This window comes from Carettochelys insculpta, chromosome 1 (assembly GCF_033958435.1).
Source record: "Carettochelys insculpta isolate YL-2023 chromosome 1, ASM3395843v1, whole genome shotgun sequence".
Taxonomy (NCBI): Eukaryota; Metazoa; Chordata; order Testudines; family Carettochelyidae; genus Carettochelys; species Carettochelys insculpta.
The window spans coordinates 98,758,629-98,902,807 of record NC_134137.1 but is presented as its reverse complement, the minus strand read 5'-3'; the positions used below and the strand labels follow the sequence as shown (position 1 = coordinate 98,902,807).

The following is a 144,179-nucleotide window of genomic DNA, read 5'->3' as shown; positions in this document are numbered from 1 at the left end:
AGGGAGCCTGCTGGGTCCTATTAAATTTCTGGGTCCCAGGGCGCTTATCTGTTTGGCACACCCTCATTGGAGGCCCTGTAAATAGGGTCCAGCAACAATCCATGACAATGCATTAATGCTTCTGCCACTGATGGGACAAAAGAGGCAGCAGCATAAAAGTATTCTGACCAAGTTTTAACATAACTCAGTTCAGATCAGTATCATCAATCACTTCTTAGCAGTTTACCATACCAATCCATACTGGCCCATTGTCATCCATTGCTAGGGATCTTTCCTGATCTCCTACGCACTCCATTTCTTCCATGTACCCAATGTGACAGAGAGATAGCCATGTTAGTCTGTATTCTATCAAGACAAAAAAAGCAGTCATGTAGTGCTTTAAAGACTAACTAAATAATTTATAAGGTGATGAGGTAATTTATAAGGTGGGACAGACCCACTTTTTCAGATGCACTATCATTTCAGGTGTTGGCACTGTCACTAACATACTATCCAGAAATGTAGACTCCCTCCTCAAACCCTACTCCTTCAACACTCCCAGCCATCTCCGAGATATCAGTGACTTCCTGAAGAAATTACAAAACATAGGAAAACTTCCTGACAGCACCATCCTTGCCACTATGGATGTAGAGGCTCTCTACACTAATATTCCACATAAAGATAGACTACAAGCAATCAGGGATACCATCCTTGGCACTACCACAGCTAGTTTGGTGTCTCACCTCTGTAACTTTGTTCTCACCCACAACTACTTCTGATTTGGGGACCAATTATACCTCCAGATTAGTGGCACTGCTATGGGCACCTACATGGCCCCACAATATGCTAATATGTTGATGGCTGACTTGGAACAATGATTCCTCAGCTCTTGTCCCATATTACCCATCCTTTACTTACAATATACCAATGACATCTTTATCATTTGGACCACGGTAAGGAGACTCTAGAAGAATTCCACAGAGACTTTAACAATTTGCACCCTACCATCAATTTATGCCTTGACCAATCCATGCAAGAGAACATAAGAACATAAGAATGGCCATATTGGGTCAGACCAAAGGTCCATCCAGCCCAGTATCCCGTCTGCCGACAGTGGCCAATGCCAGGTGCCCCAGAGAAGGAGAACAGAAGACAATGATCAAGTGATTTATCTCCTGCCATCCATCTCCTGCCCTTGTACTGAAGGCTAGGGCACCATACTTTACCCCTGGCTAATAGCCATTTATGGACCTCACCTGCAAAAATTTATCGAGCTCTTTTTTAAACCCTAATAGAGTCCTGGCCCTCACAGCTTCCTCCGGCAAGGAGTTCCACAGGTTGACTGTGCGCTGTGTGAAGAAAAATTTCCTTTTATTAGTTTTGAACCTACTACCCATCAATTTCATTTGGTGTCCCTTACTTCTTGTATTATGGGAAAAGGTAAATAATTTTTCTATATTCACTTTCTCCACACCATTCATGATTTTGTATACCTCTATCATATCGCCCCTCAATCGCCTCTTTTCCAGACTGAAAAGTCCCAGTCTCTCTAGCCTCTCCCCATATGGGACCCCTTCCAAACCCCTAATCATCTTAGTCGCCCTTTTCTGAACCTTTTCTAATGCCAATAGATCTTTTTTGAGGTGAGGAGACCACATCTGCACGCAGAACTCAAGATGTGAGCGTACCATAGTTTTATATAGGGGAAGTATGATATCTTTTGTCTTATTATCTATCCCTTTTTTAATAATTCCTAACATCCTATTTGCTTTACTAACTGCCGCTGCACACTGCGTGGATGTCTTCAGAGAACTATCCACTATAACTCCAAGATCCCTTTCCTGATCTGTCGTAGCTAAATTTGACCCCATCATGTTGTACGTGTCATTTGGGTTATTTTTTCCAATGTGCATTACCTTACACTTACCCACATTAAATTTCATTTGCCATTTTGCTGCCCAGTCACTCAGTTTGCTGAGATCTTTTTGTAGTTCTTCACAATCCCTTTTGGTTTTGACTGTCCTGAACAACTTGGTGTCATCTGCAAACTTTGCCACCTCACCGCTTACCTCATTTTCTAGATCATTGATGAACAAGTTGAACAGGATCGGTCCCAGGACTGACCCCTGGGGAACACCACTAGTTACCCCCCTTCATTGTGAAAATTTACCATTTATTCCAACCCTTTGTTTTCTGTCTTTTAACCAATTCCCGATCCATGAAAGGATCTTTCCTCCTATCCCATGACCGCCTAATTTACATAAAAGCCTTTGGTGTGGGACCGTGTCAAAGGCTTTCTGGACGTCTAGGTATACTATGTCCACTGGGTGCCCCTTGTCCGCATGTTTATTAACCCCTTCAAAGAATTCTAATAGATTAGTTAGACACGACTTCCCTCTGCAGAAACCATGCTGACTTTTGCCCAACAATTCGTCCTCTTCTACATGCCTTGCAATTTTATTCTTTACTATTGTTTCTACTAATTTGCCGGGTACTGATGTTAGACTTATCGGTCTATAATTGCCAGGGTCTCCTCTACAGCCTTTTTTAAATCTTGGCATTATATTGGCTGTCTTGCAGTCATTGGGTACCGAAGCGGATTTAAAAGATAGGTTACAAACCACTGTTAATAACTCCGCAATTTCATCTTTGAGTTCTTTCAGAACCCTTGAGTGAATACCGTCTGGTCCTGGAGAGTTGCTACTATTCAGCTTATCAATTAACTCCAAAACCTCCTCTAATGCCACTTCAATCTAGGAGAGTTTCCTCAGATTTGTCACCTAAAAAGGCTGGCTCAGATGTATTTCCTGAACACTACACAGTATAAAGCACTTATGGCCTGATCAATACTACTCTATACCAGAAGCTCACTGACCGCTACCCTTACCTATATGCTTCTAACTTCCATCCTGCACACATGACATGATCCATCATTTCCTGTCAAACCCTGAGATACAGTCACATCTGCTGTGATTCTACTGACAGAGACCAAAAACTACAATATCTCTACCAAACATTCCGAAACCTGAATTTCCAAAACATTCCGAAACCTGCATTACCCAAAAAAGCAAATCAGCACAGCCAGATGAATACCCAGAAACCAACTACTCCAAGATAGGCCCAAAAAAGCCAATAACAGAACACCAATCGTTATTACCTACAGCCCCCAACAGTCACACACTCCAGAAGACCCTAGGTGACAGGCCTCTTCTTTCCTATAGACACCCTCCAAACCTTATGTGGATTCTCACTAGCAAGCACAGGCTATATCACAATAATACTAATCCTGGAACTTTTCCTCACAACAAACCCCATTCACAGCTTTGTCCCCATATCTGTTCTAGAGATGCCATCACTGGACCTAACCACATTAATTTCAGAATCACAGGCACATTGTCCTGTTCCTCAACTAACATCATATATGCCATCATGTGCCAACAATGTCCACACACCATGTATGTAGGTCAGACTGAAAACACTCTTTGACATAGAATGAGTGGACATAGAACAGACATCAAAATCTCTAAATACACAAACCTGTCCACCAGCACTTTAATGGGGTAGGCCATTCTGTTAAAGACCTGAGAGTTTGTGTTTCACTGAAAAGGAACTTTAACAACCATCTACTGAGGGAATGCTCAGAACTAACACTCATATTTAAATTGGACACATTAACACACAGTTTGAACATGGACAGCAATTACCTGACCCTTTATAAGGACTCTTTTACATACTTTGATGTTTTATCTAACTCTTTAATTTCCCCCTCCCACATTGACCCCTAACCCCATCCCTCTGCTTTTCTGATTTGCCAACCTTGTAACAATTTTTCTGATGTGTCGCCGTGATAACAAATTTTGGACTTCTGTGCTTTATGTATTGAGTCTGTTCTGGTAAGGCTAATGTCTGAAGAAGTGGGTCTGTCCCACAAAAGCTCATTATCTAATAAATTATTTTGTTAGTCTTTAAACTGTTACATGACTGTTTTTTTTTTGTTTTGATGTACCCAATATAGTTGAGTAAATCCACAGTGTTCTGTTCCTTTGATACCAGCAGGTGATATAAATTACTCAATTTTCAGGCTCTTTCAAGTAAATCACAAGTAAATACACATTTATTTCAATCAGCATTTTCTCTTTTCAGATGGGAACATCTCATCTGAAAAGGTTTTATGATTTACCACCATTATGTTTCTGTTTACACAGTGCCTTGATTTATTTAGATTTATTAAACATGCTTCCAGACGTTTAACTTTGCCATTTGTTGTATAACAAATTAAAGATTTTCCCATATCAGCACACCCTATTCAACCATCGAGTGTGACAGTCAAAAGTGCTATATTTAGATACCTCTTCCAAATCTTTTTGGACCTCAGTCCTGGAAGAGGATGAGTTTTCCCTTCTAGGCTTCACAAATGGAAATTAGACCCTGCTTCCTACCACACACTTCACCTGGGGCTCACTGTGCATGCAGCAGACTAATCTGGAGGCCCTGTTGAATATAGTGCAGAGGGGACTGACCAGATGGCAGGACCATTTTTGACCCAAAGAAGCAAAGACGTGGAAAACTTTTGGCACTGCTCCCAGAAAATAATTATGCTGACTGGTACTCTTGGAGGAAATATGAAAGATGGTGTGATGATCTTGGAATCTGTCTTGCAAATTTATGAATTCTGACTGATAATATAAATTGTAACTATGAAGACTTGTGTGCTATGCACACTTTTGTGTACATGGGTCTACTATTGCTGACAAGGACCTGGGGCAGGTAAATGTTAGACAGAGACAATGAGGAATCTTAAAGTTAATTACTTTCAGCAGGCAAAAGTTATGCTAAAAAGCAGCTGTAGCCTTGAAAAACAATGTTTTCTTTCCCCTTCAGAAAGGAAGGCAAGGTCATGGGAACAGTGGTAACATATCAGGTTCAGAGCTAATGTAACTAGGTGGCCAAAATGAGTTTGAATAAAGGAACAGAGGTAACAGGGAGAAAAAGGTAGGTATAAGACTGGTCAAGGGCAAAGGAAGGAAGCTGACCTATAGGAAAGCAGGTGTTGCACTCTGTACATACTAGCAGGTGGAACATTCTTTTTCCCTGTTATATAATCACTAGCAGATTTACCTAGAGTTGCTTAGCTCCTGAATTTGGGTGAGGAGATGGAAAATATATTTGCTTTATTTAAATGATTGTATTTTTCAAAAATACAGCATTATGTGTTTGACCTTAATTATATGCAAAGTCTTGGAACAAATTTTGAAAGAGAAAGTAGTTAAGGACAGTGAGGGAAATAGTACTTAGGATTAGTCCAATGTACAACCTGGTTTTACAAAAGATAGATCATGCCAGACAAACCCGATCTCTCTTTTTGTGAAAATAACTTGTTATTTTTTAGACAAAGAAAACGTCTTTGATCTAATCTACCTGAATGTCGGAAAGGCATTTGATAGAGTTCCACATGAGAAATTACTAATTAAATTGGAGAACACGGGTGTTAGTATGAGAACTGAAAGATGAAGCAGGCACTAGTCTAACTGGAGATTACAATATATGGCAAACTCTCAGTCTGAAGGGAGGTTATTAGTACATATTTTCAGGGATCAATTTTGGGATGAGTCTTACTTAATGATTTTATTAATGACCTTTGCATAAAAATGCGTATTGATAGAATTTATGGGTGATGGAAAGTCGGGAGGTATACCCATTATGGACGAGGACAGGAATATCATACAAGTTGATCTGGATAACCTTCAGAACTGGAGTAATGGAAATGGAATGAAATTTAGTATTGCAAAGAGCAAACTTATGCTACATAGTGATTAATAACAACAGTATTTGTTATATATGGGGGATTTAAAAACTGGATTTGAGAGAGGAAGAGAAAGACCTGACTGTATTGGTGGATCACTGTATGACTATGAGCTGCAATCAAGTGCAGCTACGAAAAAAAGGCTGATGCAAACTTAGGCTGTTTCTACACGTCACTTTCTCCAAAAATGGCATGCTAATGAACGTCCCAAAATATGCTAATAAGGCATGGATGTAAATTCCCGGCACCTCTTTAGCATAGGGTCACATGATTTGGAGTCCAGAAGAAGCTCTTCCGGACTCCAAAACAGTGTGTAGAAGCGTGGCCCCTGGAGGATCGTCCAGAAGGAAGTCCTTCTTCCAGAGACCCCTTCTTCCTGAAAACTCTGAGTTTGGGGCAGTGCTTGGAAAATTTTCAGGAAGAAGGGGGCTCCAGAAGGAGGACTTCCTTCCAGAAGATCCCCCGGGGCTGCATTTCTACATGCTGTTTTGGAGTCAGGAAGAGCTTCTTCTGGCCTCCAAATCATGTGACCCTATGCTAATGAGGCGCTGGGAATTTACATCCATGCCTCATTACCATATTTTGGGCCATGTGTAGAAATAGCCTTAGGGGTGCATCAGGAAGAATAATTTCCAGTAGCCATAGGAAACTGTTAGTGCTACTGTTCAAGGAACTGGTGAGACCTTTTCTGGAATACTGTGTGTGCTTCTGGTGTCCCATGTTGAAGACGGATGAATTCAAATTGGAATAGATACAGAGAAGGGCTACTAGCATGATCTGAGGACTGGAATACCTACCTCATGAGAAGCGACTTGAAAAGCTCAGCTTGCTTAGGCTAAGCAAATTAAGTCTGAAGGTAGATATGTTGCTTTTCTATTAATGTGTAAGAGGGATAAATATGAGGGAAGTAGATGAGGAATTAAAGTTAAACCCCAATGTGCACACAGGAACAAATAGTGATAAAGTGGAGAACAACAAGTTTAGTCTTGAAATCAGACAGCCATTACTAACCATTGGAGGAAGGAAGTACTGAAACAGCCTCCCAAGACTCAGCTTAATGAGTTTTGGGAAGAGCTGGAATGACAAGACTTCCTAAAAATAAATAAATTGGAGATACACATCTCCTAGAACTGGAAGGGACCTCAGGAGGTCATCTAGTCCATACCCCTGCCCTTTGGTAGGAGCAAACACCATCCCTGATCCCTATTTGCCCTGATCCCTAAATGGCCTCCACAAGGATTGAGCTCACAACCCCAGGTTTGGGGTTTGGAAGACATTTTTTTCCCAGGATCAGACTGGCAGAAACTGTTTGTTTGTTTGCTCCCTTCCTCTGTAGCATGGGGGGTAGGGTTATTTGGAGGTTTAATTAGTGTATATGCTAAATTCCCTGTATCTTGATGTCTTTAAATCATTATTTCTAAATTAAACTAACTCAGTTGGAGGTTAGGGTCCATTACAGGGGTGGGTGATTGAGCTTCTGTGGTGTGCAATGTGCAGGAGGCCAGGCGAGATGACTGTGATGCTCCCTTTTGGCCTGTGAGTCTATAAGACTCCGACTTGAGCCCAAAGAATACCCTGGGGTGATGAAAAAAAATGGAAACAATGAGGGTTTAGTACGTTGCATGATCTCTATATTATCTTCTGCTTCATACAACGAAGTAAAAAGAAAAGCGTGTTTGAATTCTGTGAAAAGCGTCTCCTTCTCCAACTACTGTGTGCTTCCTTAAAATAGTTATGCTCTAAATCAGATATGTGACGTCTCGTGGGGCAGCGGGGGGAGGGGGGTTCAAGAGCATGTGTGTAGGTATGAGGAAGTCTGAAAGGTCAGCTGGAGTAGGCAGCTGGTCAGGGGGTTCCAGCTCTCAGGATGGAGTGTTTGTCTATAGGTCTATGCCCTGAGAGTATGGCTCAGAACTCTGAGCTTCGGACAGTGCTTAGATTTTATCCTCACACACAATTATTTCAGATCTGGTGATGACATATACCTTCAAATCAGTGGCACAGCTATGGGTACCCTCATGGCCTCTCAATATGCCAATATTTTCATGGCTGACCTGGAACAGCGCTTCCTTAGTTCTCGTCCACTAACACCCCGTCTCTACTTATGCTACATTGATGATATCTTCATCATCTGGACCCATGGGAAGGAGACTCTGGAGGAATTCCACCAGGACTTCAACAACTTTCACCCCAACATCAACCTCAGCCTGGAACAGTCCACACAGGAGATCCACTTCCTGGACACCATGGTGCTAATACACGATGGCCACATCAATACCACCCTGTACCATAAACCTACTGACCGCTACACCTACCTTCATGCCTCCAGCTTCCATCCCAGACACACCACACGATCCATTGTCTACAGCCAAGCACTAAGATATAACCGCATTTGCTCCAACCCCTCCGACAGAGACAAACACCTACAGGATCTCTAGCAAGCATTCTTGAAACTGCAATACCCAAAAGATCAACAGAGCCAGTCGTGTGCCATGAAGCCTCTTATTACAGGACGAGCCCAAGAGAGAAACCAACAGAACACCACTAGCCATCACCTCCAGTCCTCAGCTAAAACCTCTACAGCGCATCATCAGTGATTTACAACCCATCCTGGACAATGATCCCCCACTTTCACAGGCCTTGGGAGGCAGACCAGTCCTTGCCCACACACAACCTACCAACCTGAAGCAAATCCTAACCAGCAACTATACACCGGACCACAGTCACTCTAACTCAGGGACCCATCCATGCAACAAACCTCGTTGCCACCTCTGCCCACATACCTACACCAGCAACACCATTACAGGACTTAACAGATCAGCCACACCATCGTGGGTTCATTTAGCTGCACATCTATCAATATACTTTATGCCATCATGTGCCAGCAATGCCCCTCTGCTATATACATCGGACAAACTGGACAGTCTCTACGTAAAAGAATAAACGTGCACAAATCAGACATCAGAAATGGCAATATACAAAAACCCATAGGAGAGCACTTCAATCTCCCAGGCCACACAGTAGCAGACTTAAAAGTAGCTATCCTACAGCAAAGAAATTTCAGGACCAGACTCCAAAGAGAAATTTCTGAGCTACAATTCATCTGTAAATTCGACACCCTCAGCTCTGGCTTAAACAAAGACTGCGAATGTCTGGCTAAATACAGAAGCAGCTTCCCCTCCCTTGGTGTTCACACCTCCAGATCAACTGCTGGTAGTAAGCCTCACCCTTGCTGACTGAGCTAACCTTGTTTTCCCCACCCTTGCTCTGGCTTATTTATACCTGGCCCTGCAGATTTCCAAGACCAGCATCTGATGAAGTGAGTCTGTGCTCACGAAAGCTCATGCTCAAAACTTTTCTGTTAGTCTATGAGGTGCCACAGGACCCTTCGTTGCTGCTTAGATTTTGTTCAGGCTCTGGAGGCTTAAACCACTCAGAGATCCAAGGATAGAGAGTTTTAGATTCACCTTACAGCCGTCGTAGTGAGTAGTCACAAGGGAGTAGATAATAAATTCTGTGGCATATGGATGCAGAAAGTATGTGGGCATGTGACTCAGATGCAGGATTCTGAAAGAGATATAGGTCAGGTGAAGTGCAGACAACTTTGAATACTCAATTCCAATTCCACACTTTGGTAAAATTTGGTCCAGAGTCAGATCCCATCAATGCAAACAGCCCATATCTGACCACAGTTATAACTGCTGGTTCTTGGTATGGATAATGATAAGTCCAGTTTCCTAAGTCTCTGAATTCATCTTGCCCATTTGTACAAGACAAATTCAAATTACAAAGCTTTGGCATATAACTGAAGTCTTTCTTCTGATACTCAAAACTCCTGGCAATATTTTCACTGGGTGATGTAAAATGACTTTGAATATCTTTCTCAGAGCAGACTTATATAATGCAGTTTTGGGATTGAGGTATGATAGAGAATTTGAAATGACTGATATAAAGAGATCAGGAAAAATAAAATTGTACTGGTCCCAATGACGATTTCGCAGTTGTGAGGACTTAGGTGTTAAAATGTTGAAACTCTTGATGACTGTAGGAGTAGGATCAGTTGGCCTGATGGTATTTATCAGCAAAGAAAGAGATATGATTTAAGAAAGCTATAATCTGATTAGAGGAGAAAACGAATACAGAATACCCTTTTCTATTATGTGGAAAAGAGTCAGTTATTTCAGATATTCGTTATGGTTGTTTTGAAAGTACTTACTATATCCATCCAGTTCTTTATAATTTTATCTACAGGAATGAGGTGGTACTATTTCAATTGCATTCTAGGTCCAGATCAAACCTTGCCTGATTGTTGAGCTTCAGTTTTTCTCTTACCTGTTCAGAGCTTTAGAAAGATTTATTATAGCTGTGTCTACACTAGGCATTATTTCCGAAAGTCCAGGCCCTCTTTTGAAAGAGTGTTTGATGTGTCTACACACGTTGCACACTGTTTCAAAAACAAAATCAAAGGAACACATCCCAGCTTCCGAAATTGCTCTTCCAAATGTGAAATAGGAAAGCCACCCCTTTTGAAAGCTTATTTTGAAAGATGACGTGTGTAGACATTCCTCTACCCGCTCTTTCAAATGAGCAGGATCAGCCATGGTGCCAATCGGCTTGGACCCAGAGACGTGCTCTCCAGAGCCTGTAGGGCTCTATAAAGCCCTTAAAGCTGCAGGCACCCAGAAACCCCTTTGCAGGAAGCTGAGAGCATGCAAGCAGCAGCCATCGCACTTGGTGCCCCTGCACACCTCATCCACACCCCCAGCAACTACCAGCACAGCATGGCCAGCAGCCAGCATGTCCAAGGCTTCCAGTAGGCCAGCCAGCCGGGTAACAAGCGAGACTCCTCAAGAACGGAGCATGAGCTCCGGGACTTGTTGTGCCTATGGCAGGATGAGGAGGTCCTGCATGAGATGGGCATGAAACAGTGTAATGTGGGCACTTTCAGCTGGCTGGCCAAGGGCCTGACTACCCATGGTCACCCTGACTGCACTCCAGACCAGGTTTGCAGCAAGGTCAAGGAGTTGTGGCAGGGGTACGCCCAGGCTCAGGACTCGGCCTGCCGGTCAGGGGCCACCCCTGCTTCGTGCCCATTTTATCAGGAGCTCTGAAGACTCCTGGGCCCATGGGACACCACCTTCCCACCTTCCATCCTGGATACCTCACAGAGGAGTCCCAGCCTCATGAGCCTGACAAGCCATTACTGTCGGCCAGCCCAACACCAGCAGAGCCAGAACCAGAGCCGCAGCAGTGGCAGAGTGGTCCAGAGAAGAGGGGTACCTCATCATAGATCTCACCTCCCGCACCTCCAGCTATGCCTCAGCCAGCTGGGCATCCCCCAACCTCAGCGGTGAACCTTCCAGTACATACCCAACAGGGCACACACCCCAGACCACAGAGGTCTGCATGCTTGCCAGAGGTCCCCCAAACCCCCAGTGGACCCTGGCTGGCCACAGCCCAGCTGGGCTGTGCCCCTCGGGATGGCAGCATGGCTACCACAAGGGGGCCACCCCCAGGGAACAGTGGCCCCCACCACCACCATGGGCCTCCAGGGCCACCCTGCTGTGGGCCATGGGGCGGGGGTCAGAACTCACTTATGACCTATCCCTCTCTTCCCTCCTATTCTCGCAGCTGTACCATCAGGTGGCCGGGAAAGCCTTCACCCTTCATAGTGCTCAACACACCCCGAGTTGAGGGATGAGGACTGCATGGTCACACTGGCTGAACAAGGGCGGCCCAACTCCCAGATGCAATTTTCCATCAGTCACATACCTTGAAAATAATTAGTGTAGTGGTATAAAATCCTGTGGTTTTATTTAGCTTGTCTGAGTGCCTCCTTGTAAAAGGAAGTCATTCCTTTTTCAATTGCAACATTAGAAAATCTTTAGAGATGCATAGTAAGATCTACATTTCCAACAGTTTCTGGAGAATAGAACCCCTAGCCTTGTTTTTGTTGATGGAATATTTGTCCATAACTTTTTCTGCAAACCTCTGAAAATTAAGCCCTAGATGAACATTTCAGAAAAAAAATATTAGAAGAAAATTAGGAAATAAAGAGAAAATGACTAGGCACATTTCCAGAAAGAGAGAGCTACCATAGCAACCTTGATTGTAATATCAGTATTAGGCTTGGTGCTTTACTCTCAAGGTGATATCATCATATTTTTTTCACAGTGAAAGAGCTCAACAAGCAATGTTTGCTTGCAGGTATGTTGATGACAAAAGAAAATGATAAAATAATGAAGAAGAACAATTTAAATCAAAATTCAGCCTGAAGAGAAGCAGTTACCATTAGGCTTATCTTTTGAGGTTTGATGAGCAAATTTCAAAAGAATCAGAAGCTAAGTTCAGAATTATCTGATATTGAAGCTTTTTTTAAAAAAAATCAAACTTTAACGCAATTCTCATTAGCTCTGACTCCATATTTCAAGGTTGGGGGTGGTGATATTTTAAGGAAGAAGGCCAGTTTCTTTTTCTTGTACTCTTTTGCATAGCCTGTTGTCAAACCCCAGCTTCATGTCTTCACTCTGAATATGCAGGAAGTTATTCTTTAAGGGAACAAAATGAAGGCTTCCTGTAATGGGAGGGTGCTCACTTCCTGCAAGAAACCATGCCTGGTCAAATGCATGCACCTGCACTGCCTCAGTTTATCAACCTTTTTGGCTATCCAGCCCTCCCGCTGAGTCACAATCCTGTGTGAAATACAAACAAACCCCTTAACCCCTTCCAGGGAAAACATTTACCAGGGGCCCATCTCAGTGACCTCACTATGTTTTCTTAGTCTACTTTTCATTCTACGTGAGAGTGGTAACTCCAGGGTTCTCCCCCCAGAGACAGTGTGCTCACCCTTACCTCAAGGCTCTAGCTCCTTCTTCCTTCAATAAGGATCAGAGGAGGTTATGATGCATCTTCCTCTTGGTCACTTAGGACTAGCTTTCTTCCCCCACTCTAGCAGCTACTGGAATGGAGGGGAACCCAGGTCTACCCACTCCTCTGGGTCCTGATCCAGGCCCATAAAAACAGTGATTACCTGTGGAATCCATTTTAGTGTTACTTGAATTACCCGGGCCACTTCCACAGCCAGTCATCCCCTGACTTCTCTCCCTGAGATCTCCAGTGGCACTGAACTGATTCTGGTCCTGCAGCTCCTTTTGCAGTCTTTCCTAGCCCCTAATTGGCTGGTTTCTCAAACAGCCACTCTAGCCTGCTTGCAGGTCTTCTCTATGGCTTCTTTAGTAGGGTGGGATGTGCCAAAGCCACAGGTCTCCAATAGGAGGCTTCAGAGCTTGATCCACTATGAGTTTTCTGATGTTCCACTGACAGAATACAACCACTTACTTAAAACAATCCCCATAAGGCAGCAAAGGTAGTGATAAACATCAAGCAAGGGCAGAAAACTTACTGAGGGTAATTAGAGGACAATCATTGGACCAAAACTAAAACCAGAACCTGGTTAGGGACTGGGCTAATCCTCACAATAAAGGGAAACATGAACAACTCTCTGGGCTCACTCCTCTGAATGTGGGGTAGGGAAGGTGAGTACTACATATCTTTTGGAAATGTAAACTGACTTGTTTGTTGGAGTGATTGCCTGAACAAGAAATAGATCTGAGGGGACTTGTAGACACCAAGGTCGTTTCTACACAGGCCACTTCCTTCGGAAGTGGCATGCTAATACAAGGAGCAAAATATGCTAATGAGGCACAGATGCAAATTCCCCACACCTCAGTAGCATAACGTTATGTGGAGTCTTCCAGACTCCAAAACACAGTGTAGAAGCGTAGCCCTGGGAGGGGCAGGCTTCTGGAAGGAAGTCCTTCTTCTGGAGGCCCCTTCTTCCTGAAAATTTTTGGGAAGAAGGGGCCTCCGGAAGAAGCACGTCTTTCCGGAAGCCCCCACGGGGTCTGTGCTTCTACACGGCATTTTGGAGTCTGGAAAAACAGTCTTCCGGACTCCAAATCACGTGACATTATGCTAATGAAGCACGGTGAATTTGCATCCGCGCCTCATTAGCATCTTTAGCTTTGTGTATTAGCATGCTACTTCTGAAGGAAGTGGCCTGTGTAGAAAAGGCCTAAAGTTTTACATTGTTCTATTTTTGAATGCAGTTTTCTTGTACATGGTTCAACATTTATACATTCAACTTTCATGATAAAGAAATTGCACTAGATACTTGAATGAGGTGAATTCAAAAGTACTATATTTTGACTTTTCCCATAAAATTTTGTAGCAAAAATAAAGTGAGTGCTGTACACATCACATTCTGAATTTTAGCTGAAGCTGATATATTTTAACATGTATAAAACCTCCAAAATATTTAAATAAATTATATTCTATTATTGTTTAACAGTGCAATTAATCACACAATTAACCACATGATTATTGTGCAAATATTCATGTTTATTTTAAATTGCTTGACAGCCCTAACCCAAATAACTATCCAATCACTTTTTGAATTTGCTAAATTATTGCTCTCAGTGATTTTATTTGGCAAGAAGTTCCATAGTTTAATCATAATGTAATAATATTACGCTGAAATATTTTCCCATTTTAACAGTTTTTCCATTTATTACCTTTTAATTTAATTGAATATGTCCTCGTTCAGGCGCTTCTGATATACATTCTCTGTAAGCACCACTCTAAAGCATAGTGAAAAATATACGGAGAAGCCATAGTGACGTCACTGAGATGGGCCCCTGGTAAATGTTTTCCCTGGAAGTGGATCCCAACCTTTTCAATAACTTGGCACACTTCAGTGAGACAAAGAGTTCCACAGCACACCCATTTTTTTTCAGCTAAACTGATTGCTCATAAATATCCTATTTACCTGAATTTATTATGGTTACGGTCTTATCAAAGAGGTTTGCAACATGCAACAAACTAAACAAGGATCAAATGCATCAATTTTTTGAATCCACCACAGAATACTTAGTTCTAGACAGTGAGCACAGACACATTTTCAAAATCTGCTGAATGCCATGCTAGGGATATTAAGTAAATGAGTAGCCACTGAAAGTAGACGTTCCTCCCTACTAGCCTGTCGCAGCCAGGACACAGCATTTAAACCATTTCCCAACTCCAATAAGCTCTTTCCCTCTCACGTGCCACAGCAGAGAATGGGGGTAGACTCCACACCAGCTCATTCGGGATGGGAAGCAGCATTTCAGCTGCCCCCTGATATGAATGGAGTCCTGCAGTGTTGGCATTCCCCTCCATGGTGGCTCTGAAAAGAGCCACCAAGGGAGGACAAGGGGGAGTTGATGAAATTTCACAGCACACTTCGACAGTTCTCACAGCACACCAGTTGAAAACCACTGCTCTATACTATTCTTTTTTTAAAGATTCTTATTTGTCTCCTTTCTAAATTTAACATTCCCTGCCTTTTGATTTTTCTCAAGTGAGAGTTTTTCCATGCTCCTGATACTACTTTTTGTTCTTTTTGGAAACCTTCTTTTCTATATATTCTACAATATATTTTTTGGGATTGGATGACCAGTATTGCCCCACATTATTTGAGATGAAGTTGCCTTATTGATTTACACAATTATACGGTAACATTTCCATATTTTCTATGTAATTTTTTTGCACGTTGATAATTTTTTAAATGCAGTTGCACATTGAACAGAGATTTTGACTGAGATGTCCACACTGATACTTTTTAAAGCCCTATATGCTGTGTAAACACTTAATTTTCATTTTATTCCAATTAACATCAATTTTCATTTATCAAGACTGATTTTTTCTAGCTAATATGTCATCCCTTCTGTTTGGCCAGTTAAGTATCTCTTAAGTTTTGCACAGTGCTCTCTTAATTTCAATTATCTATATAACTTCATAGTACCTGTAAATCTTGCTACCTCATTATCAGTTCCCTTTTCCTGGTTATTAATAAATGTATTAACCAATACAGACTGTTAATCAGAAACTTGTTAGGTAAGCTGCTCTTCACGTTTTGAGGCAATGAAAATTGACCACTTATTTATACTGTTTGTTTCCTGATTTTTAATCCATTTTTTGTTCCATGACAGTACTTTGTCCCTGACCCTTTGATAAGTTTAGTCTCTTGTTCCTTTTTCAGAATATTATCTCAGGTAAATAATAGCAGCAAGAAAGCTCTACACTACCCCAGTTTTTCTAGATATTTTAATTTGAAGTTGGATGGAAATGTGCTAGTGTAAGTTCTTTTCTTGTCTAATGTTTCAATTTATTTATTAGTCTTCATAGTTATAGATACACATATATTATTTAGGTTTGCTATTCATGCTACTCAGTCACTAAATTAAGACTTTTCTTCCATACAACCCACTTGTTCTTCAATTTATACCAAGATCTACATGTAGGCAGTATTTTGTGAACCTCACCAAAACAATATGAAGAGATGAACAATTTTTTCTCCCTTTATTTTGGCTGTACATTTTTATATAACTAGCAGAACTATTAACATATATCTTTCTTGAAAAAAAGTTGTTAGACACAGTAGTACTACACAACCATACAACAAAAGAAAGTTCTACCACTTGTGTTGTCATGGCAGTACCCCGAAATTCTCCCTCAGTAAGATAATGTCAGAATAATGACATTTCTTTTTATATCTCCACTGGTGTCACCACAACCATAAATGTCATTCTACCTTTGTCTGTGTAGGAGATAGATAAAATTAATATAAGCCTGGTGGTCGAATAAATGATATCTCTGATTCTAAATTTTTTAAAAAATGCATAGTAGGTTGGCTTTTGATCAAGTAATATTGCAGTTGGAGAGGTCTAAATCTGCACTAGAGTTGGTGTCTTTTGATGAAGAGCAAAAAAAAAAAAATCACAGAAAGACAATTCTAGGCTGTAGAGTAACACTAATGCTCAAGCACAGAGATTCTCAAGCTGTGGCAGAGTACTTGCTAATGGTCTGTGGAGAGCTGGCTGGTTACATGACTCTGGTTTTCCCACCTGCAACTTTGAATAAGCAGAAGATCTTGGCAAGTGTATCAGCTCCCCATGGGTTTCAGTGCAGGTCTGTGGGGCTACAGCCAGACAGCAAAGTTACTTCGAGACAACAGCCATTATTTCAAAGTAATTTTGAGAGCATCTACATTATGCATACACTATTTTGAAATATATTTGAAATAGTGGGTGCATTATTTTGAATTTCGTAAACCTTATTGCAGGAGGAATAAAGCCTATTTTGAAATAGCTATTTTGAATCAGGCACTGTTAGGAAACAGAATAGCATTATTTTGAGATAAGCCATAATGGCATCCAATGGCACTATTTTGAAATAGGCATTATGTGTCTGGACATGATAGTTCAAAATAGCTGCGTGCTAGTTTGAAATGCATTCTTGTCTGTAGCAGTGTTATTTCAAAATAAGCTATTGCAGAACAGTTATTCTAGAATGTCTTATTTTGAAATAACACCAATGTGTAGAAGTAGCCTGGAAGTTGTTACACTTGAGTACTTTGGCCATGTCTGCACTAGCCCCAAACTTTGAAATAGCCATGTAAATCACCATTTTGATGTTTACTAATGAAGCGCTGAAATACATATTCAGCACCTCATTAGCATGCGGGTGACCGCGGCACTTTGAAATTGACGCAGCTCGCCACTGCGCGGCTCTTCCCAACGGGGCTCCTTTTCGAAAGGACCCCACCTACTTCGAAGTCCCCTTATTCCCATCTGCTCATAGGAATAAGGGGACTTCAAAGTAGGTGGGGTCCTTTCAAAAAGGAACCCCGTTGGGACGAGCCGCGCGGCGGCGAGCCACATCAATTTCGAAGTGCCGCGGCTGCCCACATGCTAATGAGGTGCTGAATATGTATTTCAGTGCTTCATTAGGAAACTTTGAAATGGCCATTTGCATGGCCATTTCGAAGTTTGGGGCTAGTGTAGCCATAGCCTCTGTCCTATAGCTGACAGACCAGCTGCAACTCGGGTCCTTGAATCCAAACTGGGTCAATAGTCCCACCATATGTGGTGATTGGCACAATTCCAACACCCCTGATTTGGTTGCAGTCCCTATTTAAGTGAAAGGAAGAAAAAGAATGTTTTCCATATAAGTGGGCTTTATCCTGAATGGACTGCTGGCCTGCCCACGTAACCTATTTCTGTTTTCTGTTGCAGATCTGCTGGTGTGTTCACTTGGACTGACACTTGTTAGATGACTCTTTATCCCGTCCCTCGTCTTTCAAATCTGATTTCCCAGGGCACCAACCTGTCCTGATTCCTTTCACCTGGGTCCCAACCGATGGGCCCGAACTTGATATTATCTGCCTAGTGTGGACTCCTTGTGCCCCAGCCCTAACAGTGTGACAAAAGGATGTGGAAAAGGTAGCCTAAGAGCATTCTTCATTAAGATGCAACACACGCTGTAGACATGGTCTAGAACCCTGGCATTAACAGTACAATATTTGTAATATTCTTATTTCTGCAAACTTAGCTAAACATCATCAGGCACGTTTCATAAAGGGCTGTGGAGACCTGGCTGGTTACATGGACATTTCTATGTGCCCTTTATAACTGAGAACTATGAAACATGTAATATCAAATTAATTCCCTTTTTGAGGGTGGTATCCTTTTATTTATTTCCAACTAACCCCATTTTAACTTTTTTAACATTTCCTTTGTTAAAAAGAAATGTACTTCCACTAAAATATTTACGTATTTACAGTCACAGAGAAAAAAACTATTACCTTAAGTTATAGTTATGGGCCATGACAACATTTTTAATTTTTATCCTTTAGAAGGAAAAACAAAACAAAACAAAGTACTTCCATAACAAACAGAGACAATGGTCAATTATTATTTAACATAACAATTATTTAACATACTGAGTAGTAGCTGGCTTCTCATTTCATCTTACTGCCTTACATGTTTTAATTTCTCAGTGGTCTCACTGTACTGGATAAAGTGTTCCCACAGTGTTAGCTTATCACTGCAAGCCACCCTTTGTTGCTAGGTCTACCTCAAAGAACACTTAAAATACATTTGGATGCTTTGATATTTCAATGATGATTCTGTAATATATACTATAGAATGGAAAAAAAAACACTGTATCAGAGTGAATTTTATGTTAACTTTATCTCACCTGATAAAATGTAACATGGGTCTTATAAACATGAAATGAGTAAAGAACAGATATTAGTGGATGAGGAATGAAGAAACTTAGCAAACACAAATAAACAAGAACTATTTTATGCCAGCAACACCACTTGAGGTAATATGCATTTTTCTTTCAGGAAAAATTAAGTTACTTATTTTACGGTGGTCACAGATAGATATAGCTCATTTGCTGCAGAATCCTTCAGAAATTAGCTGTGAAGTTATTATTTATTTTATAGCACATGTTTACAAACTGTCAGAGAATGTTAAAAAAATCATGAATTTATAGTGCAAGTGTATTCCATGATCCAGTTTCTATGAGAAATGGGTAATTAATTGCACAATTTAGCTTGAATCTTTGAGGGTCAACTTTCACAGACATTATGACCATAATTACTAACAATAGAAAATTGGGAATAAATTTACTTTATCAAAATTCTGGGGTGAATGACTCATTTATGGACTATTTTTCCAGAGATATGAATGCATGCAAGCCATGAATAGATTCTCTTTCACACGGCAGTGATTCCATATTCAAGTGCATCATTAAGGATCTTCTGGCAATGCAGGTGGCGACAAATGTCAATTTCTCTTGATATTTCTCCGAACCTGGCATCTCAACTTGCAACCTCCTGATGCAATATCCTGTTGGCTGTCCACGTGGGCAGGGTGTTGTGCCTGCTTACAGTGAATTGCAAGACTGGGATCTTGATTTGGATAAGCCATTAAACAGGAAGACCTGTGGATGATGAATCCTGGTATTTTCCAATATTCATTTTTAGGCATCTGATCCTTTTGCGTCTTTAGACTTTCTTCACTGAACTGCAGGATCACAGGGGGATGTTTATCTTCCCCATCTCAGACACAAAAAACAGAAATACACTCTTTTTTTTACAAAGAAATCAAGTCTGTGAGAAACACAAAGGGCACAGAACTTCTAAAAAAATGCCATGTTGAAAAAGGAAACTAACAGCAATCATGAAATACTTATTTCTGTTTTTTTTTCTTGTAATAAAAAAGGGTCAGTTTGGGGTAGGGGGAGCAGTAATCCTAAAGATCTGGGAATAGTCAGTGGGGGAGGGATAATCACTATTGCTGTGGCTTTCAAAAATAAAATTAGGGTTATTTTTCTCCAGTTCTCCTCCTTCCTTCTCCCTTCCAGATTACTGTGCTGCAGTTACTGTTTCTATGGCAACAAGCAGCACACACACACACACACACACACACACACCCTCTCTGTCTCCTGCTTGGAAACTCTCCCCTGCCCCAATGGGCATTCCGGTGTGTGAAAATAAACAAGCATAGATGTATGAACACATTCCCTGTGTGAAGCTGCCGGTGGCACTCAAGAGTTAATGCTGGCTTAAATCCACCTCCTCTTGCACAGGTGCTCTGCAGATGATAATGAAATAGGCCAGAGTATGGGAATCCAGTCAGGTTCTCCAGCAGAACAATAGGAATCTCCAGGAAAGTGTCTGCTTGGCAGTTCATGAAGAACCCAAATGATTAATTTTGACTATTTAGGGAAACCTGGTAAAGAAAAAATTTAGCCACAGGTGTCAGGGCTGATTTGCAAATCATTTTCTTCCTCAAAATAAACACTACAATTCTTCACAGAACTTATCTAAAAAAAAGAATTTGACCAGCATCCCTTCAAAACATCTGCCTCTCTTGTCTGCTGATCAGGCTCCAAGCAGGAAAGGAGCAGGACAAACTGTCCAAGCCAGAAGGAGGATATAAAGATCTGCTATTATGAAGACTTTATGAGTTTGCATTTTGTTATTGTGGGTGAATAAGGAGAGAGACTTATACATTTCCTGGGAGAGCTAGAAGGCCGACATGTACCAGAAGATTAAACAAATGAGTCCCCATGCAGGGAGTGAGCTGATCTGAGGGATTGAGCTTTGAGCTGAGATTCCTTAAAGGATCCTGAAGGAGAAAGAGAGGCAGCCTGTTGCGGAGTGACCTCAAGACAGAAGGGATTGCTTGGGAGGTGACTGCCCATTATAAACACTAATAAGAAAAACAAATGGAGGGGGAAACAGGGACTTGATGAAATACATAAAGCATTCCCAAAGCACAATTTACTCTGAGGGCTTGATCAGTTGCCATTGTGCGAAGAGCTTCACACTGGTATTTTTTTATTAAATAATTGCTAATTGTAAATATGCATGTGCCTGTTGACTGTAAGACACAAAATACTATGGTAAAGTACTTGATTCCCTCTTTAATTAGGTGTAGAACTTTTTCACCTTAACTGAATGGTACTTACGCTCCAAACTCTTCCAAGTTAAACATTGCCAGCAGATTTCAAATTAGGTAAGCATTGTAGGAGCTGTCTCCTCCCCCTGCCCACACACGTACACACACTCCCATTAATAAGGTTTAAATCAATTGGATTATTTGTCTCTGTTCCCAGTTGCTGCCTTCTGATACTATGTAACATTACCTCCAGCCAAAAAAAGCAGGTGAATCAACAGCTATTCTACCTGATGGATCAGCCAACAGGGCTGCTTTTAGACAGACAGCTGGCATGTGCCTCAAGAGGATGACTGCGCCACCTGCGCAAATTATTTAGCCTCCATTGGCCTTGAGCCAGGCTACTTCTCAATCTGCTTCTTGCAATTGATAAAGCATCATGTTATTTGTACTGTCCATTCTGAAGGATTTTACATTTTGAAAGCCATCCCCTGAGCTAAAGCAGGAAGCTAAAAGTTAATACACCATTAGCCTTGTCAGGACTTCCTGTGAGTAAATTTGCCTTGTTGCCTTTGGGCCAATTCTACCCTCTTGTGATGATGGCTAAATCTGCTTTGTGCCTCTGTGTCTGAAGTTCAGTCCCCTTCAGATGCAGGGGTATCTGGACAGACTTTCAACTAGAGAAGGCAATGCAATGTTTAACAGGCTGGAGTATCATGAGGGGGGGAACATGAAGATTGTTCAAACTCCAGCTTTTAAATGTTTCCTTCTTATCTCCTTGTGTGGATTATCTTCAAAGATAGACCACCCAGAAGAAAATGTTCTGAAGGAGCACAACATCTCCAAAGATGGAAATCTCCCCTTGGACAAAATTGCAAGTAGAATTCTTAAAATTATACTGAATATTTCTTCACCATACTAAACACACTTAAGACTATGTATCTGTACCACTGGTTAGACTTCATTCTTGAAGTAATTTTGTTATATTAAAAAAAAAATCTCATTAGAACTGTTACACCCCTTCATCTCTTCCAAAATAGTCACAAGTTGATGTTAAGAAATAGACATGAATGCTGATCATTTTTTCATTATAAAAGCTGTTATAATACTTTTAAATCAGTAATTTAGACATGATTTTACTGTACATTAATTAAAATGCTAATAATTACAATATGTTTTTTAATATTTTGGAATGTTAATAAATACTGGATGTAGGGAATGAATTAAATCATGGAAAGAATAGGATTTGCAGGTGCTGAATGCAATAATGGGCTGTAGGGATTTTGTATTGGAAGATATGAATATCTGGATCAATTAACAGTTGGAAAACTGTATTACATTGTCAAATGGTACAAGGGAGGGACATATATATAATTTGGACATCCTGACTGTATGACCAAATAGATTAAATTCTCTTCAGAACTAAAGATTGTGCTTCACTATGAAATATATATATATATATATATATATATATATATACACACACGCACGTATTGTAGGTTCTGAGTTTGCATGGACTGAAACCATTACACACCTGGTGCCCAACTGATTCGACAGAATTCTGAATGGGTCCATGGGCCCACTCACACAGATCCTTGAAACCTTAGGTATTTAGCTTTTCAAAGATACAGGATGTCTTAACTCTTGTGTGTGCACAGTATATTACAAGATAGGTATCCAATATCATATGGGGAGTTCAGAAACTACTATAATACAAAGTGATAATTATTGAAGTCATCTCTTACCATTGGAAAGGTAATTTTTTCGATTATTGGAAATAAGGTTGTAAATTTGGTAAATCAATCCCCTGTCAAGATCATCCAGACAACTTAAATACACAAATAATAATCTGTTTTGAACTCCTCCTGAATAAAAAGTGTTTAAGGCTCATACATGTGAAATGTAAATTTCTTCTCATGAGGATTCTCAGACCCCACTCCCCACCAAGAAAAACATCTGTGCTATTTCAACACCTGATATGCTGTCTTCTAGAGGAGGATTATAATGATGGACTACAAGGTATTGCATAGGGTTTCTTCAAACATATACGTGGGTATATAGAGAAAGAGAAATTTTAAACATTGTAGACATTAATCATAAAAATGAAATTTAAAAAAGTTAGTTTTGTAACATTAATAATGGAGAATCTCCTCCACAGAAGGCAATTGATAGAACTTCAGATAAAAGAAGATGTAATCCTCTTCTTGCCAAACAGAAATGAATGCTTCTTCTAGAGAACACAGCAACCTTTCAAAAGGATGCACTACAGTATGGAAGAATTTAACTGTGTGTGAGGAGGAAAATTACTGGGGAACTGGACCTGATGAAAGTAAATGAATTGTCTGACTCATTGCTGTATTATTCCTATTAGATAAGTCCATTTATTTACGATTACACTGGTAGAAAATTTGAGTAATAAAGGAGTGAATAAGGTAATTAAGTAGTAGCAGACACATGAGCCTTAAGCAGCTAAATCCACTTATGAAAGAAAAGTTTAAGGGGCAAAATCATCATAGCATATGTGTAACATTTTAAATCTCAGCCTGGGATTATTTTGTTGGAATCGGTCTTGCTTTCAGCAGTAGGTTGGACTTGATGACCTCCTGAGGTCTCTTCCAACCCTATGATTCTATAATTCCAACACAGGGGGTATTCTTATATTAAAGTTTTCTAACTTAGAAAACAAAGTTATAGCTAAATAAAAAGGGCTGGAAGTTAAAGAAAGAAAAAAAAACAAAAAACAGGATATAACACTTGCATTTTATAACTATTTGCAATTTACCAAATGATGTGGTAGCTTCAAACTCATGTGAAATCTTTAAACCCAGATTGGATGTCTTTCAGAAAGATGTGCTCTAGCAGAATCATGCTATTGGGTTTGTTTCAAGAAACCCCGTGAATCTTTTTCTGGCCAGAGTCATGCAGGAAGACAGACTCGCTCATATTTGTTTGTTCTTACTGTAAAATCCATGGATCTATGGCTTTTAATAATATAATATCAGCCAAATTAAAAATGTGTGTGTTTTTTTCTTGTTAAAAATTAACCATTTAGATCTTTTATCACAAGTATCCTTCTAACAGATAAATTCACCAGCAGTCCTCTCCACAATACCTATTATTATGTATAGAGGAGTTTTAGGACCAGATATGGGTACTGAAATGTCAATAAGTTACTCCATTTCTATACTGGTTCATCCAAAATTAGAATCTTGTTCATGCCTTTTTCTGTCACCAGGTCATCTTCATGGTATTTTTCCATAGGTTTTCTGCGTGCTTTTACTTTTTTTTAAAGCATATTTCCTTACTGTACTTTTGCTTCAAAAGTTCATTTTTACTATTTAATAAACTAGCTCAATTGACTGTCTGAATGCTCATTATTATTCCGGTAGCTGCTACATATTTACAAAACTGGTGGAGATTTGTAAAGTTTTATGAATCTTGACTAGAATTATCATGTGATGGCCAACAGCACAGGAATTGAACCAGAGGCCACCATAACTTAAAGGCAGGAGCTGCTACCTCTGGTGCTGAAGAATCCCACCTTTCTAAGTATCTGCTGTAGTGTCCTTTTATTTATCTGATGCAGCAGGGCATTTGTAACCAATTATTATTGGGTTACAAATGTATGAACATTCATTAATAACTTAATCTTTTAAGGGTGAAAAAGCTCTAATAAAGCAGCAGAAATCATGTGATGTGCCATAGGTATCTAAACAAACACCACAAATAACAAATCACAGACTTAAAAGTGTGGATCTGTTTGTGTAATGGATATATGGAGCTGTGCCATCCTAATGAGGGACATAAAAGTGGTTTTGCTTGAGCTGAAGAAGCTTCTTTGTACAGTCAGTCATATCGTTTGGTAGAAAATTCTCTTCCCTACATGCCAAGAATGTAATAGTAGAGAATGATGAGACTGAGGCACCATGTTCACTTCTCTCTCTGCTGTTTATTAGTGTAAGTCCCTCTGTCTATAGCAGCCTCTCTGACTCTTGCTGGGAGGATCCTTTGTGCTGAAGTCTGGCTTTAGAGACTATAACTCCCATGAGGGATGAAAACAATGAACTGTACTACTAAGTAAATACATTTTCTTCTTGTGTACCTATATGACTTCCGTTGGCACCAAGATCTGGCCCTCCCCCGCACACCTCTCTTCCCCAACCCCTACAAACACTTCTGTGATACAAAACATGTTTATCTTATTTTCTCATGAGGATTTTGGGGAATTATTGAAACATTTAAGCCAATGCATGAGACTGAACAAGTTAATGTTGTTGCTAGTTTGATGAAAGATATCTGCACTGAAGCAGGCAAAGAACACTGCATATTTATCTTCCCCATCTTTAGCCCTGTATTCCAGACCAAAAGCAAAGAATTCAAAGGCTTAGAACCAGTTTTTATGTCGCAGACAATAAAAAACATCTCCTGTTTCTAGGGCAACTCAGTCTTATTTGTAAGAAATTTTGCTCTTTTGTGATCTTAGTATGTGTAAACTATACTATTAAAGACTGAGACAAAGCTAGGTAGTAAAATAAAAAGTTGGGGCCAGAAACACTGAGCACAATGAAACCAGCTGAAGTCGATAGAAGATTCACACAGTTGGAAAATCAGACTCTGGGGTTCACATAAGTGATATTTAAATATTATTTCTACTTACTATGCACATTTTGTTATTAGCCAACCCCATTTTGTGATGACACACCATTCCCTCAGTGTGGATGTAGAAAAGAGACCCATTCACTGGAGGAATTGGGGCCAGCAGCTCAGAGAGGGAATCAAAGAGTTTTCATCAATTACCTCTGTCAGGACATCCTGGAGGAAGATCACAGTGTCATATGACTTTCTTATAACAGGAAGAAGCAAAGGAGAGCTGGCTAGACTCTCACGTTAGGCTTTTTTCTAGGCTAGCCATTTGGGGTCCAGGGAATAAAATGCTGAGTGAGAGGGATATTATGTGGATGACAAATGGGGGTCATTAAGAAGGTAGTGTCTTGCTAATTTTACCTATCTCTGCTACTTGTGTCCTATGGTCAGTATATTCAAATTTTCACAGTGGTATATTTTCAGCAAAAAGAGGCTTTTACCTGTATTTATTCTTCTCCCTTTCTGGGTGTTAAATTTGTGAATTGATCCCATCCTCTTTGCAGCTGTTTCTGCTAAATGGTAGCCAATTAGTAGTCTCCCATCACCTGGTTGGAATTTCTGAGTATAGACTAGCGTAGCTAAGACTGAAACATTGCTTACTGGCAATTTATCTGCCGGGTAAGACATGGCTAAGCCACCACGAGTTGTGCCGAGCTATAATAATCCTCTTCCTACATCACAGAGCTACAAAACTACAGTAGAATGTTTGTGTACACAGCAGCTGCAAGTTAAAGATGCATTAGAAATTTTAAACATATGCACTCTTCAGGAATCCCATCTACTTTTGTAAATGACAGCTCCATATTACTTGGCAAGTTTGTCATGACACTAGGCTCAATCCAAATGGAAAAACTCCAAATTATTCACATAATTTGAAAAAGATTTATTTACCCATGTAGGTAATAACTCTGTTTTTCCTCTTGTTGAGATTCCTCTAGTTAGTATGCAATTCTCTCAAAGTTCATGTTGCTGAATACTGAGGAGCCCATTCTGAACCCAATCCTTTTCTTCTTTAAGCAGGGGTGGGCATACATTTTTGCCTGAGGGATCCATCTGTGTATGAAAATTAGAGGTTGGGTAGAGGTAGGGGAGGAGGACTCAGGGGCTGTGGTGGGAGGAGTGCTTTATAAAGGATGTTATCAAGGTTATGGGGTGCTCTAAAAAGACTGCTACCAAATGTGGGAGGACTCCTGGGCCGCATCTGCACAGCACTGCCCTTCTGGAAGGGGCATGCTAATGAGCGAAGAGGAACATTCAAATGAGGCACAGATTTAAATGTCTTGCACCTCATTTGCATATTCCCAAGAGATCTCACTTCCCAAAGAGCCTTTTCCAGAAGCAAAAGCTGCCAGAAGCAAACCCCCCTTCCAGGAAACCCTTTATTCCTCAAATAAGGGTTCTTCTGGAAGGGGAATTCCTTTCTGAGAAACCCCATCTACACAGCTGCTTTTGCTTCTGGAGAAGACTCTTCCAGAAGTGAGCACTCATGGGAATATGCAAATGAGGCACAAGATATTTAAACCTGTGCCTCATTTGAATGTTTCCCTTTGTTCATTAGCATGCCCCTTCCGGAAGGGCAGTGGTCTCTAGACATGGCCATGGGGTGTAGCACAGTGGGAGAGCTCTACAAGGGCAGTACAAGGAACACTTAGGCTACCTCTACACTAGCAAGTTATTTCAACAAAGCCAGGGCTCTTCCAAAAATCCCACAGAGAATCTACACACAGAATGATTTCTTTCTGTATTATGTCAGAAGAAGGCAGCATTTTTTTCTAGCAGCCCTCTTCCTCTCCCAGATCAGGAAGAATGCCTTTTTTCCGAAAAATTCTTTCAGAAGAAAACGTGTAGACACCCCTGGGGACCTTTTTTCAAAAGAGCAGTTCTCATGGTGCTGGATTTTTCAGTCCTTGGCACATTCTTTCTTAAGAGCAGAAGGCTGTGTGGACACTCTCTCTTGAAAGAGGGGCCCAATTTTTTCTATCTACTCTTTTGTGTGGACATACTTTTTGAAAGAAGTTTTTCAGAAGAGATCTTCTGGAAGAATTTCTTTTGGAGGACTGCTGGAGTGTAAATGTAGCCGTAGAGTCCCTGCTGGCAGTGACAATAAAGCAGCCACACCAGGCACCCCCTTGGGAAGAGGCACTTTTAACTAGGATGCATGCAGACCCTGGGCAGTTTCAAGACTATGGAGGGTGGGGCCATAGGAGATTATTAGGCGATCAGGCACACTGCTGCATGGAGACCTGCCATATAAAGCCAGAGTTCTGATCCAAGATAAAACACAGTGAAGTTCAACTTGCATGTGATGGAAGTTGGTATCCATTAAGGAAATGTAAGTTAGGGCTTGGAGAACTCAAGGTGGATGGAGCAAGGCAAGCTAACCCTGCTCCTGTGTGGGCACTCAAGAGCTGGATAACAAGGTGTAACAGACCAGATGCGAACTGCAAGCCATAGTTTGCTCACCAGTGTCTTAAAGTCAATACAAAAATCTGCCACCAACTTAAAAGTATAGTTTGTTTCAGGCCATTAGAGCCACAAGTTAGGTGAGGTCATATTTTTCAGACCAACTTCAAAGCTTACACAGAGCTCTTCATCAGTCAGGTGGTCTCTCTAATCAGCAGATGTTAAGCCACTAGACACATTACCTCACCCAACATGTCTCCCTAACATAAATGGTCATGATCAGATTTATTTGCACAGTAACTTAACCCTATAGCACTGTGTACACATCAACCAAAGTAGGTCTTGTGGCTGGAGACTGTGGATAGGGCAAGTGTCAGCCAGATCTATTCCCCTATTTGTGGTGTGGAGAAATAGGAATATTTAAACCTTTGAAATCTACTCCAAATCCATGTGATTATTTTTACTTTGTTCCCACATAGTGCTTTTTAAAAGAGTGAGAGCAAGAGAGAGAGAATGCCTTCAATTCTACTTTGTCTTCAGCCTATGTTTAAAGTTGACCATACCACTTTGATATATAATATAAGGACAAAGAAAGCTTCTGTTATATACAGCTTTATTTTTTTTTCTGTTCATTGCGTATTAAGATACCATCTCATTGACCAAGAGGATGAAACAACATCATCTGGAAGGAGCATCGCAACTGTGGGATCATTTCCCTCTGCTGCAGTTGGATGTTCCCGTCCCTGCCACTTTCATCTTTCTAAATAACAAGCGTGCTGTGAGACTGGGAGTAGGACCATTCTGCTGTGTAGTGGAAAGTCTCACCTTTGTATTTCTGTCTTCTATAGCTCCTCCAGTTCAGCCATTCTGATCTCCAAAGCTTATACATGGTCTCTGAGGGACAGGAGCTCCTTGAACCTGATCGGAGGACAGAAGAGGGCTTATGGAAGAAAAGCCGCATTCTTTCAATTTGGTATTGAAAGAGTGCATTTTGTGTGTGGCCGCTGCACGTGTTCTTCCAAAAAAGGGCCAGATTTTCCAAAAGAAATTGCTGGTGTAGACATGGACCTTGAATATTAAATATTGCACCAGGAAGAATATCAAAATATTTTGTTACGTAACCAGGATTTCCTTAAAGCTTTATGTTCTGCATATTGGTAATGGTGAATTTGACTCTTTACGTTTAAATTGGTGAAGGGAGTGTTAATGGCTTTTGTTACTATAATTTCTGCAGTTGCTCTCCCTAACTCCCAGAACTGTTACTCTTGCTCTGAGAAATGTGTCCCAGATCATTTCACCCAATCACCAATTAAGTAGGATCCACACCTTCCTTTCTAGGCCTTCAGTGTTTTTTCATGGTCGCCCACTTCCAGTGAGAAGTGAGTTCAAATTAAAACAATACAACTCAGTCTGCCCAATTCCTTGAGTTCCATGTTCCTTTTCCCCCCTCCATCATCATTCATTTCTTCCTTCCATCTATATTTACAAAATACTTAGCATAGCTCAGAAACTGGCTCTGGATTTGGACACTTAAAAGTCTGGTTCTTGTTAACCTTTACTTTAAAATTACCTTGTTGTAAGTCCCTCTGTATAACAATTCTTCATCCTTACATTCATTGCTCATACTTTCACTGATCTTATTTGGCTAAGGAGGAATACAATGTTTTTCCATTCAAAATGTAATACTTTTGCTTCTGATGATTGTTAGCTTATACTAATGTAAAGTGAAACATTTCTTCTACTCTGCTCCCCAGGAGTTGAATGAGTCAATTTTGATAAGCAGTACTTAGCAAAACTAGAAGGCCACTGGGGAGGGGGTATGGGGGGACAGATGTGATCAAATTTTATCCTACCATCTGAACTTATCTCAATCTTCCTCTGTCATCTTATACTTTGTCACAGGACATAGAACCATAGAATTCTAGGGCTGGAAGGGACCTCAGGAGGTCTTCTAATCCAATCCCCTGCGCAAAGCAGGATCAGCCCCAACTAAATCATCCCAGCCAGGACTTAAAAACCTCTAGGGATGGAGATTCCACCACCTCTCTTGGTAACACATTCCAGAGCTTCACCACCCTCCTGGTGAAATATTTTTTGCCTAATATCTAACCTACTCCTCTCCCTCTGTAACTTCAGACCATTGCTCCTTGTTCTGCCATCTGTTACCATTGAGAACAGTCTCTCTCCATCCTCTCTAGAGCCCCTTCTCAGGAAGTTGAAAGCTGCTACCAAATTGCTCTTAGTCTTCTCTTCTGGAAACTAAGCAAGCCCATATCTACCAGCCTCTCCTCATAGGTCATGTGCTCCAGCCCCTTAATCTTTTTCATTTCCTTTCGCTGAACCCTCCCCGATGTGTCCACATTTTTTCTGTATTTGGGGGCCCAGAACTAGATGCAGTACTCTCAGTGTGGCCTCACTAGCACCAGTGGAGGAGAATAATGACTTCTCTAGACCTGCTGGAAATGCTTCTCCTAATGCACCCCAACATGCCACTAGCCTTCTTGGCCACACAAGGGCACACTGTTGACTCATATCCAGCCTTTCAACCACAGTAATCCACAGGTCCTTTTCTGCTGCACTGCTACTTAGCCAGTTGGTGCCCAGCCAGGACATATATGTTAATTATAACACCAATCAATTCATATATGTGCAAACAAAAACACAACATTAATACAAATCCCTGTAAAGATATAGGCTATGTCTACACTAGCACACTACATCAAAGTAGCCTATTTCAAAGTAAGAACATCGAAATAGGCTACTTCGATGCTTATCGTCTACACATCCTCCAGGGCTGGTGCTGTCGACATTCAACGTCGAAGTAGCAACGGGGAACGTCAAAAGGAGCTGCCCCGGAAGGAAATGCAGAGCATCCACACACACAAGCACCCTCTTTCAAAATAAGGGGCCAGGAAAGCCCACGGACCGGGTCACAGGCTGGACTAGCCCTTCCGGGGCAACAGCAAGCTGCTCCTTTAAAGGGTCCCTCCCAGACACACCCAGCCTGCACAGCACAAGGTCTGCAGAGTAGTAACCACTCTCTCACAGACCAAGTCACAGCAGATATGGACACCCAGCAGCAGCAGCAGCAGCAGCAGCAGCAGCAGGAAGAGGAGGCCCTCCAGGTAGTCATCCAGGGGGCAAGCACCCTGCTAGGTGCTGCTCGGGAGGCCGCCCAGTGGTTCCTGCCAGAGGAGCCCTCCCCGGAGGCAGACGGGGATTCCTCTGACCACCGGGCTCCCCTCTTCCTCCCTCACTGGCTGCTCCCCCACCTCTGGAGCTACCCTACCAGCTCCGAGTGGTGGGAGCAGCTTGTCATGCGGGAGTGGGATGACGATATGTGGCTCCGGAACTTTTGCATTCGCTGGCAGACCTTTCTCAAGCTCTGCCAGTGGCTCACCCCAGCACTGAGGCACCACAACACCTGGATGCTGAGCGCCCTCCCCGTTGAGAGGAAGGTCGCAATAGCTGTATGGAAGCTGGCCACTCCAGACAGCTATCGCTGTGTGGGACACCAGTTTGGAGTGGGAAAGGCCACGGTCAGGGTCGTCGTCATGGAGGTAAGGAGGCCCAGGCACACAGGGGGCCGGGTGTGGGGTTGGGGAGGGAGGGGCACCGGGGAGAGAGGGGCTCGGTGGGTGGAGTACCCAGAGAGGTACCCAGGAGGGTGGCCTGGGGGAAGGGCCCTGGGGCACCCTGCACAGCCTCATGGGCGCCTGTGTTCCCTCCCCACAGGTGGTCCATGCGCTTAACGCCATGTTGCTCCAGAGGGTCGTCTGACTCAGGGACCTGGATGCAGCTGTCACCGGATTCACCTCCATGGGGTTCCCAAACTGCTTCGGGGCCCTGGATGGGACCCACATTCCCATCCATGCCCCAGACCACAGCAGAGGAAGATACATAAACCACAGGGGCTACCACTCCATGGTCCTGCAGGCCATGATGGACAGTCGGGGCTGCTTCCAGGACGTGTATGTGGGCTGGCCCAGCTGTACTCATGATGCCCATGTTTTTAGGAACTTGGGCCTGTGCCGCCGGCTGGAGGCGGGGACCTACATCCCCCAGAGGGGGATCCCTCTGGGGGACACCACCGTGCCCCTCTGCCTCGTGGTGGATGCAGCCTACCCCCTCCAGCCCTGGCTCATGAGCCCATACACTGGCCACTTGAACACCAGCCAGGAGAGGTTCAATGCCCACCTGAACCACACCCGCCAGTTGGTGGAGAGGACATTTGGCCGTCTGAAGGGCCATTGGCGGTGCCTCCTTGCCCGACTGGAAGTCAGCCTCCAAAACATCCCCCAGGTTGTGGGCACATGCTGCACGCTCCACAACATCATTGAGAGCAAGGGGGAGGCTTTCGTCTATGGGTGGGCGGTCGACGCCAGCACGGGCTTCCCCCAGCCAGCCACCGCACCCAGCCGCCAGGCCCACCATGAGGGGGTATGGGTCCGCAAGGCCCTGTGGGCCCACTTCGATCAGGGAGACCCTTGAGCACCTCCCTGGCCTTCCCCAGAAGACCCCCCCCACACACAGCCCGCACACTGCCCCCAACACCCGCACGCCACCCCCACAACAAGCACACACCTCCAGCTTTTTGGAAAATAAAACCTTTTTTTTTTCTGAAACCTGAAAACTTGTTTTGTTCAAAACAGAAACTGCAATGAATATACAAAAAGGGGGACAACTATATACATGGGAGCCCAGCGGACGGCTCAGCCATTGGCCCATCAGTCCGGGGTGGGGGTAGAGGGGAGTGACCCCCGCCGGGTATGGCTTGAAACACCCCCCGCCAACGGTCCCCGGTGTGGCTGGCTAGGGGCTGAGAGGACTGGCAAGTAGGGCCGGGATGCCTCCATTGGCCAGTCTTCAGCCTCAGTTGGCTCTGTGGAGCTTGTAGGTGGCAAGGTGGGTGGGGAGGCAGGTGGGGCAGCAGGCAGCAAGTCGGGTGGGGCAGCAGGCGGGGCAGCAGGCGGTGAGGCGGGTGGGGCGGCAGGCGGAGCAGCAGGCGGCGAGGCAGGTGGGGTGGCAGGCAGTGTGGCGGGGGGGCCTCGGGTGGAGCAGCAGGGAGGGTGGCCCGCGGGGCAATGGGGGGAGGGAGCCAGGCAACAGCCTCCCCGGTTGACCCAGCTATGTCCCGAAATACCCCCAAATGTCCTCCCATGCCACCCACTTCCGGGTGGACTCCTCCCGCTCAAACTGGAGTCTCTCCTCCGCCACCTCTGTCTGCCGCTGGAGAGCTGCCAGGAGCTGTGGGTCCACAGGGGCCATCCCCAGAGTCTGGCAGTGGAGGGACCGTACCGCTGCCCATGGGGGTGTCTCCAGCCACTGGTGGCAGCTGACCTCTGGCAGGCTGGTGGGGACGACGGACGGTGCCTGGCTGCCCGGGTCATCGGATGCTGCAGCTGGAGAGAGCAAGGGGAAGGCTGTTAGTACAGTGCCCTGGCCCGTGGCCCATTCCCCGTGCCCCCCTTGGGTGCTGGTTCTCCATCCCTGTCGGTGGGTTTGATGTCCCTGTTGGCTGTCGCCATGGCATTGTCCCCCTGCCCTCGGGGTTAAGGCTGAGTGCTGTCCATGGGTGTGGGTGCTGACGGGCTCTGATGTCCATGCCTCTGTCCTGGGACCGTACTGTGGCTGGGTGCTTGTGGGGTGGGGATCCGCTGGGGGTGTGTGAGGCTCCCAGTCATGTCTGGTGCCCCCACCCTGTGGCCCATGGGTGTGTGCTTTGTGGGGTATGTACCTGACTGTCCATTGCCGCGGTTGGGGGAAGCCCAGTGGGCAGGCGTCCAGCTGGTGCTCTGGGAGGGGAGGTCAATGAGGAGTCCCCCCCTCCTCACTGCTGGACCCCTCCTCTGATGTCCCAAGGGGGGCTCCTTGGGTGGGCCCCGGGGTGCGGGGGCTGGCCTCTGGGGGGGACTCTGGCTCCAAGGCCTGCTGGGGCTTGTTGGCCGTGGTGTCAAGGGTGGCCTAGCGGGGAGGAGGTGTGCCAGGGGCCCAGGATGGCCCTGAGCTCCCTGTAATAGGGGCAAGCGGCGGGAGCAGCCCCAGACCGGCTGGCCAAGTCCCGGGCCCGGGAGTACCCCTGCCGCAACTCCTTCACCTTACTCCAGACATGATCCGGAGTGTGAGTAGGGTAACCTCAGGCGGCCAGGCTCTTGGCCAGTCAGGTGAATGCTTCTGCATTCCGTTGCTTGCTCCCCACCACGTGGAGCACCTCCTCTTCACCCCAGAGCCCCAGCAGGTCTCGGAGCTCGGCATCCAAGCAGGTGGGACCCCGCCTCTTTTTGGTCCCCTTCTTGGCTGCTGGGGGTGCCAGGGTCCCCTCAGAAGGGGAGCCCTGGGGGCGTTCTGGGGGCTGGCTGGATACCATGGCACTGGAGGCTTAGGTCGGGGTCCGGAGAGGGTGTACAGGGCTAGCACGTGCACGTGCTGCTGCCTGCACACTCTCAGCTTCCTGCCACAGGAAATCTGGGTCCATGGTGCTTTAAAGGCTGCTGCGCGCAGGGACCATAGAGCCCCACAGGGGCTGGACAGAGCGTCTCAACCCCTCAGCTGATGGCCACCACGGAGGACCCTGCTATTTCGAAGTAGCAGGAAGCGGATCATCTACACACGCCCTACTTCAACGTTCAATGTTGAAGTAGGGTGCTATTCCCATCTTCGGATGGGAATAGCGACTTCGATGTCTCGCCGCCTAATGTCGATTTCAACGTCGAAATAGCACATGGTGTGTGTAGACGCAACAGGTGCTATTTCAACATTGTGCTGGCTACTTCGAAGTAGCCGGCTAGTGTAGACGCACCCACAGTGAGAATAAAAACACGACTTTTTTTATGTGAAAGATAGTTCCATTCTTAAATGAACATTTCATTCAGACAAATAGCAAATAAAAAGTCATTGAGTCTCTTTTCCTAGTAAAATATGAAGCAATTCATCAAGTTCAAAGTTGGCAGACTTTTTTAGTTTGAAACATTTTAGGTGAAATATCATATTTTTATAAACATTCTTTCAACAAAAATCCTCTCAGCAAACTTTTTCATTGTCAGTTACCTCCTCTGCGGCCACATCCACATGTCCCATTAACACAGCACTTCTGCTAGCAGTGCTTGCTAATGACAATTCACAAAATTGCAAATGGAGAATCATTTGCAAACTCATGTGGCTCATTAGCATAGCTGCGTGAGATTTTGCTGTCAGTGGGCCTGGGGAGCAGGGATCTAACAATAGAGAGGCTCTGTGGATGTGAATTTTTTGGGGCATGAGGGACTGGTGACAGAGGGTGGGGCTCAACCCACAGATGTGTGTCCACACAGCCTCTATACTGCCTGCAGCCACTCTGTCAACAGCAAAATCTCATGCTACTATGCTAATTAGCTATGCAAGTTTGCTAATGGTCTTCAATTTGTAATTTCGTGAACTGTCATTAGCACAACACTACCAGCAGCATCACTGTGCTAACAGGCCATGTAGAAGTGGCCTCAGTGTTTAAGATATGTGTTTGTGTAATTTTTTTCTCAACCAATATCCATTTCTTTACTGAAAACAAAAAGGAAAGGAAATGGGGTGGGGGTGGGGTCAGATTTTCAGTTTTAGGCCTTGCACATTAAAAAACATAGAAAATATTTTTGAAGAAAAGTGCCATTTTTGAGCAATTCCAGGTCAAATTAAATCAAACTCAAAATTTTCACTAAATTTAAGCCCACATATAAGTCATTGAAAGTCAAGAGTTATCAAAAGCTGTATTATATCAGAATAAAAAAGGATTTGCTCATATGTGTGTAGAAATTATGAAATGATTTCCAGATCTGAAGAAGTGGGTCTATCCCATGAAAGCTCATCACCTAATAAAAATTGTTTTGCTAGTCTTTAAAGTGCTACATGACTGCTTTTTTGTTTTGTGAAGATTCAGATTAGCACAGCTATCTCTCTGTGACTGTAGAAATTATGGCATTCCATCACCAAATGGAAAAGGTGACAAGGACTGCCAAATTTAGAAAAGTGAAAGAATATTGTCTCTGACAATATTTTTGCATACTTCGGTTGATTTCCCCTTCTCTGGAGAACTGAGAAGTCATTTGCCAAGGATATCTGGAGGCAGAGCCTCAGCTAAGAAAAACTGATTAAGATCCATTGACATCAGTGGAACTAAACTGACTTGCCCTATGTAAAGCTCTGACTCCAGAGCCGTGTCTACACGTGCACGCTACTTCGAAGTAGTGGCACTCACTTCAAAATAGCGCCCGTCACGGCTACACGCGCCGGGCGCTATTTCGAAGTTAACTTCGACGTTAGGCGGCGAGACGTTGAAGTCGCTAACCCCATGAGGGGATAGGAATAGCGCCCTACTTCGACGTTCAACGTCGAAGTAGGGACCGTGTAGTCGTTGCGCGTCCCGCAACTTCGAAATAGCGGGGGTCCACCATGGCGGCCATCAGCTGAGGGGTTGAGAGATGCTCTCTCTCCAGCCCCTGCGGGGCTCTATGGTCACCGTGGGCAGCAGCCCTTAGCCCAGGGCTTCTGGCTGCTGCTGCGGCAGCTGGGGATCCATGCTGCAGGCACAGGGTCTGCAACCAGTTGTCGGCTCTGTGGATCTTGTGTTGTTTAGTGCAACTGTGTCTGGGAGGGGCCCTTTAAGGGAGCGGTTTGCTGTTGAGTCCGCCCTGTGACCCTGTCTGCAGCTGTGCCTGGCACCCTTATTTCGATGTGTGCTACTTTGGCGTGTAGACGTTCCCTCGCAGCGCCTATTTCGATGTGGTGCCGCGCAACGTCGAAGTTGAACATCGACGTTGCCAGCCCTGGAGGACGTGTAGACGTTATTCATCGAAAAGTCTATTTCGATGTTGGCTTCACGTGTAGACGTAGCCCAGATGAGCATATTCACAAGGGTTGGCTTATGTTTACCTCACAGTCTCTGTTTCTGTATTTTAAAACCATAATTTTTAAAGCCAGTGCTTCCCAGAGAGAACAAATAAGAACATGTTTGGTTAACAGCTGTGCACAGTTGTAAGGAAAACTGATGCAATTCACTTCCAACTAATTTTTAAAAAACAGAGAAAAATGTTTTTCATTCAAACTCACCCTCCAGAGTCTAAGGGGTTTCAAGGGGTTGTCATAGATATTTTTATTTAATTAGCTGAACACTGCCTTAGTCACCCTAACTATTTATGTTTTAACCTCTGTTTACACACTAGTTTGGGCAAAAGGTTGAGTAGAGCTAGACAAGCTATTCATACAAAACAACTGGTTCAATAAATTAACTATTTTTTCCTGTTCCCAAAACACTTTGATGTTTACCAGTTTATGATCTTAAATTATTTTGTAACAATTTCAAAAATCAAATAGACATAAGATCTGCTTTCGGCTTTTATTCACTTTTCATTGCATTGTGTCTCCATTCGTGTTGCACTGTTTCTGTTGTTGACTGGGTGTCATCATATTACTGGCTCCTTTAGTTTCTCAGGCTATGGCTACATGGCCAAGTTATCTCGAAATAAGAGCAGTGATTCTGAAATAACTTTATCAGTGTCTAAATGATGCACAAGCTATTTTTCAATAAATTAAAAAAAAATGCGTGCATTATTTTGATTCTGGTAAATGTCATTTAGGCTGTGTTTACAGTAGCACCCCCCTTTCAAAAAGGGGATGCTAAAGAGACACTTTAGAATATGCTAAGGAGGCCCTACAATGAATATGCAGTACCTCATTAGCATAATGGCAGCTGTGGTACTTCGAAAGTGCTGCTTTCAATTGCGTGCGGCTTGTATACACAGGGTCCTTTTCAAAATGACCCCATACACTTTGAAATCCCCTATCTGGTGTTAGGAATAAGGGGATTTTGAAGTGTGTGGTGTCATTTCGAAAAGGACCCTGTGTAGACAAGCCATGCGTGATCAAAAGCGGCATTTTCAAAGTGCCACGTCTTCCATTATGCTAATGAGGTGCTGTATATTCATTTCAGCGCCTCATTAGCATATCCTGAAGTGTCTCATTGGCATCCACCTTTCGAAAGCGGGGGGGTGCTACTGTAGACCCAGCCCTACTGAGGAATAATGCCTATTTCAAAATAGGCTATAATGGGTTCCAATGGCACTGTTCCAAATAGTGCTATGGACCTGGAAATGCTATTTTGAAATAGTACTTAGCTATTTCAAAATGCATTTTGTGTGGTTGTATGATTTCAAAATAAGATATTTTGAAATAGAATACCTTATTTTGAATATTTTATTTCAAAATAGGGCTGTCGTGTAGACAAAGCCTCAGAGAGATAATAACACAGATTTAGGAGTTAGGAAAAGCATCAAAATTTTTGCTTCTTAGGCCATTTCTTGTCTTTTTATTGAGGGTATCTAATCCCTTTATTTAGGTGACCACATTGCCCATGGCAAATTTGGGATGCTGGCCTCAGGGGATGGAGGTCTGCTGTCCCATGTCAGGGTCCCTCAGTGATGGGGCTGCTGCCCCACGGTGAGGCACCAGTGATGAGTTTGTGCTCACCAAGGATTTACCTGGTAAGACAAGCTGGTGGCCTGTCATATTTGCCTTTCTTACTCTGCATTGGGATGGCTTGTTCCCATGCCTTCAATAAGGCTTCTTTAATATACTGCCAGTTCTCCTGGACTCTTTTCCCTTTCATAGCTCCCTATAGGATACAGCAGATGTTAATGAGGTGCTGCCATGAATATGCAGTGTCTCATTGGCATAATGGCATCCGTGCACGATTTGAAAATCCGCTTTTAAAATGTATGGCACCCCGTAGATGGGAGCCTTTTGAATAGACTTCAAGATTTCAAAAGCCCCTCCTTCCAAATCCAAATGGGAAGAAGGGGCTTTCAAAATCAGGGGTCCTTTCAAAAGGCCCCCATCTACAATTGAGATTCTAATTGAATCTCCAAGCATCAGAGCATATCTTCCATGAGCTCCATCAAGGAGTACTTCATATAAACAATTCTCTTTTCAGATACCTGCTCTAGCATCATGAACATGGGACTTGGGGGCCTTATTTCCTTTATGAATCTGAGAGATGTATATTGGACATACTGTTCAATGCAAGTGATTTGACTACTTCATGATGAGAACCTAAAACTCTATTGGTGTCTGAAGTGCCTATAAGGTTTGCAACTACGTTCCACTATGCAGAATTTGCTTAACTATAATTGCAACTGCTGATATTCTAATAACATTCCATCAGAAAATTGATGTGTGGCTTATTCTATGTCTGTGATCTTCAGTAGTGGAGCGAAAGCATTTTAAATAGGACGTACGTTGTGACTGCTGCACCTCCTTTTCTGCTTGCTCTTTTAATCTGCGGTACCTGACCTTCTTTGTCAAGATAGTATCCAATATTTATTGATTTATTTTTACATTTACTCTGTGTCTTGTGGTCTAAGCACTTTTTCTTCTGTTATTTTAAACTCCAGGCTTTAGCAAAATACATTACATAAATCTTTACCACAGACCTCCAGAACTTCTTTCCAATTCCCTGCTTCCATTACTAACTCTGTCATATTCTGCCTCCCCACTCTCCCAGCTCATTCTTTCCCTCTAGAAAAAGCCTGGGGAATCAGATGAAACCAGGCTGTGCTGATCATGTTTATCCTCATAGTCCAGGAAGGTGCTAAGGTACTACAATGCTGTCTATATAATGACCTACATAATTAAACAGATGAATAGCGTCATTCAGTTATACAATGATGCTATTAACTCAAGAGGCTTGTCACAAGAGAGTATGCATGGCAGTTAATTCTCAGAAAATGGGAATTTTGTTAGTTTGTTTCACAGATGCCTGATGCTTCGCCCTCCTGAGGGGGGCACAACCTGAAGGGAAGAAAACCTGACTACCACACATGTCTTCTCTCTGCCATACCCCAAAACAGGCACCCCCCTGCCTTGTGCTCTTCCCAACCCATGTCACTTGCAAGGTTTGCAGCGGGATGGTTGTCCTCTTGCTGTACTGGCACCAGGGATGTTCAACCACTTTTCTTGGCAGTCAGGCCCATTCAGGGAGTGGGATGGAGCTGTTCACAGTTACTGCTCTGCGTGGCAGAGCCTTGCTGCCTGGAACAGAACCTGGTTGGCGAGGGGAGCAGTAGCAGTAGCAGCCCACTCCCTGCATGGGCTCAGCTTCCACGGAGGGACCTGAGCCAGGTGGATCAGAGAGGAGGACTTCAGATCACTTGGTCACTGTTCTCAGTAGCTGAGCTTGGGCAGAGGGCAGCCCTTTGCCACCACATCTAGACTTTCTCACAGACAGATGCTCCACTGCAGTAGGCAGTGTCCCAGTGGCCAGAAGAGATTCTGGCCTTGCCCCTTCTGTTCTGGTTATGATTCCTTTCCTTCCATTTCCCACCCAGTTCAGATACTACAGAGGCCCCCTGCCCTCTCACACCCCTGACACATCTCCTGTGCTTAGTCTGTACAGAGAATAGTGACCAAGGCAAAGCACAGATCCAGCCTCTGTGTGTGTGTGTGTGTGTGTGTGTGTGTGCATGTGTGTGTGTGTGAAGCGATATATTTTAACTCTGACATCGCTCTAGACTGCCACTGTGCTTTCAGTCAAGCCTCTGATTTGTATCACTCTCTATCAGAGTTCTAGCCAGTGAAGAGTTCCAGCTGCATGGAGGTGAGCCAAAGTTATTCACCTTCAGAATCATGAAATACAAACTGTTATTATAAGCAATAGCTAACAATGTCCCTTTTAAGATAATGGAGTCTATTGCTCATAAAGTCAATTTATGATGGGTTATCAAACACCTCACAATCAGCAGATTGACTTTCATTACTTTCATTCAGCTCTGAAAATACACTGTGCAATGAACTCCCGGAAAACAGTTTATGCTGTGCTAGAAAATGTATTTAGCTTTGAAACTGAATTTAAAAATTCTTTTGTTATCTTCTGGGCTTTGACGTTGCCACTTAGTGTAAAATTCTGCATCTTCGACTAGTTTAATATAGCTATTGATGGAAACAATTATAATTTTATGTGAGGCTGCTCCAGCTCGAGTTCCCCAGAATTCTGTTCAGAGGGTCAGTGCTGTTCAGAGTGGACATCACTGACCTACTGCTTCATTGACAACGGCAGGGACAGCCACGTATGCGGAAGACTGTAGGTTTCATAGAATAAGCTATCAGTTCCTTGAGATGTTAAATATGCATTATGTAAGTTCAGTGGATGCTGCAAATGTGGTCTCGCTCACTTCCAGCACCCGCTTTATCCTTCTAATTTTTTGCTGTACAGGGCACAAAGGGCAAAGCTAAAGGTGCCTGCAGAATGCTTCATTGCCAAAGCTATGTATCACTAATTAGCATGAACAAATATCTTCCCTCACATGCCCTGAGACTGTTTTAAAAAAAAATCAATTCACATAAAACATGAATGAGTGCACCATATTGTAAAATGAACACTGAATAACACTGCAAGTAAGTAACCATTGAATAGATAACCACTTTGTCTTAGTAACAGAGCTGATCAAAGTGCCAGTGACAATATCAATACAAAATTCCCCACCCCACCCTTCAGAAACTTCTGTTATCATTTTTTTCCTTGTGATACAAAACAACTATCCTTACTTGTTGGGAAAATTCAGAGTTTACTGGAACTTTTCTGGTTTTTATTTTTCTTCCCAAAATATCCCAGAAAAATTAAAGCAAAATGAAAATTTTACCATTTATTAGAACAGAGGACAGAATCATCCCCACACCAGTCACTTCATCCTCCTTGCTGCTGGTGTTTCACACACCTTTCATTTTGTTTTCTTCGGCTACGTCTACACGTGAAGCCAACATCGAAATAGGCTATTTCGATGAATAACGTCTACACGTCCTCCAGGGCTGGCAACGTCGATGTTCAACTTCGACGTTGCGCGGCACCACATCGAAATAGGCGCTGCGAGGGTACGTCTACACGCCAAAGTACCACACATCGAAATAAGGGTGCCAGGCACAGCTGCAGACAGGGTCACAGGGCGGACTCAACAGCAAGTCACTCCCTTAAAGGGCCCCTCCCAGACACACTTTCACTAAACAGCGCAAGATCCACAGAGCCGACAACTGGTTGCAGACCCTGTGCCTGCAGCATGGATCCCCAGCTGCCGCAGCAGCAGCCAGAAGCCCTGGGCTAAGGGCTGCTGCCCACGGTGACCATAGAGCCCCGCAGGGGCTGGAGAGAGAGCATCTCTCAACCCCTCAGCTGATGGCCGCCATGGAGGACCCGGCAATTTCGACGTTGCGGGACGCGGATCGTCTACACGGTCCCTACTTCGACATTGAACGTCGAAGTAGGGCGCTATTCCGATCCCCTCATGAGGTTAGCGACTTCGATGTCTTGCCGCCTAATGTCGAAGTTAACTTTGAAATAGCGCCCGACGCGTGTAGCCGCGACGGGCGCTATTTCGAAGTTAGTGCCGCTACTTCGAAGCAGCGTGCACGTATAGACACAGCTTTCCAGAGCTAGGCAGGACACATCCCTGAACTTCTTGAACCACAGGTCTTTTTGGAGGCAGTCTACATATGCACCAAGGAATCCACTCACTACAGTGTAGCAACTATTACAATATTCACAAACACACTTTTTTGCTATGTTTCCTATTCCTTTCGTACATTTCAGAAATATTTCGTCTTTCAGTATGAATTTTGTTTTGTCTTAAATCTTCTTTTTTTGAATTTTGACAAAATCCCCTCATCATAGTTGCTGGACTAGGTGTGCCTTAGACTGTTTATTTACAGTTTCAAGCAGCAATAAATCAAAGGGAACTACAGAATTTTCAGTGTGCAGTAGTAGGGATGACACAATAGGCACTGACTTTGTCTGTAACTACGACTCCCTCCAACTCCCCTCAGCTTGACCCCCTCCAACTCTGCTTCAAGTCTTGCCCCGTCTTTGTGCAAAATAACCTGGTGACTCCTAAGTGAACAGCCACACTCGGGCATGTTAGGGTGAATTGGTGAATTGCATGGGCACTTGAACAACACGGTGAGGTACGTGGGATGGAGGCAGGGTTCAGAGACCCTTTTAAAATGCTATAGGGAAATATGCCTAAGCACAAAAAGGCTAAAATACTAATCCCAGTGCAAGAAATGAAGAACCAAGTGAACTGGGCAAGTCTAAACCAGTTAGCACCAGAATTTATTGAATTGATTACAGCGTGCATTAACAGCAGTATGTGACTTCAACCACATCCTCCCACCCTAAATTGATAAACAGTAAAGACCCATGGCCTCTGACCCAGCAGCTCACAGGGGCCAGCTGCATACCTTAAAAGGAAAAAATAAGTATGAGACGTATTGTTGTGTAAAATGAGGAGGGGGCTGAGAGGGCCTGCAGGCAAAGAACATAAGAACATAAGAACATAAGAACGGCCATACTGGGTCAGACCAAAGGTCCATCAAGCCCAGCATCCCATCTGCCGACGGTGGCCAATGCCAGGTGCCCCAGAGAAGGAGAACAGAAGACAATGATCAAGTGATTTATCTCCTGCCATCAATCTCCTGCCCTTGTTATGAAGGCTAGGGCACCATACTTTATCCCTGGCTAATAGCCATTTATGGATCTAACCTGCAAAAATTTATCAAGCTCTTTTTTAAACCCTAATAGAGTCCTGGCCTTCACAGCCTCCTCAGGCAAGGAGTTCCACAGGTTGACTGTGCGCTGTGTGAAGAAAAATTTCCTTTTATTAGTTTTGAACCTACTACCCATCAATTTCATTTGGTGTCCCCTAGTTCTTGTATTATGGGAAAAGGTAAATAATTTTTCTATATTCACTTTCTCCACACCATTCATGATTTTATATACCTCTATCATATCGCCCCTCAATCGCCTTTTTTCCAAACTGAAAAGTCCCAGTCTCTCTAGCCTCTCCCCATATGGGACCCTTTCCAAGCCTCTAATCATCTTAGTCGCCCTTTTCTGAACTTTTTCTAATGCCAATATATCTTTTTTGAGGTGAGGAGACCACATCTGCACGCAGTACTCGAGATGTGGGCGTACCATAGTTTTATATGGGGAAGTATGATATCTTTTGTCTTATTATCGATCCCTTTTTTAATAATTCCTAACATCCTATTTGCCTTACTAACTGCCGCTGCACACTGCGTGGATGTCTTCAGAGAACTATCCACTATAACTCCAAGATCCCTTTCCTGATCTGTCGTAGCTAAATTTGACCCCATCATGTAGTACGTGTAATTTGGGTTATTTTTTCCAACATGCATTACCTTACACTTACCCACATTAAATTTCATTTGCCATTTTGCTGCCCAATCACTCAGTTTGCTGAGATCTTTTTGTAGTTCTTCACAATCCCTTTTGGTTTTGACTGTCCTGAACAACTTGGTGTCATCTGCAAACTTTGCCACCTCACTGCTTACCTCATTTTCTAGATCATTGATGAACAAGTTGAACAGGATCGGTCCCAGGACTGAGCCCTGGGGAACACCACTAGTTACCCACCTCCATTGTGAAAATTTACCATTTATTCCAACCCTTTGTCTTCTGTCTTTTAACCAATTCCCGATCCATGAAAGGACCTTTCCTCCTATCCCATGACCACCTAATTCACATAAAAGCCTTTGGTGTGGGACCGTGTCAAAGGCTTTCTGGAAATCTAGGTATATTATGTCCACTGGGTGCCCCTTGTCCGCATGTTTATTAACCCCTTCAAAGAATTCTAATAGATTAGACAGACACGACTTCCCTCTGCAGAAACCATGCTGACTTTTGCCCAACAATTCGTGCTCTTCTATGTGCCTTGCAATTTTACTCTTTACTAGTGTTTCTACTAATTTGCCTGGTACTGATGTTAAACTTATCGGTCTATAATTGCCAGGATCTCCTCTAGAGCCTTTTTTAAATATTGGTGTTATATTGGCCATCTTCCAGTCATTTGGTACCAAAGTGGATTTAAAGGATAGGTTACAAACCACTGTTAATAACTCCGCAATTTCACATTTGAGTTCTTTCAGAACCCTTGGGTGAATGCCGTCTGGTCCTGGAGACTTGTTACTATTCAGTTTATCAATTAATTCCAAAACCTCCTCTAATGTCACTTCAATCTGAGTGAGTTCCTCAGATTTGTCGCCTAAAAAGGCTGGCTCAGATTTAGGAACCTCTGTAACATCTTCAGCCGTGAAGACTGAAGCAAAGAAATCATTTAATCGCTCCGCAATGGCACTGTCTTCCTTGATCGCTCCTTTTATATCTTTATCATCCAAGGGCCCCACTGCTTTTTTAGCAGGCTTCCTGCTTCTAATATATTTAAAAAACATTTTACTATTGTTTTTTGAATTTTTGGCTAGCTGTTCCTCAAACTCTTTTTTGGCTTTTCTTACTACATTATGACACTTAATTTGGGAGTGTTTATGTTCCTTTCTATTTTCCTCACTAGGATTTGACTTCCACTTTTTAAAAGCTGCCCTTTTCTCTCTCACTGCCTTTTTAACATGGCTGTTTAGCCATGGTGGTTCTTTGTTAGGTCTCTTACTGTGTTTTTTTATTTGGGGTATACATTTAAGTTGGGCCTCTAGTATGGTGTTTTTAAACAGTTTCCATGCAGCTTCCAGGGATTTTAGTTTAATTACTCTACCTTTTAGTTTCTGTTTAACTAGCTTCCTCATTTTAGTGTAATTCCCCTTTTTGAAATTAAATGCCAGAGTGTTTGACCGCTGCGGTATTCTTCCCAACACAGGAATATTAGAAGTTATTATATTGTGGTCACTGTTTCCAAGCGGTCCAGTAACAGTTACCTCTTGGACCAGATCCTGCGTTCCAGTCAAGACTAGATCGAGAATCGACTCTCCCCTTGTGGGTTCCCGTACTAGCTGCTCCAAGAAGCAGTCATTTAAGGCATCAAGAAATTTAATCTCTGAATCCCGTCCTGAGGTGACATGCACCCAATCAATATGGGGATAATTGAAATCTCCTATTATTACTGTGTTTTTTATTTTGATAGCCTCTCTACTCTCCCTCAAAGAGAAGCAGAAGCAACCAGGATGTGATGTGTCAAGCCTCGGGTGGAGCCGGCAAATGGCAGGACTATAAAGGGGGGCGACAACATTAGGAGGAGGAGGAATTCCTGAACCCTGGAGAGACCGGACGCTATCTGCGACAAGGCCCGATCACCCTTTGCCGCTCCTCCCACCTGCTCATGAATTGGATAGAGTAGTGTGCGAATACCTGTTGGTACCGCGAAAATCTGTATTAGTAGTATAGCTCAAGTAACATGATGCAGCGGTGCATCTTATTCCTGTATCTTCTTAACCTTGTAAATGAACGCTTTTATTAAATCTGTTTGTATACTGTCCTGTGACGTTTGTCCACATGTTTGGTGTGTTTATGTTTTAGTTTCATGAGCCTGTAAGGATCACATCTAAGGCTGAGGCAAAGACACCCCAGAAGCCATGAAAGGGCTTTAACCCAATGACGTTCTGAAAGCCTCAGCTAGGAAGCATGGTCCACTGAACCTCTGTGTTCTACAGGACAGAGTGTTGTGTGTGTCTGTATGTCACGCCCTCCTATTAAACCTTGAGTGTTACCCCCAAAACTCGAAATTCACACGTCTTGAAAGGCCTGCTAGAAATTGGGATAGATAACAGCCAATGAATTCCACCAACCCATGGGCTGTTTTAGATAACTACTGAGACTTAGAAAAACCCCAGGGGGTGCTTCTTTTCCTCTTGGGTGTAATTCTATTCCTTGTGTTGGTCGTGTAGTGTAAGCCACGGCTATAACTAAACCAGTTTTGTAACAAAAAAGTCAGTCTTAGTGGTGCGGGTCATCACTGTGAAGCCCTCCTTTTTCCCAGTTCAACACTTCCATCTCTCACTTCCACACTTACTTAGGACCTAGAGCACAGCATATTTGCTCCTCGCTCTCCAACCTTTCTCTCAAGGCCCCAGCCTGCCACTCTCCAACCCCTCCAATGAGCATATAGCTTCCTCCCTCCTCCCTTCTCTCCCAGAGCCTCTGAATGCATTTCAAGGCAATCCCAAGCATGGGAGGGAGAGGAGGAATAGATTGGCATGTAATCTAGTGGGAGGGGGCACAGGAAGGAAGGGGGTAGAGGGAGGAGCTTGGCTTCCAGTGGAAGCTGAGCAGCAGTTAAATTTTTCCTGTTGGTGATCTGGCCCCAAAACAACTATGATCTACACTACAATTTTGTGCACAGCCAGCTAAAATGTTCTTGACTTCTCACAGGCTAAATCTTCCTGGCCACATTTACATGAGAATCCTCTGTTGACAGAAGTTACTGTCAGAAGGGATTTCCCAGCACAATTTCTGTCAACAGATTGCATCAACAGATAAAAGCAGATTGAAAGATCAATCCTTTCTGTTGACAGAGAGCAGCCAGACTGCCTGACCCTCTCTCAATGGACTGGTTGACTGGAAGCTGTGCGAACAGGGCTGCCTGGTGAACTGGAAGCCTAATCTGTTGACAACCCTAGAGCATCTACAAAGCTGTTTTGTCAACAGAACAGTGTAGAGAGAGGCGTTATACCTGAATGGGGAGAGGTATAATGCTGCCAGGAAATGTACTGGGTTTTGTCGACAAACTGTTAACAACGCATATTTGCCATGTAGAAGCTCTGTGATTTTTTCCAGCAAAAGCCTGGTTTTGCCTGGAAAAGCCACTTGTGTAGATGCTACCCACGTGGAGAAGACAAGCCAAGGTGCAAAACATACAAACCAATGGACAGCGTCCATTACACATAGTTCTCCTTATTTACTTCTTGACCTTTCTGTAAATTCATCTGGACAAATAAATCTCCACTCTGGCTGGGAAAATTGCGAGGCTCCTCATTAGCATGGAGCTGCTGGGATAGTGGCTCCCTGTAGACCCAGCCTGGGAGAACTTGTCCCATTTGTATGGCTACTGCATCATGGGGAGGTGGATTAACTACAAAAAGAGAAGTTGTCCCACTAGCTGTAGGATCACCTTCACCTGTGTGCTTACGCAGCATAGCTTTATTGATGCAACTGTAACAATACAGCGTTTTAAGTGCAGCTGTGCCTAGTACCTAGTTCATAAAAAAGGAATATAAGGACAACCCTATGAATTCATTCAGCTTGACTTTGATATCCTGAAAGATAATGGACCAAAATCCTCAATCAATCAACAACCTAGAAGATAATAAAGAGCTAAGTAAGATTTAACATGTATTTGTCAGAACCAAATCTCATCAAACAAACCTAACATCTTTCTTTGCAGGGTAACACTCTTACAGATATGGGGAGAAGAGGTAGTGGTGATATATTTCAACTTTACCATGGGTTTTAATATTTTCTCACATAGAAAAATTAGGGAAATGTAGCTTAGATGAATTTATTATAAGATGAGTTGCATCACTCGTTGAAAAACTGTATTTAGAGAGTTCACAATCTGTGAAATCAAGTGAATTCTGAGAAGGATATCTCCTGTTTCTGGTTCTTTTCAATGTCTTCATAAAGCTATTTGATGTCATAAAAGCCTCATCTATACTAGCAAGTCCTTTCACAAAATCAGGTCCTCTTCTGAAAGAACAAGCAGATCGTCCACACACAAATGTGCTCTTTCGAATTCATTTCAAAAGAACATGACACATCTTCCAGAAACCATCTTCTTCTCTCAAAGGAAAAAAAGCATGTGTAGACACTGGGGGGGGGTCCTTTGCTTGCAAGAGCGGTCTTCCTGGTGCAGTATTTTTTGATCCTTAGCCTGTTCTTTCAAAAGAACAGGGGTGAAGGGTGGTCGCTCTCTTTTGAAGGAGCAGATTGCTTTTTTGATGTGCATTTTTGTGTGTGGACATGCTCTTTTGAAAGAAGATCAGCCGGAAGAGATCTTCCAGAAGATCATCTTTCGAAAGATCATTCTAGTGTAGTGTAGTGTACAGCCTAAGTGTCCATTGTGCACGATTAATATAAGGATCTAGGTTGGGAGGGTTTTCAAGTACTTTGGAGAATAGGATTAGAAATCAAAATGGTCACGACATATTGTAGAAATGTTCTGAAGTAAATAGAGTTAAATTCAATAAGAAAAAATCAAAGTTCCACATTAGGAAAGGCTAAATTATTGAAAAAATTTAAAATGACTGCTTATGAAAGGATCAGAGGTTATACTGAATTATATAATAAATATGAGTCAACTATGCAATTGTCTTGGAAAATAAGCATAATTCTAGGATGTATTAGTAAGACTGTTGTAAGCAAGACCTTGGAAGTAATTCTTTCACTCTACTCAGACCTGGTCTACACTAGTGATCAAAGTTAATCCTAGATACGCAATACTAGTCATGCCATTAGTGTAGCTAGAATTGATGTATCAAGATCGACTTTCTTTCTTTCATTATGATGCCACAAACAGCTTCTTCAGGCCCTCTAACACCTCCCAAGGAAACCAAACTTCAGTGATAAATGAATATTAAAATCAGAAATCACATATATTAGGTCATCCCAGTTCCAGACAGTCACTCCAGGTGAAAATCTATTTCAGATCTTATCCCAAAATAATTCTGGTAGCCAATGATATAGTAAATAAAGGTTTATTAATATTAAATATGGAGAGTTTTATGAAACAGTTAAAGGGAAACATACATGTGACAACAAGAAGTCCTGTGGCATCTTATAGACAAACAGATATTTTAGAGCATAAGCTTTCATGGGCAAAGGCCCACTTCAGATGACTCATGCATCTGCCGCAGCAGGTCTTTACCCACGAAAGCTTATGCTCCAAAATATCTGTTAGTCTATATGGTGCCACAGGACTTCTTGTTGTTCTTGAAGATACAGACCAACACGACTACCTCTCTGATACTTGTCATACATGTGACAGTTGACTTCAGACTTTGTGGATCAAAATAACAAGTGGTGATTAATCTACTAGCTTGCAATAAGATTATAAAAGATCGGGAGTTTCAGTCTAGCGCTCAAATCTTTCCGTTGTTAGATATCATAGAATGGGGTGTGGAGCAGGAAACAGGCAAAAGGCTAGTATTGCAGACTCTGATTTATATCCCCCAACAAGTGCAGATACATAGACCCTGTGTCTACACTAGCCCCTTCCTTTCAAAGGGGGCATGTTAATGAGCGGGTTTGAAAGATGCTAATGAGGTGCTGTAATGAATATGCAGTGTCTCATTAGCATAATAGCTGCCACAGAGATTCAAAAGTGCGGCTTTTCAAATCGCGTGCTGCCCGTGGAGACAGGATCTTCCAAAAGGACCCCCCCCCAGGTTTTGAAAGTCCTTCTTCCTAACACCAGATAGGAAGAAGGGCTTTCAAAAACTGGTGGGTCCTTTCGGAAGGTTCCATCTCCATGGGCGGCATGCAATTCAAACCGCCGCACTTTTGAATCGTCGCGTCTGCCATTATGCTAATGAGGCAGTGCATATTCATTGCAGTGCCTCATTAGCATCTTTTGAACCCACTCATTAACATGCCCCTTTCGAAAGGAAGAAGCTCATGTAGACCCATCCAGAAAGTTACTAGGACAAACATGGGGTCTGGCCCCATATGTTTTAATTCCTTGCTGAGTCGTGAAGCATCAGTTGTCTATATGACCTCTGAGGTGACTTCGGAAGGGCCCATTGGAAGAGTTAATTCTCCTTTAATGGTCCATCAGTCATGGCTGGCTGGTCTTAACATAAATTTCTCCAATGGGTGTTACTCTGAAACATGACATGTTGGAAATACAAAATATTGAAAAGATTCATAACTTCATATGCAATGATAATGCAACCATATATACAGAATAACATAGTTTGACCAATCACAACTTTTCCAGTGATACTTTATATAATAAACTTTGTATAAGATTTATCACAATTATGCAACAACAGACATCAGTGGTTTCAAAGGTATTGATATATCAGTGGTGATACCAAAGGCTGTCTCTACACAGCAAAGTTATCTCAAAATAACAGTAGTTATTTTGAAACAATGTTGGCAGCAGCTAAACTATAAATACACTGTTTTTAAATAAAATCAAAATAGCTGGTGCGTTATTTTGATTCCAGTAAACCTCATTCTGTCTGTCTACACTGCCCCTCCCTTTCGGAAGGAGCATGCAAATGCAGCAGATGGAAAATGATAATTAGGTGCTGGTATGAATATTCAGTGCCTAATTTGCATAATAGTGGCCACTCGTGATGTCAAAAGTGTTGCTTTTTAAATGGAAATATAGATGTGGTTCCTTCAAAAGAAAAACTTGCTTTTGAAAGCACTCTTCTTCCTAATTTTTTTTTGGAGGGGAACAAGTGTGCTTTCGAAAGCAGAACTTCCTTTATAAGGAACCACATTTACATGGCTAGTTTGCATTTCGAATGCAGCATTTTCAACACAGCAAGTGTCCATCATTGTGCAAATGAGGCTCTGAAAATTCATAATAGCACCTCATTAGCATTTTTGATCCACAACATTTACATGCCCTTTCTGAAAGGTAGGGACAGTGTAGACGCAGCCTCCATGACGAATGATGCCTATTTCGGCATTGCCATGTCTACACTGCACAGTAACTTCAAAGTTGCCTATTTCCAGGTCCAACTTCAAAATAACTAACTCAGTCAGTAGAGCATCAGACTTTTAATCTGAGGGCTCAGGGTTCAGGTCCCTTGTCAGGCAAGGCCTCCCCTGCTGCTTGGGAAAGCTGGTGGGGGGCTTCTTGGAGCTAGCCCCTCTCCTGCTAGTGAACCTTTGAAATAGCACATTTGCACAGACCAAGCCTCCAGTCCTTATTTCAAAATAGCATCCCAGTACTTTGAAATGAAGCATCTACACACCAGTAGTCCATATTTCAAAATAAAAGGCCAGGAAATAATGTGAACAGGGGTCACATGGCCAAAAAACCCTGTCTGGGCTCACAGCCATCTGCTCCCTTAAAGGGCCCCTCCCAATACCCCCCTACCTTGCACATGCTCAGGGCTTGCAGGCTGCACACTGCATGGCAGACTGTGTCGTAGGGAGCAGTGCTAGCCAGGGACAAGATGTGTCATCAGCTGTTCCCCCTGGAGGCCCTCTTCTCTGCTGTGGCCAGCCTGCTGGCCATGGTGGTTGCTGCAGTCTTTTGGCAGCATGGCAGGGCTGGTTGCATGGACCCCATCCTGAAAGCTCTGGGCTGGGCACTGCTGCCTTGACCCTGGTCCCTCAGTGATCTGTCGCTGATGGGCCTTCCCTACCAGCAGAGAATGGTGGGATTGGGAATTGCTGGAGGACTGAGCTGACAAGCAGTGGCTGAGAAACTTCCACATGACCAGGCGGACATTCAAGGGGCTCTGCCACTGTCTACCCCCAGTCCTCCAGCAGAACAATACATGAATGCTGCCTGTGCTCCCTGTGCAGAAAAGGGTGGCGATAGCACTGTGAAAGTTGGCCACCCCAGACAGCCACTAGTCTGTCAGACAGCAGTTTGGGGTGTTCAAGGACACTGTCAGGGCATTCCTGCTTGAGGTAAGTCTGGCTCAGACCACAGGCCCACCCTGGGGAGGGGCCACTGGGCAAGGGAGAAGGGGGACAGGGGCCTTGCCAGGTAAGGAAGGGGGATGGGAGCCCTTCTGGGCAATGGAGAAGGGGAACACCCAGTCTGGCATTCGTGTGTCTGTCTTCCACCTCTTCAGGTTGTCCAAGCCATAAAAACAACTTGCTCCTTTGCCACGTCACCAATGTCAGGGACCTGGATGTTGCCCTTAATGGGTTTGTGGAACTGGGCTTCTCAAACTGATTTGGTGTGATGGATGGAACCCACATCACAATCTGGGCCCCAGACCATAGTAGGGGTACCTATGTGAACAGAAAGGGATACCACTTGATGGTCCTCCAGGCCCTAGTCAAAGCAAGAGGCCTCTTCATGGGCGTATCTGTGGGGTGGTTGGCCAAGGCCCATGATGACTTGGTGTTCCAAAATTCATGGCTGGGACACTGAATGGAGGAGGGCACTTAAGTTCCCCCATGAGAGCGCCTGCTGGGGGACATCATGATGCCCCCTCCCATATCATGGTTGATACCTCATACCCCCTGCACCCATGGCTCATGTTACCCTGCACAGGACACACCACCCCATCCCAAGAGGTTGTTCCACAGCTGCCTCAACTATGTCAGGGGTACTGTTTCGTGCATGTTTGGGAGGTTAAAGGGTAGGTTTCACTGTCTCCTCATGAGGCTGGATGTCAGCCTCCACAAAGTGCTGATGGTGGTTGCAGCCTGCTGTGTTCTCCACAATATTGTGGAGAGTAGACAGGAGCCCTTCATGCATGTCTGGGCTTCAGACCTAGGAGTCGGGTATGAGCAGCCACCTGCTCCCATGTGCTGCCAGGCCTAAAGGGATGGGGTGAGGGTCTGGGCAGACCTGTGTGAATCCTTACCCAGTGCCTGCACCGATCCTCCCAGCCACCCCCTCCCTACACCATACTCTCTGCTCCCACACCCCCCTCATGACTGCCCCACCACACACTTGGGACTCAGGGTTAGGATTAGAACATTAAGTTTTACTGGGGTTTGGGGAATAAATGTATTTTTTCACAACTGCACAATAATGAATAAACCTATTTACAAGGGGCAAGCTATGTATAGGAGGAATGTGGGGGGCCAAGGTAGGGGACTGAATTTGGAGGGGACCGGGATGGGGGAGGGCTCAATTGCCCACCAGTATGAAATGTTGGGATCCTTGAAGGCGGTGGGTACCTCTACCGCCCCAGGTCTGGAGCCCCCTGTGGGCCTGGGATGGGGCCAGTACCACGGGGTGGTAGGGGCAAGGTGGGAGTGCTGTGGGCTAGGCCTTCCCAGGGTGTGTGAGGGGGCCATAGGGGTAGCTGTTGGTGTGCCTGCACTGACCAAGAGCCAACCACCCAGTTCCATGTGGATGACAGGGGACAGGTCCACCAGGAGATGGGTGGCTGCAGGGCGGCACTGCTCTGGGGTGGGAGGTTGGGCAAGGGGGGTGGCCACGGCCTAGGTGAGGGTTTCCAGGCTGCCAGCCACCCACACCCACACCTTCCACTCCATCTCCAGTCCCAGAGCAGTTGCCTCCTCATCCCTCCATCATCGCCGTCATGTGGCCTGGTGGCTGAGGTGAGGTGGCAAGGTCCCAGCCCTCCACATCTGCAGGCTGGTCTGATGTGGGGCTGGAGCAATTCCTGGATGGTGTATCTGTGAAGACACTAGGGAACAGGGGGACAGCCCGTGAGTGCTGTGTTCCGACCCCAAGGACCAGAGCTCCCAATGTACTGGCTTCCACCCTTCTCCCCTGCTATCCAGTGGCCTCGGGGTCCCGGTGGGATCCTGGGTGCAGAGGGGTTCCCAAATGATGAGGGTCAGGCCAGGTTCAGTGCGGATCATGAGGCTGTTTTCATGAAGACAGGGCTGCCAGAAGGATTTCCTTCTGAGAGATTCCTGCTGACCATGCTTCTACATGGCAATTTTGGAGTCTGGAACAGCTTCTTCTGGACTCCGAACCATGTGACTATATGCTAATGAGGTGCCAGAAATTTACATCCATGCCTCACCAGCATCCTCAGGGCTGCTCATTGCCATGCCATTTCCAGAGAAAATGACATATGTAGAAATAGCCTATGCGTTGTGTTATTTCAAATTAAGTTATTTCAGAATATTTCATTTCAGAATAGTGCCGCTGCGTAGATTCCCTAGTGTACACACAGTGTAATTTTTCCTTCTCTAGACCCTAGTTCCCTCTCCTTCAATATAAAGAGGGTGAAAAAAACCTCCTTTAAAATTATGAGGAGAAAAGGACTTTGAAGGAGTGCAGACACTTCAAAGTACCTGCAGTTGATCCACGTCTACATGCAAGGCACACTTTGAAGTTTCACACTTTGAAGTTTCTGTGGGGGAGATTTAGCCTAATGAAGTGCTCCATATGCACCTCAGCACTTCATTAGTAATCTCCCAACACCCTAATTACCATGCTCCCTTCAAAGTTGGGAGCTAGTCTAGACACAGCCAATGAGTGACAAATGTGAATAAGTTTTAGTTTCTCTGCATATTCTGCAGATGGCTAGCTGTAAACACGTACAGACCTGGTCTCTGTCAGTTGTTACTCCCACACTGCTACAGTGCTGTCAAGTTTTTTTTTGATAAATACACAGCCCCTGTAGTTAAAAAGTATCTGAGAGATTAATTGCAAGGTAAACTGAAGCCTGTACTTTTTATAAGACTGAAATTTCCATGGAATCAAATTATTATATTGTGTGGTAGTGCACTGATGTATTAAGATCTATTTATATCCTGGTGGCCACTTCTTCCTATAAGGCTAATCACAGAAGTTCTAGAAAGGGAAATGCTTTGCATGTTATAAAAGAAGATATATTGAAAGCCAGGAATGGAGCATATTTTCCATATTTTCCATTATCATTCATTTCTTGAATCCTCCTACTGTCCCTAAAATGTGATATGTGTTGAATGAACTTATATACAGTTCTTAAACATAGTAGTAGTAGTAATAGTAGTAGTACATGTTGAACCTTTCTTGTCTGGCAGCCTCAGGAGCTGCCCAGTGCCAGACAAGAGCATTTGCTGGAGCATGGGAAGTCAATATTGTCAAGCAACATTACCAACACTTTCACTGGTTACTGGGATCTCAGAAGACATTGAGGGGTAAATTACAGCTAAATAATAGCACAGAAAACTGAGATCCAGGACTGGTGGCTGAAAACAGACTTTATGGCACCACAGGACACTTGGCCACACCAAAGATAAGTGGTCACCTGGCCAACTAAACTCATGCCGGATTACAGATGTTGACAGACGAGAGAGTTCCAGATTAGAGAGGCTCACCTTGTGGTAGTATTACATTGCCTGACTACTTATCCGTTTCATGCACTTACTTCATGCACTATAGTTTACACTATAAACTATTTTGAGCAGGGATTGTCTTTTACTCTAGTGAAATCTATACTTGAATATTAAAGTAACTAGGGCAGTCAAGGGGATGGAAAAAAGCCACACCCTAGAATGACTTAGCTATGTTCCCAATGTAAACAGAGCTGTGGCAATGGAAAAAAATTCTTCCATCTACATGCTTAACCTCACCTGACGAGGTGATGTTCCTGCATGGAAACACACCTTTATGTCAGTGTAGGCTGCCTCTATACCATTGAGCTAAGACAGCAGGGATATGCCTATATAACTTTTCTAATGAAGTTTCCATAGTATAAACACAACCCAGGGTTTTACAACACCTAGCATAAAGAAATCCAATCTAGTTGAGGTCCCTAGGCACTAGCACATTGTAAATGAAGACTCTGAGCTAGATTCTTTGGCATGTTTCAGATGCATTTATTTACCCTGGTGACACATAACAGTTGTGAGTATGGCAGTCTGGACTGGCTAAATCAGATTTACAAATAGTTTACATCATCAGATAGGCAGAAACTGGATTGAGCATTGAATGACTGTGACCCACAGTCAGTGCCCCAAAGAGTTGTCAATCTGGTGAACAGAAAGCATATAAATGGAGGAGGGGAGGGGATGAAAGAGCCAAAAAAGATGAAAATATAGATTCGGTGTGTTTGTGTGTGTGTGTGCGCGTGCGCACCCACTAATCCTTATACCTTGTGCAGTTGATTAGAAAAACTAGACAAAGATGCATGTAATGACCATATAAAGTCAGGGAAACTTATTTAGACTTAGTCCTATTTTTCTCAGTGCTGTCTTCTGAGAACAAAGCAAAAATAACAGTCCGGTTGATTGTGATGATAACAACAAGTTGGTTGCCCTAGCAATAATACCAGAATCCCTTGGAATTCCCCCATTACTTATATAACTTTCTCAGTTATTCCAGTGATGCAAGATGATAAAGTTAAATACTAAATGTTTAATGCATATTTATTATGCTGGCTGGAAACCATGAGATCATAAATGTACCGTTGCCATACAGAAGGCAGTCAATACCCCAGGACACAGATTATCAAGATTATTTTCAGGCAATTTGATATATGTTTATTCTAAATCCTAGAGGCTGATGTGCTTTAAATTACTGCTTCACTACTGCCAACCTAGTTAATTTATTAATAAATTGTTCCTGATGGGAAATAAGGACATTTCCTGCAATCATTTATACACAGAGACTCAACCAATGTTTTGGGTATTGTCCAATTTGCTCCCAATTTCACTTCAAAAGAGTTTTCTCTCTCTTGATAGTGTTGACTTTATTTTCTTTTCATTTTATTTCCTTATATGTACTTTGTCTGGACTACATTTCAAGGAGGACAAATTGTGCACAGCAGGATGTCTTGCCATGCATGCACTCTGTTTCAAAGTGATTTCTCATTGTCCAATCATAGTAATGGACAGAAAGTTCCAGCACACATTTGTCTTTAGTCAATTAGAGTTCTAATTTGCACATACAGTGTACAGAGACTACAGGATAGATTTACAGTCATGAGTCTGGAATTTCACAAGAAATGAAATCGGTAGTGAGCCACACCAGTTATCCTGAACTTATACTAATAAAATTGTGGTTTTGCACCATATACTTGGCATAAGCCACCCATTTTTAAAATCCTTCAAAAGGGATTTTTTCCCATTTCTGATCCTATGATATGTAGTCATACCTACTAAAATAAGATTACACTTGGAATAGGAGGGAGAGGGAAAAATCACACATTTTAGAAGAACCTAAAAATAAACTAAACTAAGTTTTCCAGACATAGTAATGCAACGTCTTTGGTCTATTATCTTGATGCTGACCAGGACCTCACAACCTGTCATATATCGCATTCCCAACATTGTGATGAAGTTCTTATGTATAGTTCTGATGGAATGATTTCAGATTTTATATCTCCTAAAGCTCCTACAATTTGAGGGTGAATTGTGTACAGGAGAGCCAAAGATTTTCATTGATGATAAATTCACATATCAAAATGGAAACTGTTTAAAGCTTCTCAAAGACTTGGCGTAGTCTGAGTCCTAGTAGAAACAATGTACAGAACAGAGTATGTGTGTGGCATTCCAAAGTTCACAAAGAAGTACAGTCTAGTTTCTGTTAGATCTGTCATTTTCTTACAATAGCAATGTTACCTGTATAGTTGGGTAACATGCATGCATGCTAAAAAATCACACTAAGCTCAGAAGAATAAGAGTACTTTGGGAGGAGGAGAGGTTTAAGCAGCAGGAAAGAGAAGCCTTGTCAAGCGTGGTGGAACAGCTTTTCGCAATGGCCATTGGGACTAGAGTGGCAAGCTGTCCTTGCCCTCCTTCCCTACATTCGGGGACCTCAATGCGAAGAGGCGGAGGGTGACCTGTCTTCAGGGGACTTGGGCAGCAGTCAGAGGAGCTCACACTGCTGTGTTTGGTGACCCTCTGCAGCCATAGCATGGAGCACAGGACCTCTGTTTGGTCATTCACTATTGTTATGAGCTTTGCTGCTTGCTGTTGCTGGAACTCAAGCATTTTCTGCTGCCAGTCAGCTGTACTATGATGCTGCTGAGCTGTACTTTGCCTCCGCTGACCTTGTCCCTTGTCATCTTACTGGTGTCTGACTCAGACCATTTTATGTGCTACAGGATCAAATCCTGCTTTGCACCTTTTCTGCTTCCTTGCCCTATCTCCCACGCTGGCGATGGCGGCTGTAAAGTGAAGATCAAAACAGCAGTACAAATCAAACAAAGTGTTTTCCCATAGAACAAATGGGTCTCTCTCCACAGAGTGCATTTCAGTCTCTTGGGCTGCTCAAGACTTATTAAGGAGGAGAGTCAAAGCATGTGTAACACTAAAGCTACGTCTACACGTGAATGCTACATCGAAATAGCTTATTTCGATGTAGCGACATCGAAATAGTCTATTTCGATGAATAACGTCTACACGTCCTCCAGGGCTGGCAACGTCGACGTTCAACTTTGACATTGGGCAGCACCACATCGAAATAGGCGCTGCGAGGGAACGTCTACACGCCAAAGTAGCACACATCGAAATAAGGGTGCCAGGAACAGCTGCAGACAGGGTCACAGGGCAGACTCAACAGCAAGCCGCTCCCTTAAAGGGCCCCTCCCAGACACAGTTGCACTAAACAACACAAGATCCACAGAGCTGACAACTGGTTGCAGACCCTGTGCATGCAGCATGGATCCCCAGCTGCTGCAGCAGCAGCCAGAAGCCCTGGGCTAAGGGCTGCTGCACACGGTGACCATAGAGCCCCGCCGGGGCTGGAGAGAGAGCGTCTCTCAACCCCTCAGCTGATGGCCACCATGGCGGACCCCGCTATTTCGATGTTACGGAACGCAGGTCGTCTACACATTCCCTACTTCGACGCTCAACTTCGAAGTAGGGCACTATTCCCATCCCCTCATGGGGTTAGCGACTTCGACGTCTCACTGCCTTACGTCGATTTCAACTTCGAAATAGCGCCCAACACGTGTAGCCGTGACGGGCGCTATTTCGAAGTTGGCGCTGCTACTTCGAAGTGGTGTGCACGTGTAGACGCGGCCTAACAGACCTGGGTTGTTGGACCCAGGAGTAGAACCTGCAAGTAGAGAGATGAAAGCCCTGCACTCTACCACAGGAGCTAGAGACCTGCTGTTTCTCAGCTGAGGCTGTAGAGTAGAGACTTCACTCACCCCAGATGAGGTGTCAGTGCCTCTGGGTACTACACACGCATTGCACAGTCCATCACTTGTCATCATTTATCCAGAACTCTTCTTTGTGGACATGGTAAGCTATTGTCCACTTTCTGGGGGAAGAGGGAGTGCTGCAAAGCAGGGGAAGACATCCAGTGTGCTGGGGCAGGGGAAAAACTTTTTTCGGTCATTTCTGGAGCAATCCTCCACAATGGTAAAGGCACGCAGAGCCCAACAGCCACATGGCGAGAGGTGATGATGGGGAAGGGTTCGATTAGAGCTGCACAGAAGGTTGAGTGGGGGTGGAGAATCCCTGTAAACTAAAAAGGAATGCTGGGGAGTTGGGGGGCGGGTTGTTCCATCTGCCGGGTTGGGGGTAAAAGTTTCTCAGCAGTCACTGGAGCAGTGCTCTTTAGGGAAAAAAGATCATTTAAAGAAGGGCAAACCCACCTGTGCTGCACATGCTGGTTTGTAGTAGCAGGGTCCACAGAGCCCAGCAGTCCCCTGCTCATTGCCCACTTCCTTCCTCTCCATTGGCCTCTTCCTTCTGGGCCTCCAGCTCCGCTTGGATCACCCCTGGCTCCAGACCAGGGCCTCCACAAGTGTTGTAATTAATACCGGGCTCTGTGGTGTGATCATTTCCAATAAACGTGTAGCTGTGCATGATAGTGGCACTTCTGTGAAGATGACCCTGACTGCTGGTTGGCTTCCCAGACTTTGTGATAAGCCTGCCAGAGTTCTTTCACCTTCACCCAACATTGCATAGAGTCCCAGGAATAACCTCTGGTGGTCATCTCGCCCAGCATGTGATCATAGAGGTTCACATTTATCTTGGCCACCTGAAGTTTCCATACCACTGATTCCTCTTCCCAAACTGCAAGAAGAGCCAGAATCTCCTGATAGGTCCATGCTGGAGCTCTCTTGTGAACCTGAGAACTACTAGGCAGATCACTAGGAGCTGGCTAACAATGTGATGGTTACTGACGCAGTGCAACATGATGGCAATGGGAAAAATATTTTTTTTCATTGTGGGAGCCTTTTATATTTGCACACCTGGATGCTGATGAATTCAAATTCGAATTTAATCAGAATTTGTGGGCTTCCTGTGAACTTCTTCCTATGCACCTGGATGGACAGCAGCAGAGAAGGAAGTGGCCATACTTAAAGGGTAGTAGTAGTAGTAGGCATCCTTCAGTCTGCATAGACTATGGATTGCGCCCTTTAAAGTTTCAATTGAGGACTTCATTTACAGCGTCTATTGTGACTATGAAGACCCACACGAGAGTGACAGTCCTTGCTGCATCTCTTGCAGATGTGGTGGGTGTCTGACAAGTCCTTATTGTGCTTTTTGTGTACTCGCTTCTCCTCTGCCAGCTGTCTGATTTTCATCTCGCCCTTCTGAAGGCCCTTGTGTAACCCCTGCCTCCATCTGCTGCGGTCATCTGCTAGTTCTTCCCAGTTGTCCACCTCGATGTCTACCTCTCTGAGGTCTCTCTTGCAGACATCTTTGTAGCGCAACTGGGGGCGTCCGGGATGTCTTTTGCCAGAGGCTAGCTCACCATACAGGATGTCTTTTGGAATCCTTCCATCGTTCATCTTGTGGACGTGGCCAAGCCAGCGGAGTCGACGCTGCCTGAGGAGGGTGTGCATGGTTGGGATTCCAGCTTGCTCGAGGACGGCGGTGTTGGTCACTCTGTCCTTCCATGATATTCCAAGGATGCGCCTGAGGCAGCGCAAGTGGAAGACGTTCAGCCTCTTTTCCTGGCGGGCATACAGGGTCCAAGTCTTGCTGCCATAAAGGAGGGTGCTGAGGATGCAGGTTCTGTACACCCTTCTATAAATGGTTGATTTAGTCATGGGTGGATCAGAAAGACTTCTTCAGATCATGCTCCAAACTTGCGCCAGTCCCGTCCACCTGATCAGCGCTTATGCTCCAACCCTGTACACCACACCAGAAGTAAAAGATAAGTTCTATGACGTGCTTAGTGCTGCTGTAGCGCAAATACCTGCTCGTGAACAACTGTACATCTTGGGTGACTTCAATGCAAGAGTTGGAGCTGATTGGGCCTAAGGTGCGGGAAGTCCTCATCAGAGACATGCTGTTCGCAGATGATGCTGCTGTAGTGTCACACAGAAGACCAGCTTCAAAAACTGCTGGATCAGTTCTCCAAAGTGTGCAAGGACTTTGGGCTTACCATCAGCCTAAAGAAGACAAACGTACTCGGTCAGGATGTTGCTGAATCCCCATCAATCAGCATTGACAACTATACGTTAGAGGTCGTCCAAGAGTTCGTTTACTTCGGGTCCACCATCACTGACACCCTGTCGTTGGACACTGAGCTAAATAGGAGGATCGGAAAAGCAGCCACAACTCTGTCCAGACTCAGCAAGAGAGTGTGGAATAACAACAAGCTGTACACTGACACTTAAAGGGTAACAGCCTAGCTTTGTGGGATACATACCGGACACTTACAGAGGCTAGTAAATTCGATTTAAAGACATGGCGCTTCAACACTGGAATTTGTTTGAGATTTTACATTCAAACATGATGCTACACACTCCTGGTTCAGACAATATTACGATATCACTATTATTTCAATATTAGTGCTCCCTAAATCAAGCTAATGTTGTTTACAATGACGACAGTCACTTGGTCCAATCGAGCTAACTGCCTTAAATTTGAATTTTCTCATAGTGTAGACGCAACCTCTCTCCCTCTGATTAAAAGGGTGTCCCTGATTTGCTTCTCATGAGCAGTCACCTACATGTTGCCCCTTGCTCCAGGCTTGTAACTAAGTCACAACAGCTCCCATGACAAATGAATAAGACTGTCCTTTTTGCATCGCAAGACGCAGGTGATCCTTATGCTGCGTGACGTGTTGGGGAAAGCTACAACAGAGACAAAGGCGGTGGTGGCAATGTCCATGTTAGTCACTGTCACCCTTGCAACTTCACAGTTCCAAGCTCTACTGGAAACTTTAACACATACGAAAGTTCCCCTCAGTAACCACACTGGTGCCATCAATGAACTATTTACTCGGTTAAGACACCTGGGCTATGCCTTTGCAAAGGATGACACCCTTGCAATTTATAGTATGAATCAGCCCTGTGGGCAGCAGAATGAGGAGAAGCAGCACAAAGATTATGACTACATACAGCTTAACCCAGGCCTGCATACACACCTCCTCCTGGGTACTGCATTATGAGCAATGAAGCCACTGCTCCAAAATGTATCACGTCCAAATGATGATGACAGAGCTGCCGCAGTTGTTGCTTTTTTTTTTCTACTGTCTCATCATCATCTCTGATGGTTGATTAGTGTCACACTACAGCAGTAAAATGAAGCACATTTAAATAAAAAATGAATCTGACAACACCCACATACATTTTGAACTAAACATATACATATATTTTTACTGTTTTCAATTTCAACATCTTGCACTCCGAAATCACAGAACCCATAGTTGTTCGGAGCGGTGTCAGTAGGGCATTTTGGGAGAATGCAGTGCAGCGAAAGGTGTAACTTTCATGCCATTTTAGAGAAGGGTTTTACTGTCACCAAATGAAAGCAAATAGGCTTTTACCACATCTGTGTACTTCCATCTACTATAAACAAGTGCAACATAATAACAGGAATGGAAGACAGCAGTTGTATAGTAATCTTCTTCCTCTCTGATTTTTTTCTTGTTGATTTAACCAAAGCTGCTGCCTCTCTCATATAACTGCTTTTATCTGCTAATATCTGCTTTTGAGAGTCTCAGGGAAACAGCTCAATAATCCCAGACTATGTCTTTTAGCCAAGAAAGATTGTAGTGATTACTCCATTGTGACATAGAGTGAAATGCTGTCTCCATTGAAGTCAATGGCAAAGCTTCTTTTCAGTTCAGTGGAGCCAAGATTGTACCCCCTGCATTTAAGGAGAGTTCAATGAGAAGTGCTCTGGAAGATGTCTCACATATTTGCCACTTTAACACTGCCTTGCTTGTGGACCACTTTCAACATGAAGGGAGGTAGTTTCAAAAGCAGTCAGCATTGCCTTGGACTTCAGTGTGAGCAGAATTAGGTTAAAGGCAGCACTAATGAAAACTCCCTGGAATCAAGCTAGGCCAGTAGTGAGGAACGTCTGGTGCCACAGATGCATGTGTTTCATCAGGGTTAGCCATCAGGGTGGCCTTGCCCATACCACATCTCATAGTGCCCATTGAACAAGAATGGCCAACCATGGCCACTGCAAGCTGCAGGGCTCCATGCCTGTGCAGGCTCAGGCAAACAAAGCATCTGATAATTGGCTGGTGCTAACCCGGATGAGCAGCCACTGGCTGTTCACCACTCCTGCATTATACCTTACTAAACCTAAAATCTCACCTACCCGTCCACTGCTAACTTAAGTTTCAATATGTTTGTTTGACATTTGACTGTTTAAAAATCAGATGTGATTCTAAAGCAGCAATACAAATTCTAGCAAATGTAACATGGATGCTCAGAATGATCCCTCTGTCCCTTGATGTGAATTGTGATTCAAAGACTTAGCACTAGGATGCAGCACTTATCGAAATAATAACACTATTCAATATTTATGACGCTTTGGTGTCTCTAAATACAGGAAATCACTTGAACTACTTGTCACAAGCAGAAAGTTGCTAAATTAATGAGAATGGAAAATATTAGGGGAGGATAAGTGGTGAGGGGATCTCAAAAGAAGTCTGGATAATTATCCTATTAGAAGTACCTGATTCTTGAGTGTTCAAAAGTGTAGGACACAATTATTCTCCTTGATCTGAAGGCGGCCCCAAGATAAGGCAAAGGGAAGTGCAGAGAGCTTTTTCCTGAGGTCAAGCTTTTGGTAATTCATACATGCAGTCAGCTTTTGTCAACTAAATAGTGGATGTGAATACACTGAAATGCTCCTCCTGCCAGTGCAAGTTCCTAAATGTACTCTCTAAACACCTTGAGGAGCTTTTAGCCATGTAATTAGAGCAACACAGCATCAGTGAAAATACCTTACTTGGTCATTGCTCTAATTGGCTTCTAGGTGGTATTCTGTAATGTCCATGATGACCACTCTGATGTGTGAAGTCTTTGTCCCTGAAGGTCACATACACACACGTGTGTGTGCTTGCACATGCACACACACCATTTAAAAGAGAAAAGAAAAAGAAGTAATTGGAGATACACATCTCCTAAAGCCAGAAGGGGACTTAGAAGGTCATCTAGTCCAGTCCCCTACCCTCTTACCAGGACCAAGCCTGACACCTATTCACCCCAATCCCTAAATGGCTTCTTCAAGGACTGAACTTACAACCCTCAAGTCAACAGGCCCATTCTCAACTGCCTGAGCTACCTCTGCCCACAACTGAGTGTTTTTGTATTTCTTTTTCCTGTTTGTTAAACATTTCCAGTTCTCACAGCATCTAACCAGCTGATTACTCAGCAGATGTGCTTCCATGTGGAGCACACTGGAGCTGTTGGATCTACTGAGCATACAGGGCAAGGAAATTGTGCGCTCAGAACCTTGCTGCAGCCATAGGAATTTTGATACCTGTGGGCATGCAGGAGAAGGGGTGTGAAGAGACACACAGCAGTAACATGCTAAAGTCAAGGAACTGAGGCAGGTGTACTGGAAGGCAAGGGAGACAAACCATGACTTTCAGTTTGGTGAAGCAACAAGGACATGGGACTTCTATAAGGAGCTACATGCTGTCCTTGGTAACAACCTCACCTTCAGCCCCATGGATACTTCTGGGAATTGGACACATTGACCAAAGGGTTAAACCTTGATGTGCAATTGGTGAACAAGGAAGATGGAACTGGAGAAGGATGTGGAGCACTCAGCAGGGGTGTCCAGCTGTGAAACAAGTCAGGGCAATTTTTTTTACTCTGGAGATGTCTACCTTGTCCCAGCACTCCGGCTCTGGAATTCAGGATGCAGGAGAGCGGAGCACTGGCTTTGTTACTAAACAGTGAGAGGAGATTTAACTCCCATATCCTTTGTTGTGTGATAGAGGAGGAGTAAGGGACAGAATCTAACAACAGAGCTTAGGCAGCTAGGCAGTGGGGGCCTGGAAGAAAAGTTTGCTTACATACACTAGGATGTCCAGGGAATCACCATAGAGATCTCAAGGAAACTTTCACATTGTTATTCTGCAATCCTCTACCAAAGGTTGTTTGGGCGAGCTGCCTTATTTCTTCCCCAACTCCAACCACAGCAATTATTTCCGCAGAGTGGCATACAGGCAAGCAGCATACAGAGCCAGTCTGAAACTACATGCATACCAGAGATGGTCCCTTGCATCCTGGGTTACCCTTAGGGGTGAAATATCAAGTTCAATTATCTTAGACTGTGGGAAAGGGTACCAATATTCAGAATATGCTCCTACCAGCTTATAGTAATCACCTTTGCAAACCACGCTTCTCCTCTTCTGATTTTTCCCGCAAGCCCATGAACTCACCATAACTAAGACTTGTAGTGACCTGTGTGCTGGCCAAGGGATGGTGAAAAAGAAGGGTGTATAACTTCTGTGAGTCACAACTGTGAAAGCAATAACAACACTGTTTCCATTTATTGTTTCTTTGACATCTGTAGACTTCGACTTCTGTACTCTTGAGAACACCTTCCTCCACACTAGCAAAGAGAACCACCGATAGATAAAGTGGCAACCCAGGAGGGTAAGAACGATATTTTTGCAATGTGCTGTAGTCAACAGATGCAAGACAAAATGAAACAAGAATGTGGAGGGAGACAAGTAATGAAAGACTGTGTTGGCATACCCAGGAAAGAGCGCTGAGGATGAAGATCCTGGGGGATCAGATAAAGATTTTGAAGTCCCTCATTAGACTGCAGTCAGAGGTAACCTGTACCCAGCTCCCTCTCCAACCACTACAGAAATCTTGTCCATGACCTACCTACATTTGCCATGTTTTTCCCATTACTCATAGTATCCTATGTACCACATGCCTGGGGGTTCATTTTCCAAGGAAAGATAGAGTTACATCCAGGTGTGAGAATCCTAAAAATAAGACTGGTCCTCATTTTCATGTCCTCAGGTTATTCAAAAGTTTGGGTTTTATCCCGTTATTAAATTAGAGCATTTGAAATAAAATGAGCCTTTATTTGTGGCATGCATAAATTACTGAGTGGTAACACTGGATTCCTGTTTCTACAGGTAGAAATATTTACTACTTGTAATTAATGTTCATGAAATAAGCTCTCCAGGTATAATTCAAGGTAATAAGAAGCCATTACCTGGCCAATTTACCACACACAGGCACATGACTAGAAGTTATTTGCAAAATGGTAAGTCAAAGCGTCCATGATTCAAATAGCCTCTTACAGTGCCCCTCTAATTAACCTTGTGTCTGACTGTTCAAAATCAGCAGCCAGCTAACCAGACTCAAAAACCCCTGAAGAAACTACTTCCCCTTTGGTTCACAATACAGATTGAACATCTCCAATCTGGAACTCTCTTGTCCAGCAAACTCTGTAATCTGGTATGATTTTTGTTAGCTGAGCGACCACTTATCATGGGCATGGACAAGTTTCCTGTGGTCCCATAAAGTTTCTTTATGACAATCAGTCCTTATTCAAAGTGTTCTGTGCTGTTATTTAGCTGTAATTGTAATTTAGCTCAATGTCTTCTAAGAGCTCGGTAAGGAGTGGAAATATTGGTAATATGTTATAAAATATTAATCGCTTCAGCTGTGTCTACAAGTAAGCACCCTATCAAATGAGGGCATTCAAAAGTGTGGCTTTCGAGAGATAGCAACCACACATAAAAATTGGATCGAACCACTGAGCTGCCCTTTCAAAAGACTACTTCAAAAAGAAGTGTCCACATGGCTCCAGGCGCTCTTTTGAAAGAAGGGAGCTGGAAACGCAGCGGATGGGGTCACATGGCTGACAAGCCCTTCCAGGGCTGCAGCCAGCTGCTCCCTTAAAGGGCGCCTGCCCAACACCACCAACTTGCATGAGCTAAGTGCTGCCCAGCTGCCTCCAGCCAAGCAGAGCTCAGCATGCACCAGCATGGAGTCCCAGCTGCTGCTCCTGGCTGAGGACACATTGCTCTTGGAGACTGTGCTGGCATGCTGGCCATCCCCCATGTACGTGGGAGGCTGAACAGCCCTCCTGGGGCCATGGAGCCCCCAGCTTGGGACCCCGATGTTTCCCTCTCCAGGTGCCCCATTGCCTCTGGCAATACCCCAGAAACACCAACTGGTGGGACCACCTGGTGCTGGAGGAGTGGGATGATGCCTGATAGAGCCAGACCTCCCACATGAGCAGGCAGACATTTCACAAGCTCTGCCAGTGGCTCTCCTCCACACTCAAGCATCAGGACACCTGCATGCAGCCTGCTCTCTCCCCCCAAGAATCGGGTTGCCATAGCCATATGTAAGCTGGCCACTGGAATCCTACCACTCTGTGGGATATCAGTTCATCTTGGTCAAGGCCACTGTTGAGACCTTACTTATGGAGGTAAGCCATGCTCGGGTTACATACCCTCTACAGGGAGTGGGGAGGGGTTCCAGAGCAAGGGACATCCTCGGTGGCAAGGGGTGAGGAGGAGGCTGAAGGGTGTGGAGCAGGCAGGGAGGGGGCCAAGGGGCAGGGGGCCAGGAACAAGACAGAAGTAGAATGCAGGCAACTCAGTGGTTCAATCCTGCTACACTCTCACAAGAGAATATGTCCTACCAGGATGGGCTCTGCATCAGGGAGGCCCTCCGGCAGAACTTCACTGACAAGACCCAGTGACCCCTCTAAGCCACAACCATCCTCCCCCCACAGCCACATCTCACCATCCCTCCCTGAAGAGCATGGCACATGGAGTGTTTGTCAAAGAAAACATTTACTACCCACTACCGAAACTGCTAACTGAATGAACAAAAACCTGTCTAGGAGGGACAGGGGGTGAACAATGTGCCTTTGGGAGGATAGGAGGCACCTCAACCTGGAGGGGGGATGGGAGGGATCAGTCCAGGGTTGGGTTGGAAGGCTGTGAGCCCAGTCAGCCCCAGGATGCCCTTCCTCCCCAGGTCAGGGGTCCTTGGCAAGGCTGGGATAGGGTGGGGAGCACTGGGAGGTATGGCCATGGGAGGGGTTCAGCAGGGGACTCAGCAGTTGGCTTGGCAGGGGGACAGCAAATGTCTCAGCAGGGATCCTTGGCAGGGGGCTCAGCAGGGAGGGTGGCAGGGGAGCAAGGATGTGGGCCACATTGGCTGCAAGTTCCTGCAGGATGATGTTAATGTCCTGTAGGTAGTCCATGAGCCTGTCCCGGGCCACCCTCCTCCATGCCATGTCAGCCTCAGTGAGGTGAAGGTGCCGTTCGGCCATCTCGACCTGGCTGTGGTTGGCTATGCCATCCTCTGTCTGCTGAGGAGGTCTCTGGCCATGCTCCTGACATTGTGCTGCATGAGAGGATGCCTGGGCATTCTCCACCACTGCTGGGGGGCTGTGCTGGCCGTTGGTTGGTGCAGTTGTATGGAAAGAAGGATGATGTGTCAGTACTGTATTATGGCCCTTGGGGCAATGACTGTGTAGCCACATCCCTCCCACTCAGGGCACTATCCCTCCTCCCAGGGGCAACATGTCCTATCCAACAAGTCTTATCCAAAGGCATGGCAGCCATGGGGCATCACAGGTGGGTAAGGTGATCCCAGCCCATGTGGAAAAGTTCCCGGGACCACAGGTCATATGCATGGCCAGCTGGCAGGTGCGTTGCCCCCACCTCAAAGGTCAGGGTTTGTGCCCCACCATGTACTTACCAGAGGGTCCCTCAATGAGGTTCAGTGATACCTGTCTCCCAGTTGCCTGGCTGGATGACCAGGAGGGCACATCAATCATGAGGTCCCCCTCCTCGCTCAACTACTCTGCAGTAGGGTCAGGCTCTGGCTCCATGATCCTGTCTGCTCATCTGTCTTCAGCTTGTCTGCAGGCATATCAAGGATGGGGGGAAGCTGTCCCAGGGCCTCAGGATGTCCTGTAGCTCCTTGTAGTAGGGACAAATGGATGGACCTGTTCCAGGGCAGCTGGCATTGTCCCAGGCCTGGGCATAGCCCTACCAGAGCTCCTTCACCTTCCGCAGTACACTCTGGTTGCCTATGGGTGAAGAGGCCCTGGGCCAGGCATGTGAAAGCTGAGGCATTGTGACACTTGACACCCATTTCCCTGAGGACTTCCTCCTCCTTCCAGAGGCCAAGGAGGTCTCTCAGCTCCTGGTTGTTCCAGGAGTGTGCCCTTTTTTTTCTCATTTCCAGTCCCCTGTGATCCCTGTGAGGGCCCTGAGTGGGGGGCTCTGGGGCTCCTATGGGAGGTGGCCATTGTTTTTCTTTTTCTTTTGGAATGTGGGTGAGAGGACATGTTACAGTGCCGTGCAAGCATACTCTCAGCTTCCCACCACGGGGTTTCTGGGCCTGTATCGCTTTAAGGTCATACAGCCCTGCAGCTGCAGGCCAGAGCATCCATGAGCTCCAGCTGCTGGCACCATGGCAGATTCCTCTTTTGAAAGAGTGGGCTGTGGATCATCTACACGTGTATTATTTTGAAAGAATATTTTGAAAGGGGATGCCCTTCCTGATACGGGATCGCGGTTGGGATTTTGAAGTCTGCACCGTGTTCCTTCCATTTCCTTATGAAAGCTTCACATGCAGGCACTCCCTGCTTTCTTTCATAAGAGGGCTGGAAATTTTGACGTTTCTTGCACATGTACACCCAGCTTTGCTGTCCGGCAAATTCCCTTGTCTGGCACCAGTCAGGTCCTAAGAGTGCCAAACAAGAGAGGTTCAACCTGTATTATGGAGAATACATAAGAACATAAGAGTTGCCACAATGGTTATACATTGATACAGCTAGCCAAGTAGTTCGTCTTCCAACAGTGGTCAATGCCAAGTCATCCAGAAGGAATGAAGTGAACAGGTAATAACCAAGTGATCCTTCCTTGTCATCCATTCTCAGCTTCTTACAAACAGAGGTTAGAGACACCATCACTGCATATCCTTCCTAATAGTCATTGATGAACCTATCATACAAGAATTTATCTACTTCTTACTAGAACCCTGTTATAGTTTACATTATGTTCTGCCAGGCACTTCTATGGGTTGATTGTGCATGATATGAAAAAGTACTTCCTTTTTTTTGTTTTAAATATGCTGCCTATTAATTTAATTTGGTGACCCCCTACTTCTCATATTATTAGATGAAGAAAGCAATACTTCTTTACCTATTTTTTTCCCAGACAGACCATGATCATACAGACCTCTCTCATCAAAGCTAAATGCTGGGTCTACACGAGCCCCTTCCTTTCAAAAGGGGCACGGTAATAAGTGGGTTCGAAAGATGCTAATGAGGCCCTGCAATGAATATGCAGTGCCTCATTAGCATAATGGCAGCTGCGGCAATTCGAAAGTGAGGCTTTTCGAATTGCACGCTGCCTGTGGAGACAGGACCTTCCAAAAGGACCCCCCCAGTTTTCGAAAGCCCTTCTTCCTATCTGGTGATTGGAAGAAGGGCTTTCACTAACTGGGGGTGGGTGTCCTTTTGGAAGGTCCTATCTCCACGGGCGGCGTGTGATTTGAAAAGCCTTACTTTTGAATCACTACGGCCACCATTATGCTAATGAGGCACTGAATATTCATTGAGGTGCCTCATTAGAATCTTTCAAACCCGCTCATTAACATGCTCCTTTCCAAAGGAAGGGGCTCATGTAGACACAGGGAAAGAGTCCTGGTCTTTTTAATCTTGCCTCATATGGCCCTTCCATACCCCTGATCATGTTTGCTGTACTTTTCTGAACCTGTTGCAACTCCAGTATATATTTTGAGATGTGGTGACCACGTCTACAAGCAGTATTCTAAGTGAAGGCCTATCATGGTTTTATATGGAGGCAATATAATATTTCCTATCTTAATATTTATCCCTGTCTAAATGACTCCCAGCATTCTGTTTGTTTGTTTGTTTGTTTGTTTGCTCTGACAGCCACTGTGCACTGAGCAGATGTTTTCAAAGAACTATCCATAATGACTCCAAGATCTCTCTCCTGAGCGGTAATGCTAATTTAGACCCCATCATTTTATGTGTATAGTTTTAAACAAAACTGTACTGGGGTCTCTTAGCTTCTCTTATCTGATGTCCAATTGCTTTATGATATGCTTTTCAATATGATGTGCATTTTATTATGAATTTTGCATACATTGGGAAAATGAATTGAAACTTACAAATTGTGTGTCTTCCTTTGAGCCAGGATGTGTGATCCCCAGATTTCCTGAATACTCCCACACCCTGCTCTGGATAATGCACTAAAAATAACAGGGTAACTGAGATAGGACAGACTAGCTGCCTGTGCACAAACCTACCTTGGCCCAGTGGATACAGAATCAGAAGGCTATCCTGAGACATCTCCTGTACTACCCCAGTTGTTCTGATGTCACTAGCTGAAGCAGAACTAACATGGTTACATTCACGCAAGCTGGGAGTCACACCTCCCTGCTCAAATATAGCTATTACCCCAGTGTTTCATCCTATAGGTCAGCTTGCCTCCCTTTCACATGACCAGTCCTACAACCTTTATTTCAGTAGAACTATGTGGATGAACAATGGTGAAAGAACTCGTGCACATTATATTCACTGAAATGTATTAACAACTTGATTTAGAGGACTCTCTTTTGTTTCTGAAAATTAAAAAAAATATCATGTATATATTGTTTTGCTACTTCTCTGTTATGGACAACATTGCTGTACATTTAGCAGCTTAGATTTGAGGACCAATACTATTCCGCTGAAGTCATTTTTAATTTTCTCCTTTGATTTCCATGGATGTTGTATCAAGCTTTCAATGATGTATGCTCTGCTAAATGCAATTATTGTCTCATAGCTTCCCCCGAAGAGCTAAAAACTTTCATATTTGTAACTTGTCTGAATTCCCTCCTGTTGTATTTACATGTGGATTTTGAATCATATCTGAGAAGGTGCTGCATGATTAAATGGAAGATCAAAATATTCTCTCCTGAATGCAGTTTTAAAATACTATTTTTGCTTCATTTCTGAAGTGCCAGTGTGATGTATCTCTCATGTAAAGCTACTCAGTGCACTGACAAAATTGAGATACTTTTAGTATGCTTTCTACTTTATTTTGTGTTGCCTGTGTACTTTTTGCTTCCATGTTTTCTATAGGCAGTAGACTCATGCGATGACAATGAGATATCTAACTTTCAGTGAAATATAGTGATGGTTTAAAACTATTCGGTGGTAGAAAAATAGCTGTTCAGACATGTCAGTATGCTTCTTGCCAAAATAACTGTTTAAAGCAACTTTTCAAAAATATTCAGCTTTTACAGTGCCTACCTCAGAGGCTGAGAAAGTCAGCTGCATATAAAATGCTTCTCAGCTCCTAGAAAGAAAATTGCTCTAAAATGTATTCAATGTCTTATTTGTTTGATGGACTTGATAATATCTTTGGGCTATGCAAAAATAGCTTTTTCACAATTTTTCATCCCCATTGGTATTTTGAGTATATTTTCTGTAGTGTTTCAAAGGTGAGACAGGCAAATAATAATTTTGCCCAAATGTTTTGTTGGTGCACTTTGCTATTATCAGAATTCAGTCTAGTGTGACCTCAGATGTTCATCATGAGTACGAAGTGTACCATCCTGTGATATCTGATGTTTTACTTGGCCTTATGATGTTTCAGATGAGAGACACTTATGTGTTGGTAGGGTTGTCATTCAGAAACCAAGTGAAATAATAGTCCCCAAGGACACTCAGTGAGCCAGTTAGAATGTGTTGTGTCCTCAAATCCTTCTAACTACATGGCAATAAAAATCATCTGCATGAATTATTCTTTGCACATTGGGAAATTCAGCTGGTTGTGTAGGCATTAATCAACAAGGGTGCTAGTGTTGATCCTTGCAGATCATCCATCTTGACAAAGAACATGGATTCTAGAGCAGGGGAGAGATGACTTCAGTCAGCTTGACGTTTCTTAAAATTCTTGCTAGTTTCAGTTGGAGTGCATGATGATTGTGAGTGTCATAAGCAGACAAGAGGTCAATAAACATAGCCTGTGACATTCAAAGGGTACATCAAGAAATTTAAAATACTGAACTCCAGGAATTGTGCTCTCCAAAATCCGGTTAATGAAAAATAGGGAGCAGAATCTAAAACACTCTGAGCAGCCAATATAATCCCGGGATGCTCAGCTATGAAGTACTCTTCCCTGTACGGTCACATTTGAGCCATAACTACAAAATCGATACTGAACTCAATCAGTCCAGTAGGGTCAACACAAGGTTTTGAAATCAGCTCCAACACTGTCCTTATCCTACCTGGCAGGGATTTCCCTGCCATAAAAGAGGGAAAATATCTTTAATAAGAAGAGGAGACAGAACAAGATGCTCATAGCATAGCTACACTTAACCATTCTAGATGCTGAAATCTAGAAAGAGTGTTTCTTCTGAAAATCTCTTATCACATAGTACTACGGTGGAAGCCATACAGTAAAAAAAAAACAAAAAAAAGTAAGAGGAAAAGGCAAATGACCCCAAAGAAACTTACTTCTGCAGAACAACTACCTCCAGGTACTGACTGAGTAAAAACACTGTGGTACTTCACATAGAAGGAGAGTGGCAAAGACTGGTTATAACATAACATAACAAAGTGGAAGCTGATGAATGAATCCAAATATGAATGTGGGGAGCTTATACAAGCCTTTGCCCCATGCAGTGCCTCATCAGTTTCCTGTACCTCAAAGGGACTATTTGAGATAAGTGACAACACAAAGTTCTGGCTGTGGTTTTGGAGTAATGAGTTATGCTGGTGATTTGCAATTTCTTTGTTTAATCTGGGTGTACTATTAGCAGAACGGTGAAAAAATGTGTCGGGTGGGGAGTTGTAATGCACACAGTTGGAGTGCACCAAACAAATTTTGCTCATGGAGGTGGTGAAAGACTAATATATTAACTAATTGAATTATACAAGACCTGTTTCCTTCATGTTATACAGTGCTTTATTCTGCAACAAATCATCCTAAAATGATTTGCATTTCCTTTGTATTTACCAAATAAATATGCAACAATTAATAATTGCCAACTGCATGAAAATACTTAGGGCTAGAACATGCTTGGGGTTAGTATATGTGGACACCTAGGGAGGGCAAAGGTGACTGCTGTGGACTGTGGGCAAGGGACAAGTAGAAAGGCAGTCATTATAGTCATAGTAGCAGGGACTGTTCCCAGGAGGATTAAGGGGGATTTAGGACCATTTCTTCCCTGTTTAATTGGCTAGGTGTGCTGGGAGAGTGGGCTGTAGATGATGCAGTATGAATAGTGCTGTTTCATGCTACAGAGTTGCAGGAAGAAGTGTGTATCCTGATATATGATGCACGTTTCTCAGAGGAGTGGCTCTGCTTCTCCTGAGGTTGGAGTAACTCAGCACCGCTTCCAGTGTTATGAGGTAAATAACTAAAAATGACAAAACACCACTTAGACTGCAGGGAGGAAGCTGGGTTACTCATTCAAAGTGGTATACAGATAACACAGGAAGAAGAAAAGGCAAAAACTGAACAGGCAAGAACTCTATGCTTTTCACACAGCCTTATTGACATGTCTTGCCCCAGACTTGTAATAGTTAAGCTCAGCTCTTGAGAAAAATGTACTATAATTACAGCAAAGCAAGTGATGTTGGCAGCGTCTTAGCCTGAGACTTCAAAATTCACCCTCAGTAGGATTCAAACAAAGCTTTGTTACAAATCTTCAGAGATGCAAGGTAACAGCATACGGTGACATCAGCCCCAGAACAGGGGGAAAGAAATAGTGGCAAACTCCTTTTCCTTTACCATTTATTATATCACATCATAAAGATTACATTAAATAATTGCTCTGAAGCATCAAAATGTTGGTTCTTACACACAGTACCAAGGAATAGCTTCACAGAAGAATATTCAGAGTCAGCATCATATCTCCTACCTTCTACATGCCTTTCCGCCTTGTGGAATTCATGTCCCTGTGTGAAGTGGCCAGACTCCCTATAAAAAACGTAAGAAATTATGGTACCTAAGAAGGAGATCCACAAAACCCAGCAGACTTAGCTAGGAGCTTTCTAAATTAGCCCACAGGAAATACTGGAGAGGCCTGAGTCCCATCTATTAAGAGGACTCTGCTCAGGATTCATAGTTTTCTAAGTTTTTGCAAAGGAGGACTTAGGCAGCGCCTAACTTGAGGAGTCAGTACTGGCACATCTCTCCCACTTATGAGCTGTGATTAGAACAGCCCTAGTACATGAGAGATCTGACATAATTTATCTGTTTGGCTGATATGGAGAACAGATTTAAACTTGTTTTTCACCCCCTACAGTGCTTTAAACACTGGCATTGGACTACAGGGCATTCTGATGGGGGGGATCTCTGTCTGTCCTGCTGAAGCAGTTCTATTGTGTAAAAGTGAATTGTATTACTTGGGTCAGAGAATGACCACCCAGCCCAGTGTTTACAGCATTCACCTGGGTGATCCCAGTTAAAGCCCTACACTTCTCCTGTTAATTATTAACAGTGAAACAATTGCAACAGGAGAGATTACCCTCTACACACACACACACACACACACAGAGCACAATCATATAGAACCATGTCTAGGATGTTTTTGTGGAAGGCTCACTTTAAAATTTCTTTTCCACACCAGGAGTAAATGCACCCAGAACTCACATTACCTAGATGAGTTCTCCAACCATTGGCTAAAAATTTGAAAAGGAGCTTGAAGTTCAATCTTGTTTAATGTAGGGCATGATCTGAAAGGTGGATTCTTGAAATGGCTATGGGATTCATCCCCACTGGCCAAGGACATGAGAGAAGAACGCTGACTTCCCCTGTACTCCTGGTGGGTGGAGTTTGGTTAGGTACAATCTGGGCCTTACATTAGAAATGAACAATCTTTGACTTCCATACAATTCTAAGACCGCTTGTGTTTTCTTTTCTCCCTCTGTCCCTCTCTCTGTCCCAATCTCTCTCTAGCTGTGTCTACATGTGCACGCTACTTCGAAGTAGCGGCACTAACTTCGAAATAGCGCCCATCGCGGCTACACGCGTCGGGCGCTATTTCGAAGTTAACTTCGACGTTAGGCGGCGAGACGTTGAAGTCGCTAACCCCATGAGGAGATAGGAATAGCGCCCTACTTCGACGTTCAACGTCGAAGTATGGACAGTGTAGACGATCTGCGTCCCTCAACGTCGAAATTGCCGGGTCCTCCATGGCGGCCATCAGCTGGGGGGTTGAGAGACGCTCTCTCCAGCCCCTCACCTCACTGGTGGCCGCGTGGAGCGGCCCCTTAAAGGTCCCCTCCCCCGCCCTGACTCTGCAGGAAGCTGAGGCAACGTGCAGGCTGCAGCCTGCACACGCGGCGAGCCTGCACAGCCATCAGCCACCCACCCAGCGGCGATGGCTAGCCAGGAGCCCCCCCAGCGCCCCCAGGGCCCACCCCCCAAGGGGAGCCAGGGCAGCCAGTCTGGAAAGCGGCAGCGGGGCCCCTCCTGGACGGAGGCCGAGCTGCGGGACCTGCTGGGGCTCTGGAGCGAGGAGGAGGTGCTCCAGGTAATGGGGAGCAAGAGGCGGAATGCAGATGCGTTCGCTTGGCTGGCCGATGGCCTGGCTGCCCGGGGTCACCCTGCCCGCACTCCGGATCATGTGAGGAGTAAGGTCAAGGAGCTGTGGCAGGGTTACTCCCAGGCCCGGGATGCGGCCAGCCGATCTGGGGCCGCCCCCGTCACTTGCCCCTTTTACAGGGAGCTCAGGGACATCCTGGGCTCCCGGCACACCTCCTCCCCTCCGGCCACCCTTGACACCTTGGCTGACGAGCCCCAGCAGGCCCTGCAGACGGAGTCCGCCCCGGAGGCAAGCCCCTCACCCCGGGGGTCCCTCCCGGAGGCCATCCCCGGGACATCGCGGCAGGAGGAGGAGGAGGAGGAGGAGGGGGGCTCCTCCTCCACAGAATCCAGCCTGCAGATCCTCCTCCTGCCATCCCGGAGCAGCAGCAGGGCCTCCGACCCCCGGGGATCTCCAGACCGTGGGAGCGGACCTACAGGTAGGTACCCCTCTCTGGTGGACACCCCAGGGCTGGAGGGGCGGGGGGAACAGAGATGTGTCCAGGGCCCCCCACATGCTCACATGGCCATGGCCCCAAGGACAGCAGGGCCATGGCCCTCACAGCACTGCAGACATCAGCCCCTGCCCCCCGCCACCCTGCATGACAGTGCCATGCCCCATCCCCGGGCCAGGGGGGAGCGGAACCTCGAGGGGCCCCCGGGCGGAGGGGGTGGGACACCCCGCAGCAGCAGCAGCATGTGATGGAGTGGGGGGAGTGCCAAAGGGAGACTCAGGCTACATATGAGCCACAAGAGCCGAAGAGCTCCCAGGGCCAAAGGAGGATCCTGGCGCTACAGCTGGCAGGTGACACCTCTGCCCTGAACAAACAGGAGGGAGGAGCCGAGCTGGCTTGGAATTGGGGGGCGAGGGCGGGGGCCACAGGTAGAGGCTAGGGGAAGGGAGAGCTGCTAGGCAGCCAGCCAGAGGAGGGGGAAAGCTGCATCCGAGAGGGGCCCCCCTTGGGGTCTTCTCCCCACGACGGGTTGGAAGGACTGTCTCTTCCGACAGCTGGTGCTGTCACTCCTGCCAGAAACTGGCCATCTGTGGGCAAAGAAAGCTCTCCTGCTGTCAGACCCTGCGCGGTGAAGTGAGAGTCGCTCCCACCAGGGGACGGGGTGCAGGGCAGGGGGACCCCTGAACCCCATCCATCACAGCAGCATGTCCCGGGGACGGGGATGGGGAACCTGCAGCACAGGGCGGGGGGGACAGAGGCCATGGCTTGGGGACCACACTAACGCCTGTCTCCATTCTTCTTTCCCCCCTCCTCTCCTGTGTCCTGCACCTGCACCTGCACCATCTGAAGGACCGGAAGAGAGCGCCGGCGAGGTCTCAGTTGTCCCGGAGAGCCCTCCGGGACCATCGCTCCAGGGCTGCCCCTCGGCCGAGGAACGACCGGCCCCGCGGAGGGCTAGACGGCGGACCCCGCGCCTACTACCGGCGACGGCGACGGACCCCCAGCTGCTGGCCATCCTCTGCCGGCAGCTGGAGGTCTCGGAGCAGCACCTCCAGCTGCAGGAGCGGGCGCTGGCCTGGCGCCAGGAGGCATGGGGGGCCTATATGCAGACATTTAACCGGCTTGTCGACTACCTGGCCCCCCATGCCGCACAGGCCGAGCCATCGCCCGCCCTGCCCGCTCCTTCAGCCCCACCACCAGCTGCTCCGGCCGTTGCCGGGCTGTCCGCCGTCGCCCCACCACCCACCTGCGAGGGCCAGAGCGCCGAGGGACCCCTGGAGCCACCTAAGACTCACCGGCACCGATACCTTCCGGTCCAGCCCGCTCCCACCCAGCCGTGGACCAGACTGCAGGCACGGCAGGGCTCCCAGCCAGGCACGCCCAGTGCTGGTCTATAGGGGCGAGGGGCCCGGGACGTGGCCCCCCCCCCTTGTTGTATATAGTTGGACTCTTTTGTTTTGGTGCCCCCGTTTGCCCCGTCCCCCCATGTAAATAGTTCTCCCCGTTCTCCTCCCTGGTTTCCTTTTTTGATGGCGCACAGTTGTTTGCTTTGTTGTATTGTTTTATTTGTGCACATATTGCTTTTGTGGAATGTTTGTCCCTACTTTTTGGTTTGTGTTTGACATATATTTATTGACCCAAAAAAAAAAAAGTTTCTGAAAGACAAAACAAAAGTTTACATTCAGCCACAAGTTCGTGCTGTCATTTGTCCAGGACAAGTGGGGGGGGGGGTGGTGCTCCATGGTGTGGGCGTTGGGGCAGGAGTGTGGGGGAGGAAGGGGCGGGCAGTAGGGGGCCTGGGAAGAGTTCACCCCGCGGTCTGTTGGTCGAAGTGGGCCCGCAGGGCCTCCCGGACCCGGGTCCCCTCTGGGTCCACCTGCCGACTGGGGGCAGCAGGTGGCTGCACGTGTGCCCTGCCGGCCTCCACGGCCCAGCCCTGCAGAAAGGTCTCCCCCTTGCTCTCCACAAGGTTGTGCAGGGCGCAGCAGGCACCCACAATCTGGGGGATGTTGTTGGGGCCCGCATCCAGGCGGGTCAGGAGACATCGCCAGCGTCCCTTAAGGTGGCCAAATGAGCGCTCCACCACCTGGCACTCACGGTTCAGGCGCTCGTTGAAGCGCTCCTGGCTAGCGGAGAGATGGCCCGTGTAGGGGTGCATGAGCCACGGCCGGAGGGGGTATGCCGCATCTGCGATGACACAGAAGGGCATGGTGGTGTCCCCCAGAGGGATCTCCCGCTGGGGGATGTAGGTCCCCACCTCCAGCCGACAGCACAGGCCCGAGTTCCGAAAATCCCGGGCATCGTGGGTGCTGCCAGGCCAGCCCACGTATATGTCCTGGAAACGTCCCCGGCTGTCCACCAAGGCCTGGAGGACGACAGAATGGTAGCCCTTCCAATTGAGGTATCGTCCTCCACTGTGCTGCGGGGCGCGGATGGGGATGTGAGTCCCATCCAGAGCCCCGAAGCAGTTGGGGAAGCCCAGGGTGCCAAAGGCGGCGACAGTGGCATGTGGGTCCCCCAGCCTCACGAGCCTGTGCAGGAGCATGGCGTTGATGGCACATACGACCTGCAGAGAAAGCACATGGGACAGACCCAATGAGGGGTGAGCAGGGTGTGCGTGGCCCTGCCCTGCCCTGGCCCCCCTGCCCTGGCCTGCCCTGCCCTGGCCCCCCTGCTCTGCCCTGGCCCCCCTGCCCTGCCCTGGCCTGCCCTGGCCCCCCTGCCCTGGCCTGCTCTGCCCTGGCCCCCCTGCCCTGCCCTGGCCCCCCTGCCCTGGCCCCCCTGCCCTGGCCCCCCTGGCCTGCCCTGGCCCCCCTGCCCTGCCCTGCCCTGCCCTGGCCCCCCTGCCCTGCCCTGGCCCCCCTGCCCTGCCCTGGCCTCCCCCTGTGGGTTCTCTTACCTCCATGAAGACAGCCCCGATGGTGGCCTTTCCGACACCAAACTGCTGCCCCACGGATTGGTAGCTGTCCAGAGTGGCCAGCTTCCAGACAACGATGCCGACCCGTTTCTCCACAGGGAGGGCACGCCGCATGGCATTGTCCCGGTGCCTGAGTGCGGGGGTGAGCCACTGGCACAGCTCCAGGAATGTCTGCCGGGTCATCCTGAAGTTCCTGAGCCAGTGGTCGTCGTCCCACTCCCCAAGCACCAGCCGCTCCCACCAGTCGGTGCTGGTGGGGTAGCTCCACAGCCGCCGGCGTGTGAGGCGGGGGGTGGAGCGGGGTGCTGCAGGGGTAGGGGTTGAGCCCTGCTGCCCTGGGGGCATCTCCTCCCCTGGGGCAAGGAGGTACTCAGCTGCCTCCCACATGGCATGGGCCAGAGCAAGCCCTGCTCCTGCCGGGAGGGCTGGGTGGACCTCTAGCTGCTGCTGCTGCTGCTGCTGCTGCTGCTGCTGCTGGGGGTCCATGACTGCAGTGCCCGGGGTCTGTGTGCCTATGGCTCCTCAGACTGCGCGCTGTGCAGGCTGAGTGTATGTGGGAGGGGCCCTTTAAGGGAGCCGCTAGCTGTTGCCCCAGAAGCGCTAGTCCGCCCGTTGACCCTGTCTGCAGCTGTGCCTGGCATCCCTATTTCGATGTGTGCTACTTTGACGTGTAGACGTTCCCTCGCTGCGCCTATTTCGATGTCGGGCTGAGCAACGTCGAAGTTGAACATCGATGTTGCCGGCCCTGGAGGACGTGTAGACGTTATTCATCGAAATAGCCTATTTCGATGTCGCAACATCGAAATAAGCTATTTCGATGTAGGCTTCATGTGTAGACGTAGCCTCTCTCTCTTTTTTCTTTTTTGACATATCAGGCAGTTCAGTATATATTCTCAGTGGATTCTAATTCTGATGTTTATTTAAGTGTTCGCACCGTGTCATTTGATATTATCCAAACCATTGTGATTTTAGAAGAACGGGTATGACTAAAACGCATTTTAAACCCTCAGAAAATCCTGAAGATAAAACACTTTCTTTGACATAATCCTCATAAAACCCAGTCAGCCATTCTGATATTTATACCACAACTCATTTCACATATAACAATAAAATGTGAACACATTTAGCCCTTGAAACCCACCTATGACTCCTCAGATAGGACTACTGACATATGCAAATTGATCAGTTAGTCCCCACAAAATCACAAATTAGAATGAGCAACATTAGGTATATTCTGTATGTACTCTGCCCCTTCTACTCACCCCTTCTATTTACTCCTTGGGTTTCCTGTTATGTTCATGTCACCACAGTCCCTTACAAGACTCCTCTGAGAGCAGATTCCTTTGTCTCTGTCCTTTTGATTGAGATATTTGATTATTGCTAAGATACAAAGTACTTGTTGGGGGGTCAGATTCTACATTAATTTATACTACATACCACCCCATATAACCGCAGAGTAGGATGAGGTATAAATCCATATGCAATGCAGTCCTAATTTTCCCCCAGGTAATAAAACTTTTATAGGAAATGCATTTTTCTTTATTCTTATGTCTAGTTCCTTTGCCTTTTTTTTGTACACTTTATCCCAAGAGGACTTCAGTGACCTGTGACCAGATGCAAAAGTTATAGCAGCAGTCACACATGTCATCCTCAATTACTCACTCCATGAATATGTATCTGCTGTTTAATTTTCATTAAAATTCTGCCTACGCCAATGTATTTTTCTGAATGAATGACCCTTACCTTTCCAGACTGATTGTTCAGATATTCTCCTTGAAACATATTACTGCAAATAACAGTTAGCATTGAGCACAACAGAGTATCTGAATACACCTTTTCCTTTGTTTTTCGTGACCATCAAAACAGGAATTAAGAAACCAAAGCCCCTAGAAATCGTGTCCCATACCAGCCATCAATATTATATTCTGATGGCAATAATTCCACTTCATTTCATTCATCCAAAGGATGTTACTGAAGTTAAGCTGTTGCTGTTAATGAATGACCTATAGAAAAGTTTCCAAGGGATATCTCTAAATATGTGGCATCATCTCATCATTAAAAGAGGGTATCTCTAAACGAAATGGATAATGGGTTAATTCCGAATCCCTCCAACTGTAGGCCATTGGGGCTTTCTGACTTATTTATTCCTCCTTTGTATATGCTCTTATTTTTAAGTGTGGCTTCTTTAGGTTAAAATTGCCGGGCGGGGGGGGCGCGGGGCAGGACCACCTTTTTTTCTTGAGTTTGTATAGTACCTAGCACAATGGGGTCCCAGTCTGTGTCTACAGATGTAACTGTAATTCAAAGAAATCTAATATTTAACCATTGATTAGCCCTGACTGAATTAAATTGGTTGAAAAGGACACCTTTAGCTAAAATGGTGGAAATCTGTGTAGAGAAGGCATAGGACGAGGACTTCCAACTAACAAAACCAAACCTCCAAAATACTGTATTTTGTAGCAAAACAGGTGACTGCATGAAAACAAGACTATGCTATTTAAGTGCATCTCCCTATGTAGGATAATTTACCAACAAAACAACCCTACTCAATATAACAGAGACTGAGGACAATAGTCTCCTTTGAACTTGATGGGCAATGAGAAGTAGACACTGAAGCACATTAAGCTCACGTCTGCACTACAGAGTTAAGTTGATTTAAATTTTATTAACAGTTATAAGTTGCTTTAATAACATCAGTGGAGCACATCAAAACAATGTCCCTGTGCCAGTTGTGTGCGTCCACGGTTATTGCAATCTCATTGCAGAGAGAGTGTTGCGTTGTGAGCAGCTATCTGGTAGTGAAGCTTGTTACTCTCTGCTCCTGAGAATTCTAGGAATCGATCATGATGCATCCTGGAAATGAGCTCACCATCCCGTGATGGAGTTCTTTCTGTCCCATCATTTCACAGGCATTTTCAATGGTCCTTGTAAACTCTGTGCTAAATCTGTCAGACAATATTTTGATCTTAGGTGCTGACTATTCTGGTGGTGAGTGTTATGAACACTATGCAGCTGGTCTACAGTATTTTGTGAATGAGAAACAGTGTGACTCAATGATGGAAACCAGGCATGCATATGATCCCGTAGAAATAATTCTAGAATGCTGCTGACCTTCATGGCCAAGCTTGCCGTGGTGGATCATTGGTACTTGGCTAGGGACATACTCAAAGAATGATGGAATCACAGTGATACATGTTTGGAATGAAAAGCAGTGACTGCACTACTTTCAGATACACAAAGCCAGCTTCTTGAAACTGTCTGCAGACCTCACCCATGCCCAGCAGCACAAGAAAACCAGAATGAGAGCTGCTTTCACAGTAGAAATGAGATTGGCGATTGTTGTGTATAATTCCAGATTACTGCCAGTCAGTTGTGAATTAGTTTGGAGTTCGAGAATGCATTGTGGTGGTTGGAATGATTTAAGTGTGTAGGATCATTAATTGCCTTCAGCTGCAAATGTCTGTGACTTGGTAAAATACAGGAAATATGTGATGGCTTGGTATCAGTGCGAATCCTTAACTATGGTAGGGTGATTACTGGCACAAACATTTCTATTTTGTCACCAAATCATCTTGCAACAGAGCACATCAACTGAAAGGGCAAATTCTTCATGGTCTTGCAGGGCCTTTTCACTATCAAAGCAGGTTGGTCAGGAAAAGTTCATGACGCACACTCATTCTGAATACTGTCTTGTACAGAAAACTTCATGCTGGGACTTTTTTTGCAGACCAGAACATTATAATGGGGGATGTGCAAATGCCCATAGTGAGCCTTGTAGACCCTTGCTCCTGCCACTCAGAAAGCCTTACACTAGGAAACTACACCGCAGCAAATAGAATTACAAAAACAGGTTTAGCAGGTTCTGAATGACCATTAAATATGCCATTAGACATCAATGAGGACAATTTTCTTGATAGACCTTGCATTCTGCTGTACTCTTCGGACTCAAAAAGAATTATAGAAATTCTTGAGGTACATCAGAAGCAGGAAGCCTGCTGAACTAACGGTGGGGCCACTGGATGACCTAGATACTAAAGAATCACAAAAGAAATACAGGGCCATGGCAGAGAAGTTACATAATTTTTTAATATCAATCTTCATGACTGAGTGAGTGCATGACACATCATCTTGCACCCGACCCATACTTTTTAGTTGACAAATCTGAGGAACTGTGCAAGACTGAGGTGTCATTAGGGGAGGTTTTTGAAAACAATCAAAAAACTGAACAGTAATAACTTACCAGAGCCAGATGGTATTCATCCAAGAGTTCTGAAAGGACTCAAATGTGAAATTGCAAAACTACTAACTGTGATTTGTAACCAATCCTTTACATCATCTTCTTTATCAAACAGCTGGAGGATAGCTAAGATGACACCACTTTCTAAAAAGGGCTCCAGAGTGATCCTGGCAATTACAGACTCATAAGTCTGACATGAATAACAAACACACTGTTTGAAACTATAGTAAAGAACAGAATTATCAGACACATAGAATCATAGAATCATAGAACACTAGGACCGGAAGGGGCCTCGAGAGGCCATCGAGTTCAGTCCCCTGCCTCGACGGCAGGACCGACCACTATCTACACCATCCCTGATAGACATCTATCTAAACTGTTCTTAAATATCTCCAGTGAGGGAGATTCCACAACCTCCCTTGGCAACTTATTCCAGTACTTGACCACCCTGACAGTTAGGAACTTTTTCCTAATGTCCAACCTAAACTTCCCTTGCTGCAGTTTAAGTCCATTGCCTCTTGTTCTCTCCTCAGAGGCCTAGAAGAACAAGTTTTCTCCCTCCTCCTTATGACACCCTTTAAGATATCTGAAAACCACTATCATGTCCCCCCTCAATCTTCTTTTTTCCAAGCTAAACAAACCCAATTCTTTCAGCCTTTCTTCATAAGTCATATTCTCCAGACCTTTTATCATTCTAGTTGCTCTTCTCTGGACCTTCTCTAATTTCTCCACATCTTTCTTGAATTGGGGTGCCCAGAACTGGACACAATATTCCAGCTGAGGTCTAACCAGCACAGAGTAGAGCGGTAGAATGATTTCTCGTGTCCTGTTCACAACACACCTGCTAATGCATCCCAGAATCATGTTTGCTTTTTTTTGCAACAGCATCACACTGTTGACTCATATTTAACTTGTGATCTACTAGAACCCCTAGGTCCCTTTCTGCTGTACTCCTTCCTAGACAGTCTTTTCCCATTCTGTATGTGTGAAACAGATTATTCCTTCCTAAGTGCAGCACCTTACATTTATCTTTATTAAACTTCATCCTGTTTACTTCAGACCATTTCTCTAATTTATCTAGATCATTCTGAATTATGACCCTATCCTCCAAGGTAGTTGCAACCCCTCCCAGCTTGGCATCATCTGCAAACATAATAAGCGTACTTTCTATGCCAATATCCAAATCATTAATGAAGATATTGAACAGAACTGGTCCCAAAACAGACCGCTGTGGAACCCCACTTGTTATGCTTTTCCAGCTGGATTGAGCACCATTAACAACTACTCTCTGGAGCTGCGTCTACACGTGCACGCTACTTCGAAGTAGCGGCACCAACTTCAACGTTAGGCGGCGAGACGTCGAAGTCGTTAACCTCATGAGGAGATAGGAATAGCGCCCTACTTCGACGTTCAACGTCGAAGTAGGGACCGTGTAGACGATCCGCGTCCCGCAACGTCGAAATTGCTGGGTCCTCCATGGCGGCCATCAGCTGGGGGGTTGAGAGATGCTCTCTCTCCAGCCCCTGCGGGGCTCTATGGTCACCGTGGGCAGCAGCCCTTAGCCCAGGGCTTCTGGCTGCTTCTGCGGCAGCTGGGGATCTATGCTGCAGGCACAGGGTCTGCAACCAGTTGTCAGCTCTGTGTATCTTGTGTTGTTTAGTGCAACTGTGTCTGGGAGGGGCCCTTTAAGGGAGCGGTTGGCTGTTGAGTCCGCCCTGTGACCCTGTCTGCAGCTGTGCCTGGCATCCCTATTTCGATGTGTGCTACTTTGACGTGTAGACGTTCCCTAGCTGAGCCTATTTCGATGATGGGCTGAGCAACGTCGAAGTTGAACATCGACGTTGCCGGCCCTGGAGGACGTGTAGACGTTATTCATCGAAATAGACTATTTCGATGTCGCAACATCGAAATAAGCTATTTCGATGTTGGCTGCACGTGTAGACGTAGCCTGGGTGTGATTAGCCAGCCAGTTATGCACCCACCTTATTGCAGCGCGATTTAAGTTGGACTTGTCTAGTTTGTCGATAAGAATATTATGCGAGACCGTATCAAATGCCTTACTAAAGTCTAGGTATACCACATCCACTGCTTCTCCCTTATCTACGAGTCTCGTTATCGTGTCAAAAAAAGCTATCAGGTTGGTTTGACATGATTGATTTTTTACAAAACCATGCTGGCTGTTCCCTATCACTTTACTACCTTCCAAGTGCTTGCAGATGACTTCCTTAACTACCTGCTCCATTATCTTTCCTGGCACAGAAGTTAAGCTTACTGGCCTGTAATTTCCTGGGTTGTTCTTATTCCCCTTTTTGTAGATGGGCACTATATTTGCCCTCTTTCAGTCTTCTGGAATCTCTCCTGTCTCCCATGACTTTCCAAAAATAAGAGCTAATGGCTCAGCTACCTCTTCTATCAGCTCCTTGAGGATTCTAGGATGCATTTCATCAGGCCCTGGTGACTTGCAGACATCTAATTTTTCCAAATGGTTTTTAACTTGTTCTTTTTTTATTTCAAAAACTAACTCTACCCCTTTTCCACCAGCATTCACTATGTCAGGCATTCCTTCAGATTTCTCTGTGAAGACCGAAACAAAGAAGTCATTAAGCATCTCTGCCATTTCCAAGTTCCCCGTTACTGTTTCTCCCTCCTCACTGAGCAATGGCCCTACCCTGTCCTTGGTCTTCCTCTTGTTTCTAATATATTTGTAAAAGGCCTTCTTGTTACCCTTTATGCCTGTAGCTAGTTGGAGCTCATTTTGTGCCTTAGCCCTTCTAATTTTACTCCTGCATTCCTGTGTTATTTGCCTGTGTTCATTCTTTGTAATTTGTCCCAGTTTCCATTTTTTATAGGATTCCTTTTTTAGTTTGAGATCATGCAGGATCTCCTTGTTAAGCCAAGGCGGTCTTTGCCCATATTTACTATCTTTCCTAAATAGGGGAATAGCTTGTTTTTGGGCCCTTAATAATGTCTCTTTGAAAAACTGCCAACTCTCCTCAGTTGTTTTTCCTCTCAGTTCTCGATGTCGCTACATCGAAATAAGCTACTTTGATGTAGGCTTCACGTGTAGACGTAGCCATGATCTGATGGGAAACTGTTTAATCTTGCAAGGCTGAAAGCTAAATCTAAGGTGTGGGAAGTCCTCATCAGAGATATGCTGTTTGCAGATGACACTGCTGTAGTGTCACACACAGAAAACCAGCTTCAGAAACTGCTGGATCAGTTCTCCAGAGCATGCAAGGACTTTGGGCTTTTCTTCAGCCTAAAGAAGACAAACGTACTTGGTCAGGACATTGCTGAACCTCCGTCAATCAGCACTGACAACTATACATTAGAGGTTGTCCATGAGTTTGTTTACCCCGGGTCAACCATCGCTGACACTCTGTCATTGGACAACGAGCTAAATAGAATGATAGGAAAAGCAGCCACAACTCTGTCCAGACTCAGCAAGAGAGTGTGGAATAACATCAATTTGTACACCCACACCAAAATGCAAGTCTACAGAGCCTGCATCCTCAGCACCCTCCTTTACGGCAGTGAGTCTTGGACCCTGAAGGCCCGCCAGGAAAAAAGGCTGAACGTCTTCCACTTGCACTGCCTCAGGCGCATCCTTGGAATATCATGGAAGGACAGAGTGACCAACACCACCATCCTTGAGCAAGCTGTAATCCCAACCATGCACACTCTCCTCAGGCAGTGGCGGCTGTGCTGGCTTGGCTGTGTCCACAGGATGAATGATGGAAGGATCCCAAAAGACATCCTGTATGGCGAGCTAGCCTCTGGCAAAAGACCTCCCAGATGTCCCCAGCTGTGCTATAAGGATGTTTGCAAGAAGGACCTCAGGGAGGTAGACATCGAGCTGGACAGCTGGGAGGAGCTGGCAGACGATCACAGTAGATGGAGGCAGGAACTACACAAGGGCCTTCAGAAGGGTGAGATGAGGATCAGACAGCTAGCAGAGGAGAAGTGAGCCCACAGAAAGCACAGTAAGGACCTGCCAGACACCCATTACACATGGAACAGATGCAGCAAGGACTGTCACTCTCATGTGGGCCTTCACAGTCACAGTCAACGCTTCAAATGATGATTCCAAATGGAACTAAGAAGGGCGCGATCCATAATCTACGTAGACTGAAGGAAGCCTACTACTACTACTACTACTACTACTACTACTACACTTACCCGAGGTGGCCTCGTATATGCCTAACTGGAGGGGACCTGGCAACTGGTGGTGGAGGGCACCGCAGTGATGAAGGACCCGTCTGTGGACTCCCCATCAGATGGGTCATCCATAGTTGCGGGTCCCTCGTCCTTCTTTTGCGGGGCAGCAGGGGGCTCGGGTGCGGCTGTCTCCATGGTGGTGCAGGGTGGGGAGGTGTCATATGCAGCCAGGAGGTCCCAAAGCTCCCAAAGGGGCAGCTGGTAGGGGTACAGCCAGATCTGTGGGCACTGTTCTGGGCCCACATGTACTCCTGTTGCAACTCCTTCCCCTTGCACCTGACTTTTTTTGGTGTCCGGGAGGGATGGCCACAGGCAGCCAGGCCCTGGGCGAGGCAGGCGAATGCTGGGACATTCCTCCGGTGCCTTCTGGTATCCCGGAGGACGTCCTTATCGTGCCACAGCCCCAGGAGGTCCTGGGGCTCCGGCTCAGTCCAGGAGGGTGCCCTCCATTTTGGAGTCAAGTCAGGGACTTGGCTGCCCTCATCTGGGTTCCTGGGGCTCCCCTGGCCAGTGTGGGCTGGCCATCCCTGCGGGTCGGGACTCTTTGGGCACTGCAGGGCCTCGGGGGAGTGTGGCAGGCAGTCCTGAACGTGCTGCCTGTTTCATACTCTCAGCTTCCTGCCACAGTGTCTCTGGGTCCTTGCAGCTTTAAAGGCTGCAAGGACCTGGAGACCGTAGAGGCCCACTGGTGGTGTCTAGAGCGGCCCCACTCTCCAGCAGGCTGCTGCACCGGAGGACTACTTCTTTCGGAAGAAGCAGTCTGGGAACATCTACACATTCTTTCTTCCCGAAGATTCTTCTGGAAGAAGGTCCTCTTCCTGATTCTGAAGCAGAGTACAGAATTCAGAAGTGGGGACTCCTTCTTCTGGAAGAAATCTGAAAGAGCGTCTTGCATGTGTAGATGCTCCTCAGATCTTCCAGAAGAAGGCACTGTTCTCCCAGAAGAGCTTGCTTGTGTAGTAATGGCCACTGAGTGGCTATTTTGCAAGAACTATCATCATCATCATCTCTCTCTCCTGATTGGTAGCAACTAATTTAACCCCATAATCTTATTTGCACATTATTTTGCATTTATCAGCATAAAATTCAATCTCACATTTTGTTCCCCAACCATTCAGTTTTGTGAGATTCTTTTGAATCTCTTGGTAGTCTGGCCATGAGTTAACTGTCCTGACTAGTTTTGTATATCTTCAAATTTTGCCAGTTCACCATTTACCCATTTTTCCAGATTATTTATTGATATGTTGAATGGGATTGGTCCCAGTACAGATCCCTCAAGGATACAATTATTTACCTCTTTCTAATCTGAAAACTGACCATATACTCCTACGTTTTGTTTCAATGAGTTACTAGTCTGTAAAAGGACCTTCCCTCTTTTGCTATGAAAGCTCACTTTGATTTGAAGCCTTTGGTGAGGGACTTTGTCAAAGGTTTTAGGGAAATTAAAGTGCATTATATCCACTGGATCCCCCTTGTGCACATGCTTTTTGATTCTCTCAAAGAATTCAAGTATCACAGAATCACAGAATCATAGGGCTGGAAGGGACCTCAGGAGGTCATCTTGTCCAGCCCCCTGCTTCAAGCAGGATCAACCCCTACTAAGTCATCCCAGCCAGGACCTTGTCCAGCCGGGACTTAAAAACCTCTAGGGATGGAGAATCCACCACCTCTCTATGCAACGCATTCCAATGCTTCACCACCCGCCTGGTGAAGAAGTTTTTCCTAATATCTAACCTACACCTTTCCCTCTTCAACTTCTGACCATTACTCCTTGTTCTGCCATCTGACACCACTGGGAACAGTTTCTCACCCTCCTTTTTAGAGCTCCCTTTCATGAAGTTGAAGGCTGTTATTAAATCACCTCTAAGTCTTCTCTTCTGTAAACTAAACAAGCCCAAATCCCTCAGCCTATCCTCATAGGTCTTGTGCTCCAGACCCTTAATCATTTTTGTTGTTGCCCTTCGCTGAACCTGCTCGAGCATATCCACATCCTTTTTATACTGGGGGGCCCAAAACTGGACAGAGTATTCTAGATGTGGCCTCACAAGTGCCAAATAAAGAGGAATAACTACTTCTCTAGATCTGCTCAAAATGCCCCTAATGCACCCCAGTATGCCGTTAGCTTTCTTGGCTACAAGGGCACACTGCTTACTCATATCCAGCCTTTCATCCACCATAACCCCTAGGTCCCTTTCCATCGTACTGCTGCTGAGCCAGTTGGTCCCCAGCCTGTAACAATGTTTGGGATTCTTCCACCCCAGGTGCAGGACTCTATACTTCTCCTTATTGAACCACATCAGATTTCTTTTGGCCCAGTCCTCCAATTTATCCAGGTCCTTCCGGATTCTCTCTCTACTCTCCAACGTATCTACCTCTCCCCCTAGTTTTGTGTCATCCGCAAACTTGCTGAGGGTGCAATCCAGTCCCTCATCTAGGTCATTAATAAAGATGTTGAAGAACACCAGCCCCAGAACCAAGCCTTGCGGAACTCCACTTGAAACAGACTGCCATCCAGATATTGAGCCATTGACCACTACGTGTTGGGCCTGACCATCAAGCCAGCTTTCTATCCATCTTATAGTCCACGGATCCAATCCATATTTCCTTAACTTATGGACAAGAATGTTGTGGGAGACCATATCAAAAGCCTTGCTGAAGTCAAGGTATATCACATCCACTGACTTCCTCATGTCCACAGAGCTTGTTACCTCATCATAGAAGCTGATCAGATTGGTGAGGCAGGACTTGCCCCTGGTGAATCCATGTTGGCTACTTTTGATCAATTTCCCCTCTTCCAAGTGCTTCAAAATGGATTCCTTGAGGATTCCCTCCATTATTTTCCCAGGGATTGAGGTAAGGCTGACAGGTCTATAGTTCCCTGGATTGTCCTTCTTTCCTTTTTTAAACATAGGCACTATGTTTGCCTTCTTCCAGTCACCCACTATCTCCCCTGATCTCCAAGAGTCTTCAAGGGTAATGGCCAAAGGTCCAGCAATGACCTCTGCCAATTCCCTCAGTACCCTGGGGTTCATTAAATCCAGACCCATGGACTTGTGCATAACTAGGTTTTCTAGATAGCGGAGAACTTGTTCCTTCCCCACAGATGGCTACCCTCCACCTTCCCACACTGCACCACCTAGGACCATCATTGGGAAGTTGACTTTGTCCGTGAAGATTGAGGCAAAAAAAGCATTGAGTACTTCAGCTTTTCCTGCATCATCTGTCACTAGGTTACCTCCCTGATCCAGTAATGGCCCTACACCTTCTCTGATAACCTGTTTATTGTTCACATGCCTGTAGAAACCCTTTTTGTTACTCTTCACATCCCTTGCCAGCTGCAGTTCCAATCGTGCTTTCACTTTCCTGATTACTGCCTGCCATTCTCCAGCCGTATGTTTATACTACTCCTTAGTCAACTGTCCTTGTTTCCATTTCTTGTATGCATCCTTTTTTAATTTAAGCTGACTAAGGATTTCCCTGTTAAGCAAAGCTGGTTGCCTACCATGTTTGCATTTCTTACTACACAGCAGGATTGTTTGTTCCTGTGCCTTCAGTAAGACTTCGTTAAAATACTTCCAGTTCTCTTCAACTCTTTTCCCCTTCATCCTCATCTCCCAAGGGATCCTGCTCATCTGGTCTCTTAGGCTACGTCTACACGTGAAGCCAACATCGAAATAGCTTATTTCGATGTAGCAACATTGAAATAGGCTATTTCGATGAATAACGTCTACACATCCTCCAGGGCTGGCAACGTCGATGTTCAACTTCGACGTTGCGCGGCACCACATCGAAATAGGCGCTGCGAGGGTACGTCTACATGCCAAAGTAGCACACATCGAAATAAGGGTGCCAGGCACAGCTGCAGACAGGGTCACAGGGCGGACTCAACAGCAAGCCGCACCCTTAAAGGGCCCCTCCCAGACACAGTTGCACTAAACAACACAAGATACACAGAGCCGACAACTGGTTGCAGACCCTGTGCCTGCAGCATGGATCCACAGCTGCAGCAGAAGCAGCCTGAAGCCCTGGGCTAAGGGCTGCTGCCCACGGTGACCATAGAGCCCCGCAGGGGCTGGAGAGAGAGCATCTCTCAACCACCCAGCTGATGGCCGCCATGGAGGACCCGGCAATTCAACGTTGCAGGACGCGGATCGTCTACACAGTCCCTACTTCGACGTTGAACGTCGAAGTAGGGCGCTATTCCTATCCCCTCATGGGGTTAGCAACTTCGACGGCTCGCCGCCTAACGTCGAAGTTAACTTCGAAATAGCGCCCGGCACGTGTAGCCGTGACGGGCGCTATTTCGAAGTTAGTGCCGCTACTTCGAAGTAGCGTGCACGTGTAGACACGGCTCATGTGTGCAAAAAGAGGCCCTCTGTTGAAGATCCAAAGGCATGCTTCAGGAGGAGTGCGAAGAAGATCCCGAACAATGTCGGAGCAAGGACACATCCTTGATTGACGCCATTCCTGATGCTGAAAACATCTGATAATGTGCCATCGTATTGGACGGTTCCTCTCATGTCGTCATGGAAAGACTGGATCATCTTGAGTAACTGTGGTGGACAGCCTATCTTGTGGAGCAGTTTGAACAGTCAATCCCTGCTGACCAAGTCGAAGGCCTTGGTCAAGTCAATGAAGGCAATATAGAGTGGCTTCCTCTGCTCCCTGCATTGCTCCTGCAGCTGCCTCAGAGAGAAGACCATGTCAATGGTAGATCTTTCTGCATGGAATCCACAATGTGATTTGGGATACACCCTCTCAGCAATCTTCTGGAGTCTGCAGAGGATGACGCTAGTGAACAGTTTACCAGTGATGCTTAGGAGGGAGATTCCACGGTAATCATTTCAGTCACTTCTGTCTCCTTTGTTCTTATACAAGGTTACAATATTAGCATCGTGCATATCCTGTGGAACCTTTCTCTCTCTCTCCAGCACAGGCACAGTAGCTCATGTAGGGGTTCCAGGAGGGTGTCCGTGGCACGCTAGATTACCGCTGGTGGTATACCATCCTGGCCTGGGGCCTTTCCTACTGCAATGCTGTCGATGGCTTTCTTCAGTTCATCCACAGTTGGTTCCTGGTCCAGTTCGTCCATTACTGGTAGGAGTTCGACGGCATCAAGAGCTGTATCAGCCATAATGTTCTCGCGTGAGTACAGCTCAGAGTAGTGCTCAACCCAGTGCTCCATCTGTTTGGCTTTGTCAGTGATGACTTCACCAGATTTGGGTTTCAGAGGTGCCATCTTGTTCTGGGTGGGTCCTAATGCCTTCTTGATGCCCTCGTACATTCCCCTGAGATTACCAGAGTCAGCACTGGTCTGGATGCTGCTGCATAGCTCGAGCCAGTAGTTGTTGGCACAGCGCCTGGCTGTCTGCTGTACTGTTTTTCTGGCTGCTCTGAGCACTTGCAGGGTACTCTGGCTCGGTGAGTGTTTGTACTCCAGGAGTGCAGCACACTTCTTTTCGATGGCTGGAATCATCTAATCAGAGTTCACTTCGAACCAGTCATTTGTGTTTCTAGCTCTTCTTCCAAACACCGACGAGGCCATGTTGTAAATTGTATCCCTCCAATGCTGCCATCTGGATGTCACATGGGCACCCCCAGGGCTGCTGCGCAGATTCTCCTTGAGGGTCACTCTGAACTTTTTGGCTCTCTCAGAGTTTGCTGTCTCTCTGGAATCAATGTGGGGCCTTCCAGTTGGTTTAGAGTGGTACAGCTTCTTGGGAATCACCTGGAGTTTGGAGCAAACTAGTGAGTGATCTGTAACACAGTTGGCACTATGATCGCTGTGTGTCAGAAGGATGTTTCTGATGTTATCTCGTCTAGTGATGACCATGTCTAGTTGATGCCAGTGTTTCGAGTGTGGGTGTCTCCATGACACTCTGTGCTGCGGCTTGGTTTGGAAAAATGTGTTTGTGATGCACAGATTGTGGCACATGCAAAGTTCGAGAAGACGCTGTCCATTTTCATTCAGATTTCCCACACCGAAGTGGCCTAAGCAGGAAGGCCATGAGTCACGATTGGCTCTAACTCTTGCATTGAAGTCACCCAAAATGTACAGTTGTTCACAAGCAGGTATTTGCGCTATGACAGCACTAAGCACATCATAGAACTTGTCTTTTACTTCTGGTGTGGCGCACAGGGTTGGAGTGTAAGCACTGATCAGGTGGACAGGACCGGCACAAGTTTGAAGTATGACCTGAAGGAGTCTTTCTGATCTGCCCATGACTAAATTCCACCATTTGTAGAAGGGTGTTTCTCATGGCAAAGCCAACGCCATGCTCCCTGGGTTCATCTTGGGCTTTACCCTGCTAGAAAAAGGTGTAGTCCTTTCCTTTAGAGATCCCAAATCTGCAAGTTGTGTCTCTTGCAGAGCAGCAATGTCAACTTGGAGCCTCTTCAGTTCCTCATTGATGACAGCTGTCTTTCGGGTGTTGTTGATGTCCTGAAGATCGTCCGTCAAACTGGTCAGCATGGTCTGCACATTCCAGCAAGGAAGCTTAAAACTTTGATGGTTTTCTTTCCTGTTGATTTTCTTATTGGTTTGCCTGGTGCTCAAATTTCAGTCACCTGTCAGGTTTGGGAATCTTAAGTCTCACGCACCCAGTAATGCAGGTGAACTGTGGCGGGACAGTACCCTTCTGGCTGGGGGCTTGTAGCCAGACAGAGTCCCCCTTCTCTAGTCCATCTTGCCCCTTTTAGGTGCCTCAGAGCACGAGAGCAAAGAAACAGCTCAGTCTTAGAATGTTTGAAAGCACAGATGCGCTTATCTCAAGCACAGTTTTGATGCTTCAAAACACAGATGTGCTGTGTCAGCATGATCCTGGACTGAAGAATAAAGATAAGGGGGCTAACAGGTTAGCTGTTGACCACAGGGCCTCTAACTGCCCTTGGCTGGTACTGATAATTGACATGCCTACATTTTTCGTCCCAGAAGAGGAATCTCCCGCCCATATGAAAAGAATGTCCTGTTTTAATGATTTAGTTATCTCTGTCTTACAAGTATAAATTAAATTGCAACTGCCTTGTGAGAACTGACATCACAAAGACGAACCAGCACAATTGGTACCTTTAGATAAGGAAGAATGTGCGTGACCCAAGGGGTATAAAGAAGGGTCTGGCAGACCACTCTAACTGAGCTCCAATTACCTCCACCTGCTGGTCGGGTAAGGTCTTTGCCTCCCGAGGACCCAGGGGACACCGTCCTTGTTTGTTCTTCCCGAGGGATTCAGTGAATGACGTTGGCTACGCCAGGAGTCGAAGGACTTTGGGTGAGAATTATATCTGTAATGTACTTTTGTGCACATTTAATAGTAAGAACTCTTTAGTCTGAGGCGTCTGGTCCTCAAATGGGTAACTTTCTCTAATTGACGTGTCATTTGTGTCATCCTACTTTAGCAGCTAAGCAGATAGAGCAATAACCTAGTAACCATTAAGATTCTTGTTTCTGCTTTTAATAAATAGCAACCGTTCAAGTTTTCAGCCTGATGCCTTCCAGTTACTGTAACTCGGCTGAACACAAACAAAGAACCTTAGCCGTTTGGCTATATCAGCCTGTTAAGTGGTAAGGTGTAGTAAAAGCTGAGTGCTGACTCGTGCTGCCTCCATGGGGCAGACTCTTGGGCACCTGTCAGCCTCCCTGGCTGCCCACTACGAAGGGACAGTCTGCCCTAGCAGTTAAAGACTCAGATGTGATAAGGCACACAGACCACTCATTACCCGGCCATCAGCTAACAGGGCTGCCCAGCTTGAGGCAGGCAGTGACTGTCCAGTGAGATGCGATGATCTCTCCCACCATCGAAGGCAACCCCTGGCGCTCGTTCTCTATGCCAATTGAGCAAGAACTTATAACTGGTATCTGTTACCTCCCATGTTGGTTCAACGCTGTTAAGCGATGTTGGATTACCTCTCCAGGTGTGAGCCTGGGCAATTTTTATTGGGACCCTGGGCTGCCCAGACGCCAGTGTCCCCCTCTCGGCTTTACTGATATAGTCCAAAGGAGAAGGTAACCGCTACATCTGGTACCAGCTCAGCTGCAGGAGTTGCTGGGTCAATGCCAGAAGTTGGCACAGAACTGCCTTAGGACTCCCCTCCCGATTTTCTGTCAGGGTTTACTCCGTTAGCCTTGCTCCTTCCCAGGACAACCCACAAGGCAGTGTGCACAGTGGAAAAGCACAGTGGGGAGAGGGGGACACCTGGGACCCAGCCCCAGGCCCTGAAGCCCTAAAGCCTGTCCCTGGTCAGGGCCCAGGGTGCACTCATGCCTGCAGGCAACAACCGGCTCCTTCTCCCATGGAATGCCCCCCAAGCATGCTGAGCCCCCACCCCCCAGACAGCTTAGCTGAATCCGGAACTCCCCACGGCCAAGCCCCCCCATCTGACAAGCCCGTTGTCAGGGTGGATGATCGTGAATAATGCCCTGGCCACAGCATCATGCCCCAGTGGCTTCCACGGTGAGTGAACGCAAGCCCGCATGGCGGCCACCCCAGCACCTGCCTGTCCTGTGGGTCTGAGGAGGAGGTAACCAGTCATGGAGACTGGGGCCATGCCACCCAGGTCCCAGATGTGGTACTGACTCCCCCCATCTACCCCCACCCTCTCTCTCTTACCAGCGATACCATCCGGGGGCTGGAGCAGCTGGATGAAGAGCCCTCATGCCAGCCCCATCCAAGCCGAAGGACCCAGGAGCCCACCATCTGGGCCCGCACCAGCCCCCGCTGCGCAGCAGCCACAGGTGTGCTGGACCCAACGCAGCCGCCACGAGGAGGAGGTTGCGGCCTGCATGACGGACCTCTGCCACCATAACATCCTCACCGAAAAATGGTCAGCCCTCAATGAGGCTGAGCTACAGTGGAGGTGGGACGCATGGGGGGAGGTGTTGGGGATGCTCAGCACCTTATGTGAGGTCCTAGCGGGCCAGCCGCAAGACCCCCCCAGCTGCTCCCCCCACAGTCTCCCCAAGGCCCCCCAGGCTGCCCCCCCACAGTCCCCCCTGAGGCCCCTGATACTGCCCCCTGAGCCCCATCTCTGCCCTCCAGCTGCCCCCCCCAGCATTCTCCCCCGCTGTCCCCTGCACTGGCCTCTCAGTTGCTCCCATGCCCCCAGCCTGTGACCGTGATGCCCTGGCAGCCCTACTGCCCCAGGGCCTACCTGATACTGCACTGAGGGACCTCGCAGCATGGCTTGTGGCCACGGTGGGCACTGTGGAGGGTCGCCCAAGCCACAATCCCCACCTCTAGCCCCTCCGGCCCCTCCACTGAGGCTGGAACAGGTGCCGACTGGCCCTTCCTGCCGATGCTTCCAGCCCCATCAATGCCCCTCAGGGGACCGCGTACCAGGGGTGGGAGGGGTGCCCGCAGGTACCAGAGCTCATGGCCTTCCACCCCGTCCCTTGACTGGGGCTCCCCCACACTGTTTCTGCCCCAGTCCTTGTTCAAGTTTAAGTGCCCATGCCCCCTTACCCCATCCAGCCCTGGGGCAGGCTCCCCTCGATGAGGTTGTGGAGTGCACAGCAGGCAGCCATGACCTGCAGGACATTCTCCACACCGACACCAGGGATACATGTGAAGACACCTGAACTGTGCCTTCAGATTGTCGAAAGCGCACTCAACAGGACAGCGGGCCCCTATGAGCCGGGCATTAAAGAGCTCCTGGGAGGGTGTGAGGTGGCCCGTGTATGGGTGCATCACCCAGGGCTGGAGTGGGTAGGCTGGGTTGCCCAAGACACAGAGAGGCACCATGATGTCCCCAACAGCGCACTCCCACTGGGACACGAATGTCCCAGCCTCCACCCTGCAGAGAAGAGCAGAATTCTGTAGGATCTGAGCATCATGTGCCCTGCCCAGCCAGCCGACATAAATGTCTGTGAATTTCCCAGAGGCATGCACCACTGCCTGGAGCACAATGGAGTGGTACCCCTTGCAATTGACCTATTGGCCGACACTGTGGTCCAGGGCCCTGATGGGGATATGTGTCCCGTTAATCACCCTGAAGAACTGGGGGAACCCGAGCATGGTGAAGCCCTCAACGACTGCATCCAGGTCCCTGATGCTCACCATCCACCGCACCAACATGTGGCTGATGGCCCTCATAACCTGCAGGGGAATGGCAGCACTCGTGGGCATATGCAGGGGGGTCCCTGCCCCCTTCCCCTTCCACCTCCTCTCTCCCTCCCAGCCACCCCTCCCTCCGCTGAGGGACCTCTCTGGCAGCAGTCATGTGGTATCCCTTCTGGGCTAGACCTGCCCGCCCCCCCCGACCCTGCTGCCTCCCAATCAGTGCCTGGGGTCCCCCGAGCCCACCACAGAATCACAGAATCATGAGCACATTCTCATGTTCTTCAACTAACATCATGTATGCCATCATGTGCAAAAAATGCCCAGATGTTTTGTACATTGGACAGACTTCTAACTCCCTTAGACAAAGAGTTAATGGGCACAAAACAGACATAAAATCACTCCAGACCCACAAAGTGGTTAGTCAACATTTTAATGGAGTGGGCCATTCTGTTAATGACTTTAGAGTTTGCATGTTACTGAAGAAAACTTTTCGCACCTCTATTGAAAGGGAGACAGCCGAGCTGTCTTTCATATTCAAATTCGGCACATTAACACGTGGTTTAAACCAGGATGTGAATTTTCTGAGTCACTAGAGGGGCTCATTTGCATACTTGGCTTAATCCAATTCTTGACCTTCTGCCCCCGCCTTCGACCACTCTACTCTCTGATTTGCTCACCCTGATCATTGTTTTCTGATTTGTCCTCCTCGATTACTGTTTCTGGTTCTCTGTGCCTTAAATATTGAGTCTGTTCTGGTATGGCTATGGTCTGAAGAAGCGGGTCTGTCCCATGAAAGCTCACCTAATAAATTATTTTGTTAGTCTTTAAAGTGCTACTTGACTGCTTTTTTGTTTTGATAGTATATAGACCAGCACGGCTTTCTCTCTGTTACTTGTTAGTCTATAAGGTGCCTCAGGGCTTCTCGTTGTATTTGCTGATACAGACTAACATGGATCTGATAGAAAACACTCTGATAGAAAACAATCTAGATACCTCACTGCTATTGGTAGTGAGTTCTGTACTTACATATTACCATACTAGTAACAAATGTGAATTCTGGAGCACTGTATCAGTTTTACCATAGGCAGTCCCCTTAGACTCTTCAGTTTTATCTTGACACTCAGGCAAACTCAACTCATACTAAAAGAAAAATCAGACACCAGAAAGCTGCTCTGGGTCACAAGAAGGCAGTCACTCACACAAGATCAATCACTATTCCATATATTGGTACACCAAAGACTATGTGAGGAGACAATTCTGTAGGAAACAAACTAAAGATGTATTTCCTCAGAGAAAGGAGTTGAGAGTTACTGAGGTGTTAAAGCAGGTAAAATATATGCACTAATGAGTAACAGTTTATAATGTCATAAGATGACTGTGAGATAATAAACTGCCAGTTAACCAAAACTCTTTTTAGGGTACCCAGATTGCCTGTGGAGCTCTTCCTTTTGCATCTGGAACACTTTCTTGTAAAAGTCACTACACTCCAGAGTTGCATTCTGGCATCCATTCTTATAGTTTCTGCTGATTTCTTTTTCCCCCTACCAAGAAAGGCTTTTCCTTCACTGACAATGAGTGAGGAAAGCACATTGCACCTTGGACCTCCAGTTATCACATACTTGACTTGACTTAAACCATGGTACCCCAAGTGGAGCAGGGGTCATCTACAAATCTTTTCCACTTCACTCTGTCTTGGGAAAAAACTTGTAGCTGACGCCAGGAGTACCCTAGTTGTGGTCCTTCAGTCTCAGTAGATCCTTTCCACATTGTCCAAGGTCTTCCCCTTTTGCATTTTCCTTGCAGACTCCATTTGAGAGCTTGAGAGACTAAGCTGGATGATGGCTCTCTGAGAGTGTAGCCTATCCATCCCCACATTCTTATGCTGGTTCAAATGTCAAGTGATCCTTGTCTTGCTCTGTATCAAAGCTCCTCATTTGTGATGAAGTCTTGCGATCTGATGCAAGGGATATATCTCAGGCATCCTTTTATGAATGTCTGTAGCTTGTGATTTGAAGACTTTTTAGTACACCAAGTCTCGCATCCATACAAGAGCACACTCTTCACATTTGTGCTAAATAGCCTCAGTTTCATCTTAACAGATATTATTTGTGAACTCCATATCAGGCATATGACCTCTTATTTTAAAATTAGCTCTTTTCAAAAGTTCCTCCTTTGTCTTTCACAAAATTTCTCTCTTGTCTGAGTTATTTTGTTACAAGTATTTCTAATGTAAATGTTTGTTATTACTGTTTGTATAACAGTAAACATTAATATAAATAGTGCATGTAGTATTATAAGTTTTTCATGAAGTTTAAACACCATATATTCTGTTATACATGTAACAATTACTTTAGTCTATACTAATACACAAACACATTGATCTGAACAGACTAGCATGATTTGGTCTGCCAGTGTCACAGTGTCTCTGACTTGCCACTCTCTATTAAGTAATTAGTTAAATTTTACTTCAGCTTTGGATCCACATGTTTGGTTTAGTGTGCCTCAAAGTTGAGATACCATCATTCAGTCTATGGTGCCTACCCTTAACAGTTTTCTAAAATGGGGTCTCCAGTTCAGTATCTAACTGCTGGTCCAATAGATTTAGACCTTGAAATAGTGAAAGACTCTGGCCTTTATGTTCCTCCCTCACCACGGCCATGTCTACACTAGCCAAAAACTTTGAAATGGCCATGCAAATGGCCATTTCAAAGTTTATTAATGAAGCACTGAAATACATATTCAGCACCTCATTAGCATAAGGATGGCCGAGGCACTTCGAAATTGACGCGGCTCACCGCCGCGTGGCTCATCCAGACGGGGCTCCTTTTCGAAAGGACCCAGCCTACTTCAAAGTCCCCTTATTCCCATCTGCTCATACGAATAAGGGAACTTCGAAGTAGCCAGGGTCCTTTCGAAAAGGAGCTCTGTCTAGACGAGCTGCGCGGCGGTGAGCCGCGTCAATTTCGAAGTGCTGCGGCCGCCTGCATGCTAATGAGGCACTGAATATGCATTTCAGCACTTCATTAGTAAACTTAATGGCCATTTCGAAGTTTTTGGCTAGTGTAGACACGGACTACATGGCACAGAAATCTGAGAACATATCAGAATTAAATAAATAATTAAACATGGTGGACTTCTGTGCAGAGTGAAATGGAATTCTGTGCAGAGTGAAATTGTTTCCCTCTTCAAAAGATCTGTATGACCCATAAATGGGCAAAGCTAGATGTGCGGTGGAGGAGTCATACCCATAAACATGCTCTTCACTAAAAATGTAAACAAGTCACAGAAAACACCACCTAGGCTATGTCTACGCTTACCAAAAACTTAGAAATGGACATGCTAATGGCCAGATCCAAGAATACTAATAAGGCTCTGAAATGAGCTCATAGGAATAAGGGGACTTTGATGTCGGTGGGGTCCTTTCAAAAAGGACCACCCCCCCCATGTAGATGAGCCACAAGGGAGCCAAACACTGCAATTTCAAAGTGCTGCGGCCAGCGGCATGCTAATGAGGTTCTGAATATGCATTTCAGCACCTCATTATTATTCTTCGATCTGGCCAGTACCATAGCCATAATGTTATTATTGTTGACTCAGCATTAATTCCTTCTGTATGATTTGTGACTTTTTTCTTTTTAAATTAGTTTTAATTTCCTATTCTTGTTTAGCTTATAACACTTGCTGCTTAATTCTGACTTACCTACATCATGCCATTTATCTATTTCTAGATTTAGATAGTTACCAAAAGAGAATGGGCTGAACTGTGTGTTTAAATAACTATGTATTTTACTATGCTTTGTATAAAAACATTCCATTTTTATACATTGGTTTAGGGCTGGTGATCGTGAAGTATTCGATGTGATGTACATTTTAGGACCTTTTCATCCAATAATATTGAATGGCCAGAATGTATGTGACACATGCCACCACAATTGGTTGGAGAAACCCTTATTCACAGTCATGGGACAAGAAAAGAAAACAATACTAGGAAGTCAAAATTTTAGAAAAATGTTGAAATCATTTTACCAATAAGTAAAAAGACAATAAACTTGACCAAAATAAAAACCTAAAATCAAAGAAAACAGAAATCAAAACAAAAAAATCCTTAAATATAAATGTTATTTCCAAAATATCATTTTACTACACAAGATTTCAGGGAATGTTTCCTTAAACAGCTCTGGAAATGCTAATCAGAACAAGTCTAGGCTGCAAAGTTCCCATTACATGGTTTGATGAGTGTGTTAAAGAACGTTCAAGACAAAAAAGCAGGGCTGAAATTCTGTCCCCATTAGTCAAATGGTAAACCTCACATTGACTTCCATGGGGTCAGGTTTTTACCTAAGGTGTTTTTCATTACTATAATTGCAATCCTGAACATCCAGTAAAGATTTCATGCTGTACTGTTGGGAAACAATTGATCATTAAAACCCTAAAATTAAAGTTATCCCTCACCATGCAATGAGCAATACTGCAAACAAAACCTCTGTAACAATCTTTGAATGTGTTCTTAGAACACTGAGAAATGCATGTTTGAATAAGATAAAATGTTGTCCTTAGAAGGCACCATAATCCTTATAGCTTCCCATACCTCTTGTCCATGCAGGAGACAAGAGAGCAAGGCCACATGCCCTGCTAGCATTTTGGCATAACCCACACACCTATGTGTGGTTCACTGGTTCATGTAGTGGCACCTAGACTACTTTACAGCACAAGAAGGAGTTCTTTCTATAGCCTAGTCTGAGAGGCTGCTGTCTTTTAGCTCACACTGTAGAGGTGCCTGCACTAAGCTCCAGATATCTCTTGTTCAAGTCTGCCTGATGGCAGTTACAGTGGCTTACCCCCATAGGCCGTTTCTACACAGGCCACTTTCTTCGAAAGTGGCATGGTAATACACGGCCCAAAAGATGATAATGAGCCATGGATGCAAATTCCCTGTGCCTCATTAGCATATGGTCATGTGATTTGGAGTCCAGAAGACCATTCTTCCGGACTCCAAAATGCCATGTAGAAGCATGGCCCCCGGGGAGGTCTTCCAGAAGGATGTCCTTCTTCCAGAGGCCCCTTCTTCCCAAAAAATTTCAGGAAGAAGGGGCCTCCAGAAGAAGGACTTCCTTCTGGGAGCTCCCCATGGGCTGCACTTCTACATGGCATTTTGGAGTCTGGAAGCATGGTCTTCCAGACTCCAAATCATGTGACATTATGCTAATGAGGCATGGGGAATTTGCATCCATGCCTCATTAGCATATTTTGGGCCTTGTATTACCATGCCACGTTCGAAGAAAGTGGCCTGTGTAGAAACAGCCATACAGTGTTGTACTGTAGGCCTATGTCTAAGCAGCCCATTGAGTTACAGATGGAGATATAGATATCTCATAGAGCTGGAAGGGACCATGAGAAGTCATTGAGTTCCGTACCCTGCCCTCTTGACAGGACCAAGCACCACCGTGACAGATTTTTTTTTGCCCCAGACCCTAAATGGCCCCTTCAAGAACCCTGGGTTTACAAGGCCAATGCTCAAACCACTGAGCTATCACAGCCACCCAGTTACGGAGAACTCACACTGGAATTTTTTTTAACCCACCTCCAGCACAGGGTCATGTTAAAGTTGTGATAATGTACGTTTAACTTGACCTGTGGGATCCTGGATAGAGGGTAAATAAATAAGCACTTAGACATTTGCCAGTTTTGTTATCTGGGGGGAAAAAAACCCTTCTCGCCCCAAATATAGATGGGAACTCAGCTTTACCCCAGCATCATAGGTATGCTAGAAAAATGCTAGAGGTCAGACTGAAGCAGATCCCAAAATGATCACTCAGCAGCAAGAGCAAACTGAAGCCACCTCTCACCCCAGCAGGCAATAAGCCTCCATCATGGTCTCACTGTCCAGTGACAGCAAGAGTTGGTATCCAGGTAATGGAACCTGTCCCACCCCTTGAGTTGCCCTGTCTAAACCTGAGCCAGCAGCATGTGAAGAGGGAGAAACAAAAAGAAAAGAAGAAAGAAGAAACAACCTCCTCCTCAGCGATAAGCCCACATTGAAGAGAGAAGGGGGGAACCAGAAGAAACACTCATAAAAGTGCCCTCTGCTGCTCTTCCCTGGCCTTCTAACTCTCCTAGTTAGCAAACTGGGGTTCCCCATTTTCTCCACACTCTTCACAAACACACCCTGACTAGTTAAATGAGCATTTTCGACAACAGACAGAGCCCTGATGAACTGCAAATAGCTGCAGGGAACGGGAATTTTACTCCTGTCACAGGATCAGTGTTAGTTCACTGTCTACTCATTTCTGTAATAATTTCTACCGGCACACAAAGGAATTTTTCAGTGTGTACCACTTTATTAAGAAAAGAGAAGGAAGGCAGTTTCTAAGATAAGCCATTTCACATATTTTTAAAGCAATACAGCTATATTAGGGGGGAAAAGCACAGTTCACAAATTCAAAGCTGTGACATGAATATAAATGGAAAATGATTGTAGTAGAAAAAGTGAGTCATTTAAATGATCATCTTATATGCCAAAGCATTGTTGACTACATTATTTTTTTCGAAATATCCGTCCTCTCTTTGGATCGCAGGACAGATAACCATCAGTACATTTAATGTTTTATTATTAATCTTCAAACCTTGTTTGTGTCTTCTTTATTTTTATTTACTTTGTTTTTATTTTCAGCATCAGAGTTTCTACAGCACCTCTTTTTTATCAGAAAGGAAAGAGTTTGCATCCTTCATAGATATGTATCTTTGTCTATGTCTACACTAGCCCTGCCCCCCTTTTGAAAGGGGGATGCTAATGAGACAGATTTGTATATGATAATGAGGCTCTGCAATGAATATACAGTGCCTCATTAGTGTAATGGCAGCTGCAGCACTTTGAAAGCTTTGCTTTCGATGGCATGCAGCTCATCTACACAGGATCCTTTTCAAAAGGACCCTGCGCGCTTTGAAATCCCCTTATTCCTATAACCAAATAAGAATAAGAAGATTTTGAAGTGTGCGGGGTCCTTTCAAAAAGGACCTCTGTAGATGAGCTATGCATGATCGAAAGCAGCACTTTTGAAGTGCTGCGGCCACCGTTATGTTAATGAGACATTACATATTCATTGCAACACCTCCTTAGCATATCCCAAAGTGTCTCATTCGCATCCCCCTTTTGAAAGTGGGGGCGGGCTAGTGTGGACATGGCCTTTGTGCCCTGTTTATTCCACTACTAATCATGGCATCATATTGGATTTCCCTTCATGAAATCCTCTTTTAGCCTCATCTTTGTACCAAGAAGCATAGCCACCTTGGGGACCTTGCTGCAAACAATTACTTATACAAGTTGAATTTCTCTAATCCAGCACTCTCTGGTCCAGCAACATCCAAAGTCCAGCAGGATTTTAGTTAGCTGGATGTCCATTCCTCATGAGCGTAGCGAAGTTTCCCACAGTCCCGTGAAGTTTGTTCACAGTCACGAGTCCTGGCAGTCAGTTTTCTGTGCCGTTATTTATCTGTTATCTACACCTAAATGTCTTCTCAGAGCCCAGTAAGCAGTGGAAGTGCTGGTAACACTGTTGGACAGTGTTGATCTCCCATGTTCGGCAAATTCTCTGTTTCAGCACCACTCACGTTGCAAGGGTGCCATACTAGAGAGGTTTAACCTATATAAATAAGGCCATTCCATTCATTGTCACTGTTAGTCCTATGTTCCTAACATCAAGTTACTTTTTTCTAAACAGCAGGTGGTGGCTGGAATTTGCTTTCAGGTAGCTCATCAGTGTTATTCCTAAATCAGCCAGGGGCCGAACTTAGTTTAGGAAATTATAGTTTGGTGAAGTAAATGACTACATGAAATAACACATACACACCCTTGGCAAAAAAAAATATCACAAACCCCTTAACAATGAATCATTGCAAACTGACATGTGCCTGCACCTGGCTGCACTGTGAAAGTTTTGAACATGTGCCCTATGTTCACAATGATGGTAGGATTACCAGAATTCATACAACACTATGTCAAAGACCACAGCAATGAGCCTAAAAATAAATTCTCTGTCAAAAGGTTTGGATATATTTGGACTCTTTTCTAGGAACTATTCATCAGTTTCTTTCACACTGATTGCAGTTTTTTAGTTCAAGAGCATTGTTTCCATGGGAGTGCTGATTATTGTTATATATGTGGCCAAATACACAAACACATACAGATGAATTCAGCTTTTAACTATTGCCTAACATGAAATGGTCTGTACACATTTATGAAGTTGTGCAACAGTGAAATATGATATTTCTAATCTAAATACGCTGCTGAATATACACACATTTTAAAGAATGGGATTTAGGAGTAGATTCAGTCGATTACATTCTCACTTGTGCCAGCTGGGGAAGCTCCATTAATTTCTGTGAGGCTCTGCTGATCTGCAACCAGATCTTCTGAGCTTGCACAGTGGCCCTTTGATGTTAACATGGATCTAACTGCATGAATCCCTGCAGGATGGGAGACGGCAATCCCAGGATGGGATGGGAGGGATCAAATTCTGTTTGTTTGATTTTGACATCCATGAGAACTTAAGAAAAGAATTTGTCTAAGCTGGAAATTGAAAGGCTGACTTTAATATGGCTGAAATCAGTTGTGTTTCATGGAGGTACAGCAAAGTCCTACAAAATTACTGACCATGCCTATAGAATTTCATAGTAAGTGACAGCCTGAGAAAGGAAAAGGGAGAAAAAATGAAAACTGTTTAAAGAAACAAGCAGAGGCCATAGCAGAAAAGGGACTGAATTACCCTCTCCTGCTGCAGAAGCCAGAGCCTGCCATCTGGGAGACATGGGACTTAATGGAAACTTTAAAGTGAAGTGGGCAGGCTATAAGACACTTGTCTTCACTGGAACAAAATATGAGGTCTGTAAGATCAAACTCTGTGATTTAGATAATGTAGGAGAAGCCTGGAGAATTGTTGAGTCTGAATTATGTGACAGGCAACTCAGCAGAGCTGAATCAGAGCTCTGTGACAGTAGCCTCACCCAAAAAGGGGTAATGGGCTCTGGCTGAGCAAGCCCAGCCCTGATGACAGGCAGCGGTGAACTCCCTGAGTAGAAGGTTATATAGGGCAGCAGGTACTAAAAGGAACAGGAGTGCGTGAGCTGTAGAGAGAGAAAGGGAAGGAACCAGGGAGTGGAAGGTTCTTGTCACCGCTAATTAGAAGGTTTGGCTGTATACGCTAGAGGCCCCAGAGTGAAGACGGGAGAGAAGTTAGCTTAAGCAGCTGGAGGGGTTACGTGACCAAGATCTGTAACACGAAAAGTCTTGTTATATACAATGAAAACACAGATGTCTGCAGCCAGAGTGGTCTCCTCCTATTTTGTGGACAGAACAGTGGCCTGAGGCTCAGGAGCTTGAGAGGGCCTGTTACAGTGAGAAAAGGAGCAATACCAATCTGTCAGGCTGGTATTTTTGTGACACATGCTGAGATCAGGATATGCCTTATGGGTGGGTGTGGTCAGAGAAGCACATTGATTGACAGCAAAAAGCAGGAAGGGCCTCAAGGGTGAAGTGTAGAAGGGAGTTTAGGAAAACAGGGGACATTGGGGTCTGGGGACAATAGTGGGGCTGGAGAGGCTGGGTAAGTGGTGAGGGCCAGACAATAGGAGTGGGCTGCCTGGGGAGGCAGCATGGGCCAGGATCAACAAAAAACAAGTTGTTCAAGGTGCCATTTCCCTCAAACAATGAAGATAAATTATTATTAATACACTTAGTTTATTGAAGAGAAGTACAAAAAGATTTTTCTAAAAGTACTTACAAGTGGAGATAATATTGGATACTACAGACCTCTTTAAGCTAGTAGACAAACGCACAAGAAGATCCAATGACTGCTACCTGAAGTCAATGAGCTTCCTAAATTTCAGCATTGGCAGCAATTAATATTGAAGCACATTACCAAGGCATCTTGGAAATTTGCCATCTCTTCCAACTTTTAAATCATGATTGGACATATTTATGGAACATGTTCTAGTTCAACCACTGGTCATTTGGCAAGATACACAGAGATACCAAGTAGAACATTATAATGATCCCCTCTTGAACTGAAATCTGTGGTCCCAGAGTGAATTTTGGAATACCCTCCTTCTAAGGCTAGATTCTTCTCTGTACCTGCATAATGACTCTTTCTGTTTCTAAAATCCTCTTATTTGCTCATTTGTCTTTCCTTTGGGTATTCTACACTACAAGCTAAGGTTGAATTTATTAACGCTGATTTTTAGCCCCTGATTTTGTGAAGTGAAATTTCCATGTCCCCAGTGTGCACATGAGTTCAATGGGGTGCATCCCCTGTAGGGATCCTCATCCTCTGACTTTGACTGCAGTGCATTGTGGGTAGCTATTCCACAGTTCCTGATTCTCCATTGCAGTCTAGGTTGGCTGTCAGAGTCTGATGGGACAAAAAACAGTACAGAGGATGGTCCTGGGTATGTATCTGGGTATGTCCCATTGTGCACTTATTCTCCTCCCCCTCCTGCTTGAAAGCAATAACTTTGTGCCCTCTTTTCCTGGTTGCCTGTGCAAACGCAATAGAAAGGCAAGCATTGATCTTGCTCGGCTTCAAACTATTGTGTAGAGCCTAGCCAGGAGCCATTGAAGCAAAGGAAAATGAGAGGAAGACATAGACATAGAAGTGTATGAAACACTGGAGTGGAGAAATGGGCAGATGCTGGCAGCAGTCAAAGCTGTTCACACAGTATAATGCTGGCTCTGGTTCCATGAGCCTAGCACAGATTGGTGTGACCATATGGTTATGTAGCTATGTGACAATCAGCTATGTTGGCAAAACTTTTACCTGAAGAAGGCTACTTCATGTAATGTTGCAAATTGCCTTCCTGCACCTTGAAGCACAGGAATAGCTGAACGAGACCTCTCTGATAGTTCAGAAGTGTGTGGCAATAGCTCTGTAGAAGCTTGCCATGCCAAACAGCTACCAACCAGCTGAATATCAATGTAGAATGGGTAAAGCTGCAGTGGGGCAGCTGTGATCAAAGTTGCCAAGTTGCCAAGACAATCAATACTCTTTTGTTGATTCTGGGAATGTGCAGGACTGAGGATTCTGCTCTCTTCAAAAAGCTGCAGGATGGAATTTTCTTCCCAGATTATCTAATTGCCATTGGAGATGCGTAGATGCCAATAGTTATCCTTGAAGACCCAACCTACCCCTTGCCCCATGACTCATGAAGCCAAACACAGGCAACACGGACTGAAGTAAGAAGCAGATCAGCTACAGTCTGAGAAAATGAAGAATGATGATAGAATGTGGTTTGGGCCATTAAAAGGCAAGGTTTGGGAGATTATTGACAGTTAGACCATTGCTGTGGCAGACTGCGGTGTGCTTGATAATATCTGCTAGAGTAAGGGGGGAAAATTTCATGCGAGGGTGGAGTGTTGAGGAAGATCTCTTGATCACTAATTTTGAGCTGCCAGGTGCCAGAGTGAAAAAGAGGACACATTGAGGGGCACCGCTAATCAGAGAGGCTTTGGAAAACAGCTTTGTAAATGACCAGATTGTGAAATGACAGTCATGAGTATTGCTTTTAATGACATGACACCGTATCATGCACTGGCCAGTAAACCCTTGATTCCTGCCCCCGCCCCGTGCAACGCAAGCAATAAAGATTCTATCCTTGAGAAAGCATGCATTTTTATGTAAGGAAAACAAGAACGCATGGACAGAAATTGAGTTCAGGAATTACAGGAGTGGGAAAGTCAACCTCCTGTTCCAGGAGACATCCCTGAGGCTTGAATGGAAGGCTCCCCCACCCCAGCCCTGCATTATAGGGGTAGCTGGGAAAGGAGAATATGGAACATGGTGAGGGGGGCATGTTCTTCAGTACGGGCTGGAGGGTGTCTGTATACTCCATCTGCCTCTCCTGTTCCTTTACCAGGCATGTCAGCAGTTCTGTTTGCTGCCCCATGAAGTCTCAATGTCCCCCCACCACTCCAAGGACTTGGCTTCTCCTTTCCTGTGCTCTGCTCTCCTCAAGCGCCATCATCCTCTTCTGAAGAGTTGTTCTCTTCCATGCATTTAATTGCACCCTGTCCATGTGGGCGGATTGCATTTGCTCAAGGAATATGTCAGCGCAAGTATGTTTTTGCCTTTGCCAATTTTTTTTACTAGACAAACAGCTGGGGAAGTTGGGGGAATAGGCAATAAGTTCACTGTCGCACACTTTGTAAAAAAAAAAAAAAGTGAAGGGAAGACTTTAGAGGAGATACGTTATAGAATGCACAGGGTAATCTCATGAAAAAGCATCTATCCAACAAGATAGGCATGTATTATGCACATGGCCAAAAGTATGCTTTTAAGGGGACACTCCATAACACGTACAGCACTGAGATCTTAACAGAGAAGCTTGACTTGGTTTTGTACCAAGTATGGTATAGAAGTGGTTGAAGCTTGCTCTTTTACTTCCAATTTGAAAGCACGTGCAAAACAGCGGCTTCAAAAATCAGCTGTGAAATCTTCTGCATTTGCAAAGGGGGATTTCTGTAGTCACTGCATGTTTGGCACCTCCTGTTTGTGGGAACAGTGCAAATTTGCCTTCTCACAAGAGTCTGTGGAGGGCAGGGGCTGGGCACCTACTTTGTCTGGGCTGTGCAAACAGAGGTGTACTGCCTCAGTGGTATCAGTAACAGAGCATCCCCTGCTCCATCCAGGGTGCCATGCATGATATCAGTCTTCTCTAAATCACACCTAATGATAGGGAGCTGATGTTAACTGAATGTGGCCAGAAACCTGGATGTTATACTGCAGTGCTTTGGCTACAATGGCACCAGATCTCTTGCTGATGACTTGGCATAGAAAAGTGTCTTATCGTGGAGGATGGAATAAAGCAGGACTCCCCAGAAACCTTGTGAGAAAGATGAAAGAGTACTCGTATGAGCGCTATGTGAAGATGTCCAGAGAGGATCCCTGCTCCGTCTCCAAACACACTGACAAGCTGTTCTGAGGAGCTGCCACTGTGTAGCCAGAGTGGCCACCACAGATCACACCTAACTGCTTTAACCCACTTGTTGCTTGATTAAACAAGTGAAATCACTGGATGTGTCCTCCCTGTCATCAGCTCTCATAGCAATATCTCCTGGGATGAGAGGCTTAGCTCCAGCATTTAAAAAAATAAATAAAAAGGGTCCAACTGTTGGTGAGGCTGGGTGCTCCATTCACAGGCTGACCATTCTCCTCCTTCTCTTCTCATCAGCAGTTCCGTCCTTATTGTTGGATGAGTCCGCCTGAAGAAACCCTTGGGAGGTAGCCACAGAACACTTTGGATCACTGGTCAGGTCCCCCAAGCCCCCCAAGAATGCCATGAAGCTGCACATAGAAGCGGCATGTTTGCAGCAGTGACCTCTCAGGCCATCTGTTTACTTCTTTTATCTTCTGGAATGCTTGCCTGAACTCTTTGATTTTCACTTAGCAGTTCTTAGTGTTCCTGGTGTATCCTTTTTCCACAATGCCCTGTGAGAACTTTGCATTGAAATCAGTGTTTCTTTTGATGCTTTGTAGTTCTGCCTGTACAGATTCCTTTCCTGGCACAGCAATCAGGTCCATGATCTCCTGAACCCTCCATGCTGGAGCTCACTTGGGACTCTGGGCATTCAAGGTCAGGTCTGCTGATTGCTTTGCTCACTAAACTGGACAAACAGAAAGTGATATTCAACCTTTTCTGGGGCAATTGTAGAGCAGCAGATGTGACAGCGCTGGCCAGAGTGGCCCAACTGGGGCACTGTAGGACACCTTCAGGAGGCCAAGAACATCAACTTTGAAAGCACTGGAGCTGCACTAGCCTAAAATCAGTTGTACAATTCAAATGCAGTGTTATTTCTTGTGAAAATGCAGGAGTATTACAATTGATCTCAACAGCCTTTAAAGTTGGCAGAAAAGGCTTGGTGGTGTGCACTCATTGTTAAGAAAATTGACCTGATGTGGCCAAGTTCGACCCTTGTAGTGTAGAATGGGCCTATGATCCTGATCCAAAGTCCAATAAATGGCAGTCTTTACAATGACTTCAATGAGCTTTAGAATTAGTATTATGTAACTCTCATGTTATGCCTTCAATAACCTTCAATTAATCTAATGTCCAACTTCTTTTCCAAGACATCATCCATCTCTCTTTTTATTTTTATTCAAGGACCTATTCTCAATTGCCATCCCAAAGTTTTAAATTTCTGAACTTAACTACTAAAAATTTTCTCCTGCAGGTCAAAATCTGCCCTGAAGTGAACACATGCCATTCTTGTAGATATAAATGAAAGCAGTGCATTTGCCAAGAATAAAATGTTCTAAGTGGAATTCATTATTAAGGCATTTTTATTAAATAATGGAAGCACACTCTTCTCTTTTAGTTTTATTATCTAAACAAGTACATAAAAAGCTTTGCTACAAAAAACCTCACTGAGCAATTCAAGAGCAATCAATAATTATCAAAAATAATTTCAGATACAATTTATGATTTCTTTACTGTCTGGTTTTCTTGACAGCTTTACTTTAATAGTACTCCAAGAAGGCTTTTGAGGACTGGAGAATTTACATTGATTCCCACACTCTTATTTTCTTTGCAAAAGGAACTTGGCATCTCTTGCTTCAATAATTCTATGTGATTTATTTTTACCCTTTTCCCATCACATTCTTCATTACATTAAGTTTGAAGGTTCTTCAGGTGTGGAACTATGTAAGGTCATATCTGGATAACAACAATACAATATTTTAGGCAATGACACTGAGCTCCATCAACAGGTCCCTACCTCTGACACATTGCCCTCCCCTATTTAAAATTGAAGATGCAGATGGTCCTCTACCATTCCAGAGAGATAAGGTACTAATATGGAACTTCTTTCTCCTCCTCAAGGGTGGTAGTAGGACCTCTTATTTTTTTTCTCCAGCTTCTGGGAAGTATCTTCCCAGATGAATGGGCCAGGTCTGCTGCATACTTCTCTTCCTTCTATGCACGAAACCCAACAACAGGGATGGACAGACTTCTGATATAGTATGTCCTGGATTTAATATCCTATTTCAGAGCAATTCAAACCTACTCAATGCTGTTGTTTCAGCTGATTGTATTTTCACTTGGTTCATATTTCCAAGTGTCATTCTGCAAGGATGAGGGCAAGAAATACACTTGTTTAAAATCAGATCAGAGATTCAGCTATAACCACATGAATCCAGGTCCTGGGACATGAAGTACAGTCCATCAACTGCACCAGGGGTCAGCAAAACCCTGCATGCATGCCGAGAGTGGCTTGCGAGTAGGAGCTCAGCCCTGCTCCCTCGTCTCCCCATGCAGTGGAATACAGAGGCATGCAGGCTTGGCTCCCCTCCTGCAGAGGCACCGTAGGAAGGCAGGAATGTGTGAGCCCCACCTGTGAGCTGAACAGCAGAGGGGCAGAGTGGGGTGGGCCAGGGTGCTGGTTCAGGGCACATTGGAACTGCCAGGAGTGTGGGACTGGGGCCTTCAGGCCAAAGAGCTGCTCCCTCTGCTGCGTTTGTTACCCCTCCCCAATCATCTGCCCTCCTCTCCTCTGGGAAAGGGGACTGATCCTTCTGAACCTTCCCCCCACTTCTTCCATCTGCTGCTACCTCCCCCAGTGACAGGCACTGAGATCCTATGCCCCCCAACTCTGCCATCTGCCCCCTTCCCTGGGGACAGAAACTGAGGCCCTCTGACCTCCCAGCTCTTCCACCTGCCCTGAATTCCCCAAGGACAGGTTCTGAGCTCCTCTGCCTGCCCCCTTGCCAACTGCCCCAGGGCAGGGATCTTTAGTTCAACTGTCTCCTCTTCTGCTCACTCTCTGGGATCGGGGCCAATCTCTCTCGCTTTCCATCTCTACTCTCTCTTGCTACCTCACCAATTGCTGCCACTATCCTTTGGGTAGGTGGTTAATTCTAGTGAAGCATTTGGAGGTCCTGCTTCCCCAGGGCTGCCTGGTTCCTTCCCCTCAGCTTGCTTGTCTCAGCTCATGCCAGCCCTGCTTCTGCACACCAGGTCTCTCTCTTCTGCCTCTAGCCACAGCTAACGGGTAAAGCTCTGCATCTTAATTGATTTATTAATGAAGCTGTTGTAAGTAGGACTATCAAGCTATGTCTACACTATAAAATCAAAAAAAAATAACTTTGAAGTTGTTTACAAAGTTTACAAAGTTTACAAAGTACAACTTTGAAGTAAGCAACTAGAAGTAGAATGGAGTAAGGACTTCGAAGTTGGGCTCCCTACTTTGAAGTTAACTTCAAAGTAGTGGAAAATGTGTGTAGACACTCTGCTGTCTACTTCGATGTACTCCCTAACTTTGAAGTTAGTTCCTAGTATAGATGCACCCTTAGTGACTTTAAAAAGTAACACTGGGACTCGGACTGTACATAGAGGTCAAAAGGTCAAATTTTGGCATTCCTTTTCATAAACTTTGCTGATCCTTAGACTGTATAATCCCATTCCAAAATTAAAAGTACCCAAAAAAACAAATCAGGTTATACTTATTTAATCTGTTTTCCCTTGAATACTAAGTGGTTTGCTTTGTCTTTTTTATAGTAATTCAAATTAATATTCTACCCATATCAGTAATTTCTTTGAAATTATATAATTTTTAATATTCAGAATTGTTGTTATCAAAATTATGCAGACCTTTACGCTATGGAAATCAGAGAAAATTTTATAACTTACTTCACTCAAAGCAGGACGAGGCTTGTAGTTTTTGTTATATAATATCAGATAAGTCAGAGACACTAATAATATTCAAGTTGGTTCAATAAAGGAGTTAATGCTAATCATTGAATTAAATTAGGAAAGAAGAGTTGAACTGAAGATCAATGAAGGCATGTCTACAGAACAAAATTATTGTGGAAGACCTTATTTCAGAATTATTATTCCAAAATAAACAAAACTTAATTTGAAATAGTGCATCCACACCAAAATAAAGCCTGTTTCAGATTAGATCCCCTGGAAGCACCCCCAGGAGGGCACCAGGTCAGGTACTTCCTATGGATGCTTGGTCAGTGAAGTTGCTCTGAATGGCTGTCTCACAAGTCACTTTTGCACTGCCTCCTCCCTCCCAGAACATGAAGAGGATGCATTGGTCATGTGAAGATTTGTGTTCTGGTTACTCTTGTGGACGCCACAGCAATCACAGCAGGGAGCCAAAGCATGGAACCACTGCTGGGATCATGGGCTTTGTACTCCATCTCATGGCATGCATTGTCCAAGCTGTCTGCATATTGCTCCAGCAGGACAGTGATGAGGACCAGCTGGACACCCTCACCCAGCTCCAGATGCTATGTGGTAGTCTCAATCCCCTGCATAATATGAAACACCACTTTTGGTGGCATGACACCAGCTCCAACTGGTGGAACCATGTCATCCTGGAGGGATGTGACAATTAGCAGTGGCGGAAGAACTTCTACATGATAAAGAGCACTGTTTAGGAGCTCTGTGAGTGGCTTCCCTTGGCCTTCAGGAGATAGGACACCTGCATGAGACCTGCCATACCCATGCAGAAGCATATCGCCATTGCCCTGTGGAAGCTTGCCATGCCAGACAGCTACTGCTCTGTTGGGAACTAGTTCAGCACAGGGAAATCCACCACTGGAGCTGTGCTCCTGCATATTGTACATACCCTCAACCAGGTGCTACTGTGCATGGTTGTCACTCTGGCAAATGTGGACACCATTGTGGATGGCTTTGCCATCATGGGCTTCCCCAGCTGTCAGGGGTCCAGGCTAGATGGCATGCATATCCCAAGCCTGGCTCACGCCCACCAGGCCATGGACTACATCAACTTCAAGGGTTACTTCTCCATGGTGCTGCGGGCACTTGTGAATCACAATGCCCACTTCCTGGTCATTGATGTGGATTAGACTTGCTCCCCTGGCTCATGAATCCCTACTTGGGCTGCTTGGACCTCAGCAAGGGGGACTTCAATGCCAGCTGGGCAGGTGTCACATGGTAGCGGAATGTGAATTTGCCATCTCAAGGGGAAGTTCCAATGTATCCTCACCTATCTGGACCTCCATGATCAACATATCCTCTTTGTGGTGGTGGCCTATTGTGTGCTCCAAAACTGGTGTGAGAGCAAGGGGGAGGCTTTCCTGCCAGTATGGGGGCTGAGGCAGAACTTTTGGCTATGGTCTATGAGCAGCCAGTCACTGGTGTCATACACAGAGCACATCAAGTGGCTGTGCTAATCCAGGAGGCTTCGAAGGACAGTTTTCTGCAAGGCCACTTCTGAGACTCTCTCCCATGCATCTCCATTAGCGGCTCCTGCTTTCCCATGTGTGCCTTTCATCTCTCACAGTACCATGCTACATTGGGACTTTTGCCTGACTGCAAGTCTGATCCATGACCATAAGTGGCACTACTGTGTGTGTCATTGACCCAGGCAACTTAGTGGTAGCTTGTTGTGTGCCCAGAATAAGGCAACCCTCTACAGGAATCTTGTGAGTGGGACCAAAGGACCCCAGTGTGGGAGCATCTTGGAGCTGATTACTCCAGACTCCCAGGCCATGTATACACAGGTGATCAAGTTTTTCTGTGATCCCCCCATGCCACACGGCCATGAGTGGAGTGCACCCCTCCGAACCACTGCCTGCCCTGTAGGCAAAAGAGAAAGGTTTCCAACTCACCTAAAGTGCCCTCTCTGGGATCCTGGGGGATATTCTGGGAGTGGAGGACCAGCTGTAGGATCCACGGGACCTTCTGGCTGGCAGGCATGATGGAATAGCTGACTTCCTGTTCTGCTTTCTGCCCATCATCATCCCTGGGCACCTCAGGTGTGTTGTCAGGCAAGTTCTGGCCTGATTTCATGACTGTAGCTGGCACAGAGACATGCCCCTCCACCGCAAGAATGGTGTCCAGCTGCTCATAATAGCTGAGCAGTGACCAGAAGAACTTTGTGGAGTGCCACCTCAAAGTGGCTGGTCTCCTCCTGGGCCTTGTGGTAGCCCTGGCACACAGCTCCAGGGTCCAGGTGTGCCCTTTCTCCAGCAGGCCAATGGCAATCCACCCTGTAGATCTAAGCATTTCACCACCTGATGCAGAGATTTTGGAGAGTGCTCTCCTACCCCAAGAGTCCTATGAGGTCCAGGATATCTGCACTTGTCCAGGATGGCAATTGCCTGTGTCCAGCAGCTCCAGCAGTGATGTCAACCATCAAGGACTTGCTTGGAACTCTGATATCACTCATGGCTACCTCTGACTGCCCTACATTACAGCTTAGGGTTCAGGGCAGGCCATGTGCAGCCAGCCCTCCTGCCTGTGGCCACTTCCATTAAAGCTCTGCAGTGGGGGCTAACAGTAGAGATGGTTGCAGGTGTCCCTATGTGATCATATCTGCAGATGAGCCAGGCCCCTGAAGGCCAATTACTTTGAAACAACAGCCCCTTACCATGCACTCTAATGATATTTTGAATAACTATTTCAAAATAGGTGCTTACTTCTCTCAAAACTAGGACTACATTATTTTGAAGTAACTCCCAGTTATTTTGAAATAATGGATAGTCTAGTGTGCATGGACAACCCATTATTTTGAAATAATGGGGGTTAACTAGGGCTGAGACTAGAGGTGGGAAAGAAATAATTTTCCCCTCAGTTTAAAATGGGATAGCAAAAAAATTATACCTTCCCAAGCTGGGATGAAAAGTTGACATTAAACATTTGAACAAAATATAGTTTGTGTCAAACATGTTTGCTGTTAATAAAGATTTTCATTTCAATTTTATTATTTTAATCATTTTGGTGTTAATTTACCATAATTCCAATGAAAAAGTTTTTGGGACTCAAACACACATTGTAAAATGGGACATTTAAACAGTTTCAAAACACTTTTTCCAGAAAATTTTGGTGATGAGAATTTTATTGAAACTTGACCTGTTTCTTGAACAATTTTGTTTTTGTTTTTTTTTCGTGGATCAGTATTTTAATACTGGAGACCAACATATGGGGAATCAAGGATCTAATATATTCTCAACCACAGACTATGTGACTTTGGATAAATGCATTAACCTTTCTTTGGTTCAGTTTCCCATATCTAAATTAGAGGCAACAGAATTTGTGTACCTTCCTGAGGTTCTGTCAGACTTAATTCTGTAATATTTGTGAAAAAGTTAAAATCCTCAGATGGAAAACATTCTATGAATGAGAAATATTGTAACTGAGGTCCATAAAATATTAGCTTGGAACCTGTCTAGAATATGAACTACTGCAGCTGGTTTCTGTGCTACATTTAAGCCCTTTTCTTTTACTATAATGCAGGGTGATGGACAGAATTATTGATCTTTTTCTTTCAGATATTCCATTAAACCTTAACTATTTAGGAGCCTTTTTATGAAAAAAGTTGTATCCCAGATGTATCTTCCACAGAATCATAAATATTATGCAATATTTTTGCTGGTGAGCTGGACTTTACATAAGGGAACAGATTATTAAAATGGCCCCAACTAGCTTTCAATTTTATGGATAAGATCTTCCGGGATACAATCATTTTGTTGTTGTTGTTGTTTTCACTACCTGGTTTGCAGGCACAACATGGCAGTTAAAATAAATGTCACTGGTGTTCACATACCCATCAAAACCAGAGGTCATTTTTAAAAATGCTGAAAATTAATAGCTAACACTGAGGCTTTCCAAAGAGCAAGTAATACTCATCAGGCTATACAACAAATCCTGAATTTTATGAACTCCATTCTTACAAACAATCAGTTATATTAACCATTTTTCCAGATTGCAGAGATGAAGGGTAGGGAATTGCATAATGAAAATGCATCTGGTGAAGTGGGTCTTTGCCCACGAAAGCTCCAAATGATCCATAAGGTGCCACAGGACTTCTCATTTTGCAGCTACCCTTCTGATAATGAAAATGCTGTTGATGAAGAACAAAACAATATCACTTTACATTGTGAAGCTTTTGGTGAACTGCAAATTCTTTTGTCACAGCTTGAAGGACAAGAAAAAGTGATGCAGGGCACCATATTGTAACTTTTGAACCTCTCATAATTTTGAGGTTGTTTTATTTTAACTCCTCAGTCTCCAATCTCCTATATAGTTTAAAGAATTTATCTTCTGTTTGTCTCTTAGATCAAGAACTCTTTTTTAAACAGTAAGAGCTACAACCTCCAAATTTGGTATACAGCTTCCTATTACAATAAAGTAAAGCAATATAAGGGTTTAGTTGTGCTAGGAAAAAGGGATATGCCCGGAATGGGACTGTTTCTCCTAAAACCAAACAGAAAACAGACTCACTAAATTAAGTACAGTCTTCAAAACTGTCATAACTGAGTGAATATTGAATGTTGCCTTCTTCCTCACACTGATTAGCTGTCCAGTAGTGTGAGGGAGCTGATGGAAGTAGTGTGCAAGGGTGCTTGGTGGGGAGGGGGGTGCAAAACTTCAGTGGTGAGGGCGATGTGGAAGCAGAAAGTGACCCTGGCCTGCCTACTACTCTGAATCTTAACTCAGTGACCCTGCAGATAGCAGCCAACAGCTGCTTCTATTACCTTCTCTCCATGATGCTACAATTCTCTGGGTCACTTCCTCCATAGCCTCAGGACTTTCTTTGCCTTCAGCTGTCTAGTTTCAGAAGTCAGACAGTATCAGAGGGGTAGCCGTGTTAGTCTGGATCTGTAGCAGCAACGAAGGGTCCTGTGGCACCTTATAGACTAACAGAAAAGTTTAGAGCGTGAGCTTTCGTGAGTTAACTCACTTCTTCAGATGCTGAAGTTTAGAGCGTGAGCTTTCATGAGTTAACTCACTTCTTCAGATGCTGGACCAGCATCTGAAGAAGTGAGTTAACTCACGAAAGCTCACGCTCTAAACTTTTCTGTTAGTCTATAAGGTGCCACAGGACCCTTCGTTGCTGCTACAGAAGTCAGACAGGCTCCCTTTTTTTTGCCTGGTCTCTGTGAACAGTTTCCCTGTCCTAGGCATGCCAGATCTTTCAGTCTGCTAAGGGCACAGTCTCACTGGTTTCTCCCATCGACTCCCCTCAGAATATCCAGGTAACTTGATTGTACATAAGTCAATTCCAGCTATTGAATTGCAGCAACTGGAATTGTGTATCTTTAAGGTCTAGTGTAGACCTGGCCTCAGGGGCTACGTCTACACGTGCACGCCACATAGAAATAGCTTATTTCGATGTAGCGACATCGAAATAGTCTATTTCGATGTAGGGACACGTCTACACGTCCTCCAGGGCTGGCAACGTCGACGTTCAACTTCGACGCTGGGCAGCACCACATCGAAATAGGCGCTGTGGGGGAACGTCTACATGCCAAAGTAGCACACATCGAAATAAGGGTGCCAGGAACAGCTGCAGACAGGGTCACATGGCGGACTCAACAGCAAGCCGCTCCCTTAAAGGGCCCCTCCCAGACACAGTTGCACTGAACAACACAAGATCCACAGAGCCGACAACTGGTTGCAGACCCTGTGCATGCAGCATGGATCCCCAGCTGCAGCAGCAGCAGCCAGAAGCCCTGGGCTAAGGACTGCTGCACACGATGACCATAGAGCCCCGCAGGGGCTGGAGAGAGAGCGTCTCTCAACCCCTCAGCTGATGGCCGCCATGGCGGACTCCACTATTTCGATGTTGCGGGATGCAGATCGTCTACACGTGCCCTACTTCGACGTTCAACTTTGAAGTAGGGCGCTATTCCCATCCCATCATGGGGTTAGCGACTTCGACGTCTCGCCACCTAACATCGATTTCAACTTCGAAATAGCGCCCAACATGTGTAGCCGTGACGGACGCTATTTCGAAGTTGGCGCCGCTACTTCGAAGTAGTGTGCACATGTAGACGCGGCCAGGGTGAGGGATGGCTCTAGACTCCTCATTACAGAAAGACTGATGATCACGTCTGATGGGCATCCCCTTCTTGAGGGAATCAGACTGCTTCTGGTGCCAAGATTTCCCCTTACCACAAAAAGGTTACAAAACTCTACTAAAATAGTTCATCTCCTACCATGGTGTTCTGACACACTCACAGCAGGTAGCAACTTTGCACTAGCAGCCTAAGGAGGGCTAATTAAGTCCATAGGGGAGAAGTTTTCCCAGAAGATCCCTTCAAGCAGGGAGTCTGCTTGGAGAGAGAAAGAACCAACTTCGGGATCTTGCTTTCTGCTCCCCAGAGGCCGAACCTCAGGGGGAACCTTGCATGCAGTCCTGGAACCCACCTGCTCTTCACACAGCCAGCCCTGCCCTTTCCAAAGTGGCTCCAGACAGCTCCAGAAAAACTTCTCCCCTTTTCTGAGTAATCAGAGAAGAGCATCTCACCTCCTAGCGGCTGCCAAGCAGACTGAATCTATCCTTGGCACTGTAGAGTTGCCAAACCTGACTTAAGCAATTCTGAGAGATTTATTGCCCCAACATGACTTAATATCATCTTCTTTCAGGATCCTATTAAAATTCTAGGATTGCTTTCAATAGTCACTGGGAGATTAATACAGATTCCAGGAGACTTCAGGCCAGTCCTGAAGGGTTGGCAGCCCTACCAACTCATAGCTCCCCCTCCCCACCAGGGACAGGGTGCCTCTCCCTGAGCCACCAGCACACAGAGCCTCAGGAGTCTATTTAATTTCCCTGGGAGTGGGGAGCTATCTACATTGGTCTGAGCTATCTTCTTTCCCATTTTTTTCTATAAAGTAATTTAAAAGTGGTTCACTTGGTTTAAAACAGTGAGTACTGTCATGAGCTATGTCTTTACTATGCTTATGCATTTATTTTTGTTTGTTTCTTTTTGTTTGTTTTTTAATGTATTATGGCAGGGAAGCAGATGGAAAGGGATAGTGAATGTTTTAGAAAGCTACTTAATTGTGAGGGAGGAAGAAAAACTAGGAATAATGGCTAAAATTTTCAAAAATGTATTGATATAAGAATCATTGATATAAAGCCCACTAACTTTCATAGTGTATGACCATGACATAATTAGAGTAACTGTATTTGCCTATCCCAAATATGGGATACCTGGTAAAGTTGCTTGGATTTAAGTGAGCTCAGTGGTAATGAATCAGAACTATGCCATACAAATGTTCAAAATAAAGAATTGTGTATGTTGCTCGAATCAATATAAGGACTCAGGATCTTACTATGCTTAAGATCTGGCCAAGTAAATTATATTATGGAATTAAAGGGGAAGAGGAAAACAGCAGTACCCCACCCTCTCTTTCCTATGGTATCTTGTTATGAATTAATGCCTGGAAAGGGTTAAGCCCAGAGGGATATCTGTGGGATCCAGTGAGGTAAGCCAACAATTGAAAACAATTGGGCCGTGGCTACATTAGACCCTTCTTTCAGAAGGGGCATGGTAATAAGCCACTTTGGGATATTGACAGCCACACGTGTTTCAAAAGTGGTGCTTTTGAAATGCACACCACATGTAGACAGGAGCCTTTCTTAAGGATCTCGGACTTTGAAAGCTACTTCTTCCTAAAACCAAATGGGAAGAAGGGGCTTTCAAAATCAGGGTGTGTCCTTTCGAAAGTCCACTGTCTACACAGGCGGCACGCAATTTGAAAGCGGCTCTTTCAAAACACTTGGCCGCCATGGTGCAAATGAGGCTCTGCATATTTATGGCAGGTCCTCATTAGCATCTGCCAAAGTGGCTCATTACTATGCTCCCTCCAAAAGGAGGGGGCTAGTGTAGTGTTGGCCTTTCAGTCTGAGAGGTCTTTGCCTGTGCTGGGCTAAAGCAGAAAGACACAGACAAGATGATTAAGCAGAATGAATAACTCCAGTAAGGATTCTGGACGTATTATAATTAGAGCATGGATATGTAAATAGAAGGGAAATGTTTAGTTAGACCTGATTAGGTTATTTGTGTTTTGGATTTGGTGTGCAACTTCTAGGATGCTTGATGTATTTTTCCTCTGTACTCTGAAACTTCAAAGTTGAATTCCAGGGAAGTGATTTTTAATTGCTTTGATTACACCCAGAAACTAAGTATGCTTATTTACTTTTTGGGTATTTACTCACTTTTTGTTTTGTGAATAAAATGGCTTTTCAAGGCAATGGTTTCTGTGTTCTAGAGGAGTGGGATATTTTTTATGCTTAGACCAAAGCGTTAGCTATTAAGTTACAGGTCTTTGTTTTCAAGCTATTTTCTAAGGAAAGGGTGCAGCTTGGAGGTTACCCCACATGAAAAGATCCAAATGTGTCTTCCTGAGTTTTAAGGGGGGGGCTTTTCCACTTGGAGATGGCAGCAAGGTACTTTTAAGGTGTGGGGTTTTTTTTGTTTTTTTGTTTTTTTGTTTTTGTTTGTTTTTTGTGGAAACCCACCCGTCCACCCACTTTCTGCACTCACTAGCTACGTCTACACTGGGATGCTACATCGAAATAGCTTATTTCAGTGTAGCGAAATCAAAATAAGCTATTTCGATGAATAGCGTCTACACATCCTCCAGGGCTGGTGCTGTCGACATTCAACGTCGACGTTGGGCAGCACTACATCAAAGTAGGCGCTGAGGGGAGCATCTACACACCAAAGCGGCCCAAATTGAAATAAGGGTGCCAGGAACAGCTGCAGACAGGGTCACAGGGCGGACTAGCACTTCCAGGGCAACAGCAAGCTGCTCCCTTAAAGGGCCCCTCCCAGACACACTCAGCCTGAACAGCACGTGGTCTTCAGAGCCACAGGCACGCACACCTCGTGTAAGCAGCGTGGACTCCCAGCAGCAGCACCAGCAGCAACAGCAGCAGCAGCAGCAGCAGCAGCCAGAGGCCCACACACCTGCCCCTGGAGGAGCAGTGGTTGCCCTGCTCAGTGCCATGCAGGAGGCAGCTGACCATCTTTTATTTGAGGAAGATGAGCTGTCCTCGGGGGATAAGGAAGAAGCCCAGGACCTTGCTGCCCTCCCAGCACCCCGCCCCGGCCCCCGCCGCACACACTGCTGGCTGTGGAGATACCCCACGAGCACAGACTGGTGGGAGCGGCTGGTGCTCAGTGAGTGGGACAATGACCGCTGGCTCCGGAACTTCCGAATGAGCTGGCAGACATTCCTGGAGCTCTGCCAGTGGCTCAACCCTGCCTTACGGCACCAGGACACCCCCATGCGATGTGCCCTCACCGTAGAGAAAGGGGTCGGCATCGCTGTCTGGAAGCTGGCCACTGCAGATAGCTACCGATCCATAGGGCAGCAGTTCGGCATGGGCAAGGCCACCATCGGGACTGTCCTCATGGAGGTAAGAGGACCCGGGGGGGGGAGCCCAGGGGGAAGCCCTGGGGGGGATGTGGGGGAGCCTGGTGGGGAGGGCCAGACACACCCTGCACACCCCTTACTGGTGCTCTCTCATGTCCTTCCCCTGCAGGTCGTCCACGCAATCAATGCCCTGCTCCTCCACAGGCTCGTGCGGCTTGGGGACCCGGATGCTGCCATCACGGGGTTTGCCAGCTTGGGCTTCCCAAATTGCTTTGGGGCTTTGGATGGGACCCATATCCCCATCCGTGCCCTGGAGCACAGTGGAGGACGCTTCCTGAATAGGAAGGGATACCATTCCATGGTCCTCCAGGCCTTGGTGGACAGCTAGGGCTGCCTCTTGAACATTTATGTTGCCTGGCCTGGCAGCACTCATGACGCCCGGGTGCTCAGAAATTTGGGCCTGTGCCGCCGGCTGGAAGCAGGAACCTACATCCCCCAGTGGGAGATCCCTGTGGGGGACACCACCATGCCCCTCTGCCTCGTCACAGACACGGCGTACCCCCTCCGGCCCTGGCTTATGCACCCTTACATAGGCCATGTCACAGCCAGCCAGGAGCGGTTCAACACGCGCTTGAACCATGCACGCCAGGTGGTCGAGCGCACTTTCGGCCACCTCAAAGGGTGCTGGAGGTGTCTCCTCACCCGCCTGGATGCAGGCCTCACCAGCATCCCCCAGGTTGTGGGAGCGTGCAGCACACTCCACAACCTGGTGGAGAGCAAGGGAGAGGCCTTCTTCCAGGGCTGGGCTGTGGAGGCTGCAGGGCCAACATCCAGCCACCTGCTGCCCCCAGTCGCCAGGTCAACCCTGAGGGGATCCGGGTCCAGGAGGCCCTGCGGGCCCATTTTCACCAGGCTGCGGGGTAAACGCTGGCAGGGCCAGCTGCGGGTGAGCCACCCACTGCACCCCCATCCTCCATAACATTCCCTGCTGCCACGCCCACAGCACAGAGAACCCGAGAGCACCCCCCCACACACACTTCTGTGCAATAAAATGGAATTTTTTTTAAACAAAACCCTGCAACCTTGCATTAATTATTAACAGAAGAAGAAGGGGGGAACTATGTACATGGGGGGGCAGGTACAAAACAGGGGTAGAACAAAAACTATTTACAAAGATGGGGGGAATAAGTCCAAAAGAGGGGGCCTTGGGGTGGCAACGTCCTCAGCCATGCACCCCTATTGCCCTGCGCCTGGTGTTGGGGGGCGTGACCACGTCTCGGCCGGAGGCCTGGTCGAGGCTGCATGGGGGCCAGGAGAACCAGTAGATAGGGCTGAGGGGAATCTGGAGGCCCATGGTCCCCCTCAGTGGCGGGCCCCAGGACGGCTGATGTTGGAGTGATGGCAGGCAGAGCGGCGGGTGGAGCTGCGGGAGGAGCGGCGGGTGGGCCAAGTGCCGCACAATGGCATCGAAAGTGAGCATGAAGGCCCCCCAAGCCTCCTGGCACCAGGCCAGTGCTCACTCCTGGAGATGGAGCCACCATGCCTCCACCTGCAGGCGCCGCTCGGACACCTCCAGCTGATGCCGGAGGGTGGCGAGCAGCGGAGGGTCCGTGGACGCCTGCAGATGGCTCCACCACTGTCGGGCTCGTCCTGGGGCTGGTCCATGCTCCGCTGAGGGGCTGGCCTAGTGGGATGGCCCAGTGGGCTCTCCGGGACCACAGATGGTGCACCAGTGCTCTCTGGGCCCTCCGATGGTGCAGCTGAGGAACAGAGGAGGGAAGAAGAGTGGAGAGAGCCGTTAGTCTGGGCCCTGATCCGTGGCCCTTGTCCCCCCACCCCTCTGCTGCTGGTTCCCCATCCCCGTCCCCCGGAGATGCTGCTGCTGATGATGGGTGTCCAACCCCCCCGGGGGACCCTAGGTTCCACTCCTCCCATCCCCAGGGATGGGGCATGGCGCTGTCCTGCTGGGGGGCAGGGGCTGATGCACTCTTCTGAGGGACATGCCACTGCTGTCCTGGGGCCATGGTCATCTGGGTGTGTGGAGAGCCCTGGTCATGTTTCTTGTCCCCACCCCTTAACCCCGGGGTTGTGCACTGGGGGGTACATACTTGACGGTCCGTTCCCACAGTCGGGGGACACCCATCAGGCAGATGCCCTGCTGGAGCTGTGGCAGGGGAGGTCAATTTGGAGCTCCTGTCGCTGGAGGACTCCTCCTCCTCCTCCAGTGTCCCAGGGTTGGGCTCCTGGGGGGGCCCCTGGGGTGCAGGGCTGGCCTCCGGGGTGGACTCTGTCTCCGGGGCCTGCTGGGGCTTGTCGCCCAGGGTGTCAAGGGCGGCTGAGGGTGGGGAGGAGGTGTACCAGGGGCCCAGGATGGCCCTGAGCTCCCTGTAAAAGGGGCAAGAGGTGGGGACAGCTGCAGATCGCTTGGCCGTGTCCCGGGTCCGGACGTAACCCTGCCACAGCTCCTTTACCTTACTCCTGATGTGGTCAGGAGTGCAAGCAGGGTGGCCCCGGGCAGCCAGGCCCTCGGCCAGCCGAGCAAACACATCTGCGTTCCGCCTCTTGCTCCCCATTACCTGGAGAACCTCCTCCTCACCCCAGAGCCCCATCAGGTCCCAGATCTCGGCCTCCGTCCAGGAGGGGCCCTGCTGCCTCTTCCCCCATTGGCTGGCAGGCTGGAAGCTCTGGGTCCCCTTGGGGGGGTGCCCTGGGGGCTCTTGGGGGGATGGCTGGATGCCATGGGGTGCAGGGTGGTGGGTTGGGGCTGCTGAGGGACGTGCAGGCTGGGCACATGGCTGTGCTGCTGCTTGTACGAGCTCTCAGCTTCCTCCACAGGAAATAAGGAGGCGGGGAGCTTTAAGGGGCTGATGCACACGGCGACCATAGAGCTCAGGGGCTGGAGAGAGCATCTCTCAACCCCTCAGCTGATGGCCGCCATGAGGACCCCGCTATTTTGATGTTGTGGGACGCGGATCGTCTACACGTGCCCTACTTCAACGTTCAACGTCGAAGTAGGGCGCTATTCCCATCTCCTGATGAGGATAGCGACTTCGACGTCTCGCCACCTTACGTCAATTTCAACTTCGAAATAGCGTTTGGCACTTGTAGACGCAGCGCGCGCTATTTCGAAGTTGGCACAGCTACTTCGAAATAGCCGACTAGTGTAGACGCGGCTACTGTGTCAGAATAGGGAGGCAGCCCTGATATATCTTCTTGGAAGAGGATAGAACATCATACCCTCTTTATGGGAGGAATGTGTGCACCATCAGTGGCCAGGGAAGCAGGAGAATAAGCAGCTTTGAAGCATGTAATCAAAGAAATGATGACTTAAGCATAAGACAAGAGACAACTGCAGCTAGTATCACTGACAGAGTAGTGGCAGGAGGTGATGTCTCTAAAATGTATGTCCCTGCTGTTTGAAGGGCCTGCCCTACAATCTTCCCCAGCAGTCTCAGGAAGATCTTTAAACAGCAGCTTCATGCTGTATAAAGAGCACACTCCACCTGTTCTCCAGCCCTCCCAGGCAGCTTTTTAAACAAAAAAAAAAAAAAAAAAACCCACACGCGGGACAATTTGCCCCTTTTTTTTTTTTTTTTTTTTTTTTTTAAGGTTGGGTTGCCTTTCAGGAAGCTGAAATAAGGGACAGTCCTGTTAGAAATGGAACAGATGGTCATCCTAGACATAAAAGACTTTAGAACTCTTATTGGAAAGTGATGGGACTTGGCCTCCTGGGGACTCATCCACAAGGTAGTTAGGCACCACAATGATTAATCCCTGTGTGCCCTGCCTCTTGGTGGAATTCTCAGCCAAATGTTTGGTATTCAGGCCCCCTATACAGTTGGTGTGGAGAGTTAAGCATTTAAAAGTGGGTTCACAGAAACCACCAATCTAAGCAGTAATTACCTATGCTATTCAGGAGTGAAATGAAGCTTAAGATCCTAAATCACTTAAGCTGTTTTAAATTTGTTCCATATAGCTATATATACTATATATAGATGATGGAGTTGCACAGATATCATTGACTGACACTTTTTCTAAAACTGAAAATATGTTCATGTTCAGTTAAACTGGTTTCACTTCAAAACTGTGGCTTGTTCTTTGGTATATTTTATTTACAATGCTTGTCAGTTCCAACAAAATATTTTTCTCTTTATACAGATTTTCACAAACCTATTCCTATCTTTTCTTGAGCGTAACACAGAGCCTACTATGACTCATTTCTTCATCCTCTCTGGAACTAAATTATTTAATTTTTTTTCCCTACTAGATATCCTGCACAATACCATAAGTATATTAATGCTAGCATGAAACAGTCCTGCTTTACCACAAGTACGCTGTGTCTACGCTAGCTCCCAATGTCAACAGAAGCATGGTAAGTAGGGTGTCAGGAGATTACTAATGAAATGCTGCAGTGCATAAGTAGCACTTCATTAAGCTAATTCTCCCCCACAGCAATTTCAAAGTGACAAACTTCGAAGTACCGGCGGGCTAGCCACGGCTACACACAAGCCGGAACTTCAAAGTTTGCCACTTTGATGTTGCCGCAGGGGAGAATTAGCTTAATGAAGTGCTGCATATTCACCGCAGCACTTCATTCGTGATCTCCCAACACCCTACTTACCACGCTCACTTTGCAGTTGGGATCTAGTGTAGACACAGCCGTAGAGACTCAATTTGATTTAACTAACTCTTACAGGCAACCTATGGATCAATATATTTTCAAAGTCATGGGCTACGTCTACATGGTATGCTGCTGCCGGTAGAGACATGAAAATGTGGGCATTTGACAATGCAAATGAGGCACTTATTTACAAATCATGCACTTTATTTGCATACACTCACATGATAGCAGAGGCTTCAGTTGCACAAAACGAACCATATAGACAGGTGTTTGTTGATCAAAACCCTCCTTATTGACAGCCCCTTATCCCTGACAAAAATGAGGGATAAGGGGCTTTCAACAACAGGGGTTTTGGTTGACAGACTGTCTTCTACACAATCTGTTTCATGGTGACTGAAGCCTCCACAGGGACAACGACTACACGAAAGAATGCAAATAAGGCATGCAATTTGAAAATGAGTGCCTCATTTGCATTGTTGTGTACCTTCATTTGCATGACCCTGCCAACAGCAGCACACTGTGTAGACATAACCATTAAGTTTTCAGTAGTCCCTCGAGTTATGTGAGGGTTGTGTTCCCAGAGATGGGCGTGTGGTGTAGTGGTGAGCTTGGCCACTTGGGGGTGTTTAACCATAGCTGCACAGGGCTGGGTTATTGAGCTAGGGCTGGGTGAGAGTGTGATTTTGAGTTGCACTTACCTCGCATTAATGTATTACTAATAGTGTATGTTTCCCTTCTTGTGTATTCATCTCTTATCTTTTTGCTTTTTTCTGTTTTCTAATATCCCTACGAACTATTGCTTTACCTTTAAGGAGTATTGGACATTTGCAAACTATATACTGAAAGTATTATATAGAATTTTTTTATCATTGAAAAAGTGCATGGATAATTAGGGAATGATTCATAAGTTGCTAAACCAAAACTAAAACAAGTCAACCAAAATGAGTGTTGATAAAGTCTTGCTACCATTCCATAGACACCATGAATTCTGTACATTGAATGTATGCTACAGAAAAAACTGCTCTTTGCAATATTTGGAAAGTTATTTTTAACAAAAAGGTTGTTAGGCTTATTTTGATCTCTCTGTCTATAAAATCACATTCTTTGAGAGCTGTGAAAGGGGTAGGGATAACTGAGGGGTTTGAGCATTGACCTGCTAAACCGGTATTGTGGGCTCAGTCCTTGAGGAGGCCATTCAGGGATCTGGGGCAAATAGATGAAAAATAGGGATGGTGCTTGGTCCTGCCAAGAGGGCAGGGGGCTGGACTCAATGACTTTTGAAGGTCCCTTCTGGTTCTAAGAGATTGGTATTTTAGTGTTAGGCAGCTGAACAGAAGCATGAGAACAACACAATCTCCTTTAAAAAATCCCACATAGAGCTTTCTATAGCTAAAGATACTGTGAATACCAATAAATAATAAAAAAAAAATTGTGACAATACCTATTGTGCCTATAACTTCAGAAAGTCCAAAAATGATCATAAGTGTTGCATGTCCCATTCGAAAGAGATCATTGTTTTCCATTGAGAGAAATCTCCTGGTTTTCCGGTGGGAGATAAATTTTCTAACTGCAGATGGCGCTTACTTTGGAATGTTAGACTAGGTCCCAAGGAAGATACATTAATGGGCCAAGAACAGCTTTATTCTTAACTAAATCCCGGTTAGTGGACCATGTTTGACAACTTAGTCTGTTATTTACTGTCTAATACGGTTACGCTAATTTTACACTAGAGACCACCACAGGGTTACACTCATATGTATTTTATTAAACGCTGCTATCAGATTAAAGGGAAAAGGGGAACTAGCTTTCAAGCACACACTCCCACTTCATACACTTACACAGGTGAACTCACACTGGTGAAGAGTTGTGTAGGGACAGCAGAGGTAGCCAAGGCATGGCAGGGTCCTGCGTGTATGGCTGCATTCATCAATCCTGGGCAGTGAACCTATTGTATGACCCTCTTGTCAGCCTGCTCCTTTGTCAGCTGTCGTACTCAGCACTATCCACACTGGGGAGGTGGTGGGGGGTGGGCCAGGGCTATGGTCGTCCTCCTGCCTCCCCAGCCAACTGAGACTAACTCCTGCAGAGTGCTGATGGCAAGAAGCAGAAAGAAAAAGAACTCCAACAGCTCTGCACCCCTCTTTTATATGCCTTAGTCCAGTCCTACTGCTGCAGGATGTTGTATAAGTCTTCACCATGGGCCCAGGACTCCTTATGACTATGGGTCACAAGCTAACAGCAGATGGGACTTTGATATTCACTTGATGGGACCTCTTTCTCTTCCTTTGGTGGGATCATTTTCAGGGCTCAGCTCCTATTATTCTCTGGCCATTAAGGTGCTGCTGGCAGCTGGTTGTCCAGACAGGCTGGCTTCGGGGGCTGATTCCATTGCTCACCCACCCACATTCACAGTTTCCTCGTTCCCACAAAGGAGAAAGAAATCAGCTCATGAAATAAACTGCAACCATACAGAACAAAGCTACTGTCACAAACTCCTGTCACAAAGCTTACAGAAAGTTACAGGACTTACATCTCCATTGTACTAGACTGAGTTGAGGCTTTATAAAACAATTAGAGCTATTACGTCTGAGATTGCATAAGCTGGTTCTCCCATGATTAGAAGAATCCTGACAACACTCTGTCTTTCTCCTCTCCCACCTTCCAAGCACACTGTTTGACTTCTGACACCAGTACACATCAGAATTTCAGGAAATGTTCATGACATTACTGTTAAATTCATCCCTTATACACCGTGTTTTGTGGATGACTGTCCTCCAAGAAAGGTAATTTTCCTTTAGAGGCATCAGCACCAAAACAGCATCTGAACAGAAAATACTGAACCATCAGAAAACATAACCACAAACATGACTAAAAATAGGCAGTTGAGCCAGAGATTAAATCAGATGTTACCACCTGCCACATACTTACTTTAGTGTTATTATTTAAAAGGTGTAAAAACCAAAGGCCAGATCCTCATGTGATGTAAATGTATATCAGTTGAGGATTTTTAAAGTTATGTGTTTCCCTGTAGCAGAGATGATACCTTTAAATTAGATGATGATGCCCAATAGTTCATGATTTTTTAATCATACAATGAGAACTATCTAAACTGTTTGACAGTTACTCCAATGACAATATTCAGGAATAATTCACGATGAATCTCAATGATGATTCAATTCAGAAAAGCACTTACGTATGTTTGTCTTTTAGCATATACATAAGTATTCCATTTGAAGCCATCTCCTGAAAGAAAGACCTTCATAAAAAGAAACTTAACTTTTCAGGTTTGGATAGTGAATTGAGACAGTACACTATATTTTTAAGTTTAAAATGTTCATGAGTTTGCAAATAATAATGAGTTATGTTTTTGTTTTGCGTGTATAGGGCTGGTCTAAGCAGTAGTTAGACCGTATACATAACCAGCAGAACACCAATTTGCAAAACTCATTTGAAAATTTTATGAAGCAAGATAAATTTTACACAATCATACTCAATGATTATGATTATGTTGACCATGATGAATTTTTTTTGCAACTACACTATAACTTTCTTTAGGGTAGAATAGAAATTTTTAAGGCTATGTCAAGGGGCATCTTTGTCATAAGTAAGAACATTGACTCCATCTATAACCATGGCACATTTATTTTAACAAAGACAGGTCCAACTATTAATGTTTTGGAAATTAGAATGGGTTTGCGTCAGATCCAACCATTTCAATAGGCTATGTACTTAAAATTTAAATGCATTCAGAAGAGAAAGAGCATAACTTACTTATCACACCACCTAATTTTGATTAACTTTCAGGTCAAAATACGTTGTCCATATATCTTACCCTATTCCAAATAACTTAAGTATGTAAATTGCAAGAACAGTAACATATATTGGAATATATTATCCAGTGATCTCTCAAGTCATAGCTGGTTTTCTTCTTTCTTTTTAAGAGTGTTCAGAGGAATCTCTTACAGAAATATAACTGAATATCAAGAAAAAAGCTTACTCTAAACCAAAGTAATTTTATGTTGTTCTTCTTTTTCTAAAATGACCAAGAATGGCTATGAGAAAAAAAATAGCTCGTTGATTGAGTTCTTGAGTTCTTCAGTGAAAGACTCCCAACTTAATTCCCCTGCCACTTACATCATTTTTACACTAGTGTTATTATATTAATTATACAGTAAGCAGAATAGTAAATAATATTCAGAGTAGTAAATCATGACTGACACTGGTAGCTGAGGTCAGAATCAGGTCCTGGATCTTTTCCAAGAAACTAACCAATCTCAACATATATCTGCTAAATTAAAAACAAAACCCGAAAACATAAAAATCTAAAATCACAAATTACTGCATTAAGATAATGTTCAAATCAGAGGAGAAAGAGAAAAGAGTAAAACTGAAAAAGGGGTAAAATCCTGTCTCCATTGAACTGAGTGGCTAAACTTTCGCTCATTTTAATAGATGCAGAAATCCATTGCTGACAAAAATGGCTAAACATGATAATACCTGTTTTAGAGGAGCAATGAAAAGAGACGTTTATAGAAAATATAGCAAATGCAAGAAAATGGATGACTGACATGGAAGAAAATTGATAAGGAAAGCAAAAGGACACTAAGCAAACTTTATGATCAGCAAACTGAAAGAGGAAGTTGTTCTTTTTAAATTAAGTACAGAAGGAAACCTCCACAAAAAAAAAAAAGTTTCCTTGCTAGATAAAAATGGTAGAATTGTCAATAAAATGGAGAGATGATAAAAGTGTTCAATAAATATTTTGTTTTGCATTTGGGAAAAATAAGATGATATATTCATAACACATGATCATGAAATACTATCCTTTCCAAAAATAACCATTAGACTTGGTACAGGGGTAAGCATGGCAATATAATTAATGATAATCAGCATGGATTTGCGGAAAATACATTCTGTCAGACTAACATGGTATTACATATGTATTAGAATGTGTCTGTCTTTGAATCTGTCTGTCTTTGTGAGTCGATTTGTTCAAGAACTCTTCCTAAACCACAAGAGCAGCTAGGATCACCAAATTTGGTGTGCAGCTTCCCTTTACCCGAACTTAAACAAAGGCCAGGGTTTGGCCAGGAAAATGGAAAATGCCTCGAATCTGATGGTTTTCTAGAATGTGGGAAGGGAGGGGCAAAGAAGCAAGGAACACTGGTGGCAATGCTGCAGGAACTTAGTGGCCACCTAGAGATGGTGCTTTCATACCTTTCAGCCACTGGACAGGGTAAATGCCCCCCATCCCAAATCCTCCAAAGGAGGAGACACCAGAGGCCTGGGAACTGGAGTCTGCCCTCTTGGAGGATATTCCGGGGGGGCAGAGACACATTACCCATTCCCCTCAAAGAGACACTGGGCCAAGCAGTTCAGTGCTGTCCTCCCCACCACAGATCAGTGCCACATTTGCTGCCATGTATGACCCAGTATGTCCCTGCGTCTCCCAGTCCCCAGTCCTGAGCCCCTTGCCCTGTGCCCCCACCCACTGTCCTGATTCCTGTTCCCATCCCAGCCCTAAGGCCTTAACATGAACACCCAACCCCGTCCTTACTCCCAAACTCTGCCCTAAGCCTCCCAAATCCTCCCCTGTGTCCTTCACCCCCACCACCTGCCCTAAGCCCCTCCACCCAACCTCTGGGCCTGAGCTGCCCACCCTCTGCCACCTCTCCAAGACTGTCTATTCCTTCTACCCCTTGTCCTGAGCCTTCCCAACCCTCCCAACACCGGCCTCACTCTTGCAGCCCAGTCCCCTCCCACATACTATCATTTAATGTAGCATGTACATTTTCCTTAAAAAAACACATTTATACAGTTAAGTATCTGAGTAATGCTGGGTGCATCTGCTAGTAGTATTAATACAATATGTCTGCAATTCTTTAAGATATTTAATTTGCTACTGCACAATATCTTGATTAAGAAACTAGAAAGATATACAATCAATATGGCACAAATTACATGTACTAAAAACTGGCATGGATAACTGATCAGTCTAATATATAATTACAAATAGGAATCATTGCCAAGTGGGCATGTTTTTTTTTTCTGTTATACTGTGTGTCCATGATTCAAAGACACCTGAAAACTTGGATAGAGTTCAGAGAAAAAACATGGTTATGTTAAAAGGATTAGAAAACATGCCCTGAGGAAGACTCAAGGACAGTTAGTGTTAAAGAAAAAAAGATTCAGGGATGGCTTGATCACATTCTTTAAATACCTACTTGGGGAACGGAAATTCAATAACAGATTGCATAATGTTTTTAGTCTTTCAGAAAAAAAAGAGTCATAGCAAAGGGACATGCTTGGACCTTAAAGGTACATAAATTAACATTTGAAATAAGTTGCAAAACTTTATCAGAAATTCTCATCACCCTGGTCAATCTCCCCTTTCTGGTCACTCACTAGGTTTCTGTGGTTCAAACCCAACATTTGATTCTTAGTAGGCTCCAGCACTCGGTCTTGGGCTCTCTGGCACACACTTTGGACATAGGCTTGTCTGCTAAACCTACAAGAAACCTAACGTACAGCTACCCTAGAATCCCAAGACCAAGGCAGCCTCCAGCAAGGACACTGTAATATCTTAAGAACACCGTTTCCCAGAGCTCCATTATGCATGGGCACTCTTGCCTACAGTCTACCCCTCCAGTTGAAGTACAGAACACATAGGCCGTTTCTACACAGGCTACTTTTTTTGAAAGTGGCATGGTAATACAAGGCCCGAAATATGCCAATGAGGCGCGGATGCAAATTCTCCATGCCTCATTAGCATATGGTCACATGATTTGGAGTCTGGAAAACCATTCTTCTGGACTCCAAAATGCCATTTAGAAGCACGGCCCCCGGGTGGTCTTCCAGAAGGAAGTCCTTCTCCCAGAGGCCCCTTCTTCCCACATATTTTCAGGAAGAAGGGGCCTCCAGAAGAAGGACTTCCTTCCGGAAGCTCCCCCGGGGCCACGCTTCTGCACAGCATTTTGGAGTCCAGAAGAACGGTCTTCGGGACTCCAAATCACATGACCGTATGCTAATGAGGTGCAGGGAATTTGCATCTGTGCCTCATTAGCATATTGCGGGCCATGTATTACCATGCCACTTTCAAAGAAAGTGGCCTGTGTAGAAACGGTCATAGGCTTTGTGAAAGGTTCAAACTCAATTTACGTTTTATCTAGGTAAAACAATAAATACAACATTTTGTGACCCCGATGCTTGCTGCCAACTGTCAAAGGGGCTGCACAAAGTTTTTGTTGTACATTGGGTTGTAACAGTAATAGATTTTGTTGTTGTCATAGTAACTGAGTTAGATCATTAGGGCTATGTCTACAATAGCATTCCTCTTTCAAAAGAAGCATGCAAATAAAGGAAATCGAAAATGCAAATAAGACATAGATTTATATATCTGGCATCTCATTTGTGTATTATTTTTTTGAAAGAAGAAAAACAGTGTAGATGCAGCTCTTTCAAAAGTAATCCCCATCTTTGAAAGAACCCTTCTTCCTATTTTTTTAAAGGAAATAGGTAAATCTCTGCCTCATTTGTGTTTTCGATTTCCTTCATTTGCATGCCTCTTTCAAAAGAGGAACGCTTGTGTAGATGTAGCCTACGAGTATTAACCCAGCCAGTTTTAGTTGATTCTAGCTTGTTCTGTGTGATGGAATCAAATGGAGAACTTGCAACTGCTGTAGCTCTCTGTGTTCATACAGCTTTTTCCTGAATTCTGTGACTCCAAATAATATGACAAAGTGGTGAGAAAGATGGGATTCCTGTGTTGCCTCTGGCAGCAGAAGTCAGTGTAAGAAAACAAACCCTTTTTGCTGTTTTGAAATGGCAGGGGTGGGGAGGAGAGATGAGAACTGACTTCTGCTTTGCTCTGATTTGAGTGACACCCTGATGTGAAGAGATATATAAAAAAATGAAAAGAGAGAAAGACAGAGTTGCAACAGAAGTGGCTACACTTAAGGGGCTGCTGGGACATTTTGAGGAAACTGTAGAGCAGTGCCATGTATATACTGAACATTTTGACCCTTTTGTTACTGCAAATGAAATTAAGAAAAGAAGGCAGCAATATGGTTAAGTGTTGTAGGAGCAAAGACCCACTCCCTGCTACGCAGTTTATTGCATCCTGTTAAGGGATGGAACCTTACAGTGACACTATGGAAATCCTGGGGTTGTATTATGCTCCACAATGGTAATTGCAGAAAGGGGTAGGTTCCAAAAAAGAGATTTTTTTTTTAAGGGAAACATTTGTACAATTTGTAGCAACTTTGAAAAAGCTTTCAGGACACTGTGAATTTAAGGAGATATTAAATGATGCCACATGTGACAAGTTAGTGTGTGTCCTTCACAGTGAAGCTATTAGGAAGCGCCCATTAACAGAGGTTCAGCTCCCCCTACAGAAGGTCATTGATATCGCAGTGTCCATGGAACTGGCCATGCAGGAGGTGCAGTACCGCAGTGCACACCCTAGCATGCATAACCTACCCACAAAACAGTGGGTAGCCAGGAATGTTACAGATGTAGTAAGCCAGGTCACTATGCATCAGAATGCTGGTGTAAGGACCTAGTATGTCAACAGTGAGGCAAAAAGAAATACATTGAATGTACCTGCAAACAAAAGATCAAAAACAAAAACCTGTATTCTGATGGACCAAAGGGAAAGTCTGCATACCCTTCAGCAAACTCAGGATGATCAAAGTGACACCCCATATGAACAAGAAGAATCACTCCAAATTTTGTCTTTGATTCACATGAATACTAGGTAGCCCTGCTGTTGGATGGCAAACTTGCATGCATGGTCTCACTCCCTGGCTGCATCTAAACTAGCGACTTTTTTAAAAGACTTTTTGAAAAAAGGGGGCTCTTTTGAAAGACCCCATGGAGTGTCTACACATGAAAGTGTTCTTTCAAAAGTAAATCAAAAGAGTGTGGCCTCCTTTTGAAAGAGCTCTTACCTTCCCATTTCAGGAAGAACACCCCCTTTCAAAAGCTTCTTTTGGAGGAAAACATGTGTAGACACTTTTTTTTTCGAAAGAGCAGTCTCATGAGGCCTGATTTTTCCATCCGTTTCACATTCATTAGAAAGAACAGAGTCTGTGAGGATGCACTTTTTTGAAAGAGCGGATCACTCTTTTGATCCTCATTTTTGCCTGTGGATGCACGATTTTAAGAGAAGTTCTTTCAGAAGAGATCTTCCAGCAGGGCTTCTTTTGAAAGATCTCTGTATTGTAAAGGTAGCCCCTGTGTGCAAGGAAAAGCTAAAGGACCTTCCAGTAAAAGCAACAAAGATCATTCTGAAGACATATGCAGGAGAAGTTGTATCCCTGTTGGGCTCTCTTGATGTTAAGGTGAAACTCAGTGGACAGGTAGCTGAATTACCACTCTTTGTGGTAAATGGTCATTGCCCAGCCTTAATGGGTAGATCATGGCTTAGGAAAATCCAGCTGAACTGGGGAGAAGTGCAAATGATGACTAAAGAAGAAACAGTTTTGACCAATTTATAAAAAAAGCTTGTTGCTGTTTTTGGAGATCATCTGGGAAGTAGGAGGGAAATCACCATGAAACTGAACATTAAACCTGATATCTGACCAAAATAGCTGAAGGCTAGAACTGTGATATATGCCATCAGTCCAAAAGCTGAAGCAAACCTGGAGCACCTACTCAAAAACTGAGGCCTAATAATAATTACTCACAGAGCAAGGGAAACTCACATCTTTCCAATATTGAAGAAAGATGGCTCCATTCAGATTTGCTGAGATTTTATGGTCACCATCAATCCAGTGTTGTATGCAGTGTTGTGTGTTTTACTTGTATTGATGACTTCTTTGTGGGCCTAGCAGGGGGACAAATGCTCAGCAAGATTGATGTGAGTCAAGCATATTTACAGATGCACGTAGATGAGAAGTCCCCAGAGCTGTTGACTACCATGACACACAAAGGGCTTTATCACTGTTTTCAGCTACCCTTCAGAATAAACTTTGCCACAGCTTTGTTCCAGAGAGCTGTGGACCAGATCTTGTGTGGCTTGCCAGGAGTCCACTGCCATCTTGACAACATCCTGGTCACTGTTAGGAATGAGGAGGATCACCTTAAGATCTTAGACTGTCTACCCTACCAAGACTGTAAGAATATGTCCTATGAGTCTGCAAAGACAAGTGTGGATTCTTTCATCCCTCTGTTGAATATTTGGGAAACATCATTGATGGTACTGGCCTTCGTAACTCACCTGAACACGTTAAGGTAATTGTGAAAGTCACGTAGTCACATTTAGCCACACTGCTAAGACCACTTCATGAACACCTTGGCCAGAACAAGGCCTGGAAGTGGACTGAAGCCTGTGATGTTTTGTTTAACAAAGCTAAATGTGCATTGCTAAACTTGGAGGTCCTGATGCATTTGATCCATTCTTACCTTTACAGTTGGCCAGCAATGCCTCCCCTTATGGACTGGGAGCGATCTTCTCACATTTTATGCCTTCATACGAAGGGACACCAATTGCTCTTGTGCCACTCCAAGTAAGCAAGGCAAAAACTAACTGTGCATGAGCTGAGCATGAATCATTAGGAATCGTTTTGGGGATCTGGAAATTTCATCAGTAACTGGATGGACATTTACCCTTCTCACACACAATTGGCCTCTGAATTCAGTTTATGGTCCACAAACATTCATTTCACAATTGGCTGCTATTCATATACAATGATGGGCATTGTTGTTTTCTGGACACGCATATGAAATCAGATATTGGAAATCTGCTTTGCATTACAATGCAGATGGTCTGTAAAGGCAGCTTTTGTCAATCAACTAGAGATGTTGGCCAAAAGGAAATCTTCTATTTTGAACTGGTAGAGAATATCCACGTGACTGCAATTCATATTAACCCTGTTCTGTCCCAATTTATGGACTTATTGATGCATGGGACACCTCTACAGGACTCTCAGGTCCACCCAACCTTGTTCCTATGGGTATTTCTATACAACAAAGTTACTTCATAATAGTGGCACTATTCTGAAATAACTTTGTGAGCATCTACACAGCAAATACACTATTTCAAAATAATTTTGTAATAGCTAATGACTTATTTTTAATTATGTAAGCCAGAATAGTGCCTGTTCTGAAATATATATTTTGGAATAGTGGGCTGTACAGACAGGGAATAGGGGCTATATCAAAATAAGCTATTCCAGAATAGCTTATTCCAAAATAATGCTAGTGTGTACCCATAGAACAATGGTTGCAAGTGCCTACTTTGTACGTGATTCCAGGGGCTCTAATCTGAAATAGGCTCTATTGTGCATGGACACTATTTTGGAATAAGTTTTGCTTATTTTGGGGCTTCTATGTAGAGTACATGTGTTATTCCAGAATAACTTAATTTGAAATAATAACTCTGGAATAAAATATTCTGGAATAAGTCTGTAGTGTAGACGTACCCTGCAGCCGTAACCTGAAATAACTTACAAAATTTGCACAACACAAATTGTGTAAGATATTTTGAGGAAACTTATTTTGAACCTACTGCCAAACTTTGAAATAAGCTCCCATTTCAAACCTTCTTGCTATCCTTCTTATGATGACGGGTAGCAGGAATGAAATACCATGCTTGAAATAGCCCTGCTATTATGAGCACAGTGTTTAGGCACGGGGTTTCTATTTGGGGATACAAGTGTATCCCGAAATAGAAACAACAGTGTAGCCATAGCCTACATGTCCAGGAGGAAGGAGTTATTGATTGATGGGTGCTGGGTGATTTTTGTGGGGAATGCATGTCACAACTGAGATCATAGATGTTAGAACAGCTACAATCATGTCACCATGGAATAGTGCGCATGAAGGAAATTGCACACAGCTATTTTTGGTAGCCTAGCTTGGACTGTGTGATTGAAGAGAAGGCAAGAGCTTGTATTTCATGTCAGGGTGTGAGAACTGCACACTCATTTACACCCAGTGGAATAGCCTGAAAAAACATGGCAGAATATTCTTGTTATTTTTCTGGCCCATTTGAAGGAACCATGTTCTTGGTGTTGGCAAATGTCCATTCTAAATGACCAGAAGTGTCTATAATGTTGCCCACTACTGCTGAGAGTAGTATCCAAAACCTGCACAGAATCTTTAGTTGTCTTGGTCTGCCAGAATAATTTGTGAGTGACAATGGTCTGCAGTTTATCTCTTAGCAGTTTGAAATTTTTATGAAAGCAAATGGGATTCATTACTTCAGCACAGTATCATCCATCCACAAATGGATTAACTGAAAGGTTTGTGAAGACAACAAAACAAGCTTTAAAATCAGCCAGGGGACATTCACTCATTCAAAAGTGCCTGGACATCTTCATACTACCATACAGAAACACACCTCCTATTACAATCAAAGTGTCTCCAGCCTTTCTAATCATGGGACGACAGCTAAACATTTGCTTTGATCGGTTGAAACCTTCTGATCCAGTGCAAACTGTGCAATGTCAATATCAAGGTAAAGTCATCAGTTGTGCATCCAGGGCAAAAGACTGAACCTTTAGTTATGGACAGCTGGTTTTGGCTCAGAACTATGCTTCTGGGGCTAAATTAGCTATTGCCATGATGATTGCTCAAACAGGACCTGTCTGGACTCTAGAGGAGCTCATCTGGTGTTGGCATGTACATCAGCTGTTGCCCGGTTATGCCTGTCCCCAGGACACATATTCAGTTGAGTTGGCTGACTTAATCATTACCAGTGAGATATCAAGTCAAGACTCACCTGTTCTCGAGTCTTCTCCTCCATTATCACATCCAGCAAACAGAAACTTCCTCCTTGAGTGGGCTGACTCAACTGCCTCACCTATTCGCACTTCGAGTCCTGAGGCCGTAGTCAGGCCCAAACCCGTAACAACTTCAGGCTCAAGAATATCAGAATACCTAGAGGAAGAAGGACTCCCCAGTGGCTGAATTTTCAGTTAAATTTAGCCCATGATTATGGGGTAAAATAATCCCCAGGATTAGCCTGGAACTGAGGCAGTCTACCCTCATTCCCTAGATTAGTGTTTGTGCTATTAAGGGAATGTTCTTAGTAAGGGGGGAGGAATATGTTGTGCATTGGGTTGTCATAGTGATAGATCTTGTTGTTGTCATAGTAACTGAGTTAGATCATTAGATTGTTAGCTCAGCCCATTTTGGTTGGTTCTAGCTAGTTCTGTGTGATAGAATAAAATGAAAAATTTGCTACTGCTGCTGCTGTCTGTGTTCAAGTGATTTCCTTCTACCCTTGGTTCTCCAAAATATATTACAGTTTTTAGAGGGATACACTGAGTTGGTATCTGCATAATAGCTCACCAAATGATGGCATATATGCAGGCCCGCCAATGTGTGTGGGGGGGGGCAGGGGGGCAAAGCACCAGGCTCAGCATTTTAAAGTGGCCCAGAGCTCCAGACACCAACAGTGCCAAAATAGCAGTAGCAGTGGCCAGAGCTCTGGGCCCTTTTGAAATGTCACAGAAGACTGTGCCACTGGTCTGCATGTGGCTCTGAGTCAGCATGGGAGGCAGGGGCCAGGGCTGGCTGTCCAAAGCCCTGCCCCTTCCACACTTAGACCTGTCCCTTCCCAGGGGTGGTCCTGGCCTTCCATCCCACCTTGCCCCTGGGACCACAGCAGCTGTTGGTACCACTGCATGTGTGGACTGTAGTGTGAGCTTAAAGATAAAAGATTGGTCTGGTATATCAGGTAGTAGTAGGAGTAAGCCTCTTGGAGTATAGATTGTTGACGACCATTTGCCAGCATCCCTGTCCTGGGTGATCTTTTCCAGTTCTGACCTGGTTATCCCATCTTGTTAGTGTCTGCCTTTGAAGTTTCTACAACAGGTGTTTCTTGGGCATTCTCCTTTCCTTTTTCCTTGTGGGTTGCAATTTAAGGCTTGCCTTGTGATGTTGATGGTTGGGTTTTTAAGGGTATGTCTGATCCACTGCCATCTTCTTTTCCTGATTTCTTCTTCATCAGGAATTTGGTGAGTCAGTTGTCATAGGTCTCGGTTGTTGATGGTGTACAGCCAGTGAATCCAGAGGATTTTAAGGAAGAAGTTATTAATAAATGTCTGAATTTCTTTTTTGACAATTCTCTCTGTTGCTCTCCAAGTTTCTGTTCCACACAGTAGGACTGATTTGACACTGGAGTTGAATAACTTGATCATAATCTGGGTTCTGATCTGATTAGAATTCCAGATGTTTTTCATGAGAAGAAAAGCTGTTCTTGCTTTCTGAATCCTCACTCTCACATCAGCTTCCCTCTTTATCAATGATGCTGCCCAGGTGTGTGAACACTTCAACTTCTTCCA

At 45.1% G+C, this 144,179-nt stretch overlaps 1 long non-coding RNA gene across 1 annotated transcript; it reads right to left on the bottom strand.

The window, feature by feature from the left end:
- Positions 1-33,330: 33,330 nt before the first annotated feature.
- LOC142005700 (uncharacterized) lies at positions 33,331-142,752 on the bottom strand. Its single transcript, XR_012643109.1, has 3 exons — positions 142,613-142,752; positions 75,589-75,647; positions 33,331-33,521 (listed from the first exon to the last, which is right to left on the bottom strand). It is a non-coding gene; the product is annotated as an uncharacterized LOC142005700 (long non-coding RNA).
- Positions 142,753-144,179: the final 1,427 nt, after the last annotated feature.